Genomic DNA, 119026 nt, shown 5'->3' on the forward strand with positions numbered 1-119026 from the left:
CAAGTGAGTGTTTCACTACACTGTCATTTAAATCTGTCTGAGTGGGGCATCTGCATTAAGTGCGTCAAATATTTTAACTTGATTAATTAAAAAAAAAAAAAAATTAACGCCCGTTAACGCGATAATTTTGACAGCCCTAATATAGATATACAAGTATATAAGTATATAAAGTCAATTACATGCAATGACACTTTTCGGCCACCGGTGGGTCTGGGCCCCCCTTAAACTCCGCTTATGGTCATAAGCATTCAGTAATGCCCATGGTAGTGTTATGTCATAATTATGATGGTCTTATGACAGTCTTATGATGCCGCTGTCAAATAAAGTGTTACCTATTAACCCAAATACATCAACAAATAAGTGGCACTGGACAATAAGACGCAGAATTCAAAATGAAGGAAAAAAGTAGCGGCTTATAGTCCGAAAATTGCGGTACTTGTTTGTCCAGTCCCTTAACTGTGTGCAGTTTTTTCCACTCACAAATGCCAGTCATATTTTTGTTTATATTTAACATTTTAATACAACAAAACGAAAATTGATGAAAAAGGGTCAGAGTGGCATGTTAAAAAGCAACATTGAAGGAATGAGAACTTGCAACAAGAACAAAACACTTGAAAATAAAGCTTTCTGGTGCACACACAACAAAATGTTTTTGATCAATTTCATTTTTTTTTTTTTTTAAAACAAACTTAAAAAAAGATGAGCATAACTACAGAAACTTTCCAACATTTATATAAAAAAAAACCTTTACAACATATAATAGTACCCATTTGGTCACCTCAGAGATAGTTTTACAAAGCAAAAAGAAAAAAAAATCCCTCCCAGGTTCGGCCGCCAATGTTTCAAAACTTGTAAATAAGACAAATTACGACAATTATGAGTGAAAGTGCCTAAAATAGTTGTAAGATTTGATCAAATGCCAAGAGATGAAGAGAATCCAAAAGTCCACACAGACACAAAATAGTTTTTTCAAAACACAAATTATGCATTGAGGTTGTCGTATGCATGCCAAACCACCTCGGGGCGCTCCAACCAGTCAAATCAATTGTAGAGTCAATAGTATAAAGTTAATCAAATATACAGTACATATTGTAACAGTTGTTAACCCCCCGACCCCCAAAAAGTCATACAGTATTTGATTATCATTTAATTTTTGCACAATAAACCAATTTAAATAATTTAATTTGTTCTTGTTAAATGGTAGGAAATGTGACTTTTCCTCTCGCAATTTTGACCGCCCCAAAACTATATTTATTGTTAAAGGAAATTATTTCATAGTATATTATATAGTTTTTTGTTGTTGTTGTTGTTGTTTTTTTTTTTTTTTTAATATAAATGGATACGAAACAGATTACTTTTGAGTTCAAATAAAATTAATAAAATATTTTTTTTGTAGCTTTGGAAAAGTTTGTTTCTTTTCCATTAAAAAATAGATTTCTCAGGAATATTTATTTGATATAAAGTTGTTTTGTCATTTTTCAAGAATTTTTTGACAGACAAAAAGACAACTTTGATGTCTTTGAATGACTTTTTCTCTCCAGATTTTCCTTTTATTTTTATTCAAAAAAATGTTTCCCGTCTGAAACGAGGAAAACATGTATTCATGTACAAGATCATGTCCATTTTAGCTACAAAAGTTTCCTGTTTGCATGCAAAAATGTACTAATATAATTTTTGTGCTGAGTTAATTTCTTACAAATAGAAAAAGTATTTTAAAGAATATTTCGTTAGCCTCAGGGCGTAATTGGTTTACATCAATTTGAACGATTCTTCTGCTTTGGCCAAAAAAGTAACAGGCGATTATGCTATTAGGCTAACATTTGTGTTTGTGTGGACTTTGAAGTTAGGTTTTTATTTATTCTTTTTATGAATCACACATCTCCCTGCTACGCACATTTAGTAATCATTTTTTTCCCTCCCGTACGCCGAGGAAAGCGAGCGGCGTCCGAGTCACGCGGCCGACAGCTGGTGTTGTCGGCCCAGGGCCGCGTATGGAGGGGGGCGAGAGGGGCGCCGATGCTGTGGGCGGAAGTGGGGTCCGCCGGTGAGGGCGGCGGCGTAGAGTCGACGGCGCTTAAATGTGAACAAGTTGGGCTCGCGCAGTCGCCTCCTCCTTGAAGGTAGCGAACGCACTTCTTCTTCCTCCTAGGGACAGTCACACACAGTTATCTGGGAATAAACCCGGATGGCACAACGTCAATAACCAAACAAATACAGAATTCACAAAACAAAAACACCATGCAACAACTTAACTAATCTTGGCTTCATTTCCTACAAGGTCCCATTTTTGTATTATGTTTAAAAAGTACTGCAAAAAACAATCTGTTCTAAATTAGCTGACCAAAAAAATAGAAAAGATGAAAAAATTGTGATCGTACAACTTTAACATTCCAATCCATCTTGTTTTATTGTAAAACATAGAACATTACCTGTGAAACAAGACTGTGTTTTTTTAACTGCACGTGCAGAAATTCTCAAAAAAAAAAAGGCAAAAAACGTAACTTCCTTTACCAGAAATTAAAATGCAGTATTTTACGTTACAAAAGCAAAAACCACAAGGTTAAAGGAAATGGATAAATTAATTTCCTCGAGAAAAAGAACTACTAAATTATACCTGTCTGTTTTTTTTGTCACATCTTAATCGCTTTCAATGCTGGAACAGTTTGAATCTGAGCCAAATGTGACCATTCACTAAACAGGTACAGGATTATCTAACTGAATTCCTTCACAAATGAAAGAGTAATGACGCCATGGTAAACAGTGACTATATGGAGCACTATTACGAATTCCACTCCTTCCCACATTAACACAGCAAAATATATTACAATAAAAAACATTATGTTGGAGTCACGAAACGTAGACTTCACCATCAGTTGACAGGACAGCTCAAACAAACATTGCGCCATGCCTTCCCATTGGGGCCGACCCAGGCAGAGCATTTGGCTTTCTCTGTGATAAACTCAAATACACGCTGTGTTCAATCACCGGATTTAGGTAAAAAGGACAACATTTTTACTGCATACAAGCAGGCAGGAGTGTCTCAAGAGTGATTTGGTCGAGAATTCAAGGTAATTATTATACAAAATAGCCCCATGCATGCACATTGAAACGTGAAAAAATGCATGGAAAAACTTATCGTAACTTTAGCTCGAAATATTTACATAAAATGAATTATAACTGCCCACATTTTTGCTTTTAACCAAGAATCTAGACTGTTCTATGTTCATATCTATAGAAATTCCGGGATGTATGCATTTATTTAAAAGAATTTTCAACTTATAAAGCTCTTTTTTTGTGATGGCCGCCATGTTGAATTTACACAATAGCGTAATTTTAGCTTGAAATATTTATGCAAAATGAATGATAACTGCCTGTTTCTTTTTTTTGCTTTAACCAAGAATCTAGACTGTTCTATGTTCATATCTATAGAAATTCTGGGATGTATGCATTTATTTAAAAGAATTTTCAACTTAAAAAGCTCTTTGTTTTGTGATGGCCGCCACGTAGGATTTACACAATAGCGTAATTTTAGCTCAATTTACATAAAATGAACGATAACTGCCCATTTTTTTTTGCTTTAACCAAGAATCTAGACCAGGGGTGTCCAAACGTTTTGCAAAGGGGGCCATATTTGGTGTGGGAAAAATGTGGGGGCCGACCTTGGCTGACGTCCTTTACGTAGAACAATATATTTAAGTAAATTTTAGCAAGCCATTCTGTGTGTCACATTTGCTTTATTTTTTTAAATTAATAATTTGAACAATCTCCCAACTATCCGTTGTGGTGTTCTCTTTTGACTCTCGGATTCTTGCAAAATACTGCTGCTGTGAAATTAAACTAGCTTCAAGTTGCTTCAATTTCTCGCTGCGTATCTTCCCTTTAATCTTGTCGTACATGTCAGCTTGTCTTGTGTGGTAATATCGCCTCACATTGAACTCTTTAAAAACAGCAACTGTCTCTTTACAAATGAGACAGTCAGAGTTGTTGAGTATTTTAGTGAAGAAATAGTCTAATTTTCACCTATCCTTTAAGCGTTGGCCGTCACAGTGAATATTTTGTTGTTGTTGATTGTCTCCATTTTAGAAAATTGGAAGTAAAGGGTCACACGGGGTAATGTTGCTTAGAGTGCTGCTGCCTTTTAGTGGGAAATGAGGAGGAGCATTTAGTGTGTAAGCTACTTCTTATACTGGTAGCAGTACTGCTGACCAATTTATTAAGTTTATTTATTAAGTCTGTGTGTGGGCCAGACGTTACGGATTTTATGACAGATGCTGGGGGCCGGATGAAATTTGACCACGGGCCGCATTTGGCCCCCGGCCTGGACTTTGGACATGGCTGATCTAGACTGTTCTGTGTTCATATCTATACAAATTCCGGGATGTACGCATTTATTTACAAGAATTTTCAACTTAAAAAGCTCTTTGTTTTGTGATGGCCGCCATGTTGTATCCAGACACAGTAGCATAACTTAATGATCAGGTAATTTTCGGTCAACTGCCCGTTTTTTGGGCAAAAAAGTAGTAATTCAGACATTTCTGCGTCCATACAAAAAAAATTCAATCTAAAAATGACGAGGGCCACATAGCCTGCAAAACGTGCCTCCGTGCTGACTTAACATCGGAATTCAACCTAAATGAGTAGTGATTGTATACAGAGAAATGCCAATTTTGCTTTTGTTGCGTAAAATTAAGATGATTCTGCATGCTTTCCTCAAGTATTAAGTTTTTGATGTGAAAACTGAGTGATTTATTGGCTGTTGAAAACTTGCACTAAATAAAAAAAAATTAAGTTGCTATTTGCAAGTTGCAAAAACCTATATGATATGTTAAATATTGCAATTGAGACTGAAATATAGGTGATTATCTCTGCATTTGGTCGTTTTTGTGCATCTAGCGGGGGGGTCGGCAACCCGTGTTTTGAGAGCCGTATACGGCTCTTTAGCGCTGCCCTAGTGGCTCTCTGGAGCGTTTCAAAAATGTTTGAAAATGGAAAAAGGATGGGGGAGGAAAATAAATATTTTTTGAACATGGTTTCTATAGGAGGACAAACATTACACAAACAATCTTAACGTTTTCCAATGCTGTAAAAATGTGTAAAATAAATATTACATTTCAACATTTCTGTCAACGAAGATTTGCGTCATAGCCTGCGACGCACATTTCTATCAGCAGGACGGCTGTTGTAACCAAACCGGCGGCTATATGATGGGACATGGATTCCAAAGAGGAAAAGAGAAAAAAAAACTGAGGAGGATTCAACGTTTCTTGGGCCGAATCAATTGCATTCATTGCCAATGCGGAAGGATTTTCTGAATGTTTGCTCTCCAGCGAGAAATTGTCAAATCACAAAAGGAATAATGTGGAAAGAGATTTGCAGGTAAGGCATGCTACCTTTGCAGCAGAGTACCCAGTAAGTGCAATTGCATTACTTCTGGAGAAATTAGAGGAGTGCAAAAATAGATTTAAAAAGTGGATTGCATCTTCATACTCCACTACTGCTTCAAGTTTTGTTGCAACCGGGATAAATAAAGCGTGGAAACCCGTTCACAGATGGTGACTGGTAAATGAAGGAGTAATTCATCAACATATCAGAACACCTATTTTCAGACTTCAAAAACAAAACCCGAGATAATACAGAAAATAAAATATATATTTAGATATATATTTATATATAGAAATATAAAATAATATAAAACGGCCCTAATTATAAGACGACCCCCTCTTTTTCAAGACTCAAGTACGAAAAAAGACTTTTTGAACACCAAATTTTTATACAGAAAATAATTACAGTACATCCGAAACAAATGATTATAACAGTATATTTGTAAGAAAAAGCATGTTATTTTGCCTCATTCAAATCTTAATATCTGAACATTTAAATATGTAAAATAAAGTGCAATTACATTCGTAAATGAATGGCTTCTGGTTTTTGAAATGTAAATAAGCCAATCTATTGTGATAAAACAACAAAATTGCAATAACTGCATTAACCATCCAAGTGAAGTCTAACTGTAACTGTAGTCTTGAAACAAATCTGAGTAAGGAAAAACATTGCAGTAAAATAATGCAAACTGGTTAAACTTGAGAGTAGCTGAGATCTATCATGACAGAACATCGCTTCAATGATATATGGCGCCATCTAGTGTCGTGAATGGGTATAACGTCTAGACCGTGAATATAAGACGACCCCCTCTTTTTCAGTCTAATTTCAATGCAAAAAACACCGTCTTATATTCGGGCCAATACAGTACATGCCTCTCGCACTAAGACAGTGAAGGAAAGGGTCATAAAGATGGCAGGCAACTTCACCAATCAGCAAATCAAAGACATTAATTCAGCGGCAGGTGTGATTAGTAGTGTGATGTGATCGATATTGAACACCCATCGCTTTTATGCAGGTACGTGAACTCCGACTAAACACTTTACCTTTTCAAAAGGGTGCTGTTTTATTTTTTGTAAATGCAGGCTGTGTTTTGTTGCACTATGTTTGTTGCCCAGCTAAGGGGCACGTTATGCTCATTCTATTTTGTTGTTGTTTTTTTCGAATCTTCAAAATACAAATGACATCAAAATTCGGATTTAATATTTTATCAAAGCAATTAAACATAATTCATTAATATTGTCATGGAGTGAAACTTGAAGCAGTATATGACAACAACAAGTAGTCAAGTGGTGCGTCATTCTCTATAGAATGCAAAATAGACATTTAATCAAGAAGGCTTATTCTGTATTTATTGCCAACTTAGTCATTTTGATAGTAGGCTAATATAGCTATTATAAATACATAACATTTGTTGCCTTCATTATAATGCTTGTATAAGGCTTTTAATTTTTTGCGGCTCCAGACATATTTGTTTTTTGTTATTTTGGCCGAATATGGCTCTTTCACATTTTGGGTTGCCGACCCCTGATTTAGTGTAAAATTTGAGAATTTTATAGCCATTTTAAGTTTTGTTAAACTTGTATAAAAACATAATTAATTGGGATTTTATTAGGGAATTACTTTGATTTTTTTTTTTATGTCGCTGCTCATGGAGACTCATATATACTTGTTTTGGTTTTAGGCAGGGGTGAAAGTGAGCCGGAACGAGGCGGAACGGCGTACCGGGATGAACTTTTCAGGCGGAACGCCGTTCCGGCATTTGGTGCTTTGATCCCGAAAATATGACGGCTTCCATGTTAATGTTTTTGTTCATTTATGTAAGGCTACTTATTTATTTCCTTATGATTAAAAAAAAGTATATGTTTGCTTTGTTTTCAAAATATATTCCATTTCACTGTGCATAAGTCATTTGCACTTTAAAAAAAAAAAGTATTTTACTTATATCTTTATTATTTAAAAAAAAAAAAAAAAAAAAGTCAGTGTTTACAGTATATTACCTTCAATTTTAAAGAATATCCTATGTTCTTGAATAATTAAAATTGAGGTTTTGCTTTTAAATTTGAGGAATCTAAAAATTAGATGGCATTTTAGATGGAATTTTGTAAACCAGGGAAAAAAATACTATTCTGAATGGAAATCAGTTTCTCATTTATGCTTTGATCCAGTGTAACGCAGCAGCCTAATGCATGTATGAAAATTATTAATTCATTCATTCATTTTGTGAGCCGCTTAAGCTCACGAAGGTCACCGGGGCGCTGGAGCCAAGGGAGTTCCGGCAAAGAATTCTAGCCACTTTCACCCCTGGTTTTAGGTCGCTAGTGCCTTTGGTTTTGAAAATATTAGAATTTTAAGTTTTTGTCAATAGGCCCTCTACGGATCGGCCCTAAGCCCCGCGTCCCGTCAACTGATAGTCTATGCACGAAAGTATACCCAACCCACAAATGTCTGTAACCAATTGCTAAGCTGACTAATGTGGCTAACTGATTTTAGGGCGTGATCAGCAGACAAGAGCGGTTATATTTTTAGTGATCGAACGATGCCCCCAAAGTGAAAGTGGTTGATTATCTTGGAATCCTCTTAATAGCAGATTTTGGACAAAAAAGGAATACAGTATTTCATTTACTCTTTCGTAACACACTCTCTTCCTAATTTAAAAGGTGAATTCAATTCAGTACACTAATAAGGCTTGTTAGTTGAAACTAGCATAATTAGCTTAGCAAAGAGGTTAAAAGTGATGAAGCGGATTCGAAGTTGGGGGGGCAGCATGTGGTGGGAGGAGGTACACACCTGCAGGGACCGCACCAATCTGTCTGCTGCTTGAGGCCAAAGCGAGCTCGACATTTCTTGGGGGAGCCTGGCTCTGAGCCGTGACAAGAAGGAGGAGAAGAAGAAGGAGAAGAACAACGAAGAGAGCAGCAAAGAAGAAGAGGCATCAAAATGGCTGACATGCGAGGAAATGTTAGTAACAAATGTAAGCTGTTAAGACAGACAAATTAGTCCCTGTTGGGGTTCAATGGATTTGACCTGGGAAAGGTGGCAGTCAATGTGTCAGTGCCATTGACGGTGATAGATGTCCAATCCGTTGTGACTGGGAGGTCAATAGTAGCCAATGACGCCATATAAAAGCTAAAGGCTAACAGTGAATACTTCTATTTAGTTGAATTTTTGTTAGTCCTAGCTCGCTGCCAAGTCTCCCGGTCAAAATGGATTGGACGTCTGTCAATGGCATATACAGCATTATATAGTTTTTCCCTTAGGGCTAGGTTCAGAACGCAGGTCTTAATGCACAAATCCGATTTTTTCCTTTTTTTTTTTAACTCGAGTGCGGCAATAATTTGACCGTCTGAACAGGACAGGTTGCATCGAAGTTGACAATTTCAAATCCGATCTGGGTCACTTTCGGTTTAAATCCAATCTGGGCCACATTTTTTCAGAATTCATGCAGCAATTACGTCACCAAAGAGCAAGAGCGGCAGCGATGTGTATGCATTAGTGTTACCGCCAAGCTTGAACTTGGCTTTTACACAGGCTTGACCACAGCAATAAAAAAATAAAATAAAATGAAGAAAGGATACGCCTGATAATGCTCAGTTTTCTTTCTGTGCACCAAATAAGCATTATTTCAGTACTGCTGACGTGGCCGAGTCAGGGCAAAAGGAGTCATGCACGCACAGTGGGTGCATGCTTTCTATCAAGCCGTATAAATTTTGAATATAAGACTAATCGGGGATTATTAATGTCAGTTATTTGTGTCCTCTTTTTGGAAATAAAAATATGATCATCCTGGAATGATGTACAGCCAGCATGTGTAGTTGTTGTTTTGACACTTCCGTTTGCTTCTGGGTCAGTTTGCTCAGCACGTGTCGAACTGCGAATTAGAGTGTGCATGCGTAATACTTGAACAGACTCAATGGACAAAGGTAGTCTAAACGGGTACGCCCCCCCCAAAAAAAGACAAAAAATCAGAATTGTGCATTAAGACCTGCAATGTGAACCTAACCTTATTCTATTTTACTTATGTCTTTTCTTAATTTTATTTCACCTGAAAATTTTTTTTATTTAAAAAAAATACAGGAAATGCCAAGAAAATGCCATTTTAAGAGAACAATATTTGTCTTTGAAAACCTTGCTTTATTATTTTTTTTCCCAAATGTCAGGCTTTTAATTCACCAACCGCCATTGAAAAAAATATGACTATCCATTTCAATGGTTTTTCCAGGGTTTTTATGCTTAAGAATGCTATTTACAGATCCACACAACTAAGGGACAGTGGCAAAATTCTATGAGTAAAACTATGTTAGGACCTACACCTCATTTAACCCTTTATAGGGTCTTCATTCAAGCAGAGGTGGGTAGTAACACATTACATGCACTCTGTTACATTTACTTGAGTAACTTTTTGAGAAAATGTACTTCTAAGAGTAGTTTTACTAAGCAATAATTTTTACTTGAGTAAATTTGTGAAGAAAAAAACGCTACTCTTACTCCAGTAGTTTGGGCTACACAGGAGTCGTTACATTTTTCCTTGTTATTCCACATATTAGATTTTTTTTTTAACTAGCGATGCCAAGAGCAGTTCTACCAATTTCACCAATGAGACATCGCAACAATAATCACACAACTCTATCATACCAATCAGACGCAAACTTGCCGCTCTATGCTCACGCCAGCCTGTTCCATCACGTGGGGTCTTTAAAGCACCGTAACATGACTCGAAAGTGCGGATTTTAACCTCTCTCCCAGTCTTTATTTACATACCTGTCAAGTTGTACGGTTTCGGCGTAATTTGTACAAGTGATCACTGATTTTTAAATGTGTACGCCGTACGTCCAAAAACTGTACGTTTTTCATGCATTACGTTTCTTTTTCTCCGTTTGGATTTTGTCACCGTTTCGGCAACGAGCGTGGGTTACTATGCGTTACTACGTTGGTTGAATGACGCGAGAAAAGTCAGAGACACGGAGAGAGAAGAGTGTTTGTTGTGACGCTGTAGCAAACGCGATGCTAGGTGGCTCCAATATTTCCTGACTGTAGCCGACAGCCTACGATCTACGCCTAGATATCAAATGCAAATAGAACTACATGTGAAATGACAGACTCGGCGGCGTTAGTAAAAGCCGCCATCTTCAAGCAGTAGACTTCTCAGAAAGGCTCTGTTGTAGTGAACCTTCCTAGCGAACCTAAGTAAGTTTTTATCTAAAATACTCCTAAATCGGCAAAATCTTGACTAGAATCTATCTTTAAATGATAAAACAGGTTTAAAATTTTCACATGCCGAAAGTAGACGGAAGAGAACTAATGCAAAAACGGGAGCAATTTTAACAACTTTAACAGTTGATTCACAACATTAAATGACTTCCAAAAATAGCAAAGGTTACCATGTTTTTTGTTTGTTTGTTTTTTTTTTTAATTAAAAAAAACATGAAAGGATATGCGAGTTACTTTGCCAAGTAACTAATTACTCTTACATTCAGGTAGCTGAGTTACTAACTCAATTACGTTTTGGGAGAAGTAATTTGTAATGGTAATTAATTACTTTTTAAAAGTAAGATTAACAACACTGGTCATAAAGATGAAGTCTGCAGGATGAAAAGTGACGAAAGCGGAGATTTTATTCTGGCATTTTGTTGCCGAACACAATTTGCCAGCAACTATTGCTGATCACTTCTCAGAATTAGCAAAAGAAATGTTCCCTGACTCAAAGATTGCATCGGTAAGTTAATTTTATCAATTGACCTTTTTAATTTACAATTGGACACACTAACGAACTACCTTAAAGTCAAACTGAATTGCGAGCCTAAGTGCCATGAAGTGCAGCCATCAAGACATGAAAGAAATTGCCAAAAGTGCAACATACAATTATAACAAAAGTCACTGTTAAATTTTAGGAATCACGATCTAGCTGAAGATATTGATTGTTCTTTGATTGCACCAAGTTATATGTTACAATATTACCAATAAATTCATATTATTTTAAAAATTGAGTTTTATTTTTGTTTCATATTGCACGCTATACACAACGTTGTAAGATTAGTCACCAATTTGTAAGGGCATACGTCAGTATTTGTAAGATTGCCAACGGCCTCGGGTTGACAGGTATGTATTTGACACCGACTGACCACGGAAAACCAGAGATATGATCCTTTCAATTTCATAATAGTAACTATAAAGGAACTATTCATTATTCAAACTAGAAACTATTGTCTCCACTAGAGGGCACTCATGCTCTTTAGATGAATAATGCTTCATTTAAAAACAAAATTATTTAAAAATAAAACAAATTTTTAAGCATTTATTCACAATTCTACTCATTACTTGAGTATTCTTTTAACCAAATACTTTTTTACTTGTACTTCAGTACATTTTTTTGGATGACTACTTTTACTTGAGTAATTTTATTTTGAAGTAATGCTACTCTTACTTGAGTACAATTTTTGGCTACTCTACCCACCTCTGCATTTAAGTCATTAGCTGCCACTGACGGTGATAGACGTCCAATCCATTGTGACTGGGAACGTTTATTTGAGTCTCCCAGTCAAAATAGATTGCACGTCTATCGCATCAATGGTGGCGAATGAGTTAAGATGTACAGTACTGCTGTATACCTGCATTGGAGTCCTGCTGCTTCTCCCTTTTCCTCCTCTTCTTCTTTCCCTGCAGGAGGGAAAACATTAGTTGACCTGGAATGATTTTATCTGGGCTGAAAGGTAAGAAGCCAATACACCACACACAAACTTATAACACCCACCCCCAAAAAAGAATTGCAAATTTTAAATAAAGTATATGATCACTCATGAAAATAAAAAATACATTTAAAATATTTTTAAATGCAGAATATTTTAAAATTATTTTATTTTCAACCCCCCTCACCACAATATTTGAAGATGAATAAAAATGTAATATCTTCAGTTTTTGTTCATTTTAAAAGTAGAGAAAAAAAAACAATTAAAAAAATATAAATCACTCTCCACTATGGCAAAAGAAAGTAATTGATGAGGGAAAATTTTAAATAACATTTTTCTCAAATCCCTTGTTCAAAAGCACTGGTATTAGTTTCTCACAGATTATTTTAAGTGTGAAAGATGATTGTTTTCATATGAAATTTCCCATTAGCATTAAGAGTTTTGTCTTTCACATCGTTAAGACAGGACGGCTCATGTTTCTCTTACAAACTGTCCTGCGAGCGTGATGACATCATTGTCCTCTTTACGTCATATCGCCTGTTGGTACCATAGCAACATGCAAGCCGCCGCCGCCCCTCGCCAGGAAGGAAGCATGCGGAGGGAAAGTGGCGTGGCCCTTGTTGGTTTTACCCACAATCCCTTGCATGCATACTGGCGTATTGCACCCCCCCAAGACGATTCCCTACCCAATCAGCTTTATTCTTTTCGCCTGCCGCCTCCTGCAACAGGTCAACAGCACACTTAGCTGTGCTGCTGCGCGTGCGTGCGTACGCGACAAAGATGACGATGCCGCGGCGGTCTTACGTAGTTGTCTCGTGCCGACCAGGTGGGGTACAGTTGCATGTGCAGTTGTCTCTCCTTGCGCGCCAGCTCGTAGTATTTCGCCTGCTCCTCGCGGGTCAGCGCGTGCCACTACAAACACAAACTTGCCACGTTACTAGAAGTACAGTGCCTTGCAAAAGTATTCGGCCCCCTTGAATCTTGCAACCTTTCGCCACATTTCAGGCTTCAAACATAAAGATATGAAATTTAATTTTTTTGTCAAGAATCAACAACAAGTGGGACACAATCGTGAAGTGGAACAACATTTATTGGATAATTTAAACTTTTTTAACAAATAAAAAACTGAAAAGTGGGGCGTGCAATATTATTCGGCCCCTTTACTTTCGGTGCAGCAAATTCACTCCAGAAGTTCCGTGAGGATCTCTGAATGATCCAATGTTGTCCTAAATGACCGATGATGATAAATAGAATCCACCGGTGTGTAATCAAGTCTCCGTATAAATGCACCTGCTCTGTGATAGTCTCAGGGTGCAGAGAGCATTATGAAAACCAAGGAACACACCAGGCAGGTCCGAGATACTGTTGTGGAGAAGTTTAAAGCCGGATTTGGATACAAAAAGATTTCCCAAGCTTTAAACATCTCAAGGAGCACTGTGCAAGCCATCATATTGAAATGGAAGGAGCATCAGACCACTGCAAATCTACCAAGACCCGGCCCTCCTTCCAAACTTTCTTCTCAAACAAGGAGAAAACTGATCAGAGATGCAGCCAAGAGGCCCATGATCACTCTGGATGAACTGCAGAGATCTACAGCTGAGGTGGGAGAGTCTGTCCATAGGACAACAATCAGTCGTACATTGCACAAATCTGGCCTTTATGGAAGAGTGGCAAGAAGAAAGCCATTTCTCAAAGATACCCATAAAAAGTCTCGTTTAAAGTTTGCCACAAGCCACCTGGGAGACACACCAAACATGTGGAAGAAGGTGCTCTGGTCAGATGAAACCAAAATTGAACTTTTTGGCCACAATGCAAAACGATATGTTTGGCGTAAAAGCAACACAGCTCATCACCCTGAACACACCATCCCCACTGTCAAACATGGTGGTGGCAGCATCATGGTTTGGGCCTGCTTTTCTTCAGCAGGGACAGAGAAGATGGTTAAAATTGACGGGAAGATGGATGCAGCCAAATACAGGAACATTCTGGAAGAAAACCTGTTGGTATCTGCACAAGACCTGAGACTGGGACGGAGATTTATCTTCCAACAGGACAATGATCCAAAACATAAGGCCAAATCTACAATGGAATGGTTCAAAAATAAACGTATCCAGGTGTTAGAATGGCCAAGTCAAAGTCCAGACCTGAATCCAATCGAGAATCTGTGGAAAGAGCTGAAGACTGCTGTTCACAAACACTCTCCATCCAACCTCACTGAGCTCGAGCTGTTTTGCAAGGAAGAATGGGCAAGAATGTCAGTCTCTCGATGTGCAAAACTGATAGAAACATACCCCAAGCGACTTGCAGCTGTAATTGGAGCAAAAGGTGGCGCTACAAAGTATTAACGCAAGGGGGCCAAATAATATTGCACACCCCACTTTTCAGTTTTTTATTTGTTAAAAAAGTTTAAATTATCAAATAAATTTTGTTCCACTTCACGATTGTGTCCCACTTGTTCTTGATTCTTGACAAAAAATTAAAATTTTATATCTTTATGTTTGAAGTCTGAAATGTGGCGAAAGGTTGCAAGGTTCAAGGGGGCCGAATACTTTTGCAAGGCACTGTAGCATTACAAAGTAGGCACGGCTTTATCTACCCATAGGACACTTTTGTATCTTTTTATGCAAAAGTTCTCGCGGGTGCACGTACCCTCCGTCCGAGTATCTGGTTGATAGCGGCGCTCTCCTTGAGTGTGCACTCTGCGATGACTTTGGCCCTCATCTCCTTCATGTAGAGCATGAAAGCATTGAGAGGCTTCTTGATGACGGGCTTCTTGGGCTCCTTCTCCCGCTTGGCCTCCAAGTGCGGCTTCCTGGTGGACAAGAGTTGGGCTTTTGTGTCTAGGGCTTGTAGTGAGAATTTGCTCCCAGTCAAAATGGATTAAATGCCTATGGTTGTCAGTGGAAGCCGATAGAGTTGGAACATTTAACTCTTTATAGGGAGAGTTAGTATTTTCTGTTCTTTATGAATCGTCACGTAAGAGTGCCATTTTGCCCCCTCCGAGTCAAAATGAATTGGACGTCCAGTGCCGTCAATACACCCCATTCATGTGACGTCACCACACCGCCCCCCCCTGACTTGTGCCGCCATATTGTCCGTCAGCTCATCGTGTTCACATATTACCGCGACGTACATTCCTCCTATTACTGCGTGTTTTTCTGCTTGTCTAAGGAATCACCGCCTAGTAAACGAACCCAAAAACCTTCCAGTCAATCGTTAACATTGATTAATCAAAATGGTGAAGGCATGTGTGGCGGTTCGTTGCAGTAACAGAGAAGATAAACGGTCATTTTAGTAGTTACTGTGTGCCCATTGTTAAAAGGGAAAATCTCTAAATCAGCACGGTTTGTTTATCTCGGTCCATGATGCCTTTGTGTCGACAGCCGTCAGACAGCGGCGAAAACATCAATAGTCGTGATGCTAACACGATCGCAGACATCACCAGACTGAGACTACGAAGCTCGTCGCCACGGTCGGGCAGCAAGAAGGTGAGCGCAACGACAGGTGTTGTGCCGAAAAATAGCCGCCCCGCGTATAATGTCCCCCCTGACGGGAGCGCCCACAAGCAAACGACATTCTTGTACCGTGAATATGTATTATTTTACTCTGCTTGAACTAATAAATGTCATACCTGTGTGATTGTCATTGGGATATGGTCGTGAACACCTGTAGACTAATACATTTCTGTTCAAAGATGGCCGAGTCCACGATTTGTTACTAAAATACACTAATAATATTTTGTGTAATTTAATTATTTAAAACTGATTTTACAGTCGTAAATCCATTACTGTAATGCGTCCATGAAAACATTTGATGTTTTCACTTCAATCAAGCGTTATAAATAAGCGCTCCCGTCAGGGGGGGACATTTCACTCGGGGCGGCTATTTTTTGCACACACTGGCCCGTTGTTGAACCGCCAATCAAGTTTCATTTTACAATCGTGACAACGGTGACGCTCAGCTGCCCAAATGTCGGTTTATATTCGGGCCGGTGCCGATTTTGGGTACCCAACTCCTCATCGTGACATAAACTGGAGTATGATTGGAAATTTTGTGGTCTCAGGACGAGCTCTGACGCACGGGAAGGGACTGGACGGGAGGAAACATCGATTTGGGCATCAAATGTGGATCTGGCGACTGGATCAACCGAAGCTTTTCCAAATATGCTTTTATGCAACTCATCCAATAAGTTTACAGCGTCTGAAAGCACCGGGGCTTCCATAATTTGCAAATGAATCCACCTTTAGAAACTATGATCATTGACAATACGGTCACACAATGACGGACAATATGGCGGCAAAATACAGCGATCACGTGATTGTGTGACGTTGGTGATTGGGGTCTATAGCAGGCAATAAGTTACCAGAAATACTATTCTAGTGGAAAATTAGGTCTGGTTTTAGCAAAAACTTTCTAAAACTGTGATATCTTTTTGAAACGAGATATCGTTCTTTGGCGGGAGAAAATCCATAACCTATTGGGATACAAAGTATCGCGATATGTCAACATATCGATATATTGTCACTTGAGCAGGGCAGTAAACCGAAAATTTACCGTAACCGAAATTCTTCACGATGACCGACGTAATTTTGATCATGTCGGTAAATTCGGTAATTTAATAAAACAAGAAAATATAGTCTCTTCATCCCGCTTTGACGCTGTGTTGTTCGGCTATGTTCATTTCCTTTAAGAAAGCAGTCAGTGTGCTTACGTATGGAGTCACGTGGTCATCAGGAAGCCAAACAAACAGAAGCCTGCTAGGCTAACGCTACAAGCAAACGTGATGGAGTGTGGCTTAAGGGAGGTTCGCCAAACTTTCACCCGACACTAAGTAGACTCTTGGCGGCATCCAGACGGGCTTTCACCCGCTGTCCTCCCTTGTTCTCACGATTTCCGGAGAGGGTGCTTTCAGTGCTTTCTACTGGTAGCCAGGCCATAGGCTAACGGTTAACGCTACAAATGAACGAGATGGAGTCGGATAGCGGCTCTAACTTTGTCGAAACGGCTGAACTTAATGAGTGGATGAGGCATCTAGCAATTAGTATGTCGCGTTATTTTTTATCTCTGTACGTGTGTGATTTCTCTGATAGCTTTTGTGATGGTAAAGCATTCAGCATAAAGTACAATCCAATAGTGAAAATTATAATATGATTGTTTAATGGCCCCAGCTATTTTTCTGTATGTGCTTAATTCTGTGTCATTACTGCCATCATAAAATCTTAAATGTTTCATTTGCAGAAGATCAAAATAGCTTTAATGTTTGTGTGTCTGTGTGGGGGTTCATATGTGCTTGCATGTATTAAAAAATGCACTGCGGAAAAAAAAAAACCTAAAACCTTGAAGTAAACACTTGTGTTAAGTAATTATGTCACAGCAGCCATTAACAATAAGTTGTCTTTTTGACGTGTACTGTTCAAGCTGTAAGTCATTTGTATTACAGTGTACTGTTCAAGCTGTAAGTCATTTGTATTACAATGACATATTGGCACAGGCAAATTGATTTTGACAATGGACATTGTTCAAGCCATACAAGCTGGTATAAATGTTCATACTTGAATTCTTATTGTTTACAATAAATTTTTATATACTTAATGTTTCGACTGCATGCCCAATTGTTAAATATATTAAATTGAAAGCAGGTAAACAAATCAACGATAAACGGTTAATCTGTTTTTCATGCATTGATTCAGATTTTCAAATTATATAACTGTCCGCTTGGGCGAATTTATCGTCATTTATCGTTATCGAGGTAAATCTGCTCAATTTACCGTGATACGTGCTTAAGGCCATATCGCCCCGCCCTAATTGTCACACCCTTTATTCGAAATGTTAATACTGTGGCCTACATGCCTACATGACCCAAAATGTAATGTCCACCTGTGCCAGATCTCTATGGGTTTAGGTTTTTACAGGCTGAAGGCCTATCAAGTCGCCAGTCAGGTTGTTGTTGTTCTTGTGGACGCTAACTTTGAAATTTGTTAGCTATGTAGCATGAACTAGTGTGTATCGATCCTCAGAGCCTGATTTTTGATTTTTTGTATCAGGGCTGATTAATTAATTGTGGAAATATAGTTAGGAGTTCGCCAGTAGAGGGCATCTTTCTGTGTGAATTTTCCTGTAAAGGCAGTGCGGAATGGCGTACCGCACGCATGCTATTTTTAGACTGTGACGTCGAATCGTACAGCAGGAGTAAAGCAGAAGCGGGACATTATAGACCCGCCCTCGCATAGAAACCATGTTAATTTTGCTACTTTTCTCCGGTAATCTTTCAAAAACGAACATGCCGATCACACATTGCTTTTTTGGAACTTGTAGAAACGACTCTAGACATTACGGCATATGAAGGATGTTTTCTTCATACGTTTCCCGAAACCAAAAACTAAATGTGAAGTATGAATCAACTTGCGCTGACTTTTAACGCCAGCTCGGCAGTAAACAGTTATGCAGTAAACATTTTGTTGGTTTGGCATTGTCTTTCAAAGGACAAAGAGGTAAGCCATTTTGATATTTTTAACTTATTTATTAGTGTGACGTTGTGCCGTGCTGGTTCTGTATGACAATAAATGACCTGAAAAAGAATTAAAATGGTATCTGACTGCCACTGTTACATTTTCTGTTGTAAAAAAACAACAACTTTAGTGAGGGGGACGTGTAAATAAATTATAGAATGAAGATTTGTTATCAATGAAAAAATTAAAAGCGTTGGCTGTCACTGAGTAGCATTTCCGATCGCTACACAAAACAAACAATATAAATTACCGCCAAGAATGGTCAGAGACATAGGACAACCAGAGAATGTAATACATAAGAAAGGCAGGGCTGGTGGTAAAGGATAGCTTGTTGAAACAGGAGAATATCATTATCAGTCGCGTATGAAAAAGGTGTCGATAAAAAAGCTAAGGCTATGCTTCGGTCGGCTCGTTTTTTTGTCTTTTCCAGCCCTCGACACTCAAGCCATCTCTTTAACTGAACATTTTTATGTTCTTCCACATCTTTGCCGGTGAATTTGGCACCAGGGACATCATTTTCAGAGAGAATTGGTAGGTTTAGCTCTATAAACATCTCCTTCGTACACGATTTCCATTCATTTCCAGTCGGGGACAAACGGTCGCGTGTCCCCCCCTTAGCAACAGTAGCTAGCTAACGTCATGAATATTAATGAGCGGAAGTGACATGTTGCTTGCGGTACGCCATTGTTGTTCCCTGTAAGGTATGAGTTGTCATTAGGTGACGACTTGACCAGAAGAGGGCAGCCTTCAGCCTGTAATAGCACACAAGCGCTTGTTTTATCAATTTACAAAGAATATGTGGACGCCAGTCCTAAGTTTTAACTAAAGATGTCCCGATCGATCGGGATGCCGATCACGTCATTTTCAAAGTATCAGAATCGGCAAAAAAATATCAGACATACCTTTTTAAAATATATATATATACAGTATATATATATATATATATGTTTTAATTACATCGTTTTCTAATAGTATTTAACGTTACAGACAAAATGTCTTACACTCATCCAGAGTCTTTAGTTTTGGCTTAAAGTAGGGCTATCAAACTTATCGTGTTATCGGCGGTAATTAATTTTCTTTAAATTAATCACGTTAAACTATTTGGTGGTGTTATACTTATATAACGCAATTAACGCATGCGCTGCATGACCCACTCACGCATTGTTGCGCTCAAGCTATAATCGCGCTGTTTTACCTATATATAGAGCTTAAAGGCAGCGTAAAATGAGTAGAGTGACTTTAGGCAGCCTTTGGAGACTTTTTTTAATTGGCAGAAGCCTTACAATCCCTCTTTCAACAATTAGAAATATCATGGGTAACAATGTGGGGAAGCAAGGTAGTAGTTGATCTTTTTCTTAACACCCTATGTTATTTCCCAACGCAGATAAGATTTATCAATTGGTGCCACTACGAACAGTCATGGTTGCACTTCCCATCATGCATTTGGGCAGAAGTTAAATGGCTACAGTATCATTTACTGAAAGCTCAACAAATACACTAGATGGCAATATTTAGTCACAATATACAAAGTCACATTTATCCTTTAAGAATTACAAGTCTTTCTATCCGTGGAACCCTCTCACAGAAAGAATGTTAATAATGTAAATGCCATCTTGAGGATTTATTGTCATAATAAACAAATACAGTACTTATGTACTGTATGTTGTATGTATATATTCGTCCGAGTTTTATTCATTTTTTTCTTAATGCATTGCCAAAATGTTTATGATCGGGAAAAATTATCGGGAATGACTGGAATTGAATCGGGAGCGAAAAAAAGCAATCGGATCGGGAAATATCGGGATCGGCGGATACTCAAACTAAAACGATCGGGATCGGATCGGGAGCAAAAAAACATGATCGGAACAACCCTAGATTGCATATTATGAAATATAAAATGTATCACGTTAAAATATTTAACGCAATTAATGCATGCACTGCACTACCCACTCACGCATTGTCGCGCTCAATCTGTAACGGCGCCGTTTTACCTATATAGAGAGATAAAAAGCAGCGTAAAATGAGTAGAGTGAATTTTGGCAGCCTTTGGAGCCTTTTTTAAATGGGCTAAAGCCTTACAATCCCTTTCCATACGATTAGAAATGTCATGGGAAGCAATGTGGGGAAGCAAGGTAGCAACTGATCTTTTTCATAACACTTTTTGTTATTTCCCAACGCAGAGAAGATATATCAATTGGTAGCACTACGCACAGTCATGGTTCCACTTCCCATCATGCATTTGGGCATGGCTACAGAATCATTTACTGAAAGCTCAACAAATACACTAGATATTTAGTCACAATACACAAAGTCACAAGTCTTTCTATCCGTGGATCCCTCTCACAGAAAGAATGTTAATAATGTAAATGCCATCTTGAGGATTTATTGTCATAATAAACAAATACAGTACTCATGTACTGTATGTTGAATGTATATATTCGTCCGAGTTTTATTCATTTTTTTCTTAATGCATTGCCAAAATGTATATGATCGGGAAAAATTATTGGGAATGATTGGAATTGAATCGGGAGGAAAAAAAAAAAAAAAAAAAGCAATCGGATCGGGAAATATCGGGATCGGTAGATACTCAAACTAAAACGATCGGGATCGGATTGGGAGCAAAAAAAAAACATGATCGGAACAACCCTAGTTTTAACATTATTTCATTTTTTTTTTATCATTGATAATTATTTTTTATAGAATTTTGTTTATGGTAATGCACTTCTAAATTGATCAAATATCAATAAATGAATTACAACCGCTCAGCTCGTGATATTTGTGCGATACTTACACGTACATGCCCCTGTCATAATGCTCATGCTCCTGCTTGCCCGAAGGGGGCACTATGGCGGGGTGCGGGATACCCGTGGGGTGCATGCCGGATGGGCCCAGCACCAGAGAGTGAGAGAACCTGATAACACAAGAGAAAAAAAAAAACGCATTGAAATATGACTATTAAAACTAATAGATGCTAAGCAAAGGCGTGTAAGCGATAAGAAGGTAAATAACAACATCTTCCATCATTCTCCGTCCACCGGTCACTTAATGAAAGGAAAATCATGGATGTGGAGAAAAATAGCCACTAGAGGGCGCGCAAGCTATACGAAAGAGACGAACAGCAGCGACAATCACAAGCGATTCTCACCAATGAATCACGAAAACTTACAATGACTACAACAACAAAACATTCCATCATTTTTTTCTTATTAAACAGCGTCAACTATTCAAAATGAATACAAATAAATTGTGATTATAGATAAGCAAAAATATGAAAAATACAGAATTAAAAAAAATCACAATACATTAAATTTAACCTCTCATGAAAGTCTGGTAAATGAATATTTTCTTTTAAATTGCCTTTTTAAAATTTTAATTTTCAATATAATTTTCAAATAATACAAGCTTGCAACACAGGAAAAAAAAGCAATTGTTTGAAAATGCATGAGTTGGTAACAGTGAAAATATTTTTTGTGGGAAATCAACTCAATACAAATGTACATGATTAAAAAAAACACATTAGGAGAATTCTAAATTATCTAATCTTATTTATTTATTTTTTTATTTTAATTTGTTTTTCAACAGTATGACCTTATGAGGCAAAAACATTGATAAGTGAATTACAGAAGACATTAAGCAGCACACACATTTGCAAGTGATCGTCACACGTCCTCGCTTGAGTTTCTCATTTTCTTATCTCGTGTTTGTGCATCAAAAGTGGAATGATTGGATTAAAGTGAATATTTTCACAATGAAATTTGACTAACTTGGACTTGCTCTAACTCAAGCACTTAGAGTAGTCAATTGAACCAGCTGACCCAATGCATGTCTAAAACTTGACTCTTTCAGTGCCATTGACGATGACAGACGTCCATTTATGTTAACATTGTGCTGTGAATTTAAATGAATTCATCACTTATCTCTCGTAGACAACCAAACCATAAAAAGTGGGAGGATGGCAGCGAATGAATGGTTCCAACCCTCCCACTTCAAATAGATTGGACATCTATCACAGTCAGTTGCAGCCTGCACAAAGACAACACTTGCGACATAAAAAGCAATTTGGAGCCACGTTTTACTGCCTTGAATGAAAGCAAATGGCATTTCAAAGCAGCGCCGAGGGACTCGAACATTGATGCACTTCAACAGTCGAGCAGCGACTCACAGTTTTTTAGGAGGAATTTTTTGTGTGCTTTTTTTTTTGGGCTACCTGCTGCAGCACCCGGAGTAGGACGAGGCAGTTGGGAGGCCGGAGGGGAAAGATGGTCGGAAACTGCTCTGGGGCAGAGAGGCAGGATATGCCCTCTGCTTCTGCCTACCATAGCACAGCACAACCACAACATGGCTTTCACTTACGATACTTAACACACTTTTAGTTGGGGGGGAAAATACACAAATATTTACAAATACAGGCGCACACACACACACACACACACACACACACACACACACACACACACACACACACACACACACACACAACACCTGGGAGTAAAATTGTAATCCGAATAATATTATTTAAACAGTGATACATGGAAATAAATAAATGGAAAGATTATGAAAAATAAGATACATATCAAATAAATACAATTTGTCATTAAAAAATAATAAAAACATAAAAATGTAAACACATACAGGTAAAAGTAATTTGTGAATAAATGTAAAAATAAAATAAAGTAAAATCCTAAATAACCACAGAACAAAATAGTTAACAATTACAAAACATATCAATAATAGTAAGAAATAGACAAATGAAATAAAAAGCTAAATAAAAAAACATATAATTTTAAAAGCCATTGCAACAACACAAAAGTATGTAAACAAATCTAAACTGTAGAGAGTGATAAAATACAAAATAAAGGAATGAAATTCTTTTTGAAGACTGCACAAAGAAGAAAAAATAGCACATTTGAAATTATTATTATTTTACAAATATTCATAGTCGTGTGAAATAGAACATGAATTTGTTTGTTATCTGTGACAAACACAAAATATCATTTCTATTCTAGTACCGTACATACTCGCGTATAGGTCACTCCAGCAGATAGGTCGCACTCCTAGTTTATTGGTAAAAAAGTAGGTATTTTAGGTTGATCCTCCCTCGCACCACTTTTTGGGCCAATTTTTGATACCAATATGACTGAAACAAATAAAACTTGGTACATTTTATTCTGATTTAAAGACTATTTTTTTCATTGCTTGACTGTATTTTTATTCAGTAAAATCTTACATTCATAATAAAAACTATAAGTACACTACACAAACTATGCCAATGTGATAAATATATTGAGTTTCTAGTTTTTGTTTCTTAACTATCTTAACTCTTACTGGGTATTTTGCCTTTGGTAAAACTATGACAGGAGCATCCTCCTGAGGTTGCTTGGCTGCATGATGTACATAGTTGCAGCTTCGACTGTAATGTTGGTCTTTATTCCTTTCTTGGGTACAGTGTTGTTTTCGTCAACGATGACTATAACGAAAATATTTAGTCAACGAACAATTTTCACATCACGATCACGAGACGATAACGAGCTAAAAACGTGTCTTGGGAGACTAAAACATAACAACACAAATGCCAGAACGACACGAAAATGCGCAATCGTTTCCGTCACATGTTCACATTGTGGGACATTTTATGTGTAGTTAGCCTGCATCGTAGCAGTGTCTGGTTGAGTTACTCATGTGACCACCCCGACTCACCAGTGCAGTGTCCTCCCAGGTCGCAAAGCTTGCACCCATGCACACACGGTAAGATTTGTTTTCCTATCTTGGCCAGAGAGAATATGCAATGCTGCTTTAGCCTTCAAAGATGTCTGCTGGATGATCATCACACACTAAATGTAACTCATAGCATTAGCATAGCATTCGCGTTAGCATTAGGGAGAGCATCCTTTTAAACTATTGCACAACTTTTTTTACATAGAGCTCGTGGCGCCCAGGTGGGTATATTCGTGGCGTCCATGCGGGTATAATTAATTGAAAATAAAATACTGATTTCCTGTATTATCATCAAGTTGGTGTTGTCATTGCAGACAATACAATATATGTGCTCGTCTGTCAATGTTCATTCAAAATAATTGGAAACCTTTATTGATTTATGGAGTTATTTTTTAAAATTTTACAGACGAAAACGTTTTTAGAAAACGTCGACTTAAACTCGACAAAATTAGTCTTGGGTTTTCGTCAAAAAAAACTAAACGAAGACAAACACATTTTGAGATGACTAAAGTATGACGAAGACTTGAGGACGTACAGTAAGTATTAAAGACTCACCCCAGTAACACACCAGGCACGTCTACAGCGCGTCAGCGATGCCAGCGCATCAACGCACCACTGACGGTCGCCCCCAAAATTAAATTTATCAAATTAATAAATTTAATTGCATGTTATTTTGAAAATCGCCCGGATCAACCGTATTTTTACACGAGTGACTTCCGGTCTGCCTCATCCTACCTAGCAGTATTGACGCAGGAGGGTCGCTTCTCGTGTCAAATAATAAACTCTACTGTTCTTTTCGAGTTCAACATGTTGAACCGCTTCTAGGATGCGTCTAAAATGCGGCCGCACTGCGACTAGTGTGCACTGGCTGATCGACTTTAACAGCCGTGTTTCACTGTGCTGACGCGGCGGTCACGGTGACGCGCCGTAGACGTGTCTGGTGTATTACCGGGGTAGGACTAAGACGAAAATTAAAAGGGCTGCCAAAAACAACACTGATTAGATATTTATAGATTATTTTTGAGTTTTAACTTGTCTGTATAGCTAGCATGCATTGCTAATGCTAAATTATCTGCTTTTTCATTTTTACGACAGTCTAAATTTGGTAATGGTCAGAGCTAGGAAAGCATATCCGATGTGTCCGTTGCACCCGAATTTTAGGGTGAAAATTTTGGTAAAAAAACCTGCAACCTATACGACAGTAAATACGGTATGTGAATGCAGCAGAATTAAAACACACACACACACACACACACAAAAATACAAAATATTAAGAATTTCATTCTACCCATACTAACAGGCGTATATGATTTTTTTGTTCTTTTTTTTCCACAATGTGTGTATATGTGTGTACCACCTAAAAATAAAGGTATCCAGGGAACAAATTTCATGTGAAAGAATCTTCTGGTGTCTCCGATCAGGAGCTGTGAAGCATAGGGAGGAGCCTATGGGGGGGTCAGCATTGACAAATGTGTGTCACTATGAGGTGCACACATAGCGCATGCAAACACCACGGGGGGCAGGGCAGAAAGCCTTTGATATGCAACAGGCCCCACCCACCTTTACAAATCTTTTTTTTCTCAATAGATGCGCTGACACGGAACGTCACGCCGCAGCGCCACCAAACTAATGATGGATGGTCAAAGTTTGCTTTGAACATGTTAACTCAATGGCTGCAATGGACGGCGATAGACGTCCAATCCATTTGAAATGGGAGCGTTGTCTTTAAGTGATAAACTCATTTAATTTGCATTTCCGTGAAAATACTCATTGAACGACTGATTGTGGTCAAATCGTCTTCGCTAAAAGACAATAATATTAAAGGAACAAGATAATCCGGGATAATCTGTCAAACATGGGAATACACAAGCGTCAAAAATTATTGTCGCAAAACAAAACAACATGTTTGACATTTCCACCGATCATTTGTCTTTAATCAAAAAACATCATCCCAGGGACTGGAACGGGCAGATTATCCACATTAAAGCCGCTAATTCCTCAGTAAAGACTTCTTGTCCGAGAAAGATAAAATTGTCACCGATCGGAAATGTATGGGGACCAAGAAAGACTTGACGACAAATGGGCATGACATTTGACGTAATCCCAAACTGCTCCCGTTGTAAACAATCCGCAACAATGGAGATTCAACGCAACATGGGGACAATTTCTTTTTCAAATGAAATCTTTTTACGAAGATCTGAAAAATAAAATGTGTAGTAAATCAAATACAATTGAAAAAAAAAATCAAACAGAATTGCAACTTCATAATAGTAAAAAAAATAAATCAAAAGATAAAAGATGTAAAGTAATAATGGTGAAGAAATAATAACTGTTACATGAAAATGAAATAAATGAAAGGAAAACACTAAGGTGACTTGGAGTTCAGCTCTGAGACCCGCAATTGGCTAAATTTCAAAATTGTCCTATATGCATGTGTGATATATCATTGCAAAGCTTAAAATCTCAATTTTCTGGGGGAAGAAAAATTTTGAACAGGAGGGCATTAAAAAAAAAAAAAAAAAAATTAAACAGCAAAACCCTAACTGGAAGTGAGAGCAAGCGAGAGCAGAATTAAAGACGCCACGATTTTAACGAGATATTATCGCGTACTTACCATGTTTTGATCCAAAAACTCCATGTAGCATGTATCACCGAGTGTCAAGACAAAGCTGTGAATGGCCACAGCCGGATTTTTGGGGGATTTTATGGGTGAAACATGGTGATATAACAAGGGTTGCGATGCAGAAATCGCAGACAACAAGGAGTGTTCGAGATTTTCTTTTTCATATAATTACCCTTTTAAACATTATTTTTCAATTTTTCTTTGTTTGGATCGATTATTTATCATCTAACATAACGGGGAAAATGCAACATTAAGTGCTGCAACGATTAATCGATTAACTCGAATATTCGATTAGAAAAAAATGTTCTGATTAAATTTTGTTGCTTCGACTATTCGTTTAATTAAAGTGGCGTCGTAATGGTTTATTTTGAAAGTGTTTGCATTTAGTTTTATTGATTAGGGTGCATACACTGCCCTCTGGTCTGGCTCTTTTCACATGGTTGAATACAACTGCTCCCTGCTAAGACCAACGTAAGCTAAGTTTTTGTTATAGGTAATGTTTTTTAATGCATTCATTCTTCTTTTGTTGTACATAGATCCTCATTAAAAAAAAAGTTATACCATTTGAGGTTCAGCTCAGGTATTTTAATTTTTCATGTATCCGATGCTTTATCCGATTACTCGATTATTGCAACTAACTAGTCCATCGATTATTCGACAACTAAAATATTCGATAGCTGCAGCCCTATTTGAATGTATTCATTGAAAAACTTTCAACTCATGTTTTCCCCCAAAAATGTTTCTTTCATCTTAAACATGATGTTTAGTTTGCAATCAGATTGCCTTATTGTGACCTACTTACGTAAAAGAAAGAGTATTCTATTCTATTCTATTCTATTCTATTCTATTCTATTCTATTCTATTCTATTCTATTCTAAAGACAAAAAAAGTACGGAAATTAATTTAACAAAAACTCTTTCCTTGCTGTACCGAGATCGTAATGCCACACTAGTATTGGCTTCCGGGTGACATATTTAGTCATGTTAACAATTAAATGGCCCCAAAACTATTTACGCACAAAAAACGTCATTTGTATCACTGCCAAACAAACAACATCATTTTAGATCAAACCAAAGCTCTTTGGTGATAATTCGATTTTAGGTTATTTAGCTATCACAAGACTTTCCGTGCCGCTCAAGTCGTCCTCATTTCCAGAGATCACGAGAGGCAGACGTCAACTGGGGATTCCAAACGCTGGATAGAAATGTTGCAGTACTTAACTTGATTTCTGCTGTTGATGGCGATAGACGTCGAATTCATTTCGACTGGGATGGCACTTATTTGAGATGATTTGGTGTAAAGTTTTTTCAGGGTTGTAAAAACTATCAAAAAGTAGCCAAGTAAGATACTAAAAGGTTGTATCCGGAGACGATATTTGATTGCACAAGTATCGATACTCATGTCTTTGTTTTTGTAATTTGTTGTCATTAGGTAAATTCGATTTGCACTACTTTTGATCGTAATGGAGGATATTTTTGCATGTTAACTCATTGGCTGTCATTGCAATAGAAGTCCAATCCATTCGAAGTGGGAGGGTTGCCAGCAAATTAACGGATGTTGGACATCTACTACTGATTAAGGAATTGGTGGAAGGGTGCATCTTGGCCAGAGGAGGAACACATTTTCCAGTGAGTAAATGCAATCCATTTGAAGTAGGAGGGTGGGAAATGGATTGGATGTCTACTCGTGATAAAGTAATTTAAAGAGTTTAAATTACAATTTTAAAATTTACATGATTGTCAATAGCACCGAAAGAGCTGATTTTTTATTTATCTATTCTTTATTTGTAGTTACAAAAATGGTATTGTGTATTTTAGGGCTGCAGCTATCGATTATTTTAGTAGTCGATTAATCGATGAACAACTTAGATGATGAACAAATAATCGACTAATCGGATAAGTAACATGACAAATTAAAATATCTGAGCCGAGCCTCAAACGGTATAAAAAAATAAATAAGAATCTATGCAGAACAATAGAACAATTGGCTAACTTACGTAGATAAAGTCCGCTAGCTTAAATGCTATAAAACGCTAATTTTTGTTTTGTTTTTTACAGTGTTCTTAACAAGTAGTTCAAACACATATTCCCACAATAAATGGCTAAATATACCTGTAAGCTAAATTAAGAACACATTAAAACAAACATTACCTCAAACAAAAACTTAGCTTACGTTGGTCTTAACGTGGAGCAGCTGGATTCAGTCATGTGAAATGAGGCAGAAGAGAGGGCAGTGTATCCACCCAAATCAATAAAACTAAATGCAAACACTTTCAAAATAAACCATTGCAACGTCACTTTAATTAAACGAATACTCGAAGCAGCATAATTTAATTTGAATCTTTTTTCTAATCGAATACTCGAGTTAATCGATTAAACGTTGCAGCCCTAATGTATTTTTTCGAGTAACAATATCGAATTGAAAATGTTAGTATCGTGACAACAGTAACATTGTAAATAAACATATTGCCAACTACTGGCCTGGAGTGCACACTACAGCCATATTTTTAGCATATCTGATTGTTTTAACCATTTGCGTGCAATCGCTCATTAGCTGCCAAGACGTCCAATCCATTAAATCGAAATGAATTCGATGTCTATTCCCGTCAAATAACATTACGTAAAAGGTCACCACAAGTTCATGCAGGAGTCACTGACAGGTGATATGAATGCGAGACACTCACCATCCCATAGAGGGCGTGATCTGTCCAACACCACCTGCAGGCAGAGGGTAGTATCCTGAAAGGTCCTGTGATTGATGCCTGTGAACGCCTATGGGCACACACATGTACACGCACGCAATTATGACAACTACACACGTACTTGTCTCCTTTAAGCACATCATTAGGTTGGTTGGGTGGCCCCCTGGAAAAAGAGTCCATTTGCGCAATTAGTGCTATTAGCAGTGTGGGAACCTAATATTAAGGGATGAACAAACGGACAGGTCACAAAAATTACTATGTACTTTGCACCTTGGGTTACAGTGGTTTTAAAACGTACTGGCAGCAACTAGATACAAATGTTTCATTGGACAGAAATAATGATTTGCGGGCCTTTGTAAGCATTGGTGGTTTTAACCTCCTGCACAACAGTCCGCTGATTTTAAATGAGTTTGTCAGCAGGAGACATCCAATCCACATGAAGTGGGAGGATGACAGCGAATGAACATTCATTCGCTGTCAATGGCATCCAATGTGTTCATGTCCACACCAAAGAGAGTTCCATGCAGTGTTGTTTTCGTCAATGATGACGATAACGAAATATAGCACCTTTTTCGTGACGATAACGAGATAAAAACGCGTTTTGGGAAACTAACCCCAGTATTACACCAGAAATGTCAACGTCGCGTCAACGATTCCGCCGCGATAACGCACCAGTGACGCTTGGCGTCAGTTTCCATAGGACGCGTTTCACGAGCAGCGCGTCTGTGGAGCGGCTCGATCGGTTCAAGCGGAGATTGCAAGATCGCGCGAGAATAGCGGGTATTTAAAAATAATAAAACAACAACCATTTTCCTTTCAGACCCTGCGTATTGGTCAGCTTTCTTATTGAAAGAAAGAAGAAAAAAAAAAGTCCTGTGCTAAAGCGAAAAACAATCCCAATGACAATGATTTTAACATGTATTTTACAAATTAAATGCCTCAATCTTTTTTTTTTCTTCTGAACATTCTTCTAAGCTTTAATGATGGTTAAAGCACCACGCAGAAATTTATAAATTTAATTGTGTAGCAGGATTTGTGTATTATTATTTAATTACAGGTGTTTTAGATTATTTCAATTTATTTTATTTATATGGGCTATTATTTATTTTATTGTGTTTTAATGTGATGTAGTATATTGTACATTTTATGTTGTATAATTTTAGTTCCTATGTGAATATTAGTTCCTACTTGTTTTGTTGTGGTAGGAGGGTTTTGTATTGAACACGGGGGTACTGATGCGCCGACATTAAAAGCAGAGTTAAGACTGTCCTGCCGTGTTGGATATTGTTATAGCAGAGAAGACAGCAGTAAACCAACAACAAGTAAACTGTGACCCGATCTACCCACAGCCTCAAGAGAGCTGATGGACTCGAAAAGTTACGATTGCATATTATTTTGAAAATCGACCGGATCCACCGTATTTTTTCAGGAGTGATTTCCGGTCTGTCCGATCCTACCTGGTAGTATTGGCACAGAGGGGGGCCGCGTCTCGCGTCAAATAACAAACTCTGCTGTTCTTTTCGCATGCGACGCGTTGAGCACTTCTGGGACGCGTCCAACACGCGGCCGCACTGCGACTGGTGTGCATTGGTTGATTAACTTTAACGGCCGCATTTCACTGCATTATCGTTGATGCGCCGTTGACGTTTCTAGTGTGTTACCGGGGTAAAATGTAACGAGACGCATGCCAGTTTTTGTCTGACGAGACGAAAGAGGCGAAAATGTTAGTTTCCGTCACATGTTCACAGTGTGAGACATTTTATGCATTTTAGCTTGCATCTTAGCAGTGTCTGGGAGATTTTTGGGCCAATTTTCGACACCAATACGACTGAAACAAATAAAATTTGGTACATTTTATTCTGATTTAATTAAAGACTATTCTTTTCATTACTTGCATCATTCCTGTATTTTTATTTAGTCACAATTTGCATATATCGTACCAACTATAAGTACACTACACAAACAATGGCAATATGATAAATACATTGAGTGTTTAGTTTTCATTTCTTAACTGTTTTAACTCTTACTGGTAGAGGTGTGCGAAATTTCCGATTCTTAGATTATTCGCGATTCGGCCGTGGAAGATTCGAGAACGATTCACAAACATCCAAATTCCGATTATTGAAATATGCCAAGTAAAGCAGAAGTACGACACACTCAGCGCGCTGCGCGGTCTTCGTTAGGCAATTAGGGACGGAGCGAGAGTAGCTAAACATCATGCTTCTCATTACCCGGCCCCTCGGGTAACGCCAATGCTCAACTCACGGCTCTAGCTCAATTCATGCCACGAGATAAAAAAAAAAAAAAAAAACAAACAAACATACCTGACTGCTGCCGAAAAGCTGCTACAAGCCACATTATGTTACGGTAGATATCATTTATATAGGACTAGATGCATTATAGCTTCGGTATCGTTACCAGCACATCTACAAAATCTAGATGCTGGCGTTAGTAACGGCCGCCATCTTAAAGCAGTACACTTCCCTGCAAGGCTGTTGTTGCGAACCTTCCAAGCGAACCTAATTAACTTTTTATCTAAAATACTCCTAAATAGGTAAAATATTGACTTGAATCTATCTTTAAAATAGTTTTAAAACTTTCACATGTTGAAAGTAGACAAAAGAGAAATTATGGAATAACAGGAGCAATTTTAACAACTTTAACGGTTGATTCACAACATTAAATTAATTGAAAGTAGTTTAAAGCTGCTGATATAGAATGGGGACTGGAGTTTTTTATTTACTGTTATTTTTGTATATATGTTTACTGCTATATGTTAACTTGATACTGAAATAGTAGTTTGGTTTAGCCTGAGAGGATTTTTGAACAATTTTGGAACTAATGTACAAAACAAATTAAAAAAAAAAAAAAAAAAAAAAAAAAAAAGAGTGGGGTGCATCAATAATCATTTTATAATCGAATCGGAGCCTCTGAATCATAATCGTAATCGAATCGTTAGGTGCCCAAAGATTCCCAGCTCTACTTACTGGGTATTCTGCCTTTGGTAAAATTCTGATAGGAGCATGGTTTTTTGCACTCTCCGAGAGCACCCCCTTGAGGTCGCTTGGCTGCACGACGTACAAAGTTGCAGCTTCGACTGTAATGTTGGTCTTTATTCCTTCCTTGGGTAAATTGTTTATTTCTGTTATTGTACGAGATTTTTTTTTTTCAGATATATATATATATATATATATATATATATATATATATATATATATATATATATATATATATATATATATATATATATATATATATATTAGACACAGTGTTGTTTTCGTCAACGATTATGATAACAAAAATAGTTCGTCAACTAACACTTTTTCCATGACAATGACAAGACGAAAAACTAGCTAAAAACGTATTTTAGGAGACTAAAACGTAACGAGCCCAAAGCCAGTTTTCGTCTGACTAGACCAAAATGTGCAATAATTTCAGTCACATGTTCACATTGTGTGACATTTTATGTGTAGTTAGCCTGCATCGTGCAAGGGCGTAGGTTTGGTCTCAACATTGGTAGGGATGATATAACAGCTTAACCTGCATGTAGACTTTTTGCTCGGGATGGGACATTAATAAGACCAAACAGATTGAGTGAAAGGGGGTCAGGGCTACATTTCCCACGAATATGAAACTAATTAATTGATAGGCTAAATTAGGGGTGCTCATTACGTGGCTCACGATCAACCAGTCGATCGCAACGCTAGTGTGGGTAGCTCGCGACATCCCCCAAAATATATATTTTTTAATGTACATAGTTAGTTATGATTATATTGTGTATATATTGTGTTGTGCTGTGTCAGCAACATATCTCTCTAATCAGCTTCTTGCTCACGTTTTTCTAGTTTTATAGTTTCCAGCAGAGTTCACTACATTTCTCAGTTTAATTAACGTTAACAGTAGAAAACACAAACAGAAGGACACTTCTCTCTAAGCAGCTTCCTACACGTTACATCAGGGGTCCCCATCTGCCGGGCCGCGGACCGGTACCGGTCCGTGACGCATTTGCTACCGGGCCGCATAAAAATAACAATTTAATAACGACCACATTCTGGCTGAATTAACCCTGTGCCCCTGCTTAACACACCAATATCCCTGTCTACTCTAGATATAATACTACGGCATAGATTAGAATGTCGTCATAGAAGTCCATTGATTAGACTGCTAGTAGTACATCTTCTTTGTGTATATAATATACAGTATCTATGTGCGCTTGTCCTTGATAATAATATTGCTGCTAGGCCGCGGGCGCAGCACATTTGTTTTTCCGGAAATAATTAGCCCCCACACGAGCGAAGATGACTGGAAAACAGACGTCTTTGGAGATATTTTTACGGCGAAAAGGGCACCTGAAGAGCTGCAACCTCGAAGACCCACGAACTGCGAAGGAGTGGATTCGTAACCAGTTTGTGAATAAACAGGGTGATTCGAGCCTGTCTGAGCAAAAGGAAGATCAACTTGTAGAGATCGCAAATAACGGCGACCTTATTAAACGTACATTTGAGACAACTCTACCAAAGTTCTGAATTAAAGTCATTCTGGAATATCCTGACATCGCTACAAAAGCATTGAAAACCTTGCTACAATTTCCAACATCGTATCTTTGTGAAGCGGGCTTCTTAATTATTGTTTAACGACAAGGCGAAGTCGTTAATGGTGAGAGCGGTGTGCAGTTGTTGTGTGCAGCTTACATGGCAGGATGTATCTGAGGAGACCTTTTCTACAAGTCCTTCCATGATCAAACGTAAGTTAATATTCCTTTCTTTCAAGAAAGTTTGTAGTGTTTACTTTGGAATCGCTGCATTTGCGCATTTTTGCGGCTATGTTTAACGTTGCGCGCATGCGCAGAACCCTATCGTTGCAATTTTTGATGGGTTGCAAAATTTGTCAGAACACCGGTCCGTGAAAAAAAGACCCAAATAACACCGGTCCGTGGTGCAAAAAAGGTTGGGGACCCCTGCGTTACATTACTCATAGTGGCTGCTGCTGGCCGAAAAAATCTTCTTATATCCCCTTCTTAGAAGGGGCCGAAGGAGGCGGCATGTTGTCGACATGAATTTTTGTCGGGGCTGTGTGTGAGCATGCGCGTGTGTGTCGGAGGTGGGTCAAGTCATTAGCCAATTAAATGTGCGTTTGAGCAGGAGAAAAATGGAATGGCGCATTCAGTAAGTGAAAAGGGGTAAATGTAAGTTTAAACATAATGAAAATAATTCACTTAATAATGGTAGGGTCAATTCTATTCTTACAACATATCTAAATGACCTGTATAGCTGAACTCATTATAGCATGCATATAAGAGTGCTTAAAAGTTGGTGGTGACAATTTGAGCATCCTTTAAAGTTGGCATTGTTATGTCCCTACCGTCCCTATGCAAACCTATGCCTTTGCGCTCATCTAACGTGCTGCGCCACCCACACTCACCAGTGCAGTGTCCTCCCCAGTCGCAAGGCTTGCACCCATGCAGACACAGTAAGATTTTTTTTCTTGACGAGAGATAATATGCAATGTTGCTTTAGCCTTTAGCATAGCATTAGGCTAATGCTAACGGCAAGCGTACTCCTAAACTATTGGACAACTTTTTTGTACTTACAGTTCGTGGCGTCCAGGTGGGTATAATTAATTGAAAATACTATAATGTAATCTTTTCCTGCTGAGTGTGTATAATCACCAAGTTGGTGTTGTCCTTGTTGACGCTGCAATACGTACTCATCTGTCAATGTTTATTCGAAATAGTTGGAAAACCTGTATTAATGAATTAATTTATTTTTGGAGTAAATTTCTTCAATTTTACAGACGAAAACATTTTTAGCGAACGTTGACCAAAACTAGACGACAAACACATTTTGAGATGACTAAAATAAGACTAAGACTAATAAGTATTATCATCCAAAAGACTAAGACAACGATGAAATTTAAAAGGGCTGCCAAAGACAACAATGGTTCTAAGAAAATTGGGGGGGGGGATCCTTTTAGGTCAGTAAGTATGGAACAGGAAAAGAGTTTAATCCCCCAACCCTCTCCCCCAAAAAGAAAATTTGGCTTTATTTTCAGAATTCTCACTTCAAAGTTAGAATTCTGACTTTATTCTTAGGATTGTAACTTTAATCCCTTGAGGACAAGATTTACTTTCTTTTACTTGTGTTTTGCTTTCAAGTAGGTCCTAAATTAAGTTGTGACAGTTAATTAAAATATATCAAATAAATAATAAATTAAAAAAAAAAAAAAAAACAATAATAAACATACAATTTTATTAGAGACAACAGCTGTTATGTTAAAAAACAACAACATTGGATTGCTTTGATTTGGATCGTAAAAATGACATTTAAAGTAAGAATCCTGAAAACAATGTGAGAATTCTGAGAATCAGGTCAGAATTCTTATTCTCAAGTGAGAATTCAGACTTGACAGTGAGAATTCTAAGAATATTGTCGGAATTCTCACTTTTAAAGAATTTCTGTTCCCCTACTGGCCCTAATCCTCTTCCTAAACACCAATAGTTTGCCATTTTAGGAATAAAATGTTACAACTAGGGCTGTCAATGATTAAAATTTTTAATCGAGTTAATTACAGCTTAAAAATTAATTAGTCGTAATTAATCGCAATTCAAACCATCTATAAAATATGCCATATTTTTCTGTAAATTATTGTTGGAATGGAAAGATAAGATACAAGACGGATATATACATTCAACATACTGTACATAAGTACTGCATTTGGTTATTATAACAATAAATCAACAAGATGGCATTAACATTAACATTCTGTTAAAGCGATCCATGGATAGAAAGACTTGTAGTTCTTAAAAGATAAATGCTAGTACGAGTTATAGAAATTTTATATTAAAACCCCTCTTAATGTTTTCGTTTTAATAAAATTTGTAAAATTTTCAATCAAAAAATAAACTAGTAGCTCGCCATTGTTGATGTCAATAATTACACAATGCTCATGGTCCATAAAATCAGTCGAACCAAAGCGCCAGTAGAGGGAGACAAAAAACACAAGTAACAAATGGACATGACACTGCTGTCATTTTAATCTGTTTGAGTGGGGCATGTGCGTTAATTGCGTCAAATATTTTAACGTGATTAATTAAAAAAATTAATTACTGCCATTTAACGCGATAATTTTGACAGCCCTAGTTACAACGATTACCGGTAGTTGTAAATGAGTTGTGAACATATTTCACTTTCCACATGTTAAACGTGAACAGACCCCAAAAGATTTAGGCATAAATCGGACTACTATCATGATGTATTTTCTGTGAAAGTTTCATTTGTTCCATAACTGAGCTCATGACTCAAGTCATTCGTATCTTCAATGGTGTGTGAGACGGCACATAAGAGGCTTGTTTGTACCTCACATTTTGCCGGGCAACAAACAGCAATAAAACGGAGCGCTATTTTCACAACATTGCTGGGAAATGAGTTCATTTGTAAGTGGAGGCAGCGCCACACTCGTAAAATCATCCACGCTACCTTCTCGTTCACACACTAAACAGTGTTCAGCATCAGCGCGGCCTTCAAAGGAAGTCATTTGTCAACAGGCGGCATGGAGCATTTAACTGGGCCCTGCCGTGTTTGCCGCGGAGGAATGCCTGCAGATGACGGTAATTTGAAGATGGCCTCCGGGGGGAGCTCCTTTCGGGGCGCTCATACACTCAAATGTCCCCCGCTGTTGAACTTTTCTTCCGTCTGTCTGAGCGTGACCTCTCTCACATCATTGAAATGTTTTTTTTTTTCTACATAAATGGCTCTCCGACAAGGGAAAGCAAAAGGAAATATTATTATATAGTATGTATATATTTGAAGGTTTTTTTTATTTATTTTTTTTACAGAAAATATAATATTGAGTTTTTGTTTTGTTCCTTAGTTTTTAATACTGATACCCCAAAAAAGGATAAAGGGATTACTGCAAAAACCTACAGGATATGATTTTAAAAAGATACAGTGGAATGAAAAGGTATCTGAACCTTTTAGAATTTCTCACATTTCTGCATAAAATCACCATCAAATGTGATCTGTGTCAAAACCACACAGATGAAAATACAGTGTCTGCTTTAACTAAAACGACCCAAACCTTATAGGTTTTCATATTTTAATGAGGATAGTATGCAAACAATGACAGAAGGGGAAAAAATAAGTAAGTGAACCATCACATTAAATTTTTTGTGCCCCCCCCCCCCCCCCCCCCTTCGGCAGCAATAACTTCAACCAGACTTCAACCTTCCTGAAGCTACAGCTCAGTCTGACACATCAATCAGGACTAATCTTGGCCCATTCTTCTCTACAAAACTGCTGTAGTTCAGTCAGTTTCCTGGGATGAATCGCTGTCTTTTAGTCATGCCACAGCATCTAAATGGGGTTCATGTCTGGACGTTGACTTGGCCACTGCAGAACATCTATTTTGTTCTTCTGAAACCATTCTGAAGTTGATTTACTTTTGGATCATTATCTTATTGCAGCATCCATCCTCTTTTTAGCTTCAACTGTCTGACAGGCGGCCTCAGGTTTTCCTGCAAAACATCTTGATAAACCTTTGAATTCATTCTTCTGTTAATGATTGCAAGTTGTCCAGGCCTGGGCAGCAAAACAGCCCAAAATCATGAAACTCCCTCCACCATGCTTCACGGTGGGGATGAGGTGTTGATGTTGGTGAGCTGTTCCATTTTCCCTCCACACATGACGTTGTGTGTTACTCCCAAACAATTCAACTTTGGTTTCATCAGTCCACAAAATATTTTGCAAAAACCCCTGTGAAGTACCCAAGTGCCTCTTTGCGAACATTAAACGAGCAACAATGTTTTTTTTTTTTTAAGACAGTAGTGGCATCCTCCGTGGAGTCCTCTCATGAATATCATTCTTGGCCATAGTTTTACATATAGTTGATGTGTGCACAGAGATATTGGACTGGGCCAGTGATTTCTGTAAGTCTTTAGCAGACACTCTAGGGTTCTTTTTTACCTCCCTAAATATTCTGCGTTGAACTCTTGGTGTCATCTTTGGGGGACGGCCACTCCTTGGTAGAGAAGCAACAGTGCCAAATTCTCTCCATTTGTAGACAACTTCTCTGACTGTCAATTGATGAACATCCAGACTTTTAGAGATGGTTTTGTATCCTTTCCCAGCTTTATACAAATCAACAATCCTTGATCGCAGGTCTTCAGACAGCTCTTTTGACCTAGCCATGATGCATATCAGACAATGCTTCTCATCAAGACATTTCTTACCAGGTGTGTGTTTTATAGTGAGCAGGGCAGCTTTAAACCACTTATCAGTGATTGAGCACACACCTGACTTAAATGTTTTTTAAAAAGTGGTTTCAATTGCTCTTTAAGTCTCCTTAGGCAGAGGGTTAACTTACTTATTTCTCCTCCTTCTGTCATTGTTTGCATGCTATCCTCATTAAAATATGAAAACCTATAAATGTTTGGGTGGTTTTAGCTAAAGCAGACACTGTATTTTCATTTGTGTGATTTTGACAAAGATCAAATCACATTTGATCGTGATTTTATGCAGAACTGTGAGAATTTCCAGAAGGTTCATTACTTTTTCATACCACTGTAAGATAATCCTTTATTAATCCCTCATAGGGGAAATTCAGGCATTGTAATTGCAATATGAAACAGAAGAGATCATTCATTTATTTTGGGGTAGTAATGTCAAAGGTCGAAGGTCACAGAGGTCAGAAAATGAATTTTCTGGTGATTCATATACTCCACCATATTTTCAAGACAAGACAACTCCCACAGACTTTGCGCCACACCTTCCTGTAGGGGGCCGACCCAGGCAGAGCCTTGAGTTGGCTTTCCCTGTGATAAACTCTCAAACACACACCGCATTCTAACGCCGGATTTATGCGGAAAGAGGACGAAGGTTTTACTGCATACAAGCAGGGAGGAGTGTCTCAAGATTAATTTGGTCGAGGATTAAAGGTAATTATTGTATTGAATAGTACCATGCATGCACTTTGAAACGTGAAAAAAAATCAATGGATAAAATCAGTGTAACTTTGGCTTGAAATATTTACGTAAAATGAATGACCACTGCCTGTTTTTTATTTTTGAATGAATGAATGAATGAATTTATTGTCATTGTCATCATCGTCAGTATCATTAACATTGACACAGAATATGGAATAATTTGTCCGAAAAAGACGATGACAGAACCAAGAATCTAGTCTGTTTTACGTTCTTATCTGTAGAAATTTTGCGATTTAAGCATTTATTTACAAGAATTTTCAACTTTTAAAGCTCTTTGTTTTGTGACGCCCACCATGTTGGATTTTGTATCTCTACACAATAGGGGAATTCAACATAAATAAGTTGTGATTGTATGTAGAAAAATGCAAATTTTGCTTTTTTTTTTTTTGAGTAAAATTAAGATGATTCTGCATGCTTTCCTCAAGTATTAAGTTTTTGATGTGAAAATTGAGTGCTTTATTAGCTGTTAAAAACGTCAAAATTGCACTAAATAAAAAAAAATAGGTTGCTATTTCTGGCTAAAAGTTATATGATATGTTAATTTTTGCTATTGATCCCCTGCATTTATTGATTTTTGTGCATCTAGCGTAAAATCTGAGATTTAATGAGCGATTTGAATGAGAGATTTTAAGTTTTGTTATATAAAAAAGAATCAGGATTTTACTATGGAACGATTTTCAATTTTTTTATGCCGCTGCTCACGGAGACTCATATATGCCTAAGGGAAGTGAATGTTTTTGTTTTGAGTTTGGTTTTGAAAATATTTGAAATTTTAAGTTTTTGAAAATAGGCCCCCTACGGATGCCCCTGAGCCCTGTGTCCGTCAACTGATAGTGAAGTCTATGGATTATTATCAAAACTTGAACGATAAAACGGAAGGGATCATTATATTTTGGGGTAGTGAGGTAAAAGGTCACATAGGTCACAAAAGGAATTTCACAATAAAAGATTTCACACTCAAAGCGACTGCTAACTCTACCAATCATGGTGATGCCCTCGTTTTTTTGTATAAAGTAGGTCTCATTTTATTATCTTTTTTTTTTTTTTTTAAATTATCGTTTTCCCAATGTTTTCCTTATTTGAATATTTTTTTAATAGTTTTTTAAAAAAAAAGAAATAGATTTTCAGATTTTTTCCTATTAATTTGATTTGTCCATTTCTGTAAGTGCATGTATGAATACTTATTTTACACACACACGCTGTACTTTAGAGACATGTATATACACATTTATCACAAAAGGTTCCTTAGAAAAAAAGTAAGTGCTGCAGTAAATATCTACTTAGCATTTCTTCATGCTTTGTTTTTTTAACTGCTTGGTATTGAACATACAATTTTACTGTAGCAGAACAAAAAGGTTTATGACATCACTGATGATGTAACAGTGAGACTGTACGACGTGGCGAGTGATATAGGGCTGAGGTAACGATATGTGTGTGTTTGTGCGTTGACTGACGACAATCCTGAGGATAAACTTTGTCAAAAACCATGTCATATGCTGTGAGAAAGGTCAGACGTAGCGTCCAGGTGTTCGTGCTGCTTGTGTGTTTGTGTTGTTTGCACGCGCAGGTGTCTCAGTCTGTCATTAAGAGCTGAGTCACAATGCTAGAGTGTGCGTGTTTTTTTTTTTTTTTTTTAGTAAAAGTTTATTGTGTATTGGGAAAAAAGGGGGAATTCCAGAAACACATGGTAACAGTGTTCGTTTGTGTGCGTTTGTCTTATGCCCAACAAGTGCCTCTCCCCGCAACCTAATTTTTTTTTTAGCCAATGTCATTTTGTTTTGGAATTTACAAAAAAACTCAACAAAATTAATGACTGAAATGCAAAACAACCTTGCACATTCACAAATTCAACACTACTATTGCGGAAAGCAGTTATTTGTGTTTTTTTCCTCATTCTTATTCCTTACTTTTAGTGTGTCACAATTTGTTTCAATTTGTTTAAGTTGCTAAAATTAACACAAAAATTGTTGAAATTATACTTATTGTGAAATTCTGATGACTGCCAAAGTTGTCACGGGAAACTGACAAAATTGAAGTGATGCCCCTCTTGCTATATAACATTCGCAAAAACGTTAAAACAAAAGGGGGAAAAGAAAAAAGGTAAAAGTGGACTTAGCAAATGTTCACGAGTGAATCGGCCATTGTGACTTTGTGCATGGGTGAGAGTTCGTACCAGTCTTCTGGCTCATGTCGGCGGGAAGGTGCGGAGGGCTGCTCCCGAAATGCTCGTTGCCGTAGGGCAGCAGCGTCGTGAGCGGATGCATGCCGTGGGACTGTTGCACCACAGACACTTTGTTAGACTGAAAACACAAAAGATCAATTAGTCTCATACAAAATATTGAAAAAAAAAAATTAAAAAACGTTACTTTCAAACATATGCATTAATATTTCTAAAAAATCTAAGACAAATACAAAATAGGTTTTATTTGATGAAGAATGAGATTAGACTACACATTCTATATTATATTAGAAAAATGTACAGAATGTAAAACCATTTTTGATTTGATGAGAGATTAAAATGTGTATAATGGGGGGAAAAAAGCTTTTTTTATTTGAACTCATCAGCTGCTATTGACGGCGACAGACGTCCAAACCATCTAGACTGGGAAGAATGGCAGCGAATGAATGCTTAAATTCACTGCAGAAGGACGAAAAGAGCCACATGTTTAAGAGAGTTACGGTAATAAAGATAGATTTATTGACAGAGTCAAGGTCCAAGTTACAACCATACAATACAAGGAAAAGATTAAACAAAAATAAAAATAAAATAACAATAAAGGGAGGTACACTACACAGAAAAATAAATAAAGAAAATTTCATTCAAAATTGTTCTGATGAGGGATAAAAAAAAAAATACAGATAGTCCCCGGTTTATAACGTGCCCGACTTAAGTGATTTTATGACACCAGAGTAGTCCGCCATTTTGTCTCCAGTTTTTTTTTTTTTTTTTTTTTTTTAAAGTCGCGTACCTTATTGTACCCTACAGTATCTTATTTTTTTATTTTATTAATGTAACTGTTCTACCCTGTGGTGACGTGTGTATTTGATAACAATGTTGACTTTTGTTTTGTGATGAATGCTTTTATTTTGGCACAGGAAGCTCCACACGTGAGTAAGAGCGCATGTACAGACGAAGACGAACGCATTTGCGCGCACATAGTACAATGATGATAATACATGTTTTTAGATAATTATTTTGAGATATAGAGGGTATTTAGAGGTATTTAAAGGGTTAATTCCAATTTACGCGGAAATTCAGGTTAGTGTAGGAACGGAACTCGTTTGTAACCTGGGGACTACCTGTAATGTAAAATTATCTGCACATACAAAAACATCTAGGGTGGAGAGGACTTAAAATTTGTATGGGTTAAAACAAATATATATATATATAAAATATGAATAAAAACAGTACAGAAAATGCAGGGATGAATATAATATTAAATTGTCTATGATAATTTGATAGCTAATCAAAATCGGCAAAAAGTTTGAATTTGATTAAAAACTATCGTAAAAATCCCTCAAAACATGAATAATATACAGTATACACTTCCGTTCAAATGTTTGGGGTCTAAGTAACCCCAAGCATTTGAACTGTATTATAAGTACCCAAACTTTTGAACGGTAGTGTATATATTTTTAAATCATTCATTCAATGCCATTGACGGTGACGGACTTCCAATCTATTTTGACTAAAAGTTCAAATGGATAGTACGTCTATGGCAGACAAAATAATGCAGAGATTTTTCAGATCTCATTCAAATAACAATTATAAAAAGTTTAAAAACTTTAAAACCATTTTGTAACACACATCTCAAGGCCCAACTCAAGGCGTGTTGTTGCTACTCAAAAAAAAAACTACTGCGTGCTAAGTTTAGCACGCACAGCCGCACATCTGTAGCTGCGGCTTCTTCTTCACGTGCCGCACTCGTCCGGCCGAAGAAAACGGAGCAAAAACAGCGTCCCGTCTGCGCTTCCTCGCCGTAATTAGCCGCCCTTGAAGTGGCTTCCAGAGCGCCTTCCGCCTTTTCCGAGCGCGCTCGGGGGGAGGCGCTCGTCCCGACCCCGTCATTAACAGACCGCTCTGTAGTTAAGCGAGGAGGAGAAATCCCCCACTCCTCACTTACACGACGTACACACACTTACCTCAGCTCAAACAAGTACGCGCATGTACTATACTTGCAGAACACACACAATGTACAGTATTCTCACAGCTGTGTCGACATACTGTATTTCAGGAACAGAGAACCTTTTTTAGTATCGCCGAAGTACAAAGTCGTAACCAGAGGTGGAAAAAGTACCCAAAAAGTATTATTACTCAATAGCAGTTGTTGACAATGATAGATGTCCAATGAGTGTATTTATCATCAGTAGACGTCCCAGCCATTTGAAGTGGAAGGGTGGCAGCAAATGAACATTCATTCGCTGCCATCCCTCCCACTTCAAATAGATTGGACGTCTAGCACTGTCAGTGACAATGAGTTAGTAGACCTGATAGCATCTATAGTAACTTAGGGGGGCTGGAACCGCACTAGGCCCGGTCCTCTAAGGCAGTATTTTTCAACCTTTTCTGAGTCACGGCACGTTTTTACATAGGAAAAAATGTCGGGGCACACCACAAACCAAAATTACTTCCTGTACAATATATTTAATTATCCAATAATTTCTCAATATTTATTCTAACTCAGTGTGACTTGAGCCTGTTTAGATGAAAGCCGATATCCTGGCTGGAATTGAAGAAAGACGCACACGAAGCTCGTCTTCAACAGCTCTTTGTCTGTTTTTATTTTTAATTTTATCGCAGTTAGGTTTCAAAGGCTCAGACTTCTCAGACAGGGGGACTTTAGCAATGTCTTTAACCGCATCAGGACTGAGCATCTCGCTGAGAATTACTTTGCAGGCAGCTAGTATTAATTTCTCTGCCACAGTGTGGGACTTTTTGAATTTAGCAACAAGTTCAGCAACAAGTAAGCCTGTCGCAATATGCAATAATTCCATTAATCGCACGATAAATAAAAATGAAGGCGGTAATTTTTCCGCTGCGATTTATCGCCTCGCATGCACGTGCGTGCGCGCGTGCGGCAGGCCGCTGTTAAAAGTTTGGGTTCCTCGTTACCAACTGCGCAAAATGCATCTTTGTTCCAGGTCTGGCAAAAACTAGCGCCTGAGCCAATCGTTCCCATTATATCCTATTGTTCAACGTATACCGGCCATGTCAGTGCTCCGGAGTGACTGTGGACCATCTACCGCCGGTCTTGTTGACGTGTGGGCGCTCCCGTCAGGAGTGACATTTCACGCCGGGCGGTTATTTTTCGGCACAACGCTGAATATTTACAACGAAGTCCGCCAAAACATTGTTACCGACTTGGCTGCTACGAACAACCTCGCTTTGACAACGAACAGCTAAATGAAATTAAGAGCGCTGTGCTTCAAACTCGTCCTGTTAATGAAAGTCGATTGTCATATGCTGGTGTTGTGTAGTAATGAGCAGACGTGACTTCAGCGGCGCTTGCTAACTTTTTTAATGCGCGCACACACTAAATATCATGAAATGGCAAACTAGATGTACTACAGCTAATGCCATTGGCTACGTGAGCCCAGAGTGATTATGGGACACGTAGTCCATATACTACATCGATGAATTATAAACCGCCATGAGTGAATGGAAGTTAAGAAGGCCAAATCAATCCATATCAGTGACTATAGATAATGTTGCAAATATTGTTAATTCAGTACGTGACACAAATGGATTCGGACCACAAATAGGATGTCTTGCTCATGTAGTAAACCTAGCTGCTAAGAGAGCTGTAGCAATCAACAGTGTGCCCTGCCTCACTTTACAAACAGTAAAGATTGTTCTCAGCACTTTTATACAAAATTTTTTCTGATCAGTAAGAAGTAAGCACATAAATATTATGCTCTAAAATGCATGTTTATATGATGGCAATTTAATTTTTGCTCGTTACCAAAAAAGACAAACAAACAAACAACAACAAAAACGAAACAAAAAATACAAATTTTTTTTTTTTTTTTTTTTTTTTTTTTAACAGAGCATTAAATGTATTGAATCGGATCGAAAATCGTGGCCCCCGTATCAAAAATCGTACCGAACCGTGACTTAACTGTATCGTTGCATCCATATGGAACACCATTGCAGAAACTATGACGGGAAAAGTTTTCATTTGCCTAAATGCTTAAGTTATTAAGTGCATTTTTTTTTTTTTAAACACATTTTATTTATTCTGTGTTTCTGTTCGGTATCAATATTGTTGTTTTTTACTTAAGAGGCATGGTCTATTATTTTTAGTTGTGATTTCTTAAAATGTATTTTTGAATTTAAGAGTAAATATTTATCGCGTTTAAATGGGTGTACTTGATCTATTAATATATATTGTATTCTCACTATGTTATTGTAAATTGGTTTAAAAAAATTGGAGGGGGGGGCGCAATAATATCGCATATCGGAATAATTTATGAGAATAATTATCGCACACTAAAATTTGTTATCGCGACAGGCCTAGCAACAAGGTAACATTCTCATTTACCTTTGTAGTTGTTCCTCCAAAAAGTTGCCTGTTTCTCCGTGTTTTCACAAAGGCGAACTAAATAGTCAATCAACTTGTTTTTTAAGTGTCGGTTGTTTCGTTTAGAGATGACGTTTAAACTTGCTTAGCACCATGGCGCTGTTGTTAGCTGCTCAAGTCGCATTCAAGAAGTGCTCTGATTTCTAGCCATCCGCCACCTTGCTGTCCTCGACAATGTGTTGGAATAAAACACAGGGGAAGGATTGACGGTCGTCACATATGGATAAAATGGAAAGGACACTTTTGTGTACATTGACACTTGACTAGTCTAATCCATTGATGTACAGTAGATGTGCTGGGGTCCACATTGTCGCGGACAGCAAGGTGGCTGATGGATAGAAATCACAGCAGTTCTTGAACGTGACACGAGCAATACCTCGCTCATCTGAACACAACCGAAACTTTCTACCTAGTCCTTCCTTGCAATAAATGCGATATTGGATAATTTCTCGTGGCACACCTGACAATCTCTCACGGCACACGAGTTGAAAAACACTGCTCTAGGGGTCCCGGTTTACGGGCGGAAAGTGGGCGTGGTTGGGCGAGTGGAGTGTCAAACAGAAAGATAAGAAGATGCGCGGAGCTGTAATATAGTATTTTAACATTTTTGAGTGTTAAAACATCACTGCCAGCCCCGCATCCCCTCGCTTGGCCGGTTGTCTGGAGGGGCCCGCAAAAAAATTTCCACTTGCACCTCTCACACACACACCGGACAATCGTTAGCCTTACCAATTAGCAACACAGTCGCTGCCATAACATTTATTTCAACAATGCTAGCTAGACATCGATTGCAAACTGTTATAATAATATTGTAACACACAGTACCCTGGCTTTTACCTTTACAATGTATGTGATGGTGAGAAACCCCTCCAAAATGGTGGGCAATGCAGAACGCCTTTTTTTGACATAACAGGGTTTCTACTATGTGTTTTTGTCGCTCTGTACTATACGATCAAATACTCTTTGCCTTATAGTGCAAAAATTACAGTGATTCCAACAACATTTACTCAAGTAAAAGTAAAATTAATGATTTGAAAAAGTACAAAAAAAAAAATTACAAGTTACACACAATTTAGTAACAATAACAATTACCGTATTTTTCGGATTATAAATCGCAGTTTTTTTTTTCATAGATTGGCTGGGGGTGCGACTAATACTCAGGAGCGACTTATGTGTGAAATTACTAACACATTATCATATCATTTCACATGTTATTTTGGTGTTTTGGAGTGACACTGATGGTTTGGTAAACTTGTTAGCATGTTCTTTATACTAAAGCTATCTGAATAACTCTTAATAGCTCTGGCCACGTTCGCGTTCTGCCTTTGGCAATGTGTGTTCAATTGTATTATTGACTTTTTTATATTGAAATGCATGCTTTTAGTTTGTGGCACTTTCACGCCGACGTGAGGGCGCACTCGCACTTGTTTACGTGAAGAAGAGCGCTCACACGCCAGAAGAAGACGGACAGCTACGCAGCTCTGAGTGAGTGGGCGAGTTAGCGAGAGAGAAACACGGCTGTTCATTGTTTATGCTTGTAAAATATCTCTACAGAGGCAATGCCCGTGTGTATCATCTTTTCTGTTGTTGTTGTGTATTTTCCACCTGCGATCGGACACTTAGAGCCAGTTGTGTGGTTGTTTGAACGATGTGCTAATGCTAGCGAACGCATGCCAACCGTTTGTGTCATTGCTGTAATAGCACCTAATTATCATTTATTTATGTTGATGCGAACCTGTTTGGTATTGAGGACAAAATTGATTCAGAAAATTATACCAACGTCCAGCATCGTCATTTGGTTGATTAGCTCGCTGTATAGCCAGGACCGAGCCGTAGCGTCCTGGTGAGGACAGTATATTCGCATTTCGTTGTTCATGCACTGTACACTTATTCAGCATGTTGTTCTCTATTGTATTTTTATATTAAATTGCCTTTCAAGATGACATATCTGTTCTCTGTGTCGGATTTTATCAAGTAAATTTCCCCCCAAAATGTGACTTATACTCCGGTGCGACTTGTATATGTTTTTTTCTCTTCGTTGGGCATTTTATGGCTGGTGTGACTTATACTCAGGTGCGACTTGTAGTCCGAAAAATAAGGTAAATTTCCCCCCAAAATGCGACTTATACTCAGGTGCGAGTTATATATGTTTTTTTTTCTCTTCGTTGGGCATTTTATGGCTGGTGCGACTTATACTCGGGTGCGACTTATAGTCCGAAAAATACGGTACTCGATTAATCGACAACTAATTGATTAGCAAATTAATCGACAACTATTCTAATAACCAATTAATTGTTTAGGACCTTCTTCACCTTAACCTTGTCTAAATTCTTGAAATGATAATATACATAAAACTTATCAGTTGTAAATATGATCAGATTTATTCATTATATTTTTGTTAAGTCAAAGTAGGACCTGAACAAAAATCTGCTTTTGCTTTGGAAAACAACAATTTATTTCGGACATCTTACTGTCTAAACTAGTTTCTTAATAAGGCTGCAACAACTAATCGATTAAATCGATTAATAAATTAGTTGCCCAAAAATCTGACTACAGTTAAGTCAGGAAGCTGTAATAAAATATTATTTTTGAAGGAAGTAGTCATCCATTTTGTCTTCATTGTTACTTACAACATGCCTAAAACAACTTCAAATTGTGAAGGTAATTGAAAAAAGTGACATTTATCCGAGTAATCATTTCATTAATCTTCCAATTAATCGATTATGAAAATAATCCTTTGTTGCAGCCCTAAACGACAGTAAATGTAATTCATTACTTTCCACCTCTGGTCGTAGTCTCCGAGTTTCAAGAAAGTCTTGCATTAAAATTGAACAATTTCTGTGTAGTCATGACTTGATCTAAGTAACCTCTAAATCAGTTTTTCTCAGTCTCAGCTTATTTAGAGTTGACTTGAACGTTTGACCATTGGCTGCTAACACAACCATTTCAAATTGATCGGACGTGTATTGCTGTCAATGGCAGCCAATAAATGATGGAGGCTATCGGGCCCCCCCCTGTGTTTTTTTATTTCCTTAAATGTTTCATCCTTTCTAAAAGGTGAGATTAAAGACACTTGGGCCAGTGGAGGACAAACAGACGAGTGTGTTAATTTCCGCTTTTAATGGAATAAAAAGAATACATTAGGGGTGTACTTGTGTGTGTTCTTTAGCATGTATCATAGCATGTGTGTGTCGCATCCATACAAACAAGTGCAATGTGAACTGTCATTAAGTGTCACACTGAGCCGTGTAGTGCACATAAAACACTCACGACAATACCGACGTGACTCAAAAGGCCTTTCAAGTACACACACGAATGTATTTAGCTGACACACTTAAACGAATGGATTAAGTAATTGCTCCTTTGAAGCATTAATCTTTGATGTCATCTGCAAACAGGGAATGTATTTTTCACCGACTTCCTCAGACACATTGTTTTATTTTGAAAGTTAAAAATAGACAAGGGAATATTTAGGGTTTTAAAAGGTGGCTGATTGATCCACATACTGGCACAATTTACTCAGATGTCGAACACAAAAACAAAACAAGACGAAATCTAAAAAAGGGTCTTGAATCTCAGCTACACTGGTTATTAACCTCCATTTGCGTTCAATGTCTAAATGCTTTTTGCGATAGAAGTTGAAATAGCAACTTAATGCTAAGCTTTATTAGCATTATCGTTTCGCTGAAGACACACCAGCGAGAGATCACCCCAGACCCCTTTAATGTCCCCCATCCAAATCTGGAAGTCATTGCCTTCTCCAAATGAGAGCCTTACTTGACATCAAAAGCGGGGCTGCCGTAACGCTGCAGTAGTGTTTAAAAAAAGAAACAGCCCCTAACCACAGACCCCCCCAAAACCCCCCTCACCCTGTTGTCTCATCTAAAACTTATTTCATAAAAATACTCCACAAAATTGGTACATTAGAGGCCTAATCGAAGACATTTACACAGAAGCAAATGGGAAGCGATGGTGCCGCAATTTATAGCAACCTGTATTATGATAACGACATTTTATTAGACGTCTATTGGCGTCAGTGGCACTGACACATGTTTATGCAAAGCCAGCCCACCAACTTCAAATTGACTCTGCGCTCTCATTTGCTGACACCCACTAGAAGACAGACCAGTAGAAAGTAAGAACGTTGTTTCCCAGTGGACAAAATACGTGCCGATGAGATTATCGATTACATAGCTCCCTCTCCAATTCACGCGTCGAAATTTGCAGTTTCAGTTATACGCAGATTTCTGCGGTATTGTGTAAGGCCCCCTTTACACCTGTGCCCTGTGTCACCATCATCGAAGCGGACAGGTGTTTCTTTATTATCATCATCATCATCCCCAGTAACCCAAAAAAAACGAGGGATCACTCTAATTGATAGCTAGACACTACTGTTGCCAGTCTAGGCATGTGCCGGTATGAGATTCTGATGGTATGATAACCTTAAGCCAAAATATCCCCGTATTCATGGTAATTACAGCTCTACTATGTGTTACTTTGAGATATCTGGGGGTGGGAGGGGGAACTAAACTTTTTTTCCATTGAACAGGATTCGTTTTTCAAAACATAAGCAAATTGGAACATAAGTATAATGTTAATGCATAGGTTAAAGTGCCTATGACAGTAAAGAGCATGTTTATTCCAAATTTCACGCCGTGTTTTATTGTCCTGAATGAAATGGATCGCTTGGATATGTGTGGAAGCGATCGATTAATATATTAGATTTTTTGAATCCCGCGCCACGAAAATGAATAACCTCCTGTTTTGAGGAGGGATGAGAATGTGACATCACCCGGGTCAGCATCTCACACTACATCATTGCTTTATAGCAGGCGTCCCCAAACTTTTTCCTGTGAGGGTCACATAACTTTTCCCTCCTCTGATGAGGGGCCGGGGTCAGTTTGTAACAGAAAAAGTGTGACGATTGCAGGAGTGCCTAAATGTGAGAATTTATTGTTTTTCAGAAAGCCACAATCAAATAACCATTTCTGGATTCTTCACGGAACAAAATCAAATCAAATAAAAATGATAATATAATATAATATAATATAATATAATATAATATAATATAATATAATATAATATAATATAATATAATAATAAATAATAATAACACTATTAATTAAACAAATAATAACCAAATAACCCTCTCTGGGTTCTTCACAGAAAAAAGCCAGGAAATAAATAACAATATTCGGAAAAAAAAAGAAAAAAATGAAAATGCTCTCTGGTATTGTTCAGGGGGCCAGACCAAATGTGGAGGCGGGCCGCATCCGGCCCACGGGCCGTAGTTTGGGGACCCCTGCTTTGTAGCATGCAGATGGACAGCGGATTCAGCTGATTTTGCGGATTAATTCGTTTATTTTTCACATCACGCCAGCCGAATGTGCTGCAGGGTTTTGTTGCTGCACCAGGTAGAGGCGTGTGAGCTGTTTTGGGTTTCAAAAACCCCCACCCCGAGATTGGCAAAAAAGTCCGACAACTGTGGGACCATTTGACTTACAAGGAAGTGAGTAAACATCGTGTTTTGTATTATGTCAAATACTGGGATCATGGCACACGTTTTAATAAGGAGGTGGCTTACAATGCTCCTTGTCCACCGAGAATGCCACTCGGCCGACGACAGGCGGCTTATCGTACACCCCCATCAGTACTATTAGCGTGCCTGCCGGAAGAGCGCTATACTAGGCTTATGCTTGAGCGGTTCTCCATATTGTCCAGACTTCTAGCCCCCTCTGCCCTCTTCGTGTGACCGGCAATAGACCACTATCCTTGGTTTGTCCGGCAGTCATCCTCCAGCTGCTTCCCTAGCAAATGAGCTCTCCTGCCTGCAGAACGGGAACGACGAGCTGTATCTTGCTCGCCGCCGGAGGAGTTGTCGATCTGTGAAGACAATCGACAACTCCGCCGCCGTGTGATATGATCTGGATTAGGTTTGTGTGATTTTTCGTTCGAAAGGCGAGAATAAGGCTTTGAAACGGCGCTCGGTTCGGGTTAGCATGTCGGCTAGCTGTCAAGCCTCTTGGTTAGTTTACACTCTCCGAAATCGGGGGCAGGGAAATGACAAAAGCCGGACTAACTCCGGTGGCGTGAAATATCGTTCGGGAGGTGCAAGAAGAACAAGACCGTTATGGAATAATTTTGCCATGTCGTACTGAATAACACATTTTGAATATTTCATATTTCATTTAGCACAAGACTCATTTGTCATGACCATACAATTTATTTAGCAATTGGGGAAAAATACATAGCTAAAAAGAACATCCTGTAAAAATATTGGGGCAGAGAGATTGAAACAATTACATTTTGCTGCTCTCTTCGTCGCATTTTCCTCGTTCTGAATAATTCCCCCTCAATGGGCTGATTTCTAAATCAGATTAAATCGTGACCCTGCCGATGTCATCCTCCAGCTGGGGACGCTAGAGCGCTAGGCTGAACGGTCGATTAAAAGACTAATTTCTCGTCATCTGCTCTTTGCTGAATTGTTGTATGTGGTCGAATCATCTCAAAATATGATTGTAATTCACATAATAATGCCATTTAAGATTTTTTTTACGCTGTCGAAGGCCCTTTAAGTTAAAATAAGTAAAAAAATAATAATATCAGAAATATTCTAACAAAAATAAATAAATAAATTTAAATGCAGTCCTTCAGGTGAGCCTAAACCCACTGCTACAGCTCAACATTATTATCATCAGAACAAAAATAATTATTTTCCATAAAAAGCATGTGTGTATGACTCGTATCATGTTAACTTTGTACATACACTCTCTTTCAAAACACAGACACTTCCCAGAGAGAAAAAAACCGCATGTTTTACCAACGCTAGACACACTAAACACACTGGAGTTAACTCTCGTAGCTGGTGGGAAACGTTCATGACAGTGTTTACAAACCTTTAATTCTGTATAAATGCGAACTTATATTGGAGGTACTGCCTCCTTGGCAGTCCCCCTCCGCAAACATGTTTTACATGTCAGTTGTCCCTCCTTCTCCAAGGTGCATCCGTTTGTAACTTTTTTGAAGCCAAAGGATTACCATACCAGTGATTTCATTTTCTTTGATGGTAGAAAAATTCAGGAGTTTCACCTCCTCCAGCCATCGTGTAGCACATCCAGTGGACAGCGAGTGGACTGACACTGAGCAACAACCGGTGGGGGAGGGTTGGGCCTTGCAGCTGCAAGCAAGGGATTTCTCCCTGCATTTTTGGGACAAAAATAGCTAATACCGTAGTGACGGTATCATGGAAAAATTGTGCGGTTTTGAAACCGTGACGTTTTCATACCACGGTATACCTTGAAACCGGTAATCGGCACATGTCTAGTTGCCACGATACCAAAAATTTCAAGCCGATAGCGATACTCAAATAAATACTTTTAGTTTGATTTTTTTTAACTCATGCAGTGTTACTGCATTGGTGATCAATATTTTTGACCCCATAAAATCCTTAAATGATGCTAAAATTACCAGGAAGTCACTCGAAAATTAAGGAAGTGACCCTGGCATGCCCCAATACAACAGCGAGTGACCCAAAATCAACAATAATTGATCAGGAAATGCCCCAAAATCAACAAGAAGTGACTGATGAACGGCCCAAAAATCACTGAAAATGATCCAAAATATACAGGAATTGCCTCCGCAATGCCTTAAAATGTACTAGAAGGCTAGGTTCAAACTGCAGGGCTGAATGCATTCCGATTTTTTGTCATATCTGTTTTTTTAGCGTGCCTGTTCAGACTGCCTCTGTTCATTGAGCACATTCAAGTATTACGCATGCATACTAATTTGCAGTCCGACAATCGCAAAGCAAACTGACACTCATGCCCATTTTTTTTTTTTTTTTTTTTAAACTATTGTCAAGTCCGTCTCTTCCCAAAAAGCCGAGTTCAAGCTAGGCGCTAATGTAAAGCTCCATCGCTGCCGTCCTCCCTGCCTCTCACTCCTTGCTGACATAATTGCTGCATTAATTCCGATTTGGGAGATTTGACAGTTCAGACCGCAGCCACATTCTGGAAAGTGTGGGCCAGACCAGATTATAAATGGTCCACTTCTACGCAACTTGTCACGTTCAGACTGTAAAGTTAATGCTTCACTCGAGTCGGAATAACACGAAAAAATTGGATTTGTGCATTAAGACCTGCGGTATGAACCTAGCCGAAGTGACTCAAAATTATGTCTCCCCTTGATAATGATAGACATTAAAAATGGGAGGACGTGAATGCTCATCTTTTAGTGTACCTGACCGTACCCTCAATGGCATCCAATGGGTTAACAAGGAAAATGCAAAAATATATAAGAGTAGCTCAAAATGTAATTTACCTGATGACAACAACTTGCTGGTAAGCTGTGGTAGTGCAATAAACGAATACTGTAACTGGGTATTGATTTTTTTTTTGGCAATCAAATATTGCATCCAGTTACAACATTTCAGTTGATACTCTGATACCTTTCAATACTTTTGAAAACCCTGCTAGATACAGTAGTTCCGTTGCACACAGGCAAGGCAGCACTCTCCTTTTATATTACTTCTTGAGGGTTGAAAAATTTTAAAGACAGAAAATTACACTTTTTTTGCATGGCGTGTGAAATAATTTCTTTTTCTAGTGTAAAATTTCTCCCACATCAAGTTTTTCCGCTATAGTCTCTCCTACAAGTGCCATTATATTTTCGATAGTGCTTCTGAAAGTGGAAACCAGACATGTGGACTTCATCTTTATAGCCCCATTTTGAGTCAGTGCTGTTTGAAAAGATATCAATCCTGGATGTGATTGTGATACTGCTGCGTGCTTGAGTCATAGTGAAAAAGCTGTCACTCTTAATATCAGGCTCGCAAATCCCGGATGTTAAATGCCCCCGCACGTCCGGAAAACTGAATGAAGAAAAAACACCCACCGTGACGACTTTCGAGTGTGCCCGCTTATATTTATTTTGCTAACGTGACAACCGAAATGCCACAAGTAAAGAAAACAGTCAAAAGAAAGTATTGTTTTGATTATGGTAGATAGACCAAAGCCAAGTAGTTCTTTGAAATAACCGCAATTACCTCATCTGAGATCAACTAATGTTTAGTGTTGCACCGATGGTGTTGGTACCGATACGGCACTAAAATGACGTAACATTTCGCTGCCAACCCTCTCACTTCAAATAAGTTGGAAGTCTACGAGAGATAAACATTTTTCAGCTCATCCCAAACAGTCACAAAAGCATTGAAAAGACGTTACGAGGATCGGAATTGCATAAACTCGACTCTGGAGTCGACCCAAGACACCTGGAAAAATATTTTTAACTCGCCTTCTTTAGTCGCCTTCTGTTGGTGGTTGAAAGTGGCCGCAATTGCTTTTGGCGTGTGGCCTGGAGGCCGAGATGATGCTTTACCCCCTAATGGATACCATTCGCAGATGTTAGGAAATGTGACTTTCATTTAAATATTTGGGACCTTATCCGTCAAAGAAACGGCAATATAACAACTTGCAAAAATTTCTTGTCTTGGCTGCCACTGTAGTCGGACTGGCTTGAATTACAGATCCAAAAATGGTTTGTTCGTGTCTCTGATCAAGCAGACGGCAAGAAGAGATGAATCGGGATTAGACCTCAGACGAAAGATCGGCAAAAGCAATTACCTCCTAAGTCTCCGAGCCTCCGAAATCTTAATTGTTTGTAACCGAGGGTTTTCCTCGCCTCAAAAGGGGGAGTAGGAAGGCGAGGGTGCGTCGTGGTGGATTTCCTCAGCCCGTCCGGATCGTGTTACACTGTCCCGGGGGCTCTGATGTGGCTTCAGACAGCGAGCGCATAACCAAAAGCCCGTAACCGCGCAAGCCGGCTCGGCGCTCGGCCTCGTCCTGCGGTCGACTCTGAGGAATATTTTTGAAAGCTGCGATGTATTCCAAACCACCGCCCTCCCCCTCAATCGCTGCAGGGATGCTGCGTTGTTTGAATGTTGGCGGTGAACTTGTGACAAGTTGTTCCGAAGGGATAGCATGTGGGATTTTAGATGGTTTTCATTTAGGGATGGGACATCACGTCCAGGAGGCGCAAGCGGCTTTCTTTACTGAACGAGCTCTGAAAATGTTCCTGGCACGATTATATGGACTTACAGGGTAAAAACCTAGGCCTTTTTGATTGATTCAATGGAAGAAGTCCAAATTTCAGAGTATACCTGACGGAGTACGTGCAAGGGGTAAACACACAAATGGGTTCACTAGACAAAAGATGGAAACCCATGGCCTGAACAAAATAAGCCATTAAAAGGATGTCCATCTTTTTATCCGTTGCATCAATTAAACTCCTTTCCGTTGCAGAGCTCTTGTAGTCTATTAGCCCGCCACCTTCTCGCCCCTCATGGACTTTGTCTTTAATCTCAGGGAAATGCTGCTGCCATTGATGCTCCTATTCATCTGATGTTTGTGCTTGAAGCTTTTATCTTCACCATCTCCCCCCCCCCAAAAAAAAAAAAAAACCTTCGGTTCCAGTTGCGTTTAGGCCGATGTAGACTCAAGATGTTTAGTGGATATTTATGAATTTCGATTCGCTGGCATATATCTTTCCATTAGTCATCAGGTATTTGAACAAAAAAAATTATTAACTTTAGTGGTCTGGAAACCAACCAACTCAATAAAAAGCAGGCCTTCATGTACAGAATCTGTTTAGTTTGTTCAAAAACGACAAAAACATGATGACCATATGCAATTTACAACTTTACAAATACAATATTTACAAAAGGTCATCATATGTTGTTAGTATTTCCACCAATTTATTAACTCATTGGGTGCCATTGACGCCCAATCTATTTGAAGACTATAGGTGCAAGATAATTATCGATCCGATAATAGGAATTATGACGTCATCCCAATAAATCCGATAACATTATTAATAGGCCCGATAATATAGAATATTTTTAGCACGGTGTCGATTGATTTGGATGCGTGCTTTTGTTTCCACCCCTGTTTTGCCAGTATGCAAAGTTTTAATACTGTTCGAGAGGCCGTATTTTTCCATCACTGAGTGATAAACCTTACTATAGCAATTAGCAAATGTTTGCATTTTACAGTTATGTTTACAAGTTCTTGAGAGGCCTTTTGGTTATTGATCTGCTTGCTGTCCAAAAGAAAGTTGTTTCACTGACCAAGACCACAAAAGTCTCCTCTCCTGTTGCATTAAATGTTTTATCTGCTGACAAAGCACCATTCGGTTTATGTTTGTTTTAGTTTAGTCCTCATTGTTCAGGGGAACACATCGTCAATGACATTGACTGATTGATTACATTTATTTGAAAAAATAAATATGGACACTTTATTTGAAGTCAAAACTGCTGTTTTCTTTGTTTTGTTCATTATAATAATGTTCATGAAAATTCCGGTTAGGTCCAAGGCAAATCTATGCTGAATCCACCACTAGTATTTTTGACCTACAGGTGCTCTAAAACTGAGGTGAATATGCATTTAAAAATTGTATGTGGTGGAAAACACAGACATGACTGAAAAAGCAGTTTCTGCTCTTGCACTCCTCTTTAAAAAAACTGCTGTATCTTAAGCCAAAAGAACTATTGTGTTTGATAGAACAATATGTCTATATGCTGCCATAGCAGATTCGTGGCGCATTAAGCCTCCGAACTATTTTTAATTGGTCCATTTTATCCTTGAAACCCCCGTTTACAGACGTAGCGCAACCACTTTTGTTTCAACCCAGCTGTCATTTTTAGCTTAGAATCATTAATTGATGTCTAATATTTCATAAAAAAAAAAAAAAAACGACTTTAAAAAAATTATTCCCTCGCATATTTTAAAGTTTTAAACAAAGTACGTCCCAATGAGAAAAATCGTGTCTTTAAAAAAGTCATGGATATTTACCTCATAACTATCGCTTAATTGTATTTTTTTGTTACTGACACATTTTCTCCGATATACGAGCCTCGTGAGGAAAAGCGGCATGGAAAATGAATGAATGTTAGATGATAAATAATGAATCCAAACAAAGAAAAATTGGGTGGGGGGGGGACGTTTAAAAGGGTAAACATATGAAAAAGAAAATCTCCGCCACTCCTTGATGTCTGTGATTTCTGCATCGCGACCCTTGTTATATTACCATGTTTCACCCGTAAAATTCCCCCAAAATCCAGCTGTGGCCATTCACAGCTGTGTCTTGACACTCAGTGATTCACGCTACATGGAGTTTTTGGATCGAAACAAGGTAAGTACGCGATAATATCTCGTTAAAGTCATGTCTTTAATTCTGCTCTTTCATGCTCTCACCTTCAGACAGGGTTTCGCTGTTTAAAAAAAAACGTTTTATTTTTTAAATGCCCTCCTGTTCAAAATTTTTCCTCCCCTAGAAAATTGAGATTTTAAGCTTTCCAATGATGTATCACACATGCATATAGGACAATTTTGAAAGCTGGCCAAATTGGGGGTCTCAGAGCGGAACTTCAAGTCACCTGAGTGCTTTCCGCCAGATATATTATCGGTCTTCATATCGGCCTCGGCCTTGAGGAGCAGGAAGTTATCGATATCAAAAAATGGATATCGTGCACCCCTATTGAAGACATTCGTTCATTCGCTGCTGACCTCACAGTTCAAATTGATTGAATGATTTTATCACTAATAGATGTCCAAATTCACAGCAGAAAAACGAAAATAGCCACACGGTCAGATGTCTGTCCAACGGCAGCCAATGAGTTAAGAATGTCAAGACTGCCCACCGTCACTTCAAAAACACCAGAAAAAAATCGTAGTTGGAGCTCCCCATTTGGATTCTTTTTGCTGGATTTTCATGACCTTCACCCTAAAACTTGTAGTGTAAGTCAAAGTGAAACATATTTTACTGTATTGACCATTTTTCTCTGGGAATGGTAAATCAACTACCATTGACAGTGTATGAGCCATTGCCTAGAACTCCAGACTCACCAGTCTGGCGACTGTTCCGCGAATCAAATTTACAGGACGGAGCAAGTCACAGCAAACAGATAGCGGAGTGGACCAATCAACGACGGGCGAACGTGACGTTGGTAAAGCGACAAGAAACTCTAGCGTGAGGAAATAAACATACAGAGAGCGGAGAAGTTTATTCCACCTAGCGCGAGACAGACTGTTGGTTTTAGCGACTCGATGTGTTTGGTCATTTAAAACTGAATTTAATGAAGATTGGAACATATTCTCGGCTCTCTCGTTCGCCATCTGTGTTGTTGTGGAGATGACTTCCGACGCGCAAGAGTGACGTTTCTCGTTAAGAACACGTCACGCAAATAAACAAGTCTGATTGCACAGTTACTTTCATTCGGGCTTGAGAGGCCAATGAGGAGCTGGGTCCCAGACTGTTCTCCCGCTATTTAAAAAATACCGGGAGAACAGTCTGGGCCTGCCAGGTACAGGGCTTAGTCAGTACAGACAGCGCCTAAGACACGCCTAATCGATTTGAAACGGGAGGGCTGGCCACCCTTCCAGTTCAAGTGGATTGGACGCCCACAAGTGACAAACTTGTTTAAATTCACACCAGAAAGATGGAAATAACTACTTGGATGTCTATCATCGTCAATAGCGCTGAAAGTATTAAAGGCAGAAAATAAGTTTAAAAAAAAAAAAACAATCTAAAATCACTCTCATCTTAAATTGAAATGTTCAGTATATGTTCAGTATATTCTGATGAGTAACAGAATAAGGCACATTTGAAGGTCAAATTGGGGTGATGGGCAATTCAAGAAAGATTAGCCTTCAAGTTGCATACAATTGCATGTTTCAAATGAACGCCGAAGCTAAAAATGGATGTATACCCATTAAAACCTGTTAGCAACCTGCTGGCCTCATGTTTTTTCCATAAAGCGGCGTCCCAGAACTAGACCGCAAGTGTACAACTCTGAGAAAACCTCCCATCTGCCTATAAACCCCCGAGTACCCATGAATCCAACGTCTTAACCAGAAGGCCAAGTTTTCGGCATGGCACGGCTCCACCGGACTAATCCAAGCGTGACAGAGGAGGGGTGAAGCAAGGGCGCTACCATCCAGCGGACAGCGAGTGGACTCTGTCCAAATCCTTTGCAAGGGCCGTGTGTTGACCGCAACGCCGCGCGACTGCGAGGTCATCTGTCAACGCTGTCCGTCGTGCTTATTTATATATTTTTACCATACCCGTGCCTTGGTGTGTTTATAAGACATTTGTTTTATTTTGGTCCCCAAAAGAACGCGCCATTTGACTAGAACAGACGTCTTATTTACTCGAGTTTTCCTGTTAGATAGCATAGCATTTGACTTTTGGGGTTTGTCTGCAAGCCCGGTCGGGTGGTAACGCCGGTCCTGCTATCGATCATCTGTAATAATGACGCAGCGGCTCGACTTCAGCATGTAATTAAGTTCCCCAAATAGAAGTGGAAAACTCCCCAACAAGACCTTTTGGGACCTTAACTCTTTCAGTACCATTGATGGTGACAGACATCCATTCATAGAGATGAGTTATCACTAGTAGACATCCAACTCTATTTTGTTGGGGCTCCAGGAATGTGTTCAAGACAGACATTCATAATGCATCAAGACCAAAAACTCAAACAATAAAACAAATAAAAAATTATTATTAAACAAAAAAATAAATAAAATGTTAAAAGATAAGAACACATGATAAATGCTGTACATTTATGCACTAATACGCCCTACAGTCTGAAAAATACGGTATGCAGATGATTGGTTGATAGAATGATGAGATGGATACCAAGTGTACTAGTCGCCAATTTCATCCGTCCTTTTCTTGAAACATCTGCTGTTTGCGTCTGCGGCTAAGGGAATTGTGTACTGCTGATTTGTAATGTAAATACGCGGTATTACAGCTCACAAATAAACACACATATTGCGTTTTCAGCTGGGGGGGCTTTGCGACGTCGCTGATCCGTAATTGTTACCACCCGTGCCGAGCGACTAACCGTTACCGGCAGCCGATACATGAATAATCAGAGACAGACGTGCGCGCCGCATATTTACACATAGGAGCTACCAATGTGAGTTTGTGTGTGTTTTCCTCAGCTGCGTGAGCCCACTTTCTTTATTTGTGAGGCCTATTTCGTCAATTTTAAAGCATGAGCTGTTACATAGCTGTCCAGTTCACAGGGCAATTCAGGTCAACCATGTTTAAGTCCTTCACTGTCATTGACAGTGATAGACTTCGAATCCATTTTGACTAGGAGGGGCTGACAGCCTCGTTGCCTAACTGGATTGGTCAGTGTAAGCGAATGAGTTAATGGTCTCCATCATTCCAGTATAAGGTAAAGTATAATGATTCTCAACTCTCTTTTTCTTTCAAATCTGTTTCACCAGCAATATAACGGCAAGATTAATTGAGAATGAAACAAAGAAATTCCAAATATCCATCTTGCCTCCTCAGGTGTAGGTGTGACTAAGCCTTACCTCGATCACCGCGTATGCATAAAAGTACATTTATACAGTACAATTTATTCCTGAAACCTGATCCAGCACTCAGGTAAACATGCTTTTGTTTTATGATTGAAAAACATATGGTTTTCAGTATAATATTTTCTCTTTTTTAGTGCAAACCGGCTTTAGTCCAAACCTGCTTGATGCAGGATTCTAAATACTCCATGCCTCCATTTTTGCAGTACAAGCCAAAATAAGCCTAAATTTCAGACCTTTTCTTCGGGCCCGAGAAAAATGACCGAAAGTACTTTGTCCGCCATTGCTGAGATGTGCCGCCCAAAGCACACAGCCAACAGAAGCTAACGTTACTGTTTACATTGACTGGCACAGTAATGGCGGCCAACCACTAGAGGGCGACATACACAAATCTCTACACCAGGGGTGTCCAAACTTTTTGCAAAGGGGGCCAGATTTGGTGTGGTAAAAATGTGGGGGGCCGACCTTGGCTGACGTCCTTTACGTAGAACAATATATTTAAGCAAATTTTAGCAAGCCATTCTGTGTGTCACATTTGCTTTATTTTTTTTTTTTAATTAATAATTTCAACAATCTCGCAACTAGCCTTTGTGGCGTTCTCTTTCGACTCTCGGGCTCTTGCGAAATACTGCTGCTGTGAAATTAAACTAGCTTCAAGTTGCTTCAATTTCTCGCTGCGTATCTACCATGTAATCTTGTACATGTCAGCGTGTCTTGTTTGGTAGTATCGGCTCACATTGAACTCTTTAAAAACAGCGAGTGTCTTTTTGCAAATGAGGCAGACACAATTGCATATTTTAGTGAAGAAATAGTCCAATTTCCACCTATCCTTGTAGCATTGGCCGTCGCAGTCAATTTTTTGTTGTTGATTGTAGCCATTTTAGAAAATTGGAAGTAAAGGGTCACATGGGGTAATGTTGCTTAGCGTGCTGCTGCCTTTTAGTGGGTAAATAAGGAGCAGCATTTAGTGTGTAAGCTACTTCATATGCTGGTAGCAGTACTGCTTACCAATTTATTTAGTCTGTGTGCGGGCCAGATGTTATTGATTTTATGACAAAAGGCTGGGGGCCGGATGAAATTTGACCACGGGCCGCATTTGGTCCCCGGGCCGGACTTTGGGCATGTCTGCTCTACACAGATTAGTCAACGGCAGACTGCAAGGAAATGCTGCTGGGCGCTACCAACTAGTGGAAAGAAGTAAAAGTGCAGCCACTGAATTGTTTATTTCCACCAATAACACATGCAAGGATTGATACAGACTGATTTTTAATCGATACGAGAATTACATAACTTAATATTTGCGATATATCTCAGAAACGATTTTTAAAACACCCTTAATCACATTAATATAACACTTAGAAAAGATGCCATTATGTCTTGGGGTTACATTTTGCTGAAGCTCAGCAACTGAAAAATTTCCACTCGTGGTACACTCTAAGTGTGTGTGTGGGTGTGTAGTTCAGGTGAGGCTTGTATTTTCCGTGGTGAACCACAACAAACTGTACACAGCGAGCTTAACCTTAGAGAACCCTTAGAACCTACAAGTAGTCAAATGAAAAACAGGTACAAGTAGCTTTCATTGCTGCTTACACCTCATCCACGAATGCTATCACGTTTGACACGATAACATTCATAAATCAAAACAAGAGAAGAAATGAATTTAAATAACATTGTTATGTTTTAGACGCCCAGATAGATCCAAAAAACTCATGAAATCGAGTAGTTTCATATAGTACTTTTTTTAAAATGTAGTGTAATCACAATTAAAAAATATATTTTTTCAAATGTAAATTTTAAAAAAGTACTATGATATTACTATAAATTAAAAAAAAAATTCAGTCATAATTTCACTTTTTTTAAATTCTTATTTGTATAAAAACATCTTAATTAAATTTTAAAAAATGATTTTGAATATTTTGTTTCATTTTATTTTTTAATGATTTTTCTAAATTTACTATTTTCCTATTTTAATTGTATTTTTCAATTGAATTTTCTATGTATTTTTTTTCTATAGAAACGTTCACAGTAATTATTTACCCCCTAAATCTTTTTAAAAGATTACTGTATATGTTCATGTAAAATCTGGCATCAAGGAGTCAATGATAGTTTGGCAACTTTGAAATTTTACAGAAATGACAGAAAAATGGAAATGACTTTACATAAAGTACATCAATAACCTCTAAAACATGTGAATTTTGCATTGGTTTGATTATTACATGGCATGGCATTACAACTTGCCCAGTTTACATATGTCACCACTGAATTTCAAATGTCCTCCACTTCACACGTGGTCAAAAACAATAATAACATTCTGTGAGTGCGGCAGCTAGAAGGTTAAAGGTTTTGTGAAGGTGTCAAGGGAGTGACTTTCAACCGAGGCTGTGGTTTTAGTTGTCGAAGTAAACTGAGGTTTGCTGCTAGCGTGATGATGATTTACTTTCGACTCCCCTATGATGAGCCTTCACTGTAATCTGTGGAGTCTTCTTCCCTCTCTGTATCGACACTTTCTCCCGACGTCTTTTCTTCTTTTGTTTGCGCACTTCCTGCACGCCTACTCGCTTCTTTCATCTCGTGTTATTAGCCTCACCGAATGTCAATGAACGCGTCACCTGCACTCTAACCCCCTTCGATGCAGGCCGTACGTCACAGTTGCTCCAGTTTGTCATCCGCCCTAAAAGTCTTTACCACCGCAACACGCAAACACTAAAATCCAGTTAAATACTACATAATGAAAATGTTATAAATATTCTTTCGGTGCCATCGGCAATGATATACAGAGGGGTAAATAAGTATTTAGTCAACCACTAATTGTAAAAGTTCTCCCACTTGAAAATATTAGAGACGCCTATAATTGTCAACATGGGTAAACCTCAACCATGAGAGACAGAATGTGGAAAAACCCCCAGAAAATCACATTGTTTGATTTTTAAATAATTTATTTGCAAATCATTGTGGAAAATAAGTATTTGGTCTACACCAAAAGTTCATCTCAATGCTTTGTTATGTACCCTTTGTTGGCAATAACGACGGCCAAACATTTTCTGTAACTCTTCACAAGCTTTTCACACACTGTTGCTGGTATTTTGGCCCATTCCTCCATGAAGATCTCCTCTAGAGCAGTGATGTTTTGGGGCTGTCGTTGGGCAACATGGACTTTCAACTCCCTCCTCACCCCGTGGCGTCAAAATGATAACAAGAACGTTGAGCAAAAATCCCAGAACCACACGGGGGGGACCTAGTGAATGACCTAGAGAGAGCTGGGACGACAGTAACAAAGGCTACTATCAGTAACACAATGCGCCGCCAGGGACTCAAATCCTGCACTGCCAGACGTGTCTGAAGAAAGTACACGTCCAGGCCCGTCTGCGGTTCGCTAAAGAGCATTTGGATGATCCAGAAGAGGACTGGGAGAATGTGTTATGGTCAGATGAAACCAAAATAGAACTTTTTGGTAGAAACACAGGTTCTCTTGTTTGGAGGAAAAAGAATACTGAATTGCACCATACCCACTGTGAAGCGTGGGGGTGGAAACATCATGCTTTGGGGCTGTTTTTCTACAAAGGGACCAGGACGACTGATCTGTGTAAAGGAAAGAATGAATGGGGCCATGTATCGAGAGATTTTGAGTGAAAATCTCCTTCCATCAGCAAGGGCATTGAAGATAAGACGTGGCTGGGTCTTTCAGCATGACAATTATCCCAAACGCACAGCCAGGGCAACAAAGGAGTGGCTTCGTAAGAAGCATTTCAAGGTCCTGGAGTGGCCTAGCCAGTCTCCAGATCTCAACCCCATAGAAAATCTGCAGAAGGAGTTGAAAGTCCGTGTTGCCCAACAACAGCCCAAAAATATCACTGCTCTAGAGGAGCTCTGCTTGGAGGAATGGGCCAAAATACCAGCACCAGTGTGTGAAAAGCTTGTGAAGAGTTACAGAAAACATTTGGCCTCTGTTATTGCCAACAAAGGGTACATAACAAAGTATTGAAATGAACTTTTGGTGTAGACCAAATACTTATTTTACACCATGATTTGCAAATAAATTATTTAAAAATCAAACAATGCGATTTTCTGTTTTTTTTTCCACATTCTGTCTCTCATGGTTGAAGTTTAACCCTGTTGACAATTACAGGCCTCTCTAATATTTTCAAGTGGGAGAACTGCACAATTAGTGGTTGACTAAATACTTATTTGCCCCACTGTACATGCAATGATGTGGCAATCATTGAAATTATTTTGGAACTAGTAGACATCCAATCCATTTGAAAGGGGGTGGCTGGCCCCCAGTTCAAATGGATTGGACGTCTATTGCAATTAATGGCAGCTAATGAGTTCATGGTAAGTATTCTTTTTAAGATTTTGTATAATTAAAAAAAGGTGGGAAAAACAGAAAAAAATAATTTATTTTATAATAGCTTCATAACAAAATAGAAAACTAAGATTCTCTTAACAAAATTTTTTATTTTTTTTAAATACCAAAAAAAAAGGATTAAAAAAAAAAAAAAGGTATTTGTATGAATGGAAACTGTAAAATTACAACAACAACAAAAAAAACATGCGAAGACTATGACTGCAATATTCACTCCAGGCCAGTAGTTAGCAATATCGCCTTCGTTAATAAACATTTATACCAAATCCTCCAAAGTAAGTACATAATTTGGTAAAAATGGAGGAGGGAAAAAACATTAACTACGCTTTCCATGCATGTAATGATTTAATCAAAAATACATTAGCGAGGGCTAACTTGATTTTTTTTTCTGTTAATGTTCGTTAAAAGTTTACCTAAAATCATTCAAGGTAAATCTAAAATATGGGAAAAAAAGGGAAAAATAAGTTCTTTTCCCCCCCAAATGTATTGCACAGGAATATCTTGACAATTAGTATATATTTGGAAAGTTGCTCAATGATTTCAGAATTGAAAACAGCAACAGAAAAGGCTGTACTATGCATTCCAGGCCAGAAGTTGGCGATGTAAATGAATCAAAAATCTGTACGTTTTTGATGTTCATTGACATCTAGCGCTTAGCTAAGTAGCTGCAATGGGCAGCGAAGGACGTCCAATTCATTTGAAGTGCCGAGAATGCGAAACTGCGCGACACAATGAATGTATGTTAGTGTGTCACGTAGAAGAAGAAGTGGTAGATGAAAGAGGCCGGCGTGGTGGCCGTGCGTGATCACAGCCATGTGTGGCGGTGTGCTTCATGCGGCCGCCTCGGCTCCGGCTGGTCTGTGACGGCCACATGGGCGGAGAATGATGGCGAAGAGCACGGTACAAGTAGAGCAGAGGTTGCAGTTTCATCTGGACTAATTTTAAAGACACTTTTTTAATGACACGCACAAGAGTGAAGAAGACGTTGAGGTGGTTTTGGGTGTGGAAGCCAGATGATCAATTAGAAAACATCACGTAAAAAATTGTTTTCTCAGTCGTGTTTTTTGCTTCCCTTTTATAGTCAACTGAGGAATATCGTATTTTTTAAAAAAATATTAATATAGAGAAAATGACGTGGTGAGCCGGATTTGGCCCCTGGGCCACTCGTTTGACACCTATGATCTACAGTATGTTGCATCTTCTGCAGATATAAAATAAAGAGTCACTTCCTCACAACACGCGCCAACACCTGTTTGCCCTGCCTTTCTTCCGGAAAATGAATAATTGCAGGTACAAACACCCGGGGGCCATCTCAAAGGGGGCTTTTTTCCCCCCTCTGTCTTTTGATATACCTTTAACGTTTTTCTTCTCCGGGAGATAGTCGAAAACCTCGGCCAGCCGACACTTCAAAGCCACCCTGAAGCACGTTTGTGACTTCATCTTGCTTATCTGTGAGGTACGCGTGCTTACCTCTTGGGTGTTTTTATCATTCTAGAGGCAGAATTCTGTGCCAGTGTTAATGTCAAAAACATTAACTCATTGGCTGCCACTGACGAGGACAGCTGTCTGATCGCGTGGCTCTTTTCATCCTTCTGGTGTAAAATTGAATAAGTTTATCACTTGTAGACGTCCAATCCATTTGAACTAGGAGGGACGGCAGCTCAAATGGAGTGGACGGTAATCCCCGTCAATGACAGCCAATGAAAGAATGAAGGGAAGGAGGGAGCTGCCGTGGAGCCTTCACCTCACACACACTTCACCTTCACAATATTGTTGCTATTGTTTTCTGACAGAGGTCACCGAACCCCCTCAAAGAAGCATAACAAAAGGGAAACGAGGAATTAGGAAGGGGGGCAACTTTCCCTTGATCCTATTTGGACGAGGAGGAGGGACAAACACAAGAAGATGCATGGAAACATTAAAAGAGCACATTTGAGGCCACGTTGACATGACAACAGCCTCGCAAGTAACAAAGTCCCGCAATGTGCATGCCAGGCCAGTTCTTAACTCACTGAATGCCACTGACAGCCCAGTTCAAATGGATTGGACAACTACTAGCGATAAACTCATCATAATTCACAATAGAAGGATGAAAAGAGTCACATAATTGGACGTCTATCACCAACAAATTTAGCTCATATACATATCATACAATCTTGCCACAATAGAGTACCTAACGGATGTTATTTTTAGACCGTGACGTCGTAACGCGGAAGTGGGACATTTTCGACACGCCCTCGCATACAAACCATGCTATTTCTGCTTGTTTTCTCCGGTAATCTTTCAAAAAAGAACATGCCAATCAAACACTGCTGCTATGGAACTTGACTCTAGACCAGGGGTGTCCAAACGTTTTGCAAAGGGGGCCAGATTTGGTGTGGTAAAAATGTGGGGGGCTGACCTTGGCTGACTTCCTTTACGTAGAACAATATATTTAAGCAAATTTTAGCAAGCCACTCTGTGTGTCACATTTGCTTAATTATTTTTTTAAATTAATAATTTCAACAATCTCGCAATTAGCCTTTACTGCTGCTATAAAATTAAACTACCTTCAAGTTGCTTCAATTTCTCACTACGTATCTTCCCTGTAATCTTGTCGTACATGTAAGCGTGTCTTGTTTGGTAATATCGCCTCACATTGAACTCTTTAAAAACAAAGACTCTTTGCAAATGAAGCAGACGCAGTTGTTGCGTATCTTAGTGAAGAAATAGTCCAATTTCCACCTATCCTTGAAGCGTCGGCTGTCGCAGTCAACTTTATTTTTTTTGTTGATTGTCGCCATTTTAGAAAATTGGGAGTAAAGGGTCACAAGGGGTAATGTTGCTTAGAGTGCTGCTGCCTTTCAGTGGGTAAATGAGGAGCAGCATTTAGTGTGTAAGCTACTTCATATGCTGGTAGCAGTACTGCTGACCAATTTATTAAGTCTGTGTGCGGGCCAGACGTTATTGATTTTATGAAAGAGGCTGGGCGCCTCTGGGCCGGACTTTGGACACGTCTGCTCTAGACACTGCGACATATGAAGGATGTTTTTTTTATATGTTTCCCGGAACCAAAAACTCAGAGGAAAAAATGTGAAGAATGGATCAACTTGCGCAGACGTCCAAAAGACCAGTTTAACGCCAGCCAAGTGAAGCCATTCACATTTCATATGCAGTAAACATTTTTTTGGGAGGCCATGGTCCTTCAGAGGACAAAGAAGTAAGCTATTTTGGTATTTTTACTTATTTTTTAGCATGGCGTTTTGCCGTGCTGCTTCTGTCTGACAATAAATGACCTGAAAAAACATTAAAATGGTATCTGACTGCCACTGTTACCTTTTCTGTTGTAAAAAAAACAACAACTTTGTAAGGGGGAAGTGTAAATAAATTATAGAATTAAGATTTGTTATTCATGTAAAAATTCAATGTTCGTTGACTGTCACTGAGTAGCATTTGCGATCGCTACACAAAAATAGTAATAATGTAAATCGCCCCAAAGAACGATCAGAGACGTAAGACAACTAGAGGATATAATATATAAGAAAGACAGGGCATATGGTGGTAAAGGATAGAATGTTGAAACAGGAGAATGTCATTGTCAGTGGCGTAAGTCATCGCACACATGAAAAAGGTGTCGATAAAAAAGCTACCTCTGGATGGCAAAGGTCGGTTCGGCTCTTTTTCCGCCCTCGACACTCAAGCCATCTCTTTAACTGAACATTTGTATGTTCTTTCACATCTTTACCAGTTAATTTGGCACCAGGGACATCATTTTCGGACAGAATTGGTAGGTTTAGCTCAGTAAACATCTTGTTGGTACATTATTTTCATTCATTTACTACTGGGGGCAAACGGGAGGTTGACCCGTCTAGCTATAATTGCTAATGTCATGAATATTAACGTGCAAAAGTGATGTGTTGCTTGCGGTACGCCATTAGAACAAGCACATTTTAAAGTGACATCACGACAGTCCGTGACTTGTGACTGCTGCTTAGTGCTGTATAATAATGTGATATACAGTATGTCACCAAAACGATATAAAACTTTCTATCAATATTTTACATATGTATCGACGTTATCGCCATAAATAGACCTGCTCCTGCAAATGCACTTTTTGTCCAGCAGATGGCGCCCAATTTGTGCTGCCTCGTTACACTAATGGGATCCTATCTGCCATAGTACTACCAGAAATTGGCCTCAAAATGCCACAATGGCTACTCAATAGTTAGCCAATTGGCTCCCCCTGCCAATTGCCAGGTTGCAGCACTACTTGATATATTGAACGTGATTGGCAGATCAGTTAAATGTCAATTAAAAAATATAGTAGGTGGTGGAAAAGCTGTCATAATTGTTTTATAATTTTTCAACAAATGTATTATATTGTGGTGTATTTTTTTCCCCCATACTGTCCAGCATTACTGCTGCTTTTCTTAAGTCCTCACTAACCCGTACTCAAGAATTCAATGTGTTGAAAGACATGTGTAATTTGCAGTTTAAAAAGAAAGATTGCATCTGTCGGCAGATATAAAACAACTCCAAAGATAAAATAACACGTCAGTCAATTGTGCACAGACATGTGCCAAGGCCCGACAAGCTGTATTTGGATCAGCACCAAAATGTACACAAGCATAAAACACAGTCTGGATTTTATTATGAGGAGTCATGTATTTTGAGGAATGAACGGAAATGTAAATAAAGTATAATGCATCATTTACTAAAGCATTTGTAGATATAAAAGACAGTCTATAAAGTTAATTTATACAGCAAGTTTTTAGAATATAAACACAATACATTAAAATGCAAGCTATACATGGGAATAAACCAAAATCCAGGCAAATCTAATAATAGAATTTCATTTTTTTAATATTCAAATTTTTGTTTACAATAATTATTACTAATTTAATTTTAATTATTGAAATTAAAATAAAACAAATGATCATGTTAAAACCCGTACACTATTTTTACTTTGAATTTCGGAAATGAAAGAAATATACAGTAAGTGAAAGGAAAATGAAATGTAAAATAATTCAAAAAATATATCATAAGGACTTCATATGAAATGCATAATTTGATGTTTTGGGAAAAAAATGGTTTGTGCATTATTTCAAAATTAGGGAACGTGCAGGAAAAAAATGAATTTACTGATGCAATACGATGGCCAACTTGCAAAATAAATGAATACATTTTCAAGGATTCTATTTGAATGTCAGAGAAAGAATTCTTGTTAAATTAGAACCCATTCTTATCTAAACAATAATTTTGATTTTTGAGGACTTACCGTTGGCGACACAGAGCCGTTGGGGAGGTAGGGGTCCGGCAGCATAAGGAAAGGGTACCCGGGGTACCCAGCTGTCTTGTACACGTCTTGCTGCTTGGACGCTGCCCAACAGAAAAACAATAACTAGAGGTTAGAATAACTGGTGGTCAAGTTGTGACAAAAATCCAATGTTTATGCGAACTGGCTGTGAAAGATCATGTTTCAGTGTCATTGACGGTGATAGAAGTCCAATCCATTTAAATTGGAGACACACCCTCCCAGTTCAAATGGATTGAACGTCACATCCCCTCCAAACAGTAAGTTAAATTGCATTCAAAACAGTAGGAAATATCCCACCTGGATCTGCAGTTTTCATACTGTTCCATGTCAACCAAGATTAAGTGAAAACAAATTGCAAAACAACAACAGCAGCAGCAGCACAGCAACGTGACAAAGCAGTAACTCAACAAACATTCCTGCATTCCTTAGTTTTGTTTACCAGTTTTGGGCCATTTGATACTTCTGGCCACTTTTAAACATGTCATGTTAAGCCGTAGAGACAAGATGCTTCTGAATGCAAAGCGGGTGTTTACACGTGTTAGTTACTGTGTGTTAGATCCTTCAATGCGTTACAAGCGTCACCTGGTCCTCCAAATCAAAAGCCTCCATGTTAATTTTCTGACTTCGGCTGAGGTTTTTCTTAAGGCTATTGTGTGGTATATGTCACCTCTAGAACTCGACTGCTGACAGAAAGAAATATTAAATAACAACGTCAGAATGGGGACCAATTTGCTTAAAATCAAAATCAACAAGTTAACAGCTTTACAGTCTTTCTTATGGGGTTTTGAAACACTTATGTGACTAAAAAGTGGATTTGCTAATTATGCAAACATTTTAAAAACTTCTCAAATTCAATTCATCTGCTTTGAGGCTCACTTGGTAGCATCTAAAAGTTCTATTATCTTAAAAAATAAAGAAAATGTTCAATGTCAATCATAGCATATGTGATTCTCGTCATGTAAACAACACACAACCACTTAAATGTATCCAAATGTGTGTATCAAGTCATTGTGTAGCCATCCTAAAATACAAAATATATTTACAGAGAAAATTGCAGAAAAAAAAAAATTAACCTGACTTTCTCTCTCGTCATGTGACCAAATCAAATAGCCTTTGATTTAGTCCAAATGTCAACTCATTGTGAAGCCCCCCACCTTATTTATTTATTTATTACTAGATAAGCCTTTAACATACAAGTATAATGCAGCCACAAACAGGATTTCTGAATTTCAACATGTTAAAAAAAAATTACTCAAATTTAGGAATGATAAATGCTCATGGTAAATTCATGCTAAAAATAGCCCTATGGTAGATAGCAGTTAAACTGTACAAAACGTCTAAATAATATTAAAACAATGATCAACAGGATTTCTCACTGAAAATTAACTCATGGGCTGCCATTGACGACAATAGACGTCCAGTCCATATTAACTAGATCGCTGCAAATCGCAAATTGGGTTGGACGTCTATTGCCGTCAATGGCAATGAAACAATCACTCAATGTCAATCACCGTCAATGGCAGTGAATGAGTTAATATTTGAAATACCTTAATTATACGATGGTTAAGGTATTTCTCTAATATTTCAAAAAGAGCTTTTGTCTTCTTTTAATTTGAAAAAGCGAACTCAAACTCAGTCAAAATGTTAGCAACTTAAAACTAATTTTAAAGCTATTTTGCTCTAAGACATGCCTAAATAAGAGTATTGGCGTACAATTACAGTATGAACTTTCAAAAAAAGTTGTTTTTCCTTCACTTTTTAAAAAGAAGCAGATAATGGACATTTCTTACAGTGGGCACCTGGAAGCTCTTTGAAGCCGCCGCCGCCGCCGACCAGCACGTGCCCCCCGTGACCAAAATACATTAAAAACATTGAAAAGCACTCTTTTTAAAAAAAACAACAACAACATTGTTCATCTTCTAGATTAGGATATTACACATATTAAAGCTTGGACTCGCTTCGGGGGGTCTCCTTACCGGCGTCGAGCTCCCTGTGCTTGTCCGGGAAGACCCGCTGTTGCTCGGGCTGCCCCCGTCTCACCGTCTGGAGGGTAGAAGAGTGAAATAATAGGACGTAAGGCGTTTAAAAGTTTCATAAAGTGAGTCGTGAGTGAAAGAATACAAATATGAAGCAATTTCACAGGGGGAGTAAAGTTAAAAAGTGGGGTAAAATGGTTGAAAATGAGGAGAAAGAGCACCCACAGAGGAGGCGCCGTGACCGCCCGGGCTGTGTTGGTGAATCTCGGACTCGTTGACCAGCGACGACTTGAGGTCAGCCAGGTCCTGTTCGGTGAAGGCGCACTCCTGGTGGACCTTCTCCTCCTGCTCTCCTTCGTCCTTGAAGGCGATCATCTCGTCTGTGGCTCCCAGGTCGTCCCCCCCATGCTGAGGCATGTCGACGTGCGGGATTCCAGGGACAGTTTTTGTTCCCGTGTAAGTCTGTCCAATAAGATCAAAGCAATGAAAAGTCGAAAAAGAGACGACAAATCTGCTGAGTTGTCCTCTTTAAAAGTCCAGAAGAAGAGGGAAAAAGTTATTCCGTGGCGTCCCCGCGGCCGCCTGGTGGAGGACTGATGTTCTCCTGCAAGAGTAAGCAGGACAAGACGAGGACCCCCGACATCAAAGGGCGCCGCCGGGGTGATTGACAGGTCCGATGACTAGTATGTGCGTGTGTATGTGTGTGAGAGAGATTGTTGCTCCAGAAGTACTTCTTAAAGAGACATCACCACCTCCTCCTTCCTCCTCCTCCTTGAGTATTATTCATGAAAAGGGCGTGTTCACTCCATCAACGGTGGGTAGGGTCACCACCAGCCCATGTGCTGCAAAATGTTATGCAGAATTTAGAACAAACAAACAAAAAAACGCATGGCGTCCCATCCGTTTCGAACTGGGTTCTTTCAGTCCTCCCATTTAAAGATGGATGGGACGTCTATAGAACCTACTCACGTGACGTCACAGCCACGCCCCCGCGCCATGTTGTCCGTATACTCGTCATGTTAATGCATTAGCGCTTCGTAAATTCCTGCTATTATGGCGTGTTTTTCTGCTCGTTAACATTAATAATCAAAATGGTGAAGTCGTGTGTGGCGGTCGGTTGCAAAAACAGAGAAGATAGACGGAGAGACTTGAAGTTTTACCGTATTCCGAGAGACCCGGAGAGGAGACCGAGATTGACTGCTGCAATTCGACGAGAATACTGGGCTCCAAACGACTACCACAGATTATGTAGTAGTCATTTTATATCTGGTAAGATGCATTTAATATATATTTAGAGGGTTTTGGGCTGACAACCACAATTAAGATCATTGCTAGGCTAATCGCCGACAACATACACTCAGACGTTGTGAATGAACTACCTGAAAATATATAATTATAAGGGGATAATCAGACAGTTGTCATACAATTAATTTACAATTTCACTATTGAGGTCAAAAGCCAAAAAATAAATTCAACTAGGGACAATCTGGAGTAGTGCTATCGCACTTCATATTTATTACATATTATATATGTATGTAGTGAGAGTCCTATCGCTAAACCATATAAACATTAAAAGCCCTAGCTCCATTGACAAATGACATGAAATACATTAGACTTGACAGTGGATGTTAGCAAGAACAAAAGATTTTGAATTGAAAATTTCGTAACTCACCTTCCGAGCACAAGATTCCTGCCGAATTTTCGTGTACGAGGACCTGTTTCACCCAACCAGCAACGTAGCATTTATAAGCCTCCAAGCTCTTAAAGTTTTTCAAACTTTCGTGAGAATAGGCTGATTTTGTGTGGACAAGATAGTTGTAAATATCAGGGTCAGGCAAAGATGGCGAAGACAGCGGGTCGAAAAACATCGATTTAGGCATCAAATACTGATCTGGCGAATAGATAAACTGAAGCTTTTCCACTTAACGCCTTTTATGCAACGCATCCAATGCACATCAACGCATCAATCCACAGCGTCAGATAACACCGGGGCTTCCATGAATTGCTCTATAACTTGCACGACTAATTGAAAACAATGAGGTCTAAAAAATAGGAACAATATGGCGGCCGAATACAGCGACACGTCATTTTGTGACGTAGATGCGTAGGGTCTATTGCTGTCAGCGGCAGCCAATGAATTAAACTTATCCACAAACTTGGAATTTAGACTAGTGCAATACTCCTAACCAGGGGTGAAAGTGGCTAGAATTTCTTGCCGGAATTCCCCGACGTAAATGCAAAGAAAACTGTTTTAGCACCGTTATTTCTTTAACACATACAAAAACGGATTTTCATTCAAAATTGTATTTTTTCAATGATTTGCAAAATAAAATAAATAAAAGAAAAACAGCAATAACCCCAACCTCCATCTCCTAATTTTTATTTTCCCTCATTTCCTCACATATTAAATGCCAAATCTCAACTTTACCTACTTAAGAACATTGGATGTATATTTAAATTGAAGTTAATGTAAACATTTACTTTTTTTTTTTTTAATAATAAAGACATAAGTTGCATACATTCAGAGAAGTAAGTACAAATGATTTATATTGTGCAGAGTGAAATGGAATATATTTAGAAGATCGCACAAACATTTTTTTTATCATAAGGAAATGAATAATTGGCCTAACATAAATGAAAAAAATATATAAGTCCAAAGTGCACATTCACAGCTAAGATGTTCTGAACCTCCCTATCAGAGGAAATAAAACTAAATATGATAAATAAGCCTCCTCAACTCTTTCGTTGCTCTTAAAGATTTGGGCTTTTTGTCGCATCAATTAAACAATTGTTTTTGTTTTTTTTGCCTTTCCAGAAAACATGCACATTTGAACCAATCAGAGCTAACTATCTCTGCTGATCACATGTCAGTATGTCAGCCAGTTGAACGAATAAATGGTTCCAGGCATTTTGCTTTGCTGCGTGCATTCGCACATTGACCTGACTCATCATCGTCAGACTCAGATAACTGCAGCAGCTGGGGAAACCTCCATGCCGTCCGTGGAATAAAATAAAAAAAAATTGGATTACGCTATACAAGTTGCCTGGTATACCAGACTCACCGCTCTTCCAGCGATTGAGTCTGGCGACCGTCCGGCGGATCAAATTCCGAGGGCGGAGCAAGCCACAGCAAACAGACAGTGGAGTGGACCAATCAGCGACGGGCAGACGTGACGTTGTTAAAGCGACAAGTAATTAGCGTGAGCGGAGAATGGCAGAGAATAGAGAAGTTTATTCAACATGGCTAGCGCGAGCCATCTTGACTGTTGTCAATGACTTGTTTCGATGTGTTTTTGGTCATTTAAAACTGGTTTTACCGCGGATTGGAACATATTCTCGGCTCTCCCGTTCGCCATCTGTGTTGTTGTAGACATGACTTTCGGCGCGCAAGAGTGACGTTACTCGTTAAGAACACATCACGCAAATAAACTAATCTGATTGGACGATTGATTTTGTACCTTGCTCGAGAGGCCGTTAATGGGGTAGGGGGCCCCCAACCAGCTTCCCTTGCCCCAACGAGCAAGGGCTTGGGCCACCGGAACCAGCAGCACCTCCAACTATTCGTCATGTATAATTATGTCAACATACCAAACAAACAAATAACAAAACAAAAAAGAAAGCCATTTGAATGCTGCATTTATATTACCCCCCCCCCCCCCCCCCCACACACACACACACACGCACTATAATGGACAGTTCCACGACGACGGACTGAGTATCAGTCGCTTTCCGTCATTTAGCGCCGTTTAGCTTAGCTTAGCTCCGTTTAGCATCACTTAGCTCCGCTTAGCTGTTCGTTAGCTTCACTTCGCTCTCCCGCGTTTTTCACGCCACTAAGCTAGTTTTTTTTACAGCTCACTTGCAATTTTGCACGTTGGCTATCGTTAATCTCGAACACATGAGCGAACGTGCTCTCCATGAGAGCCAAAGTGCAGTGAGGGAGAAGTTGAGAACAAGCCGCTAATGCCTCTTTTAAATTTCTTCTTCTTCTTCTTCTCAACGAACATAAAATACACGACAGCACACCCTGTGGCGAAACAATGCTGTACAGTTCCAATCAATCATACAATAACACTCAACAGCTTGTTAACAGTATTTGCTAACGAAAAAAAAAAATCTATTAGTGACACCACAAGCAATGACGAAGAATGTTTTTTTACGGAGTGTCAAGCTTTCGATTAGCGGTTTAGCGAACGTACCTCCAGTGAACATTTCAAAATAAAAGCACGTCATGTTCGTCATATAAATAACCATTTCTGGAGTTAATCCCACACACTTCATTAGAAGTATACGAATTAATATTATAATATGTTGAGTAAATACTACAGAATACAGATTCTACACTAAGAATAGCTTTCAAATGACACTATGACAAATATGATTGGCAATGAATAATTATTATAATTATTATACTACTCTTATATATAGTGGTATACTATAATAATAATGCTAGACTTATTTTTTTTTAAGAATTGTTTTGAATAATGTTGGAAAGGCAAAGTCAGTGTTCTGAGTGTTTACTTTCCATTCTTTTGCAGTAGTAAATGCTATCAACATTTAACCTCATTGTTTATTTGTGATTATTGTTATTTACATGATTATTTGTACTTTATTAAAGAACTTAAGTCTTCCAAAATGGTTTTGTGAATTAATAAGCGTCAACAAAAATTTCATTGTTAAATTAGTAAAAAAAAAAAATAAATAAATAAAAAAAGAAGACAATTATTAGATTAGTCGACTAATCGTAAAACTAGTCGGCTGACTAATCAGGAGAAAATTTGTCGTTTAGAACAGCCCTAGAGTACCGTAACATATTTCCTCCACACCGTTTTAACCCCTGACCCAAGAAGAGGGCCCCTGGATATGTTTGCCTTAGGCCCCAAAATGGCCAAGTCCGCCACTGGATGTCTAGTAGTGATTAAGTCATTTAAATTCACAGCAGAAGGATGTTTTGTAACACATGCTCCGACGTCTGTCATAGTCCAAGACAAAATAAGAATATCTAAAATCTACATATTTCAAATGCTGATAAACTAACTCATTGGCTGCTATTACAGGCACTCTAAGCCATCAATAGCAGCTAATGAGTTTAAAACAATACCTCTGACAACTACCATCACTTCTCTATACCCTTCAACAAAATTCTAAGAATCACACCTGATTATACAGTTAAAAAACAAGATACAACAACAACAACAAAACAAGGCCACTTCTTTTACCCTTGTGCGGCATTCAATAAAATAGGAAATGACTGTGTTTTACATTTCTTTAGTCATCTTGTGCCAGATTGAAAATAAATAGGGTTGTTGCTTGGCCAAAGTGTGTCGCCAGTTGTCTCCTTTTGGTCCAAAACTGTTCATTAACAAGCGCCGGGCAGAAGGACGCCAAGCGGGATATTCTGTGCCAAACAAGAGGGAGTGGCGTACCCGGCATGTAACTGGCCCCCGTTTTGTATGCCGGCTGACTCGATGTCGAGGAGGGAAACAACACGGAAAAAACCTCACGCAGCTGAAAGTTGCCATGTTCCCCTTCCTTCCCCTTTTTGTTGCTCCCTGCGCCGATGCATTTTTAATGCACTTGTTAATTGAGAAATTCTCATACGCGACACTTAATCGCAGGCCGAGTGACGAGCTCCAGTTGGGGAAGCGAAATGAAATACAAACAGAAAGACGGGCGAGCGCCCATTTGCATAAAGCTGCATATTTATACAATATCGCCGGCGCATATTAATACAAAGATTAAAAGGCGCACTTGCAATGTATGCAAATCTAAATTATGAATGACTTGTTTAAACTCCTTGTTTATTCGCCTTGATTAAATATAGACAGATGTTCCCGTCCACAGAGACACTCTTGCGCACGTTTCCCCCCGCAATAGACCCCCTGGAGTGTTTGAAAAATGTGAGCACCCGCCACTAGTAAGTTTGATTATCATCAAATCTAGTACAGATGTCCAACATGACTAAAAATGACATCAAAAGTCATCAACTACAACCCCTAGCAAAACGTATGGAATCATCAGTCTTGGACAAGCACTCACTCAGACATTTTATCATGTAGAACAAACTCGAATAAAAAGCTTAAAAAAATAATGAATTAGTTCAAAAGTGCAACTCTTTGGCATTCAGAAACACTAAAAGAAATGAAAAAAAAAAAAAACATTGTGCTGATCAGTAAATGTTACCTTGTCAAGAGTCAAGAATCTGCATTGGACAAGGTTTTGATGCAGGAACTTTTGTTTAGTGCTGTTCCAGTGAGATTTACAAAGATGACTGCCTGAAGAAGACATCAAAATTCCCTCGGTCCTTGATGATATGGGGCTGCATGTCGGGCAAAGGCACTAGGGAGATGGCTGCGGTTAAATTTTCAATAAATGCACAAGTTTACATTGAAATTTTAGACAGCTTTCTTATCCCATCAATTGAAAATATGTTTGTCATTTTCCAAGATGACAATGCATCATGCCACAGAGCTAAAACTGTTAAAGCATTCCTTGGAGAAAGACTCATCCAGTCAATGTCATGGCCTGCAAATAGCCTAGATCTCAATGCTATTGATAACCTGTGGTGTAAATAAAAAAAAAAAGGTCCACAGCAAGGCTCCGACCTGCAAGGATGGTCTGGCAACTGCAATCAAAGAGAGTTGGCACCAAATTGATGAAGAATACTCATCAAGTCCATGCCTCAGAGACTGTGAGCTGTCATAAAAGCCAGAGGTGGTTCTACTAAATACTAGAGATGTGTTTTGATTGTTATTTATTTGTTTTTTCTCTCATGATTCTATATTATTTTCTCAGAATGGAGTGATTCTATATATATTTCCCTGCACTTGCTCTATAAAATTAACATTTACTGACCACCACAATGTTTTTTATTCATTTATTTTAGTGTTTCTGAATGCTAAAGAGTTGCACTTTTGAACTAATTCATTGTTTTTTCAAGCTTTTTATCTGGGTTTGTTCTACATGACAAAATGTCTGAGTGAGTGCTTGTCCGAGACTGGCGATTCCATACTTTTTGCTAGGGGTTGTAGATTCTGAACGTTGAATGTCAGTGTCACGGATGACTTTTGTTGTTAATTATAGTTTTGATCAGGATGATTGGTTGAAATTAGGGCTGTATGATCTTACACAAAATAGATCACTTTTTTCTCATAAGCCCATTTCAGACATAAGATGGACTTTGTTTAAAAATCAGGATTTAAACGGATTGACCTTATGTTTGCAATTTCCCGGGTGGACTGACACGATGATGACACGGACATTAACAGTTTAGTGTCCTCGTATAATATCCGGGACTTACCCGGGACGTGGCATGTGTAAGAGCAGCCGTTTAATTCCTGGGTCACAGCACGAGGGCTGATGATGTAAATATCATAGCAGGTCGTCATTTCCCTTTTCTTCGCAGTAAGACGAAAAGCGGGAAACAAACATTGCAATTACCAACATGGCAAACTGGAAATAGCTAAATTAAACTGGAAACATAACGAAATTAAACTGCAACTGGATCTTAGAGCCGAGGAAGACACAGTCCATCATCCATCATTGTATTGGAAATGTGTGGTTTATTTTGTTGCCGATGCCGACCAAAAAGGACGTTAAGTCCGGTTTATCAAATCCCACCCTTCAGTCGCCAACATGGGACAAGTCTGAAAGTGTCCAACTCGGGTAATTCACGGGACATCTCCCCATGTCTGAAAGTCATGACACGGTTAAATCCCGCATCACCTTACACGGGAATTTACCAGGATATACTGTAAGTCTGAAAGGGGCTATATTGTTCAATCTCCATTGTTTCCATGCTTTTTTTTTTTTTTTTTTTAAACTTTAGCAGCAATAAATACTTGCAGTGAATACCACTCTTGCAAACAACACTTCTCATGGACAATATTCGAGACAGTCAAACCAAAATTACAAAAATACACAGTCAATAATAAAATAATATGGTCAAACTATAGACATGTTTCCAAGGTACCTCCGATTTACTTCCGCATTTCTGCTCGCGACTTCCCTTTTACATTTTCTCCATCCAAAACAACAGTGGAGCTGGATTGGCATCACTCATCAAAATCCCTCAAAAAAGACAATTTGGAAATACCGCATCCATCTGCCATCCTCACGACATGGGAGGACAACATGTTCATGAAGGCAGATGTGGAACCAAGCCCGTGCCACCACAAAGACCGGATGTTAATGTAGCCATGTTGCCGCTGGTGTTATGGAAGGTATGTTCTTCCTATCCCTGCATTCTCATGTGTCCGGTGCTCAAAAAAATACAAAAGCTAAAATCTTGCACATGAAGCAACTTGTTGTCTTTGATATTGTTTTTAGGATTGTAATTATGATAATGTTTAATATTATTTACTACAACTAATGTACTGCTGTGGCTGCAACACATGCTATCTGCTGCTAGCTTATTGCTAATCAGTATGTGTAGGATGGCACAATTATGTAAACACAATAAATGCAAGTGTTAGAAGTTTGTTGTTCGTTTGTTTACAGATGGAAAACGCTGTTAGTCAAGGGAAGACAACTTGATGTGCCTCACAACAAGTTACTGTACATGGATGGACATATTTCGAGACTACCTGCGTTTTATTTTGAGATGGAGGGCTCAACTCCCGGGGGCGGCCGAGAGGCAGGGGCTGAGACAGATGGTGGCCTGCGTCACGATGTCAGCTCGATCCCGAGATCCAACTACGGGCTTTTTAACTGCAGGAACTTTAAGATACGCTATTGGAGCTGGAATTACCGAGTACAACGGGAGAAAGCCCGTCTGGAGGCCGTTGAGGGTCTCCGTAATGTAGGGTAAAAGTTTGGCGAGGCTCCCTTATGCCGCTCCGGAGCTCCGCTTTCTGATATCACATTCTCGTATGCTCCACCTTCATTAATATTTTTCTAATAATTTTATAAATCGTGATTTATTGACCTGTTTTGCACCTGTACCAATCGTTTTGAATAAAACAAGAAAGGGAATCATGTTGTCACAAAATGTTTCATGTCAATCAATATCTGCAATAAAAAAAGAATGACTATTTTTGTTTATATGTACATACCTTGTAGTAATTCCTTGTAACAACAAAATCCGTGTCAGCCCTTCTGCATTCGGGACCTGTAGTATTTTTTGTAATCTCACCTCATTTTGGTCACTCAAGTGGCCGGCATATCAATCACGTTAACACAGGCTGCACAGATTGTTAGAATTTTGTCCATGAATTATCAACGAAATGATAAGAATAAACATACAATCTTTTAGGTAGATCCTTAGATTTAAAGCACATCTTTGTCTGCAGCTGGTTTCGATTTAAGGCGTATGGCAAGATAGAACCACACTATTGTAGCTACTAGCTGGTCGCTGATCAAAACATTCCACTTCCAACCATATATATAGGCGCTTCCAGGAGTTCACGCACAGCACAGAAAGTCTCGGAGTCTCATCTACATCATGCTGAATCCATTTTTGGAGATTCCGTGGGTTCCTCTGGTTTGATTTTGCAGTCTTACCTCTGTCAACACACTGCTTACTTCAACCGCACTTCATGTTGTGCTGTGTAAACAGGAAGTAAACAGGAAAAGATGGCACTGCCCATGTTTCGCTCAGGAAATTTGTCTATCACAAATTCGTCAGCATTGCAAAAATCTAAAAAAACAACAACAAACTGTCCCATATATAAGGGTCATGTTTGGAGGTAAATCGAAATAAAATATAAGAAACTTCCCTCTCAAGGAAAAGACACCCCTTGAACAGCAATTCTTTGAAATGTGCAACTTATTAAATAACTGGTTATTAACAGTGGGATTTAATTATCTTATTGAGTCAATAATAACAAAATACATAAATAAAATAAATATAAATATTAGAAAAGTACAGTATTAGAAATTTCCTCAACAATACAGTTGATTAAAAGCCTCGCGTGTGCACTCGATGACCAGTAGGAGGGAGCACTGGTTCTCATGCCTCTAATTGCTCAGCTAAATGAGATCTCGATATATGTTTGTTTGTGGAACAACCAGTGTTGTTAATCTTACTTTTAAAAAAGTAATTAATTTCCGTTACAAATTACTTCTCTCAAAAAGTAATAGCCTAAGTAACTCAGTTACCTGAATGTAAGAGTAATTAGTTACTTGGCAAAGTAACTGGTGATAATTTTCATGTTTTTTTTTCCTCAAAAAAACAAAACAAAAAAAAACTGGTCGCACATTGTGAAGTTTAAAGGGTTTTTGGGAGAATTGGCCCTTCCCCAATTCTTTACCCTAAACTTAACTAGACACAGGGGTATTGCGGATATTGCGATAACTAGATTGTAACCTTTGCTTCACAGTATGTGTGGAAGTCATTTAATGTTGTGAATCAACCGTTGAAATTGTTAAAATTGCTCCCGTTATTGCATTACTTCCCTTCTGTTTACTTTCGACATGTGTAAGTTTTAAAACTGTTTCACCATTTAAAGATAAATTTAAGTCAAGATTTTGCCGATTTAGGAGCATTTTAAATAAAAACACTTAGGTATGCTAGGAAGTTTCTCTACAACAGAGCCTTTCTGAGAGGTCTACTGCTTTAAGATGGCGGCTGTTTACCAACGCATCTAGTTCTTTATACATGTTGCTAATGCTGCCGTTTCTGTAATTTGCATCTAGTTCTATATTATGTGATATCTACCATAGCATCATGTGGGCGTAGTTTGTAGGCTATCGGCTACAGTTAGGTATTATTGGAGCCACCTAGCATCACGTTTGCAACGCCGTCACAACTCCCTTGCCTCCTCTCCACTCCTGCTCTGCTCTCTTGTCTCGTGAGTCCATCTCTCTCAGACTTTTCTCACGTCATTCAACCAACAGAGTAACGCATAGTAACGCACGCCTTTCCCGCTTCAGTAATGGTAACGGCGTTGCCAAGATGAGAAAAGTAATTAATTAGATTACTCACTACTGAAAAAAATAACGCCGTTAGTAACGCTGTTATATTCTAACGCCGTTATTAACAACACTGGGAACAACAACAAAAAACAACAACAAAAAACTATTTCGTTTTCGCCGAAACTACTGAAGCTCTTTACAAGGCTATTACAATTAAAAAAAAAAAAAAAAGACTCAGTGTTTTCTTGTGCAACAAGTGGAATGGAGCGAGAGTGGCGGCGAAGCCAAGCGAAGTCGCGCCCAGCCGGATTAGACGGGGACTGGCAGAGGGGCTGTAAAAGTCGCAGAAAAAATGTGACTAAAAGAGGAAGTAATTATTGTACTAAACCACAACAAATGCACATACTAGTATATGCATTTAAATACTATTTGTACTATTTGCTTGATTAAACGCTAAACTTCTCCTGCACGGGCTCAAATGCCCTGTATTGGATGTGACGTGGGACATCAATGGAAAGCAACTTCAGAATGAGCGTGTTGCAGCAATGAAGCAAATTTATTTTATTTTCCTTCATTTACTCATTTATATATTTCTTTGATACCTTGAAATACATCCAAACTGCTGGCGGTGAGCCAGTCGTGTTGCTTCTCGCTGTGTTTTTACTCAACTGGAGTTTATCACAGTTGAAAAGCCATCAACACTAGACTCCTTTTGAAAGACTGTTCAAAATCTTAAAAACTATTAAGTTTCCATTAGCACCACGTTATGTTTGAAAAAAAAAAATAAATATATATATATATATATATATATATAACAGCTGATCACTGAGATAGACCTAAAAATATTTCAATCCATGATCTCGAAATTGCCCAGCCCTAGTTGAGAGTATTAGGTGTCTTCTGTTGTTTGGGATTTGACTCAAGCAAAACATTTTTTTAATAGTCAATGTTATGAAAAAAAAAATCTTGATATAAAAGCAGTTTCCTCAATTTTTTTTGCCAAATTAAGTGATTAGTCAAAATATACCAAAAGCTACATTGTTACCAGCCCTCCCACTTCAAATGTATTTGACATTTATTGCTGTCAGTGGCAGAGACTGAGTTAATCAGATTTAATTTATAAAAATGATAAACACTTTGCTTCCTTTGATATTCTGGAAATCTTTCACAAATTTTATTTATTTTTTTTTTTTCACAGAGCGGGTCCGGATATACAATTAAAAAAAATAGATTACATACTGTAGTCTGCTGTGCTTTTGAAAGCAAAGTAATGAAATCATGTCCTCTCATTGAGGTTAAACCACATCCAAGGCAAACAGCTCTTAACTGGAACCACTTGTGTGCCTTTTTATTGCCCGCACCCCTGTGATGGAAACATGTCCTTGAAGGCATCACGCAGACAACAAGCACAACACATGGAATTAGCACTAAATGCTATATTTAAAATGTATTCAAAGATATTGATTTTATTGATGCACGGTAGTAGAATTCACTATGCAATTCTTCAGAATAAAATGGGTAAAAAATTGTGTGGTCACATGGCTTCCCTGAACAAGGAATAGGCAAAAGTTGCTGTTTTATTCTGGAGAGGAGTCACTAATGAGGATCGGTGGAGCCTCGGCGGGCGTGTTTGTGTTGACGATGCGATTGATTCCGTCTCTTCACCTCGTCGTCGTTAGCTACTTATCAAACATTTATGAACTGCGATCGCGTATCTGCGCGGGGCTTTGGGGCTGAAAACAACAAACAGTTGGAGAAGAAGAAAAATTCTTTGAAAACATGTTGGTGGTCCAGACATGAATTTGGGGGGGATTTTTAGTGCAGCTCTGACTCCAATAACAAAGTGAAAATTGTCACTTTAATGATGGTCAACAAATATCATGTCAACAAATAGTTTGATTGCAGTTTGTTTAAAATATTTATGGTTTAATATTTAGGGTATTTAACTTTTTACTCTTGAATTGGTGCCAGTTTCATCATACTGCTACAATATCTACTACATACATACATACACTACTACTATATACAATATCTTTTTTTTTTTTAAATTATTTTTAAATAAACTAATTTTGCATTTATCAAAGTTTGTTATTCAAGCTAAAAACATTTTAAAAATTGACTGAAATAGACCAATGCTAGTAAAAGCATAAATGTGACCTTAGAACTCTAGATATGGCGGAAAACACAGACAAGACTGAAAAAGCAGTTTCTGCTCTTGCACTCCTTTTTAAAATAACTGCTGTATTTTAAGCCAAAAGAACTATGGTGTTTTATAGAACAATATGTCTATATACTGCCATAGCAGATTTATGACGCATTAAGCCCCCGAACTATTTTAAATTTGTCCGTTTACCCTGGAAACCCCCGTTTACAGACGTTGCACAACCACTTTTGTTTCAACCTAGCCATAAAACGAAGGTAATTAATTATATTTATTATTCAAAATGTCTGTCATATTTAGCTTAGAATAATCAATCAATGTCTAATATGTTGTTTAAAAAAAAGAAACTTAAAAAAATTATCCACTCGCATATTTTAAACTTTTAAACAAATTACATCACAATGAAAAAATTGGCGTCTGTAAAAAGTCACGGATATCTACCTCATAACTATCGCTTCATTGTATTTTTTTCGTGACTGTTGCTTTCCCCCCGATATTTTAGATGATAAATTCTGTCTATGGCCATTCACAGCTGTGTCCTGACACTCGGTGACACATGGAGTTTTTGGATCGAAAAGAAGTAAGTACACGATAATAGCTCGTTAAAATCATGGCGTCTTTAATTATTCTCTTGCGTGCTCTCACCTCCAGTTAGGGTTTTGCTGTTTAAAATTTATTTAATTTTTAAAAAATGCCCTCCTGTTTAAAATTCTTCTTTCCCCAGAAAATTTTGATTTTAAGCTTTCCAATGATGTATCACACATGCAAATAGGACAGTTTTGAAATTTTGCAAAATTGGGGGTCTCAGAGCGGCACTTTAAGTCACCTGAGTGTTTTCCGCCATAAGCAAACTGCACTCATTCTCCTAGCCAAGTCTTGTTAACTGTCGTCATACAGTGAAGACAATAAGTATTTGAACACTCTGCGATTTTGCAAGTTCTCCCACTTAGAAATGATGGGCGGGTTTGACATTTTCATGGTTGGTGCATGTCCATTGTGAGAGACAATCTAAAAAAAAATCCAAAAACTACACTGTATGATTTTTAAAAACACTTTATTTGTGTTAAACTGGTGCAAATAAGCATTTGAACACCTGAGAAAATCTACGTCAATACCTGGTGCAGTAGCCTTTGTTTATGATTACAGAGGTCAAATGTTTCCTGTAACTTTTCACCATGTTTTGCACGGACTGCAGCAGTGATTTTGCATCACTGCTCCACACAGATCTTCTCTACATCAATCAGGTTTCTGGACTAACACTGAGAAACATGGAGTTTGAGCTTCCTCCAAAGATTTTCTATTGGGTTTAGGTCTGGAGACTGGCTAGGCCCCTCCAGAATCTTGATATGCTTTTTCCGAAGCCACTCCTTGATTATTCTGGCTGTCTGCTTCGGGCCATTGACATGTTGGAAGACCCAGTCACGACCCATTTTCAATGCTCTAATTGAGGGAAGGAGGTTATTCCCCCAAATCTCACAATACATTGTCCTGGTCATCCTATCCTTAATACAGTGCAGTCGTCCAGTCCCTTGTGCAGAAAAACACTTCCGAAGCATGATGCTACCACCCCCATGCTTCACAGTACGGATGGTGTTCTTGAGGGGGTACTCATCATTTGTCTTCCTCCAAACACTATGAGTGGAATTAAGACCAAAAGGTTCCATTTTGATCTCATATAACCGAATGACTTTCTCCCATGACTCCTGTGGATCATCCAAATGGTCATTGACAAATTTAAAACAGGCCTGGACATGTGCTGGTTTAAGCAGGGGAACCTTGCGTGCCATGCATGATTTTAAACCATGACATCTTAGTGTATTACCCAAAGTAACTTTGGAAATGTTGGTACCAGCTCCTTTTTAGGTGATTGACCAACTCCTCCTGTGTAGTTCTTGGCTAATTCCTGACCATTCTTAGGACCAGTTTACATGGCGACTCTGCGACACGAAGACGCAATGACTGTGTTGTGGAGTGGCCTCGCGTTCGTATGGTGTCGGCGAAGACGGAAGGCAAAGACGCAAACCTTGGAATCCTGCCTCCAAGGTGGAAGAATTCGATTGCGGGGGGCTTGCTCTGCAAGCATATCATAAGCTCCCGCAGCGCGGGACCAAGCCGATAGCATCAGCACTCATGAACGTCACATTGGGCATGCGCAGCGGTGCTACTAAACATTAAAAACAGCAAATATGGCGGAACGCCGGCTTTAATTGACTGTTTTTATAATATTTTTACCTTAAATAGGTTGAATGTTTCCATTTTTGTGCCTTTTTGGACAAAAGAAAATGCCATTGCTTGGAGTGGGCGGGCATGTTGTCTTCCGGGCTGAGGAGGTTAAAGTGCATCATTTGCTGTCGCCTTGTAAATCTGCACTGCCCCCTAGGGCCTGGCATGAATAGTACATCGTTTTCATGCGGAATTGCGACATTGTTCGAATGGAGATGGAACCATATAAATGCAAACATGAAATTTTTCGTCTTCTCGGAGAGTCACCATGTAAACGACCCCATAGGATCATTGAGACCCTACAAGGTAGATCTTGCATGGAGCCCCAGTCGGAGGGAGATTGATAGCCATGTTTGCTTCTTCCCATTTCTAATAATTGCTCAAACGGTGGAACTTTTATCACCAAGCTGCTTGACAATTGCCCCGTAACTCTTTCCTGCCTTGTAGAGGTCTACAATTCTGTCTCTGCTGTCTTTGGACAGCTTTTTAGGGCGTATGAGGTGGACAGGTGTTTATATGCAGCTAACCGCCTCAAACAGGTCAAAAAGTCAGACTCAAGAATTCCACCTCCCCTCCACCTTTTTAGGAGAAGAAGTGGAGGTGTGCTTTTTTCAAGGCAGCTAACAGGTCTTTGAGGCTCACAATTCTAGCTAGTAGACAGATGTTCAAATACTTATTTGCAGCAGTATAAAACAAATAAATTGTGAAAAAAATCATACACTGTGATTTCTGGATTTTTTATTGTTTAGATAGTCCCTCACAGTGGACAAGCACCTACCATGAAAATTTACACCCGCCCATCGTTTCTAAGTGGGAGGACTTGCAAAACCGCAGGGTGTTCAAATACTTATTTCCCTCACTGTATGTGCACCAAAATTCAAAGAAGGTTTTGACAACCTGTCCTATCATTGCACGTAGGTTAACGCAAGCATACACACTCACAGAGTGGGGGTTGGGGGGGGAGTCATGCAGTAATACGTTAGGCAGGAAACAAAGGGCCTCGTTAATGCAGAGACGAACTGGGGCCCTTTGATGTGGATCCAATCCATTCACACACAGACACAGACACACAAAGAATTGAAGTTGCCAAGATGCTATCTCTTAACATGTGTTGCTATTTAAAGCAGTGCCACTCTTTTGGATGAAAGGATGTTCGTTTTCTTCTAGTCGTGTAGCTGACAAAAAAAAAATGTCACGTTAGCTGTAGCGCTGTGCTATTGTTGTTGCCGTTAGCCTAGCGGAAGCAGCCGCCTGCTTCGTGCATTGATGTTTTCGTCTTGCGCGACAACCTGATATTAGCGGTTAGCATGTTAGCCACAGCCTCGCATCTGATGGAGGGCCACCTCCCACAAAGCAACACATATGATTATTTTTTAAAACTGATCGTATTTTGAACCTCCAAAACAAAGTGTCAACAGGCTAAATTGACAATTATGCAGGTCAATTAGGATTAGCTTAAAGAAACAGGAGGATGATCATAATATGCTGCAGCTAATAAAAGAACATCATGTCTAATTAGGAGGAACTTAATGCTCATTAACACAAAAAGAAGGCCGTCAATTTTAGTAGGAAGGAAAACAGCTGCCAAAGCCCAGTTTTACCAAGTTTGGTTACAATGTCTCGAGGAGCAATGTCTGAAAAGACAGAAATTTGGCCATTTTGTTTCATGTGGTGGCCATTAGAACTACATTTTCTTTTTAATTTTTCCAATGATGAATTGTGGGTGAAGTTAGATGCCTCGCCATGAAACACCAAACTCAAGTAGCTGACATTTTGCAGCACGACAAACATTGGGAGGGAGTTGCATGCACCCTCAAAGCGAGCCGCCTCCACTCCCTGAGATGGGAGGCGGTGGCTCTCATTAAATGTGGCGTCCACAGTGGTCTCTTTCTAGTGGCGAGGGGGCCCGCAGATGACTGTCGGCAGCCTGATCTGGAATCAGTTTCTTCTGCGGCAAAGCGCCCTGATGTGGCCCGCGGGAGGATGCGAATGCCGATGATGGATCATTGTTTGGCTTTTTTGCTGGGTGTGTGTGATTGTTTCCATACCTCGCAGTAAGTTGGAAAGATCAAGGTTTAACACACACACACACACACACACACACACACACACACACACACACACACACACACACACACACACACACACACACACATACTGCACATACTGCCCTCCAGACAACCGATGAAAGCACAAACATTCAATTGATTTCGATAGATTTAATATAATCATAAAGTCATGGAACACTGCGTCCCAATGGTGGCGCTAGAAAGCGCGATGTGTCAATGCCAGCCTTGGAAATAAGCACAAGGCAGCCAGGGCAACGACACTGCTCCCTAGAGGTGAAACATGATAAGGTGCCCAGGGCCTGAAATTTTTTGTGTCAAGCTTTGGAGAAATACCTAAATACAACCCCTAGCAAAAAGTATGGAATCACCAGTCTCGGACGAGCACTCACTCAGACATTTTATTATGTAGAACAAACTCAGATAAAAAGCTTTAAAAAAATAATGAATTAGTTCAAAAGTGCATCTCTTTAGTATTCAGAAACACTAAAAGAAATGAATAAAATAAATATAGAACCACTCCATTTGGAGGAAAAATATATGCAATCATGTGAAAGAAATAACAATCAAAGTAGTAGCGAATGTTCATTCGTAGGCAGCCTCCCAGTTCAAATGAATTGAACATCAATTATTAATAAACTAATTTAAAGAGTTTTAATTTTTCTTTTTTACAAGCCAAATCATTGGACGTCTAGATTTGTCAATAGCAATGAAAGAATTGATTATTTAATACGAATGAATGTGACATTATCATACCTGTCAAGTTGTACAAATTACGCCGAAACCGTACAAGTGAGCCCTGATTTTTAAATGTGTACACCGTACCTTCAAAATCTGTACGTTTTTCGTGCATTACGTTTTTTTTTCTCCGTTCGGATTTTGTCACCGTTTCGGCAACGAGACAATGTGAGCTACCATGTGTTACTACGTTGGTTGAATATGTGAGAAAAGTCAGACACGGAGAGGGAAGAGTGTTTGTTGTGACTCTGTAGCAAACGCGATGCTAAGCTAGGTGGCTCCAATACTTCCTGACTGTCGCTGACAGCCTACAATCTACGCCTAGATATCACATGCATAAAAAAATACATGCGAAATGACACTCGGCGGCGTTAGTAAACCGCCATCTTAAAGCAGTAGACATCTCAGAAAGGCTCTGCTGTAGTGAACCTTCCTAGCGAACCTAAGTAACTTTCTATCTAAAATACTCCTAAATTGGCAAAATCTTGACTTGAATCCATCTTTAAATGAACAGTTTTTAAAACTTTCATGTCGAAAGTAGACGGAAGGGAACTAATGCAAAAACGGCAGCAATTTTAACAACTTTAACAGTTGAAATGACTTTCAAACATAGCAGAGGTTACTATGTTGTTGTGTTTTTTTTTTTTTGGTGAAAAAAATAAAAAATAAAATAAATAACACGAAAGGTAACACCAGTTACTTTGCCAAGTAACTAATTACTCTTACATTCAGGTAACTAAGTTACTAAATTACTTTTTGGGAGAAGTAATTTGTAACTGTAATTAATTACTTTTTAAAAGTAAGATTAACAACACTAGTCATAAAGATGAAAAGTCTGCAGAATGAAAGTGACGAAAGCGGAGATTTTATTCTGCCAATTTGTTGCCGAACACAATTTGCCTGCAACTATTGCTGATCACTTCTCAGAATTAGCAAAAGAAATGTTCCCTGACTCAAAGATTGCATCGGTAAGTACATTTTATCAATTGACCTTTTTAATTTATAATTGGACATACTAACGACCTACATTCAAGTCAAAATGAATCGCGAGCTGAAGTGCCATGAAGTGCAGCCATCAAGACATGATAGAAATTGCCAAAAGTGCTACATACAATTATAACAAAAGTCACTGTTAAATTTTAGTAATAATGATCTAGCTGAAGATATTGATTGTTCTTTGATTGCACCAGGTTATATGTTACAATATTACCGATAAATTCATATTATTTAAAAAATTGAGTTTTATCTTTGCTTCATATTGCACGCTATATACAACGTTGTAAGATTAGTCACCAATATGTAAGGGCATACCTCACTATTTGTAAGATTGCCAACGGCCTCGGGTTGACTCTTATGCATTATCATTTACAGGGATGGGAATTTCGACTAATTTCGCTGCCGACGAGTCTCAGATTTTATTTCCGACTAGTCGACTAGTCTATAGGCAAGAATTTCTACACACTTAAATACACACGTCAGCATCAGCAACAAAATAAACCACACATTTCCAAAAATAGACAATTGGCTGTCTCTTCCTTGGCTCTTAAGATTCAGTAGCAAATTGATTTTTATGTTTCCAGTTTCACTTAGCTATCGTTTCAGTATGGCATGTTGATAATTGCGTTTGTTTGTTTACTTCTTTTCCTCTTACTGCGAAAAAAGATGAAATCAGCCTGCAATTATATTTACGTCATTAGCCTTCGTGCTGTGACCGTGGAATTAATCTGCTGCTTTCATGCGTGCTGCGTCCCGGTGAAGTCCCGGCTATTATACTAGGAAGGGACCCGGTTAATGTCCGTGCCATCTCTGTGTCAGTCGACCCGGCTTTCAGACATAAGGGTTACCCGTTTAAATCCTGGGATTTAACCGGAGGTAAGCGTATGTCTGAAAAGGAGTCAAGATGCATGATTTTGCGTTTTACCGAGTAGTAAAATACAAAACATTTAATTGTGAGTAGGTGGTTAAACTATTAAACAACTAATCGCGCACATCCCTAATCACTTCAATCCTATTCTACTCACATCTTACATCAATATGTGCACACAATCAAGATAGCCTTTTTTAAAAAAAAAATGCCTTTAAAAAATAGCGATTGCAAATTTTAATCATCTTTTAAAATAAATGTATTTAACTCACTGGTTCAGTTCGAATGGTTTAAATGTCATTTTTGTTATCTTGGATGTGACTCAAAAGCAGCTGCTTGGCCGACAACTGCGCGTCCGCACAAAGCACAAATATAAGCCGATGGTGCTACTGGGATGTTTGTGGAATCTTCACGATGTTAAGGGGGAGGGCTGGTCTGGTTCAGTTCGGGGGAGGGGGTTAATTACATTAATCCAAAACAAATAAACTCTTGGCAGACCTTAAAAGACGACACAAGCATGCGTCGTCTTCTTCTTGTCCTCCAAACTCCAGCTTTGATGTTTTTTTCCCCTTTCTCGCAAATGTCTTCGGGCTTTTGAAATTTTTTTTCTTTTTTCCCACTCTCTCCCCGAAACATCTATCAACATGACTCGAAATCAATAAGTTCCTTCAAAACCTGAGAGATAAATTGGAGGTAGCGAGGCACTGACAAAAAAACATGTACAAATGACTTATGAACCTCAGAACGCAGAAGTAACTTTGATTGTATGGCACACAAGATCAATAGAATTTTGCTCCATCATTTAATAATAATTCCTCAAAATTTAGAGACAGTTAGTGAAAATCTGGGACTGATGGCAAGTGTATTATTTTTTAATTAAATTGAGTTTCCAACAAAAACTTAAAGATACAATTGCTTCCACTGACTGTGATAGTCAAAATGTATGAATCTACACTGCTGGCCAAAACTGTTGGCACCCCTGCAATTCTGTCAGATAACTGCTCAATTTCTCCCAGAAAATGATTGCAATTACAAATGCTTTGGTAGTAATATCCTCATCTATTTTAAAAAACTCAAAAGAGAATGGGAAAAAAAAAAAAAAATCATTATCATTTTACACGAAACTCCAAAAATGGGTTGGACAAAAGTATTGACACTCTTTGAAAAATCATGTGATTCTTCTCTAATTGATGTAATTAACAGCACCTCTTACTTACCTGTGGCACATAACAGGTGGTGGCAATAACTAAATTACACTTGCAGCCATTTAAAGTGGATTAAAGTTGACTTAACCTCTGTCCTGTGTCCTTCTGTGTACCTAATTGAGCGTGGAGAAAAGAAAGAAGACCAAATAACTTTCTCAGGACTTGAGAAGCAAAATTGTGAGGAAGCATGGTCAATCTTAAGGATACAAGTCCATCTCCAAAGACCCGAATGTTCCTATGTCTACCATTCGCAGTGTCATCAATAAGTGTAAAGCCTATGGCACTTTGGCTAACCTCCCAAGATGTGGATGGAAAAGAAAAATTGACGAGAGATTTCAATGAAAGATTGTGTGAATGGTGGATAAAGAACCTCGACTAACATCCAAAAGAGTTCAAGCTGTCCTGCTGTCTGAGGGTGCAACAGTGTCAACCTGTACTATCCGTCTGCGTCTAAATGAAAAGGAACTCTATGGTAGGATACCCAGGAAGATCCCACTTCTGACCCGGAGACATAAAAAAGCCAGGCTGGAGTTTGCCAAACTTACCTGAGAAAGCCAAAGACGTTTTGGAAGAATGTTCTCTGGTCCGATGAGACAAAAGTTGTGCTTTCTGGGAAAAGGCATCAACATAGAGTTGACGGAAAAAAACGAGGCCTCCAAAGAAAAGAACACGGTCCCTACAGTCAACCATGGCGGCGGTTCCCTGATGTTTTGGGGTTGCTTTGCTGCTTCTGGCACTGGACTGCTTGACCGTGTGCATTGCATTATGAAGGCTGAAGACTACCAACAGATTTTGCAGCATAATGTAGGTCCCAGTGTGAAAAAGCTGGGTCTCCCTCAGAGGTCATGGGTCATCCAGCTGGACAATGACCCAAAACACACTTCAAAAAGCACAAGAAAATGGTTTGAGACAAAGCACTGGAGACTTTTAAAGAGGCCAGCAATGAGTCCAGACCTGAATCCCATAGAACACCTGTGGAGAGATCTGAAAATGGCAGTTTGGAGAAGGCACCCTTCAAATCTCAGAGACCTGAAGCAGTTGGCCAAAGAAGAGTGGTCTAAAATTCCAGCAGAGCATTGTACGAAACTCATTGATGGATACCGGAAGCGGTTGGTCGCAGTTATTTTGTCTAAAGGTTGTGCTACCAAGTACTAGGCTGAGGGTGGCCATACTTTTGGATTTTTTGAATTTTATGTAAAATGATAATGATTTAATTATTTTTTTCCATTCTCTTTTGTGTTTTCTCATTGCAAGCAAAATAAATGAAGATATTACTACCAAAGCATTTGTAATTGCAATCATTTTCTGGGAGAAATTGAGCATTATCTGACAGAATTGCAGGGGTGTCAATACTTTTGGCCAGCAGTGTATGTACTGTATGAGTAAACTCTCACCTCAGAAACATTTGATGATTTGTGATTTTCAATGAGTTGTCACTAGCAGACGTCTAAAAAATGGAAGGCTAGCAGCCACCGCTCCTGGTTGGACGTTGTCTACTTGTGAAAAAAACCCCTGACAGATTTCACCATTGGCGAGGAAGGGAATGGCGGCCAAAACCCATGCAACCGGTCAGTGGCGAGAAAAGTCGACTTTGCCGCACAAATGTCTCTTCTCACAGTATATCATCCAACGTCTGTGGAGCGGCGTTGTCATAACGACGATGATCAGCAAAATGATGATGCGTTGACCAATGGTTGCAATTAGCGCTGACAGATGAGATTATAGGACACGTTAGAACGGAATGAAATTACTTAAATACATGTTTGTGGTTCTTTTAACCCAAGAAGGTTAGCGAGAAAACTAGCGTCGGGCTGTGGAAACGACCGCTTGGAAATATTCCTTCAAGTCTAAATATAACAGGTTTCATCATTGAGGATTTTTAAATCAATTTTTAAGACCACTTAGAACATTTTGTGCCAAATCAAGGCAAATTTCATGACCGCCTTCACAAATAAAAAACAAACAGTAACCCTAAGAATGTCAGAAACTTTGTTAGACACATTTTCATGCAACACATTTTAAGGATTATTATTTCCATGTACTTACTTATGTGTTTCCTTGACTATTTTTTATTTATTTATGTTGAATATATATTCAGGCCTCAAGTGGTTGAACCGTGTTGAATTATTGCTTGCCACTTACAACGTTAGATATCCGTTAGATATATATTTAAACTGGGAGGACTGGCTGTGAATGCTCATGCGTCAATGCCATGACGGAGCTAGACGTCCAATCTATTTTGACTGGGAAGCCTGCCAGCAATCATTCTGTAGCGCCCTCAATGACAGTCACTGCATGTTTTTGTTAACATTGTATGTTATGTTATGTTAACAATTGTTAACATATTGGCTGCCATTGACATTGATAGACATCTGATCTATTTGAAACGGGCGGACTGTCAGGGACGCTGGAAGTCACTCACAGCCTGGGGTGCTGAGGCTCTTGTTTAGTTATTCCCCATCCAAAAACAGCTGTTTCCGTCCAAATTTGTCATATTTGCGCGTTTTCTCCATACAAGGTGTGCACAATTGCAGTACACACTCACGCTGGGTAATTTATGTAATACTACTACTAGGCTACTACAAGGATAGTGTTGCATTTCAACTAAAGTGTCTGTTGTTAGTTTTTGTGTTGGAAGTAAAAACACCCGTGTATTGTAATGCAAATCCCCGCAGCTAGATGGCACAATGACGCACGAACATATTTGAAATCTAAAAAGTCCAATAAGCCTTGTTTTAACACCCTGTTTCACGATACTAAAATAAGTTGCACACGAATAGCGCTCGGCACGGTGGCAGCTCACCAGCATTAACAAGCAATAATGTGTCTAATATGGTGTGTGATGCCAATTACAAAGCCTCCACTTATGAAGGGACTGCTCTGACTATCATTATAGTTCCTTTCACATACATATCCGGGTAAATTCCCGTCTAAGGTGATGCGGGATTTACTCATGTAATTGCTTTCACGCATGGAGAGATATCCCGGGAATGACGCGGTTTGGATGCTTTCACAGGCTTGTCCCGTGTTGCCCACACAGCGCTCTCTGTGCGGGGAGGGCTGCTGGCACAATTTTATAATCCAGACATTGCCTCATTTTTGGTCGGCATTAGCTGTCACATTCTGTCCGTCAGATTGTGTTTTGTTACAGAGCCGGTTGTGGGACGTCGTACCTGCAGCCAATTCAAGCTCATCAAGACTGTATTTAAGCCCAGGCGATCCAAGTGAAGGGTGCCTTGATATTAACTTGCTGAGCGCCATTCGACACCTTGTACTCGAATTTCGTGCATTTGCTAGCTTGTTCGTCTGCCGATCTTGTTTTGCAGTCCCCTACGTTGTGCTGGTATTTGTGTATTTGTTTTATATTCTTTATCAGCTCTCTGCCTACTGCTTAGGTTAGTATTATTGATCCCCATCGACATACTGTCACGGACCCATTTTGTTATTCCCCCTTTTCCGCGATTGCGTGTATTTAATGAACGCATCCCTCCGTTGTTTTGTGCTTTGAGGTACAACCTTGTTTCCGGAGTTGCGGACCCAAACATCGGTAACCAAATAAACTACACAATTCCAAAGATGGAAGATGAACTCTCTTCCTCGGCTCTACGATCCAGTAGCAATTGAATTTCGTTATGTTTTAAGTTTAATTTTGCCATTTCTAGTTTGCCATGTTGATAATTGTGATGTTTGTTTTCCAATTTTGTTTTACTGCGAAGAAAGAGGAAATGACGATCGACCTGCAATGATATTTACGTCATCAGCCATCGTGCTGTGACCCGAGAATCAAACGCGTACTTTCACACAAGCTTCGTCCTGGGAAAGTCCCGGACATACAGTAATACTAAAACGCAACCCGTTAAATGTCCACGTAATCTCCGTGTCAGTCGACCCGGGAAATAGCTTTCACATGAAAGGGGTATTTGTAAAATCCCGGGATTTTAATGGTGTTCAGGTGTATGGGACAGGGGCTTATGTTTCAAAGTCAATCCCTTTTCAATGGCTTTGCAGCAGATGAAGCACAGAACGCAATCTCTCTCGGTAACATAATGCAACCATTTCCACCTGTTGAACCAATGCCTCTGAAATGACCTCTCGAAATTTTTTAATCCAAACCTCCCAGAAAACCATATGTCTGGTTGACAAGGTTCGTTAAATCCCTTAATAGACAGTGGTTGCTGTAGCGCTGGCATCCAGGGGCTTGTGCCCAGGGGGCTACAGTATTGTGCTCAGGTGTCAGCGTACGTTGCTCCCGCCTGGGCTAGTGATTCACCAGAAGCATCTCCACGGTCTAAATCTGCAGCTAACTTTTCTCGCTGGGCAAAGTAGCATTGTACTTCGACAATATAAGTAAAATAAATGCTTTCTTTGCTGTTAACCAAGAATCCAGTCTGCTTTACGTCCATATCTATGAAGAATTTGGGGATTTAAGCGTTTATTCACAAGAATTTTCGCCAGAAAAGCTCATGTTACGCCAGGCGGCCGCTAGCCTCATTCGCTAACATAGTAGCATTGTACTTCGACAATATACGTAAAATAAACGCTAACTGCACGGTTTCTTTGCTTTTAACCAAGAATCGAGACTGTTTTACGTCCATATCTCTGAAGAATTTGGGGATTTAAGCATTTATTCACAAGAGTTTTCGCCAGAAAAGCATTATTCACACCAGGCGGGCGCTAGCCTCATTCACTAACAGTATATAGTGTATAATGATAATGAAGGGCTATTCTATTCTATAAGAAGGTATGATTGTATATAGAATTTCTTAATAATCTATTTACATATTATTTATAATTGATTCTGCATGTTTTCCTCAAGTATGAAGTTTCTGATATTAAATTGAGTGATTTATTAGCTGTTGAAAACATGCAGTAAATAAAAAAAAAAAAGTTGCTATTTTGGTCAAAAACATACATGATATGTTAAATATTGCTATTGATTCTGAAAATATAGGTGATTATCTCTGCATTTTGTGATTTTTGTGCATCGAGTGTAAAATCTGAGACTTTTATTGCCATTTTAAGTTGTGTTATACTTATATGAAAAATAATTAATCGGCGTTTTATAAGGGAACGACTTTGAATTTTTTGAGGCCGCTGCTCATGGAGACTCATATATTGCTAAGGTAGGTGCCTGTTTTGGTCTTAGGTCGGTAGGAGCTTTGGTTTTGTAAATATTTGAAGTTTTTGAAAATAGGCCCTCTCCGAATTGGCCCCGTTTCCCGTGTCATGTCAATAGGTTATGAAGTCTATGGGTTAGGGTTAGCTTAGAAAATCTACTAAACCACTTTATTTTCTCCCCAACACCAGGGGGTGATGAAGCACCCTCAGCACCCCACTTCTCACGCCACTGACTGTCAGTGATCATTTGCTGCCAACCCTCCCCCCAAGTCAAAATGATTGGACGTCTCTCACCATCAGTTGTCTGAAACACTACGAATTTCAACGCAGTTATAGTGTACCTAATTAATTGGCGGTTTCGAACGCGAGCCCTCACCTGCCAGGTGGCACGGCGTTGAGTCGTGAAATTGCAAATTTTCGCGGTTGCTCCGTGTCTCCGGGTGGGGCGTCTCAGGTGGAGATACCGCGCCGCCCCTTTGATGTGAGCGGCGCATCCTAGGGGGCCAAAACGGAATAAATTGCTTGATTATTCCCGGACGCACGCCGAGAGGTGTTTGTGGTAAAAAAATACAAAACAAAAATTTTAAATCCTTTCTGTGCCAACTTTTGAGCTTTCCATGTTGCGGTCAATGGCAGATGTGCATATGGAAAAATAAAGGAGTATGTGCACTGTATATAAACTTATATAGTTCTCCTTAGTTGATGTCAGTTATTGTTTGACATCAACTGGAAATCACTAGTTGGAGCCAGGAGATTGCAAACACTCCAATAAAATAAATAAATAAATAAAAATCTTTTGTTTGTTGAACTCAGCAGGGTGTTGACATGCGGTTTACGTTGCCGGGAAAAAGAGCGAGAGCGGCGTCCTTCCTGTCGCTAAATCAGACGTCGGTGAAAATGTCACAGCGGTCTGAGCTGCACCGACTCCCACTCAGCTTGCGGGAGGTTTTTCATATGTTTTCAAGATATGTCTCTTCCATTCATGAAGGAAATGGCTTCTTTGGTAGAGATGTGAAGATAAGTGCGGCACACACCTGTTGTATTGTATGTGTGTGTTTTTTTAATGGAAAATGGGGCAGTTGTGAGATGAAATTAAATGTCATAACCAACATATCGTTGATCTCTTTCTTGTGAATGACCAATCAGCAGCTAGTATTTGGATTTACTTCCAGGCTTCCCTAATAAATGTGAAACGCAATAACAAAAATCAAAATATATTTATAAAACCTTGACTAACCAGCGAAATATGACTTAAACATACAAATGACAATTGATAGCCCTTCTATACCTCTTAAAGGTACACACAAAAAACAACTTTAAAAAAAAATATTATCTAAACTTACAAGTCAAGGTATCAATCACTGCATTGTATGCAATGTCACAAAGGTCACAGCAATGTTTTACAATTGAACTTGCAACCCTGATTACACAATCAATGTTTTCCCTCTAAATGTTCCCGAATGGGGAACATTTGCCGTTTTTGTGTATTAAATCTTTGCTGTCAAAGCCGTGGCATTTGGTCAACATTTTGGTTTTAGGACTTCCAGTCCGGATGACGGAAGGGAAGGCCGGGAAACAGTTTGGCCCCAACGTGAACCACCGCAAGATGAGGAAAGGACATGGAGGGGATGACACACGGCCCGGCTGTGATGTGTCTCCACAGCTGCATTATGAATTAATATTTGGCAATTTATGGCCTAATCTGGCCAATTATGGCATTCCAAATATAAACATAATCAGAAGTCATTAAAAAAGTGAATGTTAGTGTCTTGACAATGCAATACGTATGTACCAATAATTTTGAAATGTTTTGATCCTGCACCCTATACTTCTATACATTGAATTATGGCACTTCATAAAGTATTATGAAATAGAAAAATTAAGTGATTAAGCTATTATTGCAATTTGATAAACTATTGAGACTGTCTTTGTCTGTATTTATATGTTGTCCCTAGTGGCAAAGTAATGCAAACTATAGGAAAAGCATAATGCCCATTAAAATGACAAAAGTATTACGATACGCAAACTGTAATTATTAACATTATATTAAGCACGTTCGCTGCCATTGATGGCAAAGGACGTTCAATCCATTTTGATGGATGGATTGAATGAGTTAACTATATTATTATTGTGTATTTGTACGAATCACAATTGTGTGAACTGCTATTTTTCTCATCAAAAATATGGCATCAAAATTGCTGGGATGAAGGAACATCATTTCTACTGATTTCATCAGGGAAATATGAACTAAGTATTACAAGTTTGGTCCCTTTCATGCATGGTTATTATATCTTGCTGGAACTCCCCGACGTGAAGGTCGCCACGGAGCCAGAAATGTTATTTATTTATTTTCCTTTTTTTTTTTTTTTTTTTTTTTTTTTTTTTTTGTGGGTGGGGGGGGTGTCAAACCTCTTAAACTACTGAAATGCAAAGAAAACTGTTTTAGCACAGTTATTTATATATAACACATACAAAAACCGATTTTCAATCAAAATTGTATTTTTTTCAATGATTTGCAAAACAAAAGTTAACAAAAACAGCAATAACCCCAACCTCCATCTCCTAATTTTTATTTTCCCTCATTTCCTCACATACTAAATGCCAAATCTCAATTTTAACTACTTAAGAACATAGAATGTATAATAAAATTGAAGTTAATGTAAACATTTACCTTTTTTTTTTTTTTTTTTAAAATAATAAAGATATAAGTAACATACATTCAGAAAAATAAGTACAAATGACTAATATTATGCAGAGTGAAATGGAATATATTTTGAAGATTACATTGAACATTGACTTTTTTTTAAATCATAAGGAAATGAATAAGTAGCCTAACATAAATGAACAAATATAAGTCCAAAGTGCACATTGACAGCTAAGTTGTTTTCAACCTCCGGATCAGAGCAAATAAAACTATCAGTTGCACCAGCCATAAAATGCCCAACGAAGAGGAAAAAAACGTATAGTCGCACCCGAGTATAAGTCGCATTTTTGGGGGAAATTTACTTGATAAAATCCAACACATAGAACAGATATGTCATCTTAAAAGGCAATTTAAAATAAAAATACTGTAAAATAATAATAAAAATATATACCAGAGAGCAACATGCTGAATAAGTGTACAGTATGATAATGTAACATGACGCATGAACAACAAAATGTTGAAAAAAAGAAGTTTTTCAGATAACTATAGCATAAAGAACATGCTAACAAGTTTACCAAACCTTCAGTGTCACTCCAAAACACAAAATAACATGTGAAATGATATGTGTTGATTATTTCACACATAAGTTGCTCCAGAGTAAAAGTCGCCCCTCCCAGCCAAACTATGAAAAAAACTGCGACTTATAGTCCAAAAAATACGTTAAATATGATGAATAAGCCTCCTGAACTGTTTCGTTGCTCTTAAAGATTTGATCCATTTTATGTTGCATTGCCTTTTTTTGTCGCATCAATTCAACCCTTTGTTTTTATTTTTTGCTGTTTCAAATAACATGCACATTTGAGCCAATCAGAGCTAACTATCTCTGGTGATCACGTCATTATGTCAGCCAATTGAACGGATAAATGAGTCCAGGCGTTTTGCTTTGCTGCATGCATTCGCACATTGACATGAATCATCATCGTCAGACTCGGATAACTGCAGCAGCTGGGGAAATCTCCATGCCGTCCGTGGAATTAAATAAATCATAAATATTGGTGGAAAAAGATGACGCTACACAAGCACTTTATTATGCTTGTTGTTAACACCTATGTAAATCTGATGGATTGTTTGGATACTATTTTTTTCATGGAGATGAAATGCATGTGTGGCAGCTTAGCATTTTTTTTTTTTTTTTTACATGGAGATTTGACAGTTGCCCTCAGATTTTCAGAATCAAAGCACCGTGTACCGGAACAGCATTCCGGTCCTGAATCTTATACCAAAACTGCGTTCTGGCTCTGAATCTTATACCGGAACTGCGTTCCTGACCGTTCTGGCCCACTTTCACCCCTGTTTTTCACCCTAATGGGACACTCATTTAATTCAGTGGCTGCCACTGACGTCCAATTCATTTTGACTACAAGGGGCGAATGAACGAGTCAAAAATGAATTGGACTTCTAGCGCCTTCACCGGCACTGAAAGATTATCATTCGCAGCCAGTCTTCCTAGTTTAAATTGTACCCCTATCACTGTCAAAGGAATGCAATGGGTTAATTCAGTACTTCTCAAATAGTGGGGCGGGCTCTTCCAGGGGGGCGCAGAGCTATGTGGCGCATGTGACCTCGGGGAACATACTTTTTTGCCTTACTAGAACAAAGTGCAATTGCACATCCACTCAGTGGGTGTCAGTGGCGCTCTCATTTTTAGAGTGTGCGAAGTATTTATGAACCAAGCAAAAGCACACAGTAAAGACCACTGGAGATATGAATAGCTAAGGCGAGAAAATATGACAAAGAGTACGTAGCGTTTGGCTTTTTGCTTTTTGCTTTGACTTTTAATAATGTGGGAATAATATTGATAAGCCGCTTGATTTTTTTCCAGCAAAAACGTGCCAAATATTGCCAACAATCGTCCCGCTTTATGAGTGTTACATCAGTAAAGCACGAGCACTGTCAGCATTATATTAGGCGACAAAACAATGTTGCTCAGTGCAAAATAAACTGAAGGGAAAAGGTACCGTCATCGCACACACCATATAATTGTTTGCATTAGTCTAACACATTCATCTAACCATTGTTTAAGCAGACTCCACTATATGCACAGTAAAGTGAATCACCTTATCCGGGCTAATGAGGGGGAGATGAGAAAAATGGTAGTTTCTCGTAGGCACCGTCTAACTGTTTGCATTACTCTAACACACGTAATATAATTAATCAGGAAATAGTATCATTTTCATATTTAATGCAGGACTGCACTACTAATATAAAATAAATAGCACACCATAGTTTAATGAGAAGAAATAGAAGAGATACACAATGCAGTCTTATCACAGAAGCCCAACGCGTGCGTCACGAACAAGATTGATGCACCAACTCTTGCAATCAGCTCTCCCAGCAAACTCCAAGGACAAAGCGCTTTGTCCTAAAACAAGTAGAGATAGTCCGGACAACAAAGTTGATAGCGGGCGTCCCATCCACGCACGAACCTAAGCCGCCTAAAACGGGCCACAGAGGGGAAGACCCAAAAGCAACGCCCAGACACACCTTCGGACACACCTTCTACACGGCCTGCTTCACCAAGGACTTTAAAAAGACTGGACACTGAGATAACACAGATTTTGCTGCTCGGAAACATGTAGCCTTGTTTTGGATCCAGAATTGTCCCTCCGTCGTCTATTTTTTGCCTTGTTTTTGACCATTGTTGACAAATAAATTGTCAACCTGCTTTCGGCGAGTCTTTTTCAAACTTTTGGAACATGGAGTCAGTACAAAGGGTTAATGTCAGAGAGAACGCGCGAAGTTCTGCCTTCCCGGTTGGTGCGCGCGGGAGCAGCATCGGCCGAGCGGCACTTGTTTTGGCTGTCGCTGTTTCCGTGCGTCTTGGCCGGGGGGGCGAATTTCAACACCATAGCACCTACACCATAGCAAAGGAGCTGCTACTGCCTGCAGCAAAGATAAAAACTTTTCCTCTGTCCAATGAAAATTTCGTTTTTGTTCTATTAATTTTTGTTTTTTCAAGTCAAACTGTTTGGCATATTGTCCTCATTAGCTAATGTTGCTAATCAATTTGAATTAATTATTATTTATTGATTTTATTCAATTTTATTTTTCAATATCAAATGGTCAAAAAATGTACCTTGAGTGTATATTTACAATTTGGATTGGAGTTTTTTTTTTTTATTCAGGCAAATTGATGTATCTTTTCTGTTACAAACAATGTTAACAAAGTTATACTGTACTTTATTGTAAGTTGATTTACATTTTTTTTGCTTTTAAAAAGAAAAAAGTTATGTAGTGGTGTACTTATTATAATAATAATTTCATAGACAAATGATACTATAGTTACAGTGGCCGCAGAGAGTTGGGGGGGGGGGGGGGGGCGCAAAACGTTTACATCTTCCTGGGGGGACGGAACAGAAAATAATTGAGAACTACTGGGTTAATTACTATAACAGAAAAAAAGTCAACTTGAGAGTTACTTGGGCATGTAACCAGTGTACAGTATCTCTGTTTTGTTTCATTTTAATTTCACTGATTCATTTTTTTATTAAGTCTTTAAATTCATATATGTATTCATCATTATATAAATAATATAAAAATACAATAATGATTAATAATTTAAAAGATATATATACACAATACAAACTGCTAATATTTAAGTTTTTAAAAAACATTTTTTTTTTTTAAATGATCCAAGATAGTCACTTGCCCTATATATAAACTTTTATTACATTCACTGTTGTGACCCTGAAAGTGTGAAATACTGTATGAAATTTCAAAAAAATGTATAGTATGGGGTAATGTGAGACACCCCCCGTATCTAAGTGAGGGAGCACATTAGTGATCATGAACCATCATGTTGTGCCAAAGCAAATTGATTTAGCTTGAAAATATTTCATCACACACGTTGATTAACTAACAACATATAAATCATGTGATGTTGCGAGTTTAGGATTAGCCTGTGTTGCTTGGAGAGTTTTTTTTTTTAACAAAATTGTGGCAATGGGGTAAAGTGAGGCAAATGATGTGGGGTAAAGTGAAATGTCTCACGTCACTCTTTCGTGTCAGCAGTGTCACTACACAACATCACATCTGGATTTAGATCTACTGATTTTTCTCTGATTTAAGCATATGCACTATCTATGGTGTCAGACAGGCAAGACCCTAAACTGCAGCCTGCCTCTGCAGAAAATCTGGAAGACCCACCCATGCAGATGATCCACCTGCAGATGAACTCCTCGCTTCAGACAATTCAGTAACTGATACTAATCCTTCCACTTCACATGGTCCACCTGGATAAGCCTGTTCAGCTGACTCAGATGTGCCATATGGTACCAGTCAGAAATCGGTTGAGAAAAGGCAAAGTTGCAAAGAAAAGACCAACGCGAAAAAGAAAACCACAAAGTTAGCAGCTCTGAAGAGATTGATATCCTTGTCCCACTTACCTGATGAAAGATGAAGATGAAAGAAGTGAATCGAGGAAACATAGATCCGGCCATGGGTAATTTTGTTATATTATGTTATGAGGTATGATGATATTCAATGATGGTGTAGTAGATCTTGAGTTGCGTTCAGGTGTTTAAAAAATGTGTTTAATCTACTAAGCCCGAGCATGCTATTACTATTCTGACATTAATTTTGAATTGACTTAATGTCAAACTACCTGTTAGGATTCTAACTTTCACAACATTTTCTATTATGATTTTTTATTTATATTAAGATGAAAGAGGTAACTAAATCATTTAACCCTCATTGGTTCACTTTACCACTTTAATTTTTCTAGTCTCTCAGTTTGCAATTCATATGGGGTAAAGTAAGACACAATATCACTTTATTTATTTATTTATTTATTTATTTTACTAGTTATATTTTCTATACTATTCATCATACATTCTGATAATTTCTATTGCTAGGAAACATAATAAATTAATGGGAAATATGTAAACTTTACTGGTTTGTTGTTTTAGTTTGCTTGGAGGAGAGTCATAAGCGGATTTTAAGGGGGGAGCAGGGGGGCCAGCCACCCCGGTGGCCGAAAAGTGTTATTGCATGTAATTGACTTTCCTAAATATATAAAAAATATATAAAAATTGTAAAGCAATAAAACTGCAACAAAAATGAATGAAATGAACAAAAAAAGATATTTTTCGAACAGATCATGTGACTAGCAACTTAGACGATCATTTGCTTTGCATATAAACCCCCCACATAAAAATTTTTTTCAAATGATTTTTTTTTTTTCTTTGATTAAAAAAATTTTTTGGGATTGAATTTGATTGATTTTTTAAAATTTTGTTCAAATGCAGAATTTTTAATCTCAAATATTTTGTCGCTTTCAAAAACTTTTACAATCATTGAAATGTTTCTTTTTTTGATTGAAGTGATTTTTCTTTTTGAAAAAAAAAAAATATATATATATTTAAACAACTTATTTTTTGATTGAATAATGACAAAAATGTCCTAGCCAAAATGTGGCCCAAACACTAATCAACATTACTTCAATAAAAAAAAAACTTGACTTCGATCAAGAAAAAAAAAAAAATCAAAGAAAAATAGCTTTTTTGAGTTTCAAATGTATTTTTTCATTCAAACACATTTTTTTTTGATTGAAGCGACTTTTTTTGGTTGAAAATATATATTTTGATTGAAGCAACTTTTTTTTTTTAATTGAAGCAACTTTTTTTTTGGATTGAATAATAAAGACACAAATCTACCTCCATATGGCTCCGCCCAGGGATACAATTTTTGACTGATGTAACTACATTAGCACGACACCGGCGGCCGTACCATATTCAACGGATGACGATCTTGGCGAAAAGTATCGCCTAAGCAGCCTGATTTAGAATTTCCCTCAAGAATGATGGGAAACAAAAACACTCATTGTCAACTTAGTATTATAAATATTCTTGTAAGTTAATTTTATTGCTGACACTGCGTTTCGGGGTCATCAACATGTTGTGCCCCCCTCTGCCCCAAAAGTCAAACTCTGCCTATGAGGAGAGTAAATATAAAGAATGTCTCACATTGCCCCAGTCTCCACTACTACAAATTACTACATCTAATTTAATATTTCAGTATGGCTCTCTGAAGACTTACTATACATACTCAACTTCAAACTTTTAAAACGTTTTTTTGTTGTTGTTTTTTTTTGTTTAAATAATATACAGTACGGGCCAAAAGTTTGGACACACCTCATTCAATGCAACACAAATGAACTAGGCCTGCACAATATATTGTTTGAATATCGCCATCGCAATGTGCACATGTGCAATAGCTATTATTTTTTGAACACGTAAATTTTTGGTTTGCTTCATAAAAGCAGCAAGTCTGCCGAGACATGGCTTCCTGTAACCCTTTTATATACAGCAATCTTCATCATTCACAGATAACCCCCCTTAGCCTTGATTAAACAGTATTATAGGAATACAAACATATCTCGGTTTGGCAATTTTTTTGCACTTTCACTTCTTAAATGAATGAATAAGAAATAAATACAATTAAAGTAAATTGACGCACCTTAAATCTATAAGGCAACAACAAAAAATATAGTAACTAAAATAACATTTTTATAAAGAAGTATATGATATATTGTTTAAAGAATATAAAATAAAGGAAAACAATTAGAATACAAGGATAAATGAGAAAAACAAGGGGGAAACTCAGGAAAAACAATCTAGTAAAATAGTTGAATTAAGTTCATTTTGCTTACACTTATAGATTAGTCAAAATGTTCTTTTATCCCTGACAATAGTAGGTAAAACATGTCAGGTAATGAAATCACCAACTATTGTCTGGGATAAAAGAACAATTTGACTAATCTAATAAAAAACTGAATGCAATACACTCAAGCAAAAACATGATGAGTCAACCTAAGTCTCAAACAGAGCTATTCAAGTCATCTGGTGAAATTATTTGTAGTTTTGATATTGCAAAATACTGTAGATAGCAACATATCGCAAACCGCCAAAAAGTCGCAGTGTAAGTTTTTTCCCCCAATATTGTTCAACCATACGCGCAACTCAGTTGATAAAGCAATAAATTCCACTAATCAACTCTGAAAAGGCATAATTGTGAAGTCAAAAATCATTCTAGGTGACTCCCTCTTGAAACTCATCAAGAGAATGGCAAGAGTGTGCAAAAAATAGGTCGGTAGAGTAGCCAAAAATTTTACTCAAATAAGAGTAGCGTTACTTTAAAATAATACTACTCAAGTACAAGTAAAAGTAAAAGTAGTCGTCCAAAAAATGTACTTTAGTACAAGTAAAAAAGTATTTGGTGAAAAGAATACTCAAGTAATGAGTAACATTGTGAGTTACTGCTTATATTTTTATCTATATGGACTATTGTTTTAATGATACTGTACAATAACCCATTACATAACCACATTAAGCCAAAGAAAAAAAGAAAAAAAAGAAAAAAATCACTGAATTCCAACAAGAGAAAGAAAATTACATAAATAAACCATTATTCGTCCAAGGAGCATGACTTCCCTTTGGTGGAGAAAATAGTTCCGAGTTTGAATAGTGAAGCGTTCCTTCATAATTACTATTTTGAAATTAAAAGAATCATATCTCCGGCTTTCCGTGATCAATCAGTGCCAAATAAAAACTGGGAGAGAGGGAGGGGTGAAAGTGGCTAGAATTTCTTGCCGGAACTCCCCGACGTATAGGTCGCCACGGAGCCAGCAAGTTTTGTTTATTTATTTATTTATTTTATTTGGGGGGTGGGGCGGGGGCAAACCTCCTAAAACTACTGAAATGCAAAGAAACTTGTTTTGGCAGTTATTTCTATAACACATACAAAAACGAATTTTCATTCAAAATTGTATTTTTTTCTATGATTTGCAAAATAAAAGTCAACAAAAACAGCAATAACCCCAACCTCCATCTCCTAATTTTTATTTTCCCTCATTTCCTCACATACTAAATGCCAAATCTCAAATTTGAACTACTTAAGAACATAGGATGAATATTAAAATTAAGATTTTGAAGATCGTGCATTTACTTTTTTAAATCATAAGGAAATAAATGAGCAGCCTAACATAAATGAACAAATATAAGTCCAAAGTGCACATTGACAGCTAAGATGTTCTGAACCTCCCCATCAGAGCAAATAAAACTAAATATGATAAATAAGCCTCCTCATCTCTTTCCCTGCTCTTAAAGATTTGATCTATTTTGTGTTGCATCAATTCAACAACCTTTTTTCTTGTTTTGTTTGTTTGTTGTTCCAGGAAACATGCACATTTGAACCAATCAGAGCTAACTATCTCTGCTGATCACATGTCAGTATGTCAGCCAATTGAACGAATAAAATAGTCCAGGCGTTTTGCTTTGCTGCGTGCATTCGCACATTGACATGACTCATCATCGTCAGACTCAGATAACTGCAGCAGCTGGGGAATCCTCCATGCCGTCCGTGGAGTAAAATAAATGATAAATATCGGTGGAAACGGATTACGCTACAAAAGCACTTTATTATGCTAGTTGTTAAGACTTGTGTATGTAAATCTAATATTTGGAGATTGTTTTCTTCTTGGAGATGAAATGCATGTGTGGCAGCTTAGCATTTTTTTTTTTTTTTACATAGCTTTTTGACAGTTGCCGTCATATTTTTGGAATCAAAGCACCGTGTACCAGAACAGCATTCCAGCCCTGAATCTTATACTGGAACTGCGTTCCGGCCCTGAATCTTATACAGGAACTGCGTTCCTGACCGTTCTGGCCCACTTTCACCCCTGGAGAGAGGTTAGTTTAAAATCCGCGCTTTCGAGTAGGGGTGCGACAAAATATCGAAATGGTGATAAAGCGTGATACTTTGTATCCCAAAAGGTTATTGATATGCTCCTGCCAAGAATCGAGATATCGTTTTAAAAAGGTGTCAATGTCTAAAAAACAAAAAATAAAAATGAACCAACAAGTTGCTACCAAAATCTTCCACCATAATGGTGTCTCAGTTAACTCTAAGGCTGCATTGACGGTGCTCGACGCCCAATCCATTTAGACTGGGAACTTTCGTTCATTTGAAACCAGAGCATTCACAGTCATTTTGTCTGATTTTCAGAGCATTTCCAGGTCATTTCCTGTTGAGTTTGAGTCACTGCCTATTCATTTGGGTGATTACCAGGTCACTTCCTGTTCTGTAACTCAAAATAAACAGGAAGAGACCCATAAAATACCCCAAAATCAACCAGAAGTAATTGAAAATCAACAGGTAAATGACCTTAAAGGGCCCAAAATTACCTCATTGCCTGGCATTGGCTGCCACTGACGGACATAGACTTTCAATCCATTTGAAGTGGGAGGGATGGCAGCGAATGAACAAATGTTTATTTGCTGCCACCCTCCCAGTTCAAATGGATTGGACGTCTACTAGTGATAAACCCATTCCTATTCATAGCAGAAGCTTGTTTTTCTGTTTATTAGTTGTTTGTAGAATATCCTAGAATGATTTCCTGACCAATGTATCGATAATCATTGTATCGTCAGATCATCGTTATCGTGAGCTTTGTATCGCAAATCGTATCGTATCGTGAGGTAGCAAGAGGTTCCCACTCCTACTTTCGAGTCATGTTGAGGGCAGCGCTCTATATCAAATACTTTTCACGGTGCTTTAAAGACACCACGTGATTGAACAGGCTGGTGTGAAGATAGAAAGCCAAGCTTGCGTCTGATTAGTATAATGGAGTCATGTAATTATTGTTGCGATGTCTCATTGGTGAAATCGGCAGAGCTACACCGGTAATACACCAGGCACGTCTCTACTCTTGGCATCAGCAAAAAAATAAAATAAAATAAAATAAAATAAACAAATCTAATATGTCGAATAAAGAGGAAAAATGTAATGACTCTTGTGTAGCCCAAAGTAGCGGAGTAGGAGAAGCATTTTTTCTTCACAAATCTACTCAAGTAAAAGTAAAAAGTATAGCTTAGTAAAACTACTCCTACAAGTACAATTTTTTCAAAAAGTCACTCAAGTAAATGTAACGGAGTACGTGTAACGCGTTACTACCCACCTCTGGCAAAAAAAGTAATCAGAGCAAAGGGTGACTACTTTATAGATACAACAGTATTATACTTGTTTTTGTTATTTTACCTTATTTTGCTAAGTACATAATTTGAGTTCATTCATAGTCTTATTAACTTCAGTGAGAATTTACACTGTGCAGTGGGGCAAATAAGTATTTAGTCAACCAACAATTGTGCGAGTTCTCTTACTTGAAAAGATTAGAGAGGCCTGTAATTGTCAACATGGGTAAACCTCAACCATGGGAGACAGAATGAGGAAAAAAAAACAGAAAATCACATTTGTTTGATTTTTAAATGATTTATTTCCAAATTAGAGTGGAAAATAAGTATTTGGTCACCTACAAACAGGCAAGATTTCTGGCTGTCAAAGATGTCTAACTTCTTCTAATGAGGTCTAATGAGGCTCCACTCGTTACCTGTATTAATGGCATCTGTTTTAACTCATTATCGGTATTAAAGACACCTATCCACAACCTCAGTCAGTCACACTCCAAACTCCACTATGGCCAAGACCAAAGAACTGTCGAAGGACACCAGAGACAAAATTGTAGACCTGCACCAGGCTGGGAAGACTGAATCTGCAATAGGTAAAACGCTTGGTGTAAAGAAATCAAATGTGGGAGCAATTATTAGAAAATGGAAGACATACAAGACCACTGATAATCTCCCTCGATCTGGGGCTCCATGCAAGATCTCACCCCGTGGCGTCAAAATGATAACAAGACCGGTGAGCAAAAATCCCAGAACCACACGGGGGGACCTAGTGAATGACCGACAGGGAGTTGGGACCACAGTAACAAAGGCTACTATCAGTAACACAATGCGCCGCCAGGGACTCAAATTCTGCACTGCCAGACGTGTCCCTCTGCTGAAGCCAGTACACGTCCAGGCCCGTCTGCGGTTCGCTAGAGAGCATTTGGATGATCCAGAAGAGGACTGGGAGAAAGTGTTATGGTCAGATGAAACCAAAATAGTACTTGTTGGTAGAAACACAGGTTCTTGTGTTTGGAGGAGAAAGAATACTGAATTGCATCCAAAGAACACTATACCCACTGTGAAGCATGGAGGTGGAAACATCATGCTTTGGGGCTGTTTTTCCTGCAAAGGGACCAGGACGACTGATCTGTTTAAAGGAAAGAATGAATGGGGCCATGTATTGAGAGATTTTGAGTGAAAATCTCCTTCCATGAGCAAGGGCATTGAAGATGAGACGTGGCTGGGTCTTTCAGCATGACAATGATCCCAAACACACAGCCAGGGCAACAAAGGAGTGGCTTCGTAAGAAGCATTTCAAGGTCCTGGAGTGGCCTAGCCAGTCTCCAGATCTCAACCCCATAGAAAATCTGTGGAGGGAGTTGAAAGTCCGTGTTGCCCAACGACAGCCCCAAAACATCACTGCTCTAGAGGAGATCTGCATGGAGGAATGGGCCAAAATACCAGCAACAATGTGTGAAAAGCTTGTGAAGAGTTACAGAAAACGCTTGGCCTCCGGTATTGCCAACAAAGGGTACATAACAAAGTATTGAGATGAACTTTTGGTATTGACCAAATACTTATTTTCCACCATGATTTGCAAATACATTATCTAAAAATCAAACAATGTGATTTTCTGTTTTTTTTTTTTTTCCCCCACATTCTGTCTCTCATGGTTGAGGTTTACCCATGTTGACAATTACAGGCCTCTCTAATATTTTCAAGTGGGAGAACTTGCACAATTAGTGGTTGACTAAATACTTGTTTGCCCCACTGTATATAGTCATAAAAATAAAGAAAACTCACCAATGAGAAGGTATGTTCAAACTTTGGCCTATACTGTATTAAAGTATACTTATATACTTGCATAAACCTATGTTAACTAGTACAACCTTTGCAAAAAATGTACTTAGGTGATGAAATACAGATGGTAGTAGGGATCGAGGATCATTGTAATATCTATTCATCAAATCTACATAACAACAACAAGCAGTGCGCTCTGGGCAAAGAAGAAAGAAAGAATCTCTTCGAATCCATTGCTCTGTAGCTGCTTTGTGACTCACGCTGTTGGCCAGCGTGCATCTTAAAACCACGCATTAATCAAACGAGACTTGCGTAGCTTGGAAATAGGCAACACATTTCATGTTCCATCAAAATGTGGAAAAAATAGAGCAATCAAAAAATTGCAAAATTGCGTGAACCAAGGGGGGGGCTTACCTCTCCAGTTAGAATATTCAATATTCAGTGTACTAGAGTGGCATGTTTAATATAAAATCCCCCGTAGGCGACAGACAATGACTTTTTAATCTTAAGAATGTTTGATTTGTTAATCCTTCTCCAGAAAGAATTAAGTGCCCTGGACTAAGTGGAGCTGAAAGTAAATAATTGAACAAGTCAATACATTAGACTAGAAAAAATGTAAAACAAAAAAAACCAACTTTTTTCTCTATGGAATTACCATTAAATCAAACAAAATAACGACAACATGTTCGTCTGAAATTTGTATGGGACAGTATTCATTTTGTGAGAATGATTGAAATTCTCAAATTTAAAGAGAAGTTTAATCATAAAAATCTGACAATAGCTGCATGAAGAGGATTTTTTTGTCATTCATATTATTGTTACAACACTTATTTATTTTTATGGAATGTTGAGAAAGATTTAGATTAGAAGTGTAACGAATAATAAACATCTATTATTAACCCAATTGAAAACTTTTTGATCCTTTTTAGTTCGTTAACAGATAATTGTTTCACTTCAAATTGTCAAGTTCTTGGAATTTCAGGGGAAAAAATGACAGATTTTCATCATCCTGTATGAAAGCAAATTAATTATATTTTTTAAAATCAAAAGACATATGAAACCAACTGTTATTACTTAAGAGAACACATTGATACACATTTTCTGACAGGTTACGGACCTAAACACAAAATTATTCAAATGATTGAGCATCTATTACACTGTATTACATGTGCTGCAATAATATGATAGTATGTGAACATTTAAAGTACATAAATATCACCTTTTATTATTGCATTAAAAAAATACCCATTTTTGACCGAGTTGACAATCCTGACATCTGGTGGTCGCAACTTTATAGCTCACCATCACAATCCAGTCATCGACCACATTAAAAACTATTCAGTTACACACATTTCAAATTTATTTCTAAAAATGATAAAATAATAACAAGAATATATGTAATTTGTGAGTGTGTTTTTGAATTATAGTAAAAACAGATCTGTGGTATGATGTGAGTGATGCAGAAGTGAATGAATATTTATACAACAATACAATAATCTGAATAAGCACAAAAAAATATATACATTTTGACATAAATTTTGGTGGTGAAATGTGCCATGCGACTCACCATTTGAGTTCTGCTCTGCCAGCTATACAGACCGGTCTTGGTTATCTTTTGTTTCTGGGAACTCCAGCAAAGACAAAAAAAATATATATGGCGGAAAACAGTCAGGTGACTTGAAGTTCCGCTGTGAGACCCCCGATTTGGCCAAATTTCAAAATTTTCCTATTTGCATGTGTGATACATACATCATTGGAAAGCTTAAAATCTCAACTTTCTGGGGGAAGAAAAAATTTGAACAGGAGGACATAAAAAAAATATATATTTTAAACAGCAAAACCCTAACTGGAGTTGAGAGCATGCCAGAGCATAATTAAAGACACAATGATTTTAACAAGATATTATCGCGTACTTACCTCTTTTCGATCCAAAAACTCCATGTAGCATTTATCACCGAGTGTCAAGACAGAAGACACAGCTGTGAAAGGCCACAAACGGATTTTGGGGGGATTTTATGGGTGAAACATGGTAATATAACAAGGGTCGTGATGCAGAAATTGCAGATATCAAGGAGTGGTCGAGATTTTCTTTTTCATATATTTTCCCTTTTTCGACTTTTAAAAAAAATTTTTTTTTATCAATTTTTGTTTGTTTGGATCGATATCATCTAAAATGTCGGGGAAAATGCGACTACCAAAAAATACAATTAAGCGATAGTTATGAGGTAGATATCAGTAACCGATTTACAGACACCATTTTTAAAAATTGGATGTAATTAGTTTAAAAGTTTAAAATATGTGGGTGAATATTTTTTTAAAGTCCTTTTTTAAAAAACAAAACAAAACAAAAAACTAAACATTAGTCCTCAATTACTGATTCTAAGCTACAGAGATATTATTGCGCACTTACCCCTTTTCGATCCAAAAACTCCATGTAGCATGTATCACTGAGTGTGAAGACACAGCTGTGAATGGCCACAGACGGATTTTTGGGGGATTTTATGGGTGAAACATGGTAATATAACAAGGGTCACGGTGCAGAAATCGCAGACACTAAGGAGTTGTCGAAATTTTCTTTTTCATATGTTGACCCTTTTAAACGTTTTTTGTTTTTCCATTTCTCTTTTTGTTTGGATCGATTATTTATCATCTAAAATATTGGGGAAAATGCGACGGTAGCAAAAAAATTCAAATTAGCGATAGTTATGAGGTAGATATGCACTACTTATTTGCAGACGCTATTTTTTTCATTGTGACGTAATTTCTTTAAAAGTTTAAGATATGCGAGTGAATAACTTTTTAAAGTCGTTTTTTAAAAACTAAATTTTAGACATCAATTGATGATTCTAAGCTAAAAATGACAGACATTTTAAATAATAAATATAATTCCTTACCTTCTTTTTATGGCTGGGTTGAAACAAAAGCGGTTGCGTGACGTTTGTAAACGGGGGTTTCCAGGGTAAAATGGACGGTTCGGTGGCTTAATGCACTATGAATCTGCTATGGCAGCATTAGAGATATTGTTCTATCAAACACAACAGTTCTTTTGGCTTAAAATACAGGGGTTTATTTTAAAGAGGGGTGCAAGAGCAGAAACTGCTTTTTCAGTCTTGTCTGTGTTTTCTGCCATATGCAAGTAATATCTTGTACAATATGTACTGCTATATTGGCGGTGCTGTCCGGCATTTCATGGTCCACATCTTCAATACAATGCAGTAGTTGTTGTCCCTTTTGAAAGCTTAGGCTTGAAAAAAATTACGCATATCCATCTTGCATCTTTTGTCCTTAGGTGGTTTTGGCAAAGCAGAGCAAATGACTGTCTCTAAGGTGCTAGTCACATGATCTGTTTGAAAAATGTTTTTTGACCCATTATAATTTTTCTGGGTTCATTTCATTCATTTCTGTTGTTTGTTTTATTGCTTTACAACTTTCATACAAGGGCGTAGGTTTGGTCTCAGTATTGTTAGGGACGATATAAGAGCATAACCTGCATATACACTTTTTGCTGGGGACGGGACAATAATTAGACCAAACAGACTGGGTGAACGATGGTCAGGGCTACATTTCTCACCAATAAGAACCTAATTAATTGATAGGCTAAAATTTAGCCTATCAATTATTTAGCTGCTAAATGATTAATGCAAAATAAATCTATATTGACTTATACTAACTTTCACACTGCAAATTTACATTATAACGTCTTCTTAATCTGATAATTTTCTTAAATCTTGTCGAATAATTTTCGTCACTGTGTTTTGAGTTTTAAAGGCTAATTAAAAGATTAATGTGTCAGATTCTTCCTATTATTTTTAATAAATATCACCATTTGTTCTTAGAAAGCCCAAAAATCTAAAAGTCGGTCATGTTTTGAACAATATCTATTCTTGAATTAAGAACATTTCTGACAAACAAGTTTTTTTTTAAGATTAAATATAGAAGCTTTTTGCTTAAAATAAGTCTGTCTTATTTTCAGCTAGGTATTTTTCTTATTTCAAGAAATCTGAGTAAAATTTACTTCAAACACTGGCAGATAAAATGATAATGCTTAAAAGTTGGTGGGGACAATTTGAGCATCCCAAAAAGTTGGTAGTGTTTTGTCCCTACCGTCCCTATGCAAACATCCACCCTTGCTTTTATTGACAACATTTTACCGGCAAAATCTTAATTTTAAATTCATATGTGGGAAAGTCAATTAACATGCAATGACATTTTTAACCACCGGGGGGCTATGCCCACCTTAATCTCCGCGTATGTGTGCTAACTTTTAGCATTGTGGTACAGAGGTATTGTGGTTAAAAACAAGTTGAACACTTTCCAGGGCACTCATTTAACTCATTGGTTGCCACTGAGAGTGCTAGACGTCCAATCCATTTAGACTAGGAAGGGCGAATGAACGAATGGTTCACACGGCAGCAACATGCTCGAGACTGCAAAAATTTCCAACTCGTTCTGGTTGTGACATCAATTTCTGTTTGGCCATTATTTAGTGAGCAGATCTAAGGCAGCTGGGAAAGGAAACATATTAGAATCCATTTTCATTATTAAGCCTTTTCTGTCACGTTTTGATGGATTTGGAAAAGGGAAATGTGCAGTCTTTTGCTGTAGTATTTTTTAGTGCTGAAACGATTATTTGATTAACTCGAGTATTCCATTAGAAAATAAACATTCAAATTAAATTTTGCTGCTTCAAGTATTCATTTAATTAAAGTGGTGTTGTAATGTTTTGTTTTGAAAGTGTTTAGTTTTATTGATTTGGATGGATACACTGCTCTCTAGTCTGCCTCATTTCACATGGCTGAATCCAGCTGCTCCCTGTTAAGACCAACATACGCATACAACATACAACATAAGTTTGGACTAATGTTTTTGTTTATTACATTTGTAATTTAGTTTAAAGGTATATTTAGCCGTTTTTTGTGGGAATATGTGTTTGAACTATTTGTTAAGAGCATTGTAAAAAAAATAAATAAATAAAAAAAAACTTTGCCATTTTATAGCATTTAAGCTAGCGGACATTTGCTATGTAAGTTAGCCAATTGTTCTCTTGTTGTACATACAGTATATCCTCATTTATTTATTTTTTTATACCGTTTGAGGCTCAGGTCAGGTATTTTTTATGTTCCTTATCTGATGACCCGATTATTTGAACTAACTAGCT

At 38.3% G+C, this 119026-nt stretch overlaps 1 protein-coding gene and 1 long non-coding RNA gene across 2 annotated transcripts; one reads left to right on the plus strand and one right to left on the minus strand.

Moving 5' to 3' along the window:
* Positions 1-552: 552 nt before the first annotated feature.
* Positions 553-76601, minus strand: tcf7 (transcription factor 7). Its single transcript, XM_057821256.1, is given in 14 exon segments — positions 553-2042; positions 2045-2145; positions 8170-8242; positions 11988-12036; positions 12752-12784; positions 12870-12977; positions 14715-14877; positions 21366-21485; positions 22782-22886; positions 29596-29683; positions 41766-41892; positions 71177-71277; positions 73192-73258; positions 73417-76601. Coding segments are annotated over 14 exon segments (1419 nt in total). The 5' UTR covers positions 73609-76601; the 3' UTR covers positions 553-1950.
* LOC130906707 (uncharacterized) lies at positions 12043-16181 on the plus strand. Its single transcript, XR_009061365.1, has 3 exons — positions 12043-12089; positions 15449-15553; positions 16129-16181. It is a non-coding gene; the product is annotated as an uncharacterized LOC130906707 (long non-coding RNA).
* Positions 76602-119026: the final 42425 nt, after the last annotated feature.

This window comes from Corythoichthys intestinalis, chromosome 18, assembly GCF_030265065.1.
Source record: "Corythoichthys intestinalis isolate RoL2023-P3 chromosome 18, ASM3026506v1, whole genome shotgun sequence".
NCBI lineage: Eukaryota > Metazoa > Chordata > Actinopteri > Syngnathiformes > Syngnathidae > Corythoichthys > Corythoichthys intestinalis.